Raw genomic sequence first — 144,179 nt, forward strand, 5'->3', positions numbered from 1 at the left:
CTGACAATTACAGACCCATAAAAATTGTTTCTACTTTTGGGAAAGTGATCGAAAAGGTTATCAACCAACAATTTTATTCCTATTTTGAGTCAAGTAATTACTTACGCAACTCATAACATGGATTTAGAAGTGCTCGTTCTACTACGAACGCGGTATTTAATATTGTGAGCGAGGTGATTGAGGGCTTCAACGCGGCAATCGCATAGAAATTTCTCTTTGCGACTTGTAGAAGGCTTTTGTCTACGTTTCACACGACATTTTGATCCACATTAATTAAATTACTATGGAATCAGAGGTATCCCTCTTAAGCTAATAACTTCTTATCTATGTGGCAGACACCAGGCGGTAGTGTCTAAAGGTCATCGCTCCGATTTTCTATCCGTAAAACATAGAGTCACACATGGTTCGGTTTTAGGACCTCTTTTGTTTATTATTTATGTCAAAGTTTTGCATAAATTCTTATCTCCGTACAAATCCCTAAAATTCGCAGATGATACGACATACGTCATATCAGAAAAAAATAATGATGATTTAAAAATGTCTCGTGGGGAAGTTCTACTAATTCTAGCACATGGTTTGCCACAAACAAACTAAAACTTAACTCTGATAAAACACAAAATTTGGTTATATCTGCAAGTCATTTACACAATGATCTAGATAACAAAGAGACTGTTAAACTATTGAGAATACCCATAGGTAATCGACTGAACTTGTCGGCTCATATCTCACAACTTAAAAAGCTATCAAGTTTATTATGTTGTGTTATTCGCCAACTAGCAAGAGTTGTCAACTTTGAAACATTAAAAATGACATATTTTTCTTTATCCCACTCTCACCTAAACTATGGTGTAATCACATTGGGCAATTCAACAAACGCACTTCAAATTTTTAGAATTAGGGATTAATTATCTAGAACAATGCCGATCTTTCTTTATTAAATTCAAAATTATGCCGCTACCTACTCTGTTGATATTTCAAGTTCTAACTGAAATTCACAGAAAACGTGCTCATTTAATAAAGCAGTCTGATGTCCACGTTCACAATATGCGAAACTGTTACTACCTACGAACAAATCGCTGTAGATTACGTGTTTCAAATAAAAATTGCCATAATTATAACTATTACAATATTTTCCAAAAAAATATTAAACAGCTAAGCTGTAATAGTTTCGATAAAGTTATAAAAAAATATCTTCTTAAACATTGTTTTTATTGCTCAGAAGAATATATGACTCATTGCAGAACATCAATGAAACTGCTTACCGTAACTTTGACATACACCTTTTTCTTTTTAATATGTGTTCTCGTTTGTGATATATTTAAGTTACGTTTTATATTCCATTTTGATATACTATGTATTTTTTTTGACTTGCTACAAACAATATTTGTATTTGTTATGTAGTTAAATAAATAAATAGCTCTATAACCAATAAATATTGTGTTGAGTTTGACTTAATCCATTAATGTCTTTTTAATCCTAGCTGGTACAGGTAGTTGGGCATTTTTTTGTTCTTTTATTCAATCGCATTTATGATACAGGAAAAATACCCAAAGGCTAGAATCAATATCCATCCCACTATCGAAAAAGCCAAATCCACAACACTGCAACAAGCTCCGTCTAATAAGCCTTATGACTCATGCAGTAAAAGTCCTATTAAAATTTGTACATAACCAAATCTATAAGAGCTGCGAAATAATCATCAGAGACTATCAGTTTCAATTCAGAGCCGGTATATGAACGAGATAGGCCCTGTTCAATTTAGTAGTTCTGTCCCAAAAATGCTACCACCAACAAAAAGATATATTTATATACTTTATGGACTTCGAAGAAGCATTTGATTGAGTTAGACATGACCTACTATTAGAACGTTTGCAAGAAGTCGATTTAGCTTGGAAGGACATAAAACTCGTAAAAAACTTTTACTGGAACCAAAACGTCATAGCTGGATAAAAGGTTTCACGTCCGCAGAAGTAGAAATGGACTACCTAAGCTCTGACGTCACAATGGGCGGGGTTTTTAAAAAATTTAAAACATTTATAATATGTGTGTATTTGTCCCATAAGAAGTTGGAAATATTGGTTTTTTTTTAATTGTTTGAAGAATAAATAATGACTTTTGAATAAAGTAAAAATATCAAAGGATTAAGATATTTACTATGACTGTTCATATTTGAAGGTTATGTTATGGTTTTATTAAAACTTAAATGATTTTTTACTGAATTTCAAGGTATTTTGTTGTTGTGTTTATCGAGGTTATTACAAAATTAATCAATAAATCATTGAATATGTTTACGAAGTTAAAAAATATTGAAGAGATGAGAAGAATGTGTTTTGTCACCCTTGCTATTTAATATTTATCTCGAGTCTCTATTTAACGAGGCACTGAAGGATTCCTTGGATGAAGTCAGGGTGAACAAAGTAAATATAAAGAGCATCAGATACGGCGATGATACGGTATTGATTCCGACTTGAGTGTACTGCGACTCATCAAGAGGACTAACTTAATCTGCAAGTAATTTAGTATAAAAATAAACTTAAGAAAACCAAAGTGATCAGTCAATGCGAAAAAACCAAAATGTACTTCAACCTTGCACAATAAACGGGCACATTTTAAAACAGGTCAACGTTCAAATACTTGGGAGGTTGGATCAATAGCAGCCTAAATCCTGATCTAGAAATAAGATCAAGAATAAAACAGACCAGAAAATATTTCGAAAAAATACAGAGACTACTTTGTGATTCTCGAATAAAACTCTTCGAAGTCGACTACGTTTATGAAAATGCTACGTCTGGTTGACTCTTCTCTATACTGTTGAAACTTGGACCCTCAAAATATCAACCGTAAATAAATTGGAGGCCTTTGAAATGTAGATCTACCGGAGAATTCCCAATATTTCATGGAGATCGCATACCTCAAACGAAAAAGTACTGCAGAGAATAGGCAAGGAACGAGAACTTTTTAACACAGTGAAAGTTAAAAAAACGTTATATCTAAAACTGCTGCGGTTGTAACTACTGCGACTCCACATTTGACAGAACAAAAAAACAAAGTGCGTGCCTGTCAGTCCAGAGTTAAGATGGTTCGATAACTTGTGACCAATAGCAAGTTGTTCGTCACGTGTAGACTCAAATATCACGCGGTGATTTCTGATTATTCTGTCGGTGCTATCAACTAATGATAATCGAGGAAAAGAGAGGTCTAGGAAGAAAAAGACTATCATGGCCAAGAAACATCCGACAATAGACAGGACTAAATTTTGAATAGCTGAAGATAGAGAAGAGTTTGCAATTGTATAAAGTATATATATAGTAGCCAACATTCATTGAGGACAGAGCACTTTAAGAAGAAGAAGGCATTTTTAAAAAATTGTATTATACATTTATTTTTGATTCATGAGTTTTTTGCCAAGAATAAGAATTTATTTTAATTTCGTTTATGTTTTACATTTTTTTATACAATCTTACAATACAATAAGCAAGTGAATAATATAATTAAATGAAATTATAAATGAAGTAAATAACTTTTTCTGCAGCCGTTACACAAATTGTACCGAAAGCAACTATTTTCAGGACGATTTTTTTCACCTTTGGATCGTTTTTTTTTACTTTTGGAACCATTTTGAGTATCTACGTAGACGGTCTTAACAATAACATAGACTTGTATTTTTAGTATGACATCGCTTGTTCTATAAGATTAGAAAGTATTTTCGCTTTCCCATTTCAAAATATGGAAATCAGTAGTTAAAAGTATCGCCGAATTGATTTCACGTGAGATTACTGAAGCTGCTAAAACAGCTACTTATAAATTATTGTCGCTAAAGTCAAAAGAGAAGCCGAAGCCAGTATGTTTCCATGATCGAAAAAAAAAAGAGCACGTTATCATTCATTTTTCAAACTATCGTTGAAAAAAATACTTTCGTTTAGTGTACAAAATAATTTTTTAAAGAGATTGTTTAATATTAAGTGTTTAGAAGTGAGAAATATTTGATTTAATTTAAATATAAAGTATTATATTTTATAAGTAAGCCGGTAAACAATTTTTTTTCCTGTTTTTTATTATTGATAATTGTAAGGATTAAAATTAGGTATATGAAATATTTGAATACGATGAAAGATATCAATTCATTATAATTAATGCCATAAAAGGTCAATAAATTATTTTTTTCCAATTCTATATTAACAGGGGGTGCTTTATTTATTTTTTTTCCAATTATATATTAACAAAGATGAAATAAGTCAAAAAGGGTTGAAAAATGATAACTAGTAGATTGAACCATCAAAAAACCTTAATGCTAGACCTACAAATATTTTTCAAAGTATTAAAAACTTCATTTTCCACTTGGTTTTAGTTTTTATATTGGTTTTTGAAAAAGGGGTAGTTAACACCCTTAAGACAATAAGCACATATCGGCATGTTGTAGATTTTGATGTAAAGGGTAAGTAGATCTTATTTCGAAAAATGTTTAAAAATCGATGCGTCTTTAAAGAAATCGGAAGTTATAGCTCATTTTTACCTTGGTAGACTGGGCTATTAGAATAAAATAGTAATGATTTGCGCTGGTCACAATTATCGAAATAATAATTAAAAACATATAGTTCAGTATATTTTTCTTATATGTAAGAATTGTACAGCATCTATTATTTATTAGATTTTTTTTATTGTACACCTCTAGAACTTTCTATCGATATGATACTAACCAAATATCGCATTAACGCATAGAACAATTTTAATAATTGATCTATTTAAACTTATCTGTTGACCATTTATCATACAATAAAATTCCAAGAATTGACGATTAAGTCATATTTAAATGATGCAATATAAAGTTTACATGTACATTAAATTAACTAAACAATGGACTAAATAATGGATACTATTCTGTTTGTCCTAATAATCTACGGCGATATTATATAATGTCCTGCAATTAATTTTAACCAGGAAGAATATCACAAATTAACTGCCAATACAGACAAGGATTTAATAGTTTCCCCAGTTGGAATTTCCCAATCAAGATACAGTGGCGTCCCAATTTATTTTATATAATTCAGGTGGCATAAATTGTAATTTAAATATTATGTTTATAATAAGGTTAAGCCACAATTAATTGTAATGAAAATTACTTTTTAAATAACGTTAGAAATTTCGATTTCCACTCCGAAAACAGTTAAAAAAAAATGGTTACCTATTTTAAAAAATTACTGGAAAATCTATAACCAAAAAGTTGTTGTTTGTAGGTTATGTTTTCAAAATTGATAGTTGACCTACTTGGCCTCAATCTTGTAGGCAATAGCCTCCTTTTGGCTAACAAAAAATCTAAAGGTGAGGTTTTTACCTTTTTTAATATCAAATTTTGAATATTTTGGGTGATTTATGTTTGTAAAAAGTGTGTTTAATCTAGATTTTATGTTGCATATGTATTGCATATAATTGTAGATTTTTTCTGTGACTTTCTTTAATCCGCTATTGTAGGTACGTTATTGTTTTTGACTTCTTTTAGTATTAGCAACAAAAGACTGCTGCATTCTGCTGATTGGTTTGCTACACATTGTTGTTCATTGAATAGAATAAGAGCTGCACATTTTATTTGTCTTTTTTTGTGTTTCTTTATTTTATGATTATTGATGCATCTTTACATTTTACTCTGTGCTCGTTATCTCAGGCATGTTTGCAAATCTGAGAATTGACAAAGTCTCTTTTATCTGTGTACCTATATTTCATGCACCTGTGGTCTTGCGTTTTCTCCCACATAGAAACTCTTGCATATACGGGGTATTTTATAGATGCAGTTCTTTAAAAATTTTTATGTGTTGTTGGGTTTGGTGTTGGTCAGGATATATCTCAATGTGGTATTCATGTCTTTTTTGACAACGTCAAACGTTATTTAAAAATGTAATTTTCAGTAGTAATATCCATAGGACATTGATAACCGACGAGATAATTTCATGACAATCGAAAGCTCGTTCCTTGGTAACAGCACGAAGCCGAAGGCTGAGTGCTGTTACCAAGCAACGAGCTTGAGAAATTTGTCATGAAATTATGAGGCATTCATCAATGTCCGAGGGATATTCGGCGGATAATTTTTCGAAAAAAAAATCATAACTCAACATAACGAAACATTTATTTATTAAAAGTACAGTTAATAAAAGTACAATTATTAAAATTTAAGTTAACAGATTCGTTGCTGTTCTCTACTATAGAAGATCTATTACCACGCATAATATTTATAATCTTGTTGTGGTGTTCTTGAAACGTGACATTTTGAAATTTATTTGGATGAAGTTGTCAAACTCGATCGTGTTGTCATAGGGATTGAAAATTGCACTGAATGCAATTATCAGTCTAATGTTGACATGATTGGGTGAAATTGTTCCACATGACACAAAATGACAAAATTTGAATGGTTGTTAGAACAGTCGAAAAATTATCATTACAATTAATTGTGGCGTAACTCCATATTAACATCATATTTAACTTAAACATTCCACAGAAAAACAGACTCAGAACCTTTTTAAATTATACTATATTATAAAAAGTTCCAGAGCTATTTTATTTTATTTCATTCCATAATTTTCACAACGGATGCAGTTGACAACTCAATCAGATGAGAGCTTCACAGAGTCAGAGAGTAAGGAGAAAAGAGTCATGCTCTTATTATCTATGTCCACACTGCGTGCCTTTTTGCGTGGGCTTAGACGCATGTCTCTACGTATGCGTAAGGTATCTAAGTGTATGCGCTAAGGTATCCCTATTTACATAGCCTCCTCTGCGTATGTCAGACGTAGAGGAGGGGTGAAGGAAAAACCTGGGGGTCAGATAGGTACCGAGCCAAAACGGCTAGCTCATTTGGAACGTGACCGGTCTGATCTTCGGATATGGGGGTCCCACTGACTAGCAGTGGCACACTCATGTTCCTAGGGGTTGGGATGAACTCATGTGTGTGTGCCCTATTTACAGTCCTCACTCCTTGACCCGATTTTTCATAGCGCACAGCGCAGCGCACATAGTTCCACCGCAGTTGGATTGCTTTGCGCTTCAACGTGCCTTTCATATTTACTATTTTTCATTTTGGTATGAAAAGTATGTTATAAAAGTCATAAAAGTTATAGTTATTAACTACAAAACTACTTATATATATTTGGTATAATATGTTCGCAAGGAAGTAGACTACCATATTTAATGCAACAAAATATTTTATTTCCAGGTTTTAATTCTCCAGGTTTTTGCTGATGACCTTGTGATATAGAAGCTTTATCTGCACTTTCGTTTCAGTGGCAACTAACTCTTTTTCTAACTGCTTAAGAAATTCGTGTCATTTGTAACCTTTTTTTGTGTGTCAATCATAATTTAAAACACTGTCACAGGCCATCTTTTTCTTTACCTTTGACTGTGTACGTTCGGGCAAGCTTGTCCATGGTGTCTACACCTGACTTTGTTTTGTGGTAATCAAGAATTATTTGCGGCTTTTGTTCTTCTTCAGAAATTTCACCACTATTTATAATTAATATATTATAATTTTCCCTTTTTTCGGGCAGTAGGAGGCTAACATAGCTGTATGTTTGTAACCAACTGTTGTTGGAGATTGCTTTGATACTCTAAAAAGGTACATTAACGATGAATAGCTGTCTCCAGTTGTCAAGAACCGCAAAGTTATCGCCAATCTTACATCAGCATGTATTGCTTTTCCAAAGATGCTGTAACATTTCTCTCTTAATGGCCTAGCCTAACCATATACTGAAGATTGTCACAGTTGTTTTTTGATATCCTTGTAAAATTTTTAAACAGCACATTGTCGTTGCTTTCTAAATCATTTAGAATACAAAAATTACGAGTTTTAAAATAACTCATCATCCAAGTTGTTTGGTTCAATCTTTTACGTTTTTTAACTGTCTTTAACACAAAATATGCAAAACTTAATTCTCCTATCAAAATAGCGTCACTTTTATCAATCTTGAATAGTCTGAAAGGCATTATATGTGGAAAGGAAAAAGGCTTGCGTCTTAGCACACACGCGAAGGCATGCGTTGACGCAAGTTAAATTGAATGTTGAAAGGAACGTTGAAACGCATGTTGAAAGTGGAAGTGCACCAGTGTGGACATACCAATTAAAAACCCGCTTCTTATGAAACTAATGCCATAGTGTTCCTATAGGTAGTCTAATAAATAAGTCCATATTCTAAAGTCGTAATGAATCTGGGCGATCAACAAAAATTTTAGAACCTATATATATTTATTTAAGGATTGAATCTCTACAAGACAGAGCACAACACAGCCGATTGAAAATGATCGCTACGTAAACTTCTGCACAGCATTTTTATTTTGTTTTCCCTGTTGTTGAATTCCAGTCTAACCAAAACCGTTGTTTTATGATCAACCTCCATAATATCGCTTTATAAAATATGTTCTACATAAAGCGTTGCTTCACTGTACTATTGAATGTGGCATATACTGGTTTGACATCAATAGATACTGCGTATTTAGCTATACGGTATTACTTTGGTGTATTCTTATGGTAAAAATCTACTGCGTTATCCCTACCTGTTATTATGACTTCTTTTTGATCACTTTTTTTAATTTACTGCCCTCTTTTGTAACGCCACCTCTAGATTCTCTTTAATATACTCATTCTTAATTTTATGCCGTTTTGTCACTCTATGCATCCGTTTAAAAATTCTCATTTCCGCCACATGTATTCGCTGTTCCTCTTTCTTTTTAACTGCCCAACATTTATTTCCGTACATCATACTTGGTTTTATGGCAGTTTTATAAAATTTTTGGAATATTTTTGTCACACAATATACCACTCGCTTCCTTCTACTTCATCTATCCCACCCTAACTTTACTACATGGATCTTTATCTATTTTCTAAACATTCTGCAATACCGATCCTAAATATCTAAAAATAGGTACTATCTTTTACAATCTTATTAGCATCCAAAGTTGTAACGTAATATTTTGCCTACTACATAGGGCTGAAATGGCTTATGAGGGGTTGAAAATTGGGGACAGAAGTTGCGGGGGGTGGAGATAGGGCAAGCAAAATAAACGACACTGTGCGAACGGCACTCAGGGCTTATTTGGAGAGCTGGGTCGTGGATAAGTGAATGGCAAGGGGTTTGGATTGGAGCAAAGACAAAAAAAAATTAAACAAATGGGTACTTACATAAATCTTCTAGACAAACGACGCCGCTTTAAAGGATCCTAGTCTTGCTGGAAAAAGGAAAAAAGGCTCTTCTTTCCTAAAATAATAAACACAAAAAGGGGTTAGGAGACTTTTCTAAAATAAAAAAAAAATGGTTTAGAGAAATAAATTAAACATTTATTAGTGTCTCAACACAAACAGTTAATACAGATAATATATAAAGACTATATTAATAGTCACAAAAGTAAATATAAACATAACAAAGAAAAACTTACATATGTCCTATTTGTTTACAAAATCCGTTACTACAAAACTTACAAATGTTACTGGGCTATAAACTGTGGCAGAAATAAATTATTAAAATTAATCTTTTTAAATGAAAACATTCATAAAGGTTCACCTTTTCTAAAAAAAAACAAGCTAATGTCAAAAATAATAAAAATAGTCGCTAGCTGTCATATGTCAACATTTAATTTTATGACAGAGAACAATTAAAATGACAGATTTACAATATTAATTATTAAACCTTTTTTTATTATTTAAATTATGAAAGCAATTATTATTTTAATGTTTATTTTTCATTCGAGCAACAAAAAAGTTACTTTGGTTTCACAAAAAAATGCACTAAAGCTTCTGGGGTTAGAACTGGAATTATACTGGAATTTCTGCTATGTACGAACAAAAAGGACTGCTTCAAATGGTCTGGAAATACGACCAGAGACAAATAAAGGTGAGGTTGAAAAAAAAATCAGCAGCATATTGGACACACCCTATAGGCGGCTTTTTTTTACAACACTGAAACCATTTTCAAAACTCTGAACACGACACAAATCTCTTAGATACTTAACAAAATATATAGTGATTACTCTTTTCTAATCTGACATATTAACAGAGAGTAAATTTCCACTATTTTCAAAAAATTCGCCGGTTTTGACCGGCTTCACAGGAACACGTCCGCTCACCACCACCTTAGTCTCAAACCTCAAATTTGATCTTCGTTCGATCTCTCATGTACCGGCACTTCCCCTTCGCGTCTCACCTCAACCCGTTTATACCGCCGAACCAGCTAAAATTCTCGTTAGACACTTCAGCTCGTAAAATAACCTTGAAACATTTCCAGTGTAAAATCTAACACGTACAAATAAATAAATTCTTTCTTGGGGAGTGTGGAATGCGTACACAAAGATTACAAAATTTATTTAGGCCAAGAGTGTACTACAAAAAATTTAAACCTAAATATTAAATAGTTTAAGGAATTTCAATATGCTACAAAGTTATCCATTTATTTATAGTGGTAACTCTAACTCTATTTATTATTAGAATCTAAACATAATAAATAGGTAATGGTTATGATAAGTGAATTTCTTAGGAGGCGCCGCTGCTTGATGAATGAATTACAGATAATTATAATTATGTCTGGACATTCCAGGACATTCCAGTCCAATTGGTTGAGGATTCGATAGATCACAATCACTCTGGGTATTGATATGTTGACAAAGGACACCAACCAAACCTTATCATTGTCTCCGGACGTATATAATTGATCTGATCTATATTCAGGAATTCCGAGATATAAATTTTATATCTTACTCCACGTCGCAGAAGATCCATATTGTATTTGATTTCCATCGTAAGCGTGCCAAATATTTGTAAATTTGTATTGGAACTATTTAGTACAAACTAATATTTCAATCTTTCTAATCTCAATTATAACATTAACCTAAAGTAAAAATAAAGTATTTATAATAATATAAAAGAAGAAATGTGAAAACTGCCCCTAGTAGGTAATAGATCTTATTGTAGTTTTTTTATATTAAATATAGTGAAAAGATCCGTGATTGATACTGATACTCGGAATTCAGAATTTTGACAGGCTTGTGACAACGTGATAGATAATAATCAGAAGTAGTTTAACATCTCAATTCATATTTCATTACTTGATTATACCTAAATATTTTGTTATCACAATCTTCTTCTTTTGGTGCCTATCCTCTGTGGATGTTGGCAATCACGTTGGTTCATATAACTTTGTTGACAGCTGATCTAAATAGATGTATGGTAGTCATTCCTACACACTGTCTGATGTTCTTCAACCACGATGTCCTTCTGCGCCCTTGAGATCTTTTGCCTTCTATCTTGCCTTGTAAAATTAGTTGAATTAGTTGATACTTCTCATTACACATCACATGCCCTAAGTATGTCATCTTTCTGATTTTCACGATACGCATAATTTCCAGATCTTTTTTCATACGTTGGATCACGGTGTTGTTTGTAACATGATGGATATAGGAAATTCTGAGCATGCGGTGGTAGCACCACATTCCGAAGGCTTCTAATCGTTTGGATGTTGCCTCCGTTAAGGTCCAGGCTTCGACTCCATTCAGGTGCATAAATATTACATAAAATCTTCCTGAGGCGATTAAAGATAGCTCTCGCCTTTTCTATACGACATCTTATTTCCTGTGAGTGGTCTCATTCCTTATTTAGGGTGCATCCAAGGTATGTAATTTTGTCGATTATTTTCAAGGGTTGATTATTAGCTGTGAATTGGTGCTGTATTACGTCGTTTTTACTTACTACTTTTAATTTTGGTCTTCTTACAGTTTCATTTAATGCCGTATCTGTCACAGGCTTCCACTACACGGTCTATTTGTGTTTGCAGATCATCCACATTATCAGCAATCAAAACAGTATCGTCCGCATATCTTAAATTGTTTATGATTTCACCATTGATTTTTATACCTTCTCTTAAACCATCAATAGCTTTCCTGAACAGCATTTCCGAGTAAGTATTGAACAACGTCGGTGATAAAATGCAGCCCTGACGTACTCCCTGTTTTATCGTTAATTCTTGTGAAGTTTCATTGTCTACTCGTACAGTTGCCCTTTGCTGTACGTATAAATTTTTAATTAGGCGTAAATCTTTGTCACAATATCACAATATGAATATTTAATGTGAACTCGCGAAATATTTTTATAAAGGTTTTTGATTTTTAGAAGATTACTGGAAAACCATAAAGTTGCATTCGGCTCAAGATATGAAGCACTACTTGCGCTGAATGTATATTATTACTTTAAATGGAAAAGAAGAAATAAAGAACCTTTCAAAAAAATTTTATTTAAAAAATTCCCTTTATAAAAAGAACATTAATAAAAACCCTATCAGACTACATCATAGAACGTTTTCGGAATAACTATTTCATCATCAGTGCCATCCTAAAATAAGTATAACCACTTTAATTAAATCAAACGGAAAAGTTAAAATTTTAGTCAAGGTTATTGCAAAAGTGTGGTTAATACTTACTGGATGTACATGTTTGAAGCCACTTATAATGTGAAAAAAACCCTTTAAATGTAGTTTGATTAACTTTGAGTTACATATTTAAAAACTATGATGTTTAAGTTACAAAAGAAATTTATCACAAGCAACGTAGGACTCCACTGGGGTTGCTAGTCCTTAGACGAAGTGTCTGCGAGGACTAGTTAATAGAACTGATCAAAATGACATATTAAAACGGAAGTCTAAAAAAAGCAGTCAATGTAACCGGAGGTATGTGTCTAAATGTGACACTACCCCGCAATATGTATAATTCAATATGTTAAAATTTGATTGATTATAACAGTAGCAACCATCAATATGTTGGAATTTAGAGTAAGATTTACCCTGAAAGTTTGTTGGAAAAGTTGTAAATTGGGTATTATTGTAGGTGGATTGAAGGTTGATAAAAGTTATGAATGTAGGCAGGCAACCAACTATACAGATATATGAATTCAATGGTGGAGAACTAAAGATTTTTATAAAAGGCCCTATATGTTTTTTCAACATTTGATACCTGGAATATATGTTGATAGCAGATATGTGTAGGAAGTTGAGTTTTTTAAATTTCATTAATACAGAGTAAAATGTAAATTGATGTATTTGAATATGTTATTGATATTGAATGTAAATAGAATATTTGATGTAATGTACTGCTGGTATATTACTTAACTTATAACTTAAGTAGAAAAATACCCTACATGTTAAAAGCAACATTTGGTAAGGTGGATGGAGAGAGATAATTAAATATTATTGTGTGTTAACAAAATATGAAAAACCAACAAAATTGATGGGTAAAGGTTGGCTCTATTTGGCTAAAGTTATAATATGTGATCTGTTATTGTTATTGTGACACAAAAAAAAAAACTGGATAAGAGACAGATCTCCAGAGGTCCGAAACCATAACCTGAGGAGAGCATGTGTACGCAAGGAAAATGAAGTATACTGTAAAGGAAAATGAAAAGGAATGAAGAAGTTGTGTTGAAAATGGTGTGGACATTACTGTAATATTGTAAACTGTACGTCAATTATATATTCTTACAGAGTGAATTGAATAATTGATGTATGTAATTGTGTATTTGATGTAAAAGGTGATCAGAATGACTGGTGTAAAATATGGCTAGTATATTACTTAAGTAAAAAGATCCTACATGTTAAAACACAACATTTGGTCATCATCATCATCATCATAATCAATTAGCCTATATTTGTAGACTGCTGAACCCATGCCTCCCGTAAAATTTTCCACCTATTTCTATCATGAGCTTCTTGCATCCAGTTTGTGCTGATGCGCTTGATATTATCCGTCCATCTAGTCGGTGGTCGTCCTCTGCTTCGATATGCCTCTTGCCTTCGATATGCCTCAAGCCCATTTAGCCATGGCTATTTTTTCAACTGCATCTGTGACTCCTGTTCTTCTTTTATTTCTAGGTTTGGTACTTTATCTCTGATGGTAATACCTAATATTGATCTTTCCATAGCGCGTTGTGTAACTCTTATTTTATCTATTGTTCTTTTTGTCAGAGTCAGTGTTTCTGACTTGAAATAGACTTGAAAATGTTATTCAATCTACCAAAGGCAGCCCATGTGAGACCTATCCTTCATTGTATTTCAGTTGTCTGATTATCTCGGCCTAAGCAAATCTCATACCCTAGATATTTGTAAGCTATTACTTGGTCGATGCTATGGATCTCAATCAGAATTTTACCGCTGACTACAAGGTTGGTCATAAATTTTGTCTTTGAGGTGTTAATTTTAAGACCAATTGTTTTTGACACTTTATAGAGCGTGTGCAGCATTTTTGTAGCTTTATCAACTCTATCAGATATTAAAACGATGTCATCGGCAAATCTTAGGTGGTTCAGATCTTCCCCATTTATATTAATTCCCATGTTATCCTCTCATTCCATTTGCTTGAACATATATTCAAGAACAGCTGTAAACAATTTAGGGGAGATAGTATCACCCTGTCTAATTGCACGTTCTATTCAAAACTTCTTGGTATCTTCATAAAGGCGGACACAAGCTGTACCAGTTTCGTAAATACTTTTAATCAAGGCGATATATCGGTAGTCAATGCGGCAGTCAGCCAATGCTCGAAGCGTTTTATGATGATCTATAGTATCAAACGCCTTTTCATAATCTACGAATATAAGAAAGATAGGCTTGTTATACTCTGTACGCTTTTCTATTAGCGTTTTTATAACTTGTAGATGATCATTTGTTCCGTATCTGGAGCGGAACCCAGCCTGTTCACAAGGTTGGTAATTGTCCAGTTTGTTCACAAGCCGTTTTGTTATTATCTTCATGAATAGTTTGTATGTATGGGAGAGCAAACTAATAGGTCTGTAGTTCTTTAGGTCTGAAATGTCACCTGCTACCAAAATTTGGTACCTGAAAAAATATAAGATGTCTAAGTTTAGGTAGATAGCGAGAGTTAATTAAAAATTAATGTATGTTGACAAAATATGTAAAACTAACAAAATTAATGGGTATCGGGTAAATCTATTTAGCTAAAGTTGTAATTTGTAATGTTTTATTGTTGTAGTGATAGGAAAAATTGACTGAATAAGAGACTGAAATCTCTAGATGTCCGAAACCGTATCCTAAGGAAAGCATATGTTGTTAAGGGAAGAGAAGTATACTTTAAAGGAAAATTAAGGAGGGGTTGGCGATTTTAGTTAGAGCAGCTATGTTAAAAAAGTTTCGACGTTACTGTAGTATTGTAAAGTTTTCAACTTTTAGAATGGAAAGATCTAGCTCCGTAAAAACTATAAAAATAGAAAATCAACTGTAAGCTCATTCATTACGAAGCAATCCGAGCTTACTCTAATATTTTAATTGATAGTGAATATAGGAAATTTAGAGGTTAAAAATACCAGTTTGTCCAGATCTTTGTATAGTAGCAAATATTTAATCTATTTTAAAAAAGTGCTATATATGTGGTATATATTTGTTCTGCAATTTTTCCAAAATATTTAATTTCAAACGATTTCGTGTAAACTAATATGTTTCTTGTACAAATTCCAGTTTCTTAACATGAATTTGTTAAAAATAAATGCTGTACCACCAACTTAGTCGACCTTACCTAATTTATTTTTGAGACCGTTGATACCATTTATCAGGTTGCCGTGATCTACACGGATTTGTAGAAAGCATTAGACCAAACAGATCATTGCATTTATTTACGAGTATATCGATTGTTAGAATTTGGATTATCTCACAACTTAATCAGCCTGTTCCAATCTTACCTTTTTAATAGAAAGCAGTATGTTGAGCACAAAAGTTATAAATCGAAGATATTTACTCTGACCTTAGGAGTCACACAGAGATAAGCTTTGGGCTACTTCCTATTTTGTTGTTCATAAACGATTTACTGATTAACGATTAACTTACATAATATATCATATTATTCTACGTCGATAGTTTAAAAATATAACTTAAGTTTAATAACTTTCTTGACTGACTGACAAGTACTTCAGCATATCCTTTTTCACTGGTGTAAAAAGAATGATTTAAGCTAAATATAAGTAAATATTTTCAAATGAATTTTACAAAAAAATTACCAACTTAAGCTTTGACTATCAATCAAATAAATTCAAACCCTTTACAAAAAACCCAAAAATTTTAGAGATTTCGGAGCAACATTCAATAAAAACTTAAGAAACGCAAAATATTTTCAAAAAATTTTAATAGACCTATATCAAATAGTAAAACGTATTATAAGGAAAAGTTAAATTTAAAATGATATACAGCGTGTTCTAATAGAAAAACTTTGCTTTGTCACTCTGTTTGTTCATGTAAGACCCTACATATTTTTCACTAATTTTAAAACATTTATATTAAAGGTGATTACAACTTTTATTCTTTTTGTCGTGTATTTTATAATAATCTACATATTGGATTTTGTCATAGAAATTATTTGTATATATTTTATAACGCCTTGTGATATATATATATATATATATATATATATATATATATATATATATATATATATATATATATATATATATATATATATATATATATATAGTGAAGTCGTTTTACCCTGTCGTATTTCGGATTAACGCCCGAAAAATAATTTATGACTCTAGTTACAGCCACTCTGTTATGCTTTCCCTTTTCTACCTGCTTTGTGGTACCGAACCTCCTACTGGTCGGCTGTAGTACTTGTGGATAAATCAGCGCTACCAAAACAATTTTTTTATAAATCGTGGAAAAACGCAAATTAAATGCTTTGTGATGATAATTTATTGAAAAAACTTTTATAATTTTATTTCAAAAAAAAATTGTCTCGATGAGTGCATCCATTCCTTGTGGTCGCATAACTGGATAATTTTAGTTGTTATATTTGCAAAAATAGTAAACAGTCTGCGGAGTCGAGGCTCTCCATTGACCGGACTCATCGGCCAATGACCAACGCGCTCAGAGAGCTCCGAAAAATCTCGGTATTAGTATTCAACGATCGCCGGTTTTCAATAGTGACAATGGATAACGTACAAGAAAATGATAGAACACCTAAATATAAGTTTTTATTTCCGAGTGAGCGTCGAATAGTGTTGAAAGTGGAAAATTATTTTACGTGAAAAAATCAACATGGGGCCAATTACATCAGTACTGGCAGTTCAAAAAAGGACAAGTGCAGCTTGTGGAATTTCAGAACGGACCTTGCAAAGAGTTCGCAAAATGAGTAAGGAGGAATTAAGTAAGGAAAATAAAAGGATTCGTTTGCATCTGAAAAGCCTCGACTTGTCACAAGGTATTAAAATCTCAATCAGAAATATCATTTATGACATGTACAAAGCAAAAGAACATGTTACAAAAAAGACAATTCTTCAAAAAATAAAGGACAGAGAACTTTGTGATATGGGTTTGACCAGTTTATCAAAAGTATTAAAAGCTATGGGTTTTAGATACAAAAAATCCAATAATCGTAAAGTGTTGTGCGAGCTGTTCAATGTTGTTGGAAAAAGGTGGAAATTTATAAGAAACTATTTAAAAAACAAGAATTCGGAATTTGCTAGACAATTTGTATTTCTTCACGAAACATGGATTTTTGCGAAAGGAAATATTACCAAATCATCCTGGCAAGATGATTCTACCAAATGCTATTCGAGTACTAGTGCGAGTAATGGCAAAATATATATTATATTGCATGCAGGAAATACGGAAGGTTTTATACCCAGTGCTAGTCTTATATTTTCTTCGACAAAAAAACTGATGATTACTACGGAAATATGGACGCCGATATTTTTGAACATTCGTTTGAGGAAAAATTATTAAAAAATCTGGAAAATCCGTCATTAATAGTTTTAGACAATGCTTTGTATCACACCAGAGAGGAGGAAAAGTTTCCCATAAGCAGCTGGAAGAAAGAAGACTTAAGAAAGTGGCTGTCGGAGAAAAATATAGAACACGAAAATCTAAATTTAAAAGCTGAAATATTAAATAAGTGCAAAGAACACATTACTAAAAAAAAAGTTTGTCGTTGACCAAATGGCACTAAAATATGGTCATGAGGTTCTAAGACTACCACCATATCACTGCCAGTACAATCCAGTTAAATTGGTGTGGGAAATCACTAAAAACTACTATGATAAACATGCATGTAAGACCACCGACGAAGTCAGCGTTTTACAACTCTGGCAAGATGCACTAAATCAAGTTAATGAGGAACAATGGCGGAAATGTATTAAGCATACTGAAAAAAAAAATTTTTAGAGTCATATGAAATAGAACAAGTTATTGATGAAGTAAGACCTTTAATTATTCGTAATGATGAAGATTCAGATGAATCGGATAGCGAGTCAGATAGTAATGATACCTGTCCATAGATAAAGACGTAGATAGAAAAATTAACACAAAATGGTACCAACCACCAAAAAAAAAACAAAAACTGCATGCAGGAGAGAGCTGGAGGCACGCCGCACGACGCTATTGAATGCAAGCACCAAAAAAATTAGATTAGCAAGTAAGGTAGATTAAGGACATGACTGGGTATTAGACGACGGATGAAAGGATTCGATGCTTGCTCGCTCTCGACTGCACTTGGTGCAGAAAAGGGAAAGCAAGTATCGGCACACACAACTATCATTAGATCGCCGAACAATTGTTTTGACCGGTAGTGATAAAGCCAAATGGGCTAACCTACCGCTTAAATGTAAATACACGGAAATCTCCCATTGCCTGACTGGGGATACCGCAAAATAGTCGAGACCTGGCTCCAAAGACCAGGGGGCGGAGGAAATCCGGGGCTGGTTGTACCGCAGGAGGACAACCTAACTCGGTGGGTTTGGTAAGGTGTGTGTGGGAAGTAGGAATAAGTCTTTGTTTTATATAGATATATATTTTTATAGATACTTATATTTATAAAATATATAAAAATAAAAATATAATACAAAATTTTGAACACCCAGTATTAACATTGGCAAATTTTTTTATGCTTATGCTTATGCTAAATAGAGTTTAGTACACGCTGAAAAAGAATTTTTGTTTTTTCAGCATAAATATTAACCACAATATTAATTTTTGAAGTAGCATGTGTAATATGAAAAATTTTTCAAAAACTTTAAATATCTCAAAAATGGCTTTTTTTTCGAGAATGGTATCCTAATAAAAATCGATCCAGAATTTTACGTAGATTCTAAAAAAATAACAAAAAGCACAGTTTCTATTTAAAATAAGAAACTGAATAGCGACTTCCGGTACAACCGGAAGTGCTAGAAGAATGCAAATATTTAAAAAATGAAGAATGCTTTGCATAACCCATTATTCCAAGTTTGCAGAAACCAGTGACGACCAGAACTTTGAAAACTTTTAACCAACATGTTGTGTGAATGACCGTGTATATTTCATACTCAATGTTTATCAATTTACATTATGATATTCAATTATTATAAAACATAATACAAAGTTATTTTATTAAAAAAATCCCTAATGTCGTATTATCAAATTAAGAAAACCGTACATTTTTAATTTGAGAACCGCTGACTACCTGAGGCAAATCTGAAGAGACACTTTTATTACTTATGCGACAGGCTAAAACGATCCTACTTTATATATATATACATATATATATATATATATATATATATATATATATATATATATATATATATATATATATATATATACAGTAGACTCCCTCTATAACGAGAACTGAAATGGCAGACTAATTACCTCGTTATAAGCCGATCTCGTTATATCAGACAACAATAATACTGTGCTTACTTATAAATATGTAGTTTCCTAAAACATTAACTTCCTATAGTGAAGACGTTCGGAGCAATATAAGATGCTAATAAATATTGTTTGAATGGCGTTTTTGAAAAAAAGTTGTTTACTTTTATTTTCAATTAAATACATTAAAACAAAAAAGAGTTGTTTACTTTTATTGTCAATGATATACGTTAAAACAAAAAATCTGTACTTACATTTTTTTCCAACTATATAATGTATAAAGCGTATTTTCAAGGATAACATAAACTATTGCTTCTGCAATTGTAAGAAGTCTGTCATTTTTGACTGCTTTAAATTGTCCAGTATCATTCTATCTATCATCTACTATCTATTTTCTAAAGATGTGAAACAGTTGTATTTATTATAAAGAAGTTTATTGCGGGCGGCAGTTAAGTTTATTATGGGACACTTAAAAAAGGTATTTATTTATAGCCACGGCCAGGCCAAAAACTTAAAAAGAACACCTTTTTCAATCTAACCTCTCGTTATAAACAAATTTGTCTCGCTATTGAGAGTTATAGTTCAATAGAAATTTCACGGGACATCTAATATACCTCGTTATAAGCGAAACCTCGTAATAACCGTGTTCGTTATAGAGGGAGTATACGGTATATATATATATATATATATATATATATATATATATATATATATATATATATATACGTAGACAAAAAATATCAAAAGAAAAGAATATCCATAAAAGAGGACATATTATAAAGAGCATCTGCTAAAAATCGTGATAAACGTTTATTGCCTGCTATAATACATTTTTATTCCGTTGTAAAATCTTAAAGCACTTAACAAAACAAACTAAAGCGTAAAATTCCAAAGGATTGTCTGTTCCTCTATCGAAAATAAATTCAAGAAGGCGATAAAAATCAATCTAAACCCAATAAAAGGCATCAAATCCGAATTCCGTTCGCTTCGGAGCAGATAAAACTTTTCTGATTTCACTTATTTCTTACATAGCGTTAATTTTGAATCGCTATTACGAAATCAATGGATCGGAAAATTCGATTTTGCATGAATGTGGAAAACAGAACGTTTACTTTAAACGAAAGAGTGGCTGAAATATGATGGTCTTTTGTAGGATTTTTGGTCATCCGTATTTATAGAAGCAATTAAGGCCTATTTATATTCAAATAGCAGTGGGATTAACATAATTGTATATACTTTTGGCTTTTTCTATTACACAAAGAAGAAATGCCACATAAGCAAAAATTGTATAATAGACTTTAGTCTAAAGCAAATGGGAAACTATGAATATAAAAATAGAAACTATGCGCTTTATTACCGAAATCTCGGGAAGAAAAACATCTTTTTGCTTGCGATGAACGCACTGAATGAACTCTCCATTGTTTAAAAGCAAACTTCAAACAAATCTTGAATTCGTAATAAAATATCCAAAAGCTAACATAGGTTACATCCTTCATACAATAAAATACACCGCAAAATGCCATAAAAGTGATTAGTAATCAGTGATAGTGGTCATTGACCGGTAAACAAGTACACCTCAAAAAATATTGAATTCTTACTGAAATATCCAAAAAATAAAAAAATATTAGTTAATATATATATTTTTTTAACGGACTATTAGTAAATATAATGATATAATAGAATACATCACAAATAGCGTAAAAATAATGAATTATTCACCAATGGTAGCGTTTATAGAATGATAAAAAAGTAAGCACTAATTGATGATTCCTTGGAATTTACAAAAAAATTATATATCATATATAATTATATATTATTATATACATCTATCATTTTTCGGTGTTGAACTCTGTCAAATGCTTTTTTGGTAGTCCACAAAGCAGGTGTAGATATCGCAAGTCATATCTGCATCTTTGGAACAATACCTGTAGACTAAACAGTGCATTTCTCGTACCTAAGCCTTTAATGCATCCAAACTGTATGTCTTGTATTCTCTCTTCGCATAGCTTGTATATTCTGCGATGTATAATTTTAAGAAAAAGGTTTAGTGTATGGCTCATTAGACTTATTAGCCTATATTATCTACACTGTTTCTTTGGTAACATAATAAATTCTGAAACTAGCCAATCTTTTGGAATAATGCCTGTGTCATAGATATTATTGTAGATTTTACATAGTATTCTTAAAGATTTATTATTAGACTTCGGCAAATATGCAAATAAAAATGTAGAAAATATGCGCATAAATATGCACGTGTTTACCCGAAAATATGCAAATATTTTACAAAATATGCATACAAATAAATAAAAAAATCGTAAAATAGTAACAATTTTATTTAAAAAAAAAAGTGTACATAACTAAATATTTCCTACTATTCATTAAGATTTACATTTATTTTAAGTAACTACATCATTTTTAAGTATGAATAAACTTATTTAGAATTATGGTAACAATAAATGACCAAGTGGTGTTCAAAATTTTCTAACAAAAACTTGTGGCTTCTGTCTGAGTACATATATTTATATATGGAAAAACTTCGTTCAACATCAACTGATGTAACGGGAGCATTTTTCAAACTAACCAAAACATTTGGTTCTAAATTAATTGTTTCCGAAATATTTTCAGCTAGAACACTGACTACTTCAGAAAGAATATGGTAACCTTTATTTTTTTCCATAGTAGCTTCAAATTTTTTTAAAATATCTTTTCCAATATTACCTCTAACGTTCCGACAACATGACGCAAATTCTTTTATTAATGCTGTACTTTCGAACAATGACAGTTTTGGTGATTCTAACTGAGCAATTGTTTTTTGAACAAAACTAAAATTTGATTTTATAAATGAAAGTTCTTGTTGAAGCAAGTTACTCTGAAAAGTTTGTTTAGAATCCAAAAGAGATTGGGAACTTTCATCTGTTAACGTATCAATTATGTTCTTTATTTTAACAAAATGATCTGCATAAAAATTAGCTGCTTCTAACCATGTTCCCCATCGCGTTAAAATAGGTTATGGTGGAAGAGGAATGTTAGGTAGCATTTCTTTATAAAGTTGAATTCTTATAGGAGATTTAAGAAATACTTTTTTGACACTGGATATCATGGTATTTACAAGAGGAAACTTTTTTCGTATTTCCTCTGCAACTCTGTTTAATCCATGCGCTCCACAAGTAACATGTATTAAATCTGGGAAAAATATTTTTAAATTTTGTCCTGCTTTCACCATATAAGGAGCAGCATCCGATAAAATAAGCAGTAATTTATTAGAAGGAATAGTTGTCGGAAGAAAAAAGTTGCTAATGTTTCTTGTATAAAACGCGAAATTGTTAAAGCATTTGTTTTCTCAAGTTGCTGGCATGAAATAAGATGAGATTTTGGAAAGGTATCTTCTTTAAGAACACCAATCAATAAATGAGCAATATACTTTCCTGAGGAATCAGTGGTTTCGTCTACAGATATGTAAAAATAATTATCTGCAATTTCTTCCTTAATATTAATTAACACCGACGAGTATAGCCCGTTCACATTATTTCTTCTTAGAGACCGATCACTTGGAACATTAAGTTTGCAATATTTTTTTAGAAACGAACTAAAATTTACATTTGCTAATTTTGAAAGCGGTATGTTTGCAGACACTAATGCGCGACACAAGTCTTCATTAAAAGTTTCTTGCTCATCTAATTTTTTTGAAGTAGATTGGAAACATTTAGCCATTGAAGTTTGATGTTTTCCTCCTATTTTTCCTTTTTTTTGCAATGTGTGAAGCAGTTCTCACATGTTGGTCTATCTGAAATTTCTTCTCACATGCTATCTATAAATAAAAATAAAAACCTTTATTTTAACCCAACCTTTAAAATATAAAAATATACAAGGTGTTTTTGGTTAATCAAATAACTGGTTTGGAAAAAAAACACTCGCTAAGTGTTTTAAATGCAGTATTAATCCACAAATTAGTTTTTGTTACTAACCATTAGTACATCATATAACTTATTTTAAAATTCAACAAAGTTTTTTTTTTGTTAATTCAATTACAATAAAAATAATTGTGTTTTAGAATATCTGACTTCATAAAAAAAAGTAAAGGTGAAAAATTTTTCTAAATACACACCATTGTATTGTACCATGGACAATTTTTTCTTACTAAAGGAAGCTATTTTTCATTTAAAAACAACCTACGAGTACTAAATTTCAAGTAAATACGTTTATTGGTTTTAAAGTTATTGTTGTTATTAACTAAAAGAATTTAATTTTTTTTTATTTTAACACCCTGTATCTCGAAAAGTAAATAAGTTTGACCCCTCATTAACTATATCGTTTTGTTCAATTTTTCGAGAAGTATCTACAGTCAAACGTTGTAAGTGTCATTTGGAAACACCCTGTATGTATGAAATATTAGATATTTAATAGAAAATATTAAATATTTACAATTTTGCCACAGACTGAACAGTAGATTTTTCCCATATCCATAGACAGCTCTTTATAAGGTTTAATCCAAGTTGAAGCACTGGTTGTTTTAGGCATTATAAAATCACAATCTTCCTTTTTGTTACGCACAACGAGTGTTTACGCTTTGAATATCAAAACAAAAATGATTTACAAATCTGAGCATCAAATTAGAAATGTTTAGGTACCTAATTCAATAAACTGGGAGATTTTGGAAAATCCCTAAATTAGGAGCAAAACTATTAGCCGTTTACCTGCTGTTAAGATACAATTAATTGTAGATAGATTTGGGGATTAGATCATAAAATGCAAATGAGCGAACCCTTAGCGATTATCCAATAACTGAATGCCTCAGTGACCGAGACTTTCTAAGAATGTTGAGGGCTACTTAAATTGATCTTCTTTGAAATTGTAAATGTTTTGTACCTGTAGAGATTACGTACTTAGATCATTTTTTGATTAAAATGACTACAAAATTTTATACAAGAATTGAAATAAATTGATATGTTTAAAAATTTTCAAATACAGTATAAAAATCTGAACTTTTATGCACTTTATGCAAACTTTTATACAAATATGCCAAAATATGAAATATTTGCATAAAATATGCACAATATGCAAAATATGCAATATGCATATTTGCCGAAGTCTATTTATTATCAAGAATGAATGAATCTTCAAGAATTCTATGTAAAATCTTCAATAATATCTATGACACAGATATTAACCTATTGAAGCAAAATATGCTTATTATTGGCTATTGTTAAAAGAAGCGGGACGGTTAAATATTTCGCGAATTAAATATGGGATCGAAAAACTGACAAACATGTCTGTGTTCAATATTTTTTAAAACTCCATTGAATAACATCAAACACGCCCCTATTGGCACACTCCCTGGAGCATGGATGGGGTAACTTTAAAATCTTAAATACTAACTATCATCTTTTATTACAGATTTAAATTTCTCATTAAAAAAATATGTAACTTTAATAAGCAACATTATTTTCGAATTGTTGATAGATAGATAGAATTTAATATCTGTTAAATTTATAAATCTATTGAAAAAATTATGGTTTGAAAAACTTTTTGTATAATGAACATTGGGTTTTCGTTTATTATATTATCTACTCTAATTATCAAGTTAGAATCTTGTATGTCATGTTCTATATTATTTTATCTATAGTTTAATCCTATCTTACTTACACATCTTAAGATAAACAGCTATGATATCTCGTTTTTTATACTTTTCTTAATGTTTTTCGAACTACAATTTTTTCGGCAATGGCAAGATATCAACAAAAATAGCCAAACACATAAAAAAGAAAGGAAAGGAAGGAATACCAGCTTTTAGAACAAACATCTCGGCAAATATATTAAAAACAACAAAAAGAAAAAGCACTTACTCAGTAGTATTGACAAATTTACATGTGGCGACCGCCCAAAAACTTACATCGGTCAAACTGGTAGAACTTTCAACAAACGTATAGCAGAACATAAAATTGCTTTCAATCATAGAAAAACAGATTCTACGACGCGCTTCACCCTCTAGACCATAATCATTTTTTTAATGACCAATTTCTAATTCTTCATGTCCAAAATAAAGGCGTTAAGCTATTTTTATTAGAATCTATGGAAATTAACAAGTAAAAAAATACAGACATAATTCTGAATGACCAACTTTAGACAAACAGTTCTCGCCTCCTCAACTTATTTAGTTAAAGACTATAAAGTGTAAACACAGACCAAAAATAGATTACTTGAGAAAAGTGCTCTACCGAAACAGTTGTAATGATTCTAAATGCAAGTTGATGCTGTTGAACCAATTGCCAAAGTACAATTAATAATTCCGGCGTTTCAGAATAATTTCTAATAATCTGAGGACTACATTATCAGCTGAACCAATATCTATTATATTTTCTGTATAAATTTCAAATTGATACATCAAATCAGAGGTATCATATAAAACAGAAATTTTTTATACCCTTTTTTCAGTTTTTTTTGTTGTACTGCTTGAGACTGCTTCTACCTTTGAAAGGAACAACGTGTTCGTCATAAATAAATTATTACATATTTTTTTTTACGTGCAAAAACTATTCTACCATATTTACATATGTTAGAATAGTTTTTGCAATCGGTTGTTCGTCTTCGGTTGGGCGTTTAATTTTTCTTTAAGTATTCTAAAAATATTGGACTTAATTATTACGTCAATTTGTTGTTCATTATGATATCTTTCTCTGATTTATGGTTACCAGATCATTAAAACCAGAAAAAAAATGTTGCCATCAATCGTGTTCACATACTGGCCTAGGGGCCAATTCAATTACAGCGAAGAATTAGAAAAGGCAAAGAAAAAGATTTGAGGTTAGGATCCTATCGTGAGTTATGTGAAAGTTGCCGTGAGAGAATTGTACGGATAGAGTAGTTTTAATGAGTCCCCGAAGGAGCACCGTCGGGGAATATGTGAAGTTTTATGGGTGCTTTGACAAAAGGTTAGGGAAAGTTTCTTTTAAAACTTCTTCTTGGTATTTAATACTCGGTGCAATGCAACGACTGTTTGGGGAATTAGAAACATTGATCCTGAGAACCTTTGTAGGGGATACAGTCAAAATGAAGGATAATAGACAACGAAGGACGCTAATTATTATTTCAGAATAAACTTCGCGCAAGAATGTTATTTTGTAGTTAGGAGATCGTTTACCGTAAACGTTCAGAGTGCTGCAAGTATTGTAGAATATTTAAACTCTAGGTATATTGTTGGATTTTAAGAATTTCATGTAATTGGATAAATTTAAATGAAAAAATAATAAAACAGATTAGAAAAAGGCGAAGTTTTGCTAACTATAAAAAAACTAAAACTGCTCTAGTAGAAATATGTTTTAAAATGTATTTTTATTGCTTAGTTACCAACTAAATAATAGTATACTTTATGGCCCGCACAGGCATAAAGACAAAAAAAATCGATTACTTCTTAATAACAATTATTATTAAAGATGACAAATATGGAATTAAATTATTATAATTACATAATAATATTTAGGGCAACTCGCATAAAACTGGAAATTCTCGAAAGATCCGGTGATAAATAGATTCCCAGCAGCAAATTTTGATTCGTGTTTGATTGTCTGCGTATCAAGTTTATGTAAGGAAAAGCCAGATCCAGAAGGTATGCCTGCCAGTATATCTGAAACCTCATTTTTTTTAAAATATACTACCCTCTATATATCTCTTAGCTACTGACGTACTCTTACATCCACTATGCCGCTTCAACGTTGTCATACTGGCTCCAGCGTCTACCAGAAGAGTTGCCGATCTTCGATGCAAAAAGTGACCTCTATACTTGTCAGGATCGCTCAGTCCCCGATATTTTACAATGATGAAAGGGATTTTTTCAAATGTATTTTTTCCAACTGGTTGTACAGTAGAGTAGGCTTGTCTATAGATCAAAAAAATATTTTTTATGAACAACCACGTGGCCGTAAAGACATGTAATCTCTTACTAGCTTCAAACTATTAATTTTGTCTTCGTTAATAATGGTAAAAATGCTCCTTTTGTCGGTTTTTGTCTTTGGTACATTTACCACAAAAACTGATTTTCTATCTTTTATGTTTGTAATTAGCATATTCAAGAGTTCTTACCATCGACATCGATCAAATACACCAAATATTAATGCAACTTTGTTCATTAAAAGCTTCTCATTTGGTTCTTTATAGATAAATTTATAACTTTAGACTTTTTTGGCTGGTATCCCGTTAACCGTTATTTTATTTACATTGTGAATATGATAACAAACTAGTATGACATAAAAATTTGTATGCACTGTGGGCATTAATAGATGTGTATACCCTTGGGATACTTACAAACACTCATCTGCTTGTAAGATAGTCGCTCTCAAGCATAAACATCTTTAATGTCCTTGGTACATAAATAATTATTATTTAAAGTTCTAATGGATGGAAAAAATAATTGCAATAAAAAGTACAAAGTATGTAATGCTTCTATTTGTTAAGGAGTACAAATGGTTCAGAAACTCACAAGATCAACAAAAAATTGCTAGAATGGTAACCACAAAAGATAAAAATAGTTCAGAACGAGCAATAAAATGTTGATTTAGAGATTAATAGTAAATAAAGTTCACTACGATGTCGATAATATCTTCAAAAATCATTTATATCTAGCTATTATTGTAGATTATAGTTTTTAAAAAAGTCATCGCCCACATAGCTTTTCCATACAGCAAACTGTAAGATTTTTTGTGTATACTCTACACTTTTTCATAAGATTGTTTAGTTTAATTATTATGTGACACTTAAAACTTATAATATATTCCATGAATAGACGACTGTTTTGGATTATCGCGACAACGAATATTTTACTGTGCAACATAAGAAGTACGAAAGTAAATTGCTCAAATAATTATTCCAATAAAAATCTCTCAGAAATTCCTCTCTCAGTTTGGCAATTTAGTACTGATTCTAATTTTAAAGAGTAAGTTCTAAAAATGCCGAGAAGTCATTATATTAAAGGGGGCCGTTTGCTACCAGTTTTATCTGTTCAAAAGTGCGTGTGTATTCTGTATTGGTGAAAAAAAAAACTTAAGTCAGTTTTGCAAAAAGAAAAAAGTGAACAAATTGAACAAAATGACGCACAATACAAACCTCGCTGACATCCAAAGACTATAGATCTTCCCGAAGGTTGGAGCCATTATCAAGAGTGATACGTTTCGGTTCGAGTTCGGGGTCTCAATCTGCCTACTCCCCTCACTCGAGACGTACCAGTATCGTGTTCTGTATTGCTAGAACTGTCTCTCGGCACTGAGGTCTCAATCTGCCTACTCCTCAGTGTCGAGTGACAACCGGTCTTACCCTGTGTGGGTGCTTTTATACTCGCAGTATGCGCCGGCAACAGTGTGCGCTGACGTGGTCCAAAGGTCTTCAGGCCACGTCAGTTCAGACCATGTCAGCGGTTAAAAAAAAAAAAGAAACAGCTAGACCAAGATGTAACGCCAGTCTCATTAAAAGAATCCACGATGCTTACGTACAGCTGGTTCCTAAAAAAACTGATACGACTCTTAGTAAGATTTGATCATTTTGAGCAGTGCATTTGATTGGTCTGACATTATATTATATTTATTCTGACAGACAAATAATAAAATAAACAAACAAATAACAAACAATTGATTATATATGTTAATTCATAAATTGTGATAATTATTAACAAAAAAAAAGGTCTAAATTTTTATATTATTTTGAATTCCTGCATTTTATAAAGAGTATATAAATGATGGTTTTTAGATAAAATAGGGTTTTTGTTATTATTTTTATTATTATTAAGGAACAAAACAAACGACTTAACTCAACAATATATTATAGCAAGAATTGCAACCAAATTTAAAGATAACTGGGCACTGTACAGCTTTTCTATTAATACAAAATGAAGGAAACAAGAAACTTTCGAAAGAAAGAGAGGATCTGGAAGACGAAAACTATACTAAATTTAGGTATGTAAAAATAAAAGTAATATTTTGTAATATCTCCATCAGCATTACTAACAGCTTGTAGTCTTTGGTCCATCTGCGTGAAAGAAACTATGAAATTGTCTTCTTCAGAGAGCTCTTCCCCATTCTGTTGTATACCGTACCACAGCTCTTCAGTATTTTAAGGTATAAAATTACGCCGATACAACAGTTTTATAATAACCCCCCACGCATTCTCGATTGGGTTTAAATCTGGACTGTAGCTGGGCCATGGTAAGGTTTCGATGTTGTTATTCTAGGGCCACTGGTTTATTATAATTGCAGTGTAAACAGAACAATTATCTTGGAGGATAAAATTATTTTCTGGATACAAGAGTTCTACACTGGGAAACATGATGTTTCCTACAACAGGGAAACAAACCTGTTATCAATACGCCATACCATTCCCATTACTCTAGATGAAATCCATCCCCATAAAGTGGCGCTAAAATGACCAGCTGTTTGACGCGATTCTCTTCTAATCTCACCAAAAGCGTACAATCTTCATGAGCGGAAGATATTTTCGGTCTTCCAGAACCTTGCTTTCTTTCAAGAGTTTCTTGTTCTCTCCATCTTTTATTAATATTAAAAACTGTTGTTCTGCTTACGACTAACTAACTGAATTTCGTTACAATTCTTGCTCTTAGTTCTTTGCTAGCACGTGGAGCCATGTTTTAAGGTTGAACAGAATAAGTTATCTTACACATTTTAAGATTTGGCAGTGACGGTATCAAAATAATAATTGTTTATCCTTCAAAATACACTACTCAATTTTCTACAAAATACGCTTTAAGAGTCGTATCAGTTTTTTAGGAACCAACTGTACATATTCCTTAACCTAAATGCACATTATATGAAAAGTCTGGTAAGGGTCACATATTTTACAATAAGGTTAGGATAAATATATTTTAATATTATGTCCTTAGAAATGTCGTTCTGTCCTTTTTTTAAATATCACATGCAATTATTAAGTTCTTTACTTAAATTAATAGTTATTTATTGTACAAGACGATAAAATTGTACTTTATCTTCGAGAGCGTTTTTTAGCGTCGAGACGTCAGTCGAGATGCTAATTATGCTCGAGAAGATAATGCGATTTTATCGTCGTGTGCAATACAACATTTTTTTCTATAGCAAGACTTCAAGTACAGGCGAAAAATAAAATTTCAAAGAAAATTGTAATTTTTAGCATAAAAATCGGAATTGTGTTGCTCCGTTGCTGGGGATATGAATTACTCTGTCAACAAATGTTATGTTTTGGTTTTTGCGGAGAATATTGTTGCGTTTTGTATACAAAGTGAATAAATACGAAATGGACGGAAAAGAATTGACACAAGAAAAGGAAAATCTGCCATCAGATGTAGAAAATGCAGCGTTGGAAGCAGAAAGTTTATTGTTGCACAAAAATCTAGGATGATGTATGAGAAAGAATACCAGTCATTTAAAAAGTGGAAAAGCATTAAGAATATCAATGGCGTGAGTGAAAAAATACTTCTGGCGTATTTTCCTGAAAAGTCGAAGAAAGCGATGCCATCGTCATTATGGTCGTATTATTCGATGCTGAAGCGTACGTTGTTGGTGAATGAAAATTGTGACATTTCTAAATTCAGCAAGTTAACCACCTTAGTAAAAAACCTGAGTGGAGGATACAAAGCTAAAAAGTCCAAAATCCTGGAGTCAGATGACATTATTAAATTTCTGACAGAAGCTCCTGATGACGTCTATTTGTTGATGAAGCTAATTGCTATCTTTGGTGTGCATGGAGCGACTAGGTCCGATGAATTGTACAAGTTAGAAGTGTTTACGTGGACGACAGAAAATCAGCGATAATCGTTTCATTATCTGATACTAAAACCAAGCAGGAAAGGTCATTTTGTATTACTGACAAGAAAAGTGGACTGAGTTTCTTGGAAATTGTGAGAAAGTATATTGCCTTGCGCCCCAAAAACGTACCTCACAGTAAGTTTTTTGTTAATTGCCGACAGCAAAAGTACACTACTCAACCGGTGGGGATTAACACTATATATAATATCCCCAAGAAGATTGCAGATTTTTTGAAACTTGCAAATTCAGAAATGTACACGGGGCATTGTTTCCGTCGTTCTTCAGCTACTATGTTCGCAAATTCTGGAGCTGATCTAGTAAAATTTAAACATTTAGGCGGATGGAAATCGTCATCTGTTGCAGAATCTTACATTGAAGAGTCAATAAGCAATATGATTGCTGTATCCAAGTTTATACTTGGCGGACCAGAAAATCAATCCAGTACCTCGAATCAAGTGTTTAAGCAAACGAGTACAAGTTGTAATGTTCCAAAAATAGATATTTTTAATAATGTTAATTGTAAAATTTCAGTTGTTTTTAATCCTTAATGTGTTTGAATTTGTAAATTTTATTGAATAAAAAAAAGTTAAAACATTTTATCTACTCTTGCTGTTAAAGTGTCACTTTATCTACCCTTGCGGTTAAAGTGATACTTTATCTACTCAAAACAGTTGTTATAGCAACACTTTAACATTAGCTATGGAAAAAAATATATTCATAAGATATCCAGTACAAATGACACATTTAAAAAATAATGACGTATTTTTAGTGATTTTGATATAATTGTCGTGCAAACCATTCATCACTGACATCGACGCAGGATGTATTTAACTTTTTTTTCTTTACGCTAAAGCGATAACATAGTGTGAAGACCGATTAGTTAATCTGGTATTATAATAATCCATAATCCGCCACAGCGACCGCATAACAATGGAACGCATCAGAGCAACCTGCTGCTATTCACACCTGCTCCTCCGCTACTCCCTCGCATAACCAACGCTAGCTCGATTGGAAGTGCGTGTGCATGCAGGAGCATTGGGGCGCACTTAAGTAATCGCGAGAATAAGGGGAAATCTAGCCCAAAAGGATACAGAGCCGGTTCGACACTATATATTTAATAAGTTTTTAAGAGTTTCACTAAAGAGGTAATAAATAAATACAACGCACTCTAAGTAAACTATATAATTAATTTTAAATAGAGATATTTTAATCGGATTAAAATATACAAGTTTAGACATATTTGTAGACAAAGGACCTGTTTGGTCCTGTATCTTTTACGATATGAATGTCTCTTTTGTGTATGTCTACCATACATATATATATATATATATATATATATATATATATATATATATATATATATATTGAGCATTTAAAGACCACTCCCCCACTTTAACTGTTTTATCAACTAAAAAACATAAATTCATATGTATCTGGTAACTGAAGTAAGGCTTTGTATATTCCACAAGGAATCTACTTTTCTGTAGTTGGCTGTATACCATATATATTAAAAAATTTATTAAAATCCTTTGTAAAAGGTGTATATTTAAAAACCCAAACGGGCTATGTTAGACAAAACGTTTTCGGAATCCATAATTCCATCATCAGTGTCTAGGAGTACATGAATGTAGTCACTAAATATATGGGTAAAAACCCGTTAAAAATAATAATTTACATTTGGTTTACAGTATTTCTTATAAAATGTTATGATGTTAAAGTTACCGTTGGATTAGGTAACATGGCGACATATGACTCCACGTTTAAGTTGCTAGTCCTGAGACGGTGTGTCTACGAGGACTTTATGGAAGCAACTCCAGTCCTAACATCCAGTACTACTGAAAATAGTGACCTTTGACATCAAACTTTATTTGAAGTAAAAAAAAATGGACTTCCAAATTATTGACACAGAAATTGATAACTTTCTTCGTGAATTTATTATTGGTGTAAAGCCCGCGTTAGATGGTATGATGAATTGTGTATAGTCGTATCAGTATGGGTAGGTTTATGAAATACAGAAAACTCATGTTTGTGTTTAAGTCTGATAATTTATAAGTCTAGAAAATTTATAGAATGATTCTGTACGATATTTAATAATTCAATAGTCATATTGAATTTACAACAGAAACACATGTTCAATTTATAAATTTTTTAGATTTAAACGTTATCAGGCTTAAACACAAACGTGATTCCTCCATATTAAACAGACCTACACGTTATATACAATTATACTCAATTTCATCATCCTGTCCTACACAACAAAAATTAGTAGCCTATCATAACATGCAGCATAAATTAATAGAAATTTTTATGTCAAAAAACAACTTTGAGATAGAATTGAATATTTTAAGCAAATGGCAGTAAACAATGAAAACAATAAAGAAACAATAAATAAGATTTTAAATTAAAGACTACAGAATAAAGCCCTGAAATTGGTATTTACACCACCAGAGAAAAAGCTCAGTACCTTTGGCATGATTACATATACAAGCTATCAATAAAAATAGCCAAACACCTAGAAAAAAGCACCAGCTTTAAGAACAAAAAACAACTTACCTTAGATATATTAATAAAAAAAAGAGCCAATAGAAAAAGCACTTTCACAGTGGTGTACACAAACTTAAATGTGGTGACTGCTCAAAAACTTACATAGGCCAAACTATTAGAATTTTAAGCAAATGTATAGCAGAACATAAAAAGGCTTTTAAAATTAGAAATACAAATTATACGTAAACACTTGGCCATCTAGACCATAATCATTCGTTTAACAATATATTTCATATCCTTCACATTTAAAATAAACGCCTTAAACTAGAACAGAAAGACGGTATTTGATGAAATTTCCATGCAAGGTACCCATTTCAACCTCATTAGGTCTCATCAGACCGAGATATGCAGTTGCTGCAGAGCAACTTTACTCGGTTTCGAGTACCAGAAACTAAATTTACTAAGAATTTTTGTCGTGATGAACAGCATGTATAATGCAAATTATAGATACCCTAATTTATCAATCTGTCTGCATTGCAAATTTTAGAAAGCGCACTGGTAAAAATTTGAATTTAGTTTCGCCAAGTAGGAAATCTTAGGATTCCTATTATTGCCTTAAACTAGCTTTATTGAAATCTATGGAAATTATCCATGGACGTATAAACATAGATGGACCCAGCAATAAGATACCTTAAACACACACTGTTTTGAAGCTTCGATATTCCTGGACAAGAGGGTAAAGGGGAGTAAAACGGGTATCGATAGACTGTGATACTTCCTCAATGAGCATAAGCGTGCTTGAATTTTTACTCGCGGGGATAATTATTCAGACGTTAATAATTGGAAGTAGTAATAATGTATAAAAACACGTTTTTATAGAAAAAATAAAATACAATTTTATTTGCTTTAAAATTAATACAATAAAATATAGTTGAGCTCAAGTTAATTTTTTAATAGGTATCAAATAATCCTACCATTAAAAAAACAATTAAAAAATATACATTTGTCAAATTTAACCTATATTTATTGATAATGTGTTAAAACATATTTTTTCAAATTGTGACAAATTTGTTTTAATACAATATGAATAGATTCCTCGTAGTAAGGGTTTCTGCTACAAAATTATTTATTGATCATTCCAAAGCTCTTGCTGGCATTTTATATAAAATTATTTGCAAATATACCTACTTATTATAAAGTAGGCGTGAAAATGTATAAATTATTGGAAAGCTATTTACCGAACAGAAATATTAAAGTAAAAATGGTAAATAGACATAATAGAAGACGTTGGTATAGAAATAAATTTTTATTGATTGCGAAATAAAACAGTCTTAGTAAGAACGCTTCTTATGCGCACGGTGTTAGCATCTAAAGTAGTCCTCGTTTCATGATGAATTCCAATTTTAAAATATTTCTCAAGAACCAATTTTAAAAGTTGCATAGAGTGACCATCGATTGCATCTTCATCATACATATGGTCACCAAAATGCTCATAGATTGATTTTGGGACATTTTGTATTTTTTTATTAATCAAAATTTTAACTAGTCTGTTGTAGATATTTATAGTTTTATTAAAAAATCTGAAATATTTTTCAGCTTCCTTACAAGTTTAAATAACCAAAAAGGATGGCTTTTGAAAGGTTTTTATACTGTTTTCTCTGTTGAAGTTTAGAGTAAGTTTCATCATTAATCAATATTATTTGGAAACCTACATAGAAAAATAAATGAGTTTTATTCATTTCACTAATTTATTGTTAATTCATGAAAAATATTAAATTAAAAAGCTACTAAACAGATCTTTTTAATCAGATGATGTCTACTTACAATTTAAAAATGTCTATACTAATTTCATGAACTAATATCTTGTTCAATACATTAATGAATATGAATAAACCCAATGGTACGCCTATGAAAGACATATTTTAAAATGTAAACACACAGGCTTCCTCAGTTCCTCATCTTAAATAATGTAAACAAACAGTACTTACAAATTAAATGAGACATTGGGATGTAAATATTTTGTTTTTTTTTGCAAATGCAAAACTCTAGCACCATTATTATAATTTGTTTATTTCACTATTTACAAATATCACTTAAAATACAGCCAAAATATCGAAAAACAACTTTTCCTCATCTTGGGTAAAAAGTAAACAAACATGGACATGACATGGAACAGCATTTGAAGTTTGACGTAGAGCCATAAGACAGAGAAATGTAAACACCGTTGCCATTAATAAATAGGTTTCAGTGCTTCTACATATAAAATAATTGGTTGATATCTGTTATACGCTATTATGATATGCACACTATGTGCACACTTGTTTTAATTACAATTAAATATATTAATATAAGTAATAAATTATTATTTTGGTTTGATAGCACCTGTAGAGTATAAAATAAATATAGTAATATTTTCAGCGATCCGTGAATAAGCTATTTTAATAAAAAAATGTGACAACATTTGAAGGTGCTGAGAATGTGACCTAGTCAAATAATTTTGGCTTCACATTTTTATGTAAATAACTGAGTCCATCTGTGTTTATACGTCCATGAATTTATCAAAATAAAAAATCCAGTCACAATTCTGAAAGACAAACAGTTCTGTTCTTCTCAACTTAATCAGTTAAAAACTATAAAGTGTAAACGCATACCAAAAATAGATCAGTTGAGAAAGTCACTCTGTCGATACAGCTGTAGTGATAAAACAGTTTATAATAAATTTTTTGGAAGTTTTGAAAAAAAAAGTCTTTAGTGTTTAATTGTTAGATAAAATGAATTTTTATCATGTGACGGTCAAATCCATCACTCAAATTCATATATATATATATATATATATATATATATATATATGTATATATATTTTTATGTATATATATATTTATATATATATATATATATACACACAACGCAAAAGTCTAAGGATATTTTAATAATTTGACAATACCCAAGACAGAAATTTCATGACCATATAAATTTGATTGTACTATTATTGTTGATACAGACACTCACTTCTTATCAAAAAAAATTGTAAAACTGATATAAGTACGTGTTTTAGAATGTTTTTTATAAGGGACAAAAAATGGACATTTTTATGCTTTGTTTATTTTAAATTTTAGTCACTTTATACCATTCTTCCTTAATAGGTGAGTTAAAGATAATATTGTCTTTTTACCATGCAACGACAAAATTTAACGTTGGATGGGATGAATAGAGCCGTGGGCCTCCTTCAAGCTGGTATGCGACAAACTCAAGTTGCTGGCCAGCTGGGTGTCTCACAAAACGTCGCAAGTCGTTTGTTGCGTCGGTTTAGAGACACTGGGAGTCCAGCCGAGCAACATCCAGGACGTGGTCGCTTTACAACTGTCGCTCAAGACCGATATTTAATTTTAACTGCCAGAAGGCAGCCAACAATCACAGCACCCGAGATGGTTAACGAATTACAGCTTTCACATAATGTTACAATTAGCAGCAGTATTGTGAGTAATCGTCTCCATGAAGTTAATCTTCGTAGTTGGTGACCACTGAGATGTCCACTTCTATCTAGATGCAATCGCGCTGCAAGATTAACCTGGTGTCAAGAGTTTCAGAATTGAACTGACAATGACTGGGCCACAGTTTTAGTGACTAGTCTAGATATGGATTTCATCCAGATTCTCGTCGGAAAAGAGTTTGGAGACGGCCCGGAAATGGAGAACGATTACGAAATATTCAAGAAGTGTATGCATACAGAGGTGGTACATTAATGGTATGGGGCGGAATCATGCTTGACGTAAGAACTTACCTCATTTTCCCACGTGGCTTTCTCACAAGTCAGCAATATTCGGACACTATTCTTGAACCTGTTATCCGCCCGTTTGCTGCTGCTGTTGGAGAAAATTTTTACTTTATGCATAATAACGCTCGACCATATGTTGCACATATTGTAACAAATTGGTTGGATAACGAGCGTATTGATGTAGTGCCGCGGCCAGCACAATCATCGTATTTGAATCAAATGGAGCATGTATGGGACATGCTCCCACGAAGAATTACTCCACATATGGACAATATCTACAATGAGTTTCAATTAAAAGAGCTTCTGAGAGAACAATAGACACAACTACCTCAAGCAGACATTAACAATGTGATTCGCAGCATAAACAGTAGATGTAGAGCTGTGATAAACCAACGTGGTGGCCCTACTTTATTTTAAGTTTATATTTTGTATTTTTGACATTTTATATATTTTTTTTTGCTCCAAGTTTCTGTTTTTTTTTGCATTTTATGGTTTTTAACATATTAAACCACAATTTAAATTACAAATTTTGTATTACTTTTTTTAAGTTGATTACAGATAAACAAAATATGTTTATATAAATACCCCTAGACTTTTGCGTTGTATATATATATATATATATATATATATATATATATATATATATATATATATATATATATATATATATATATATATATATCGGATCTATATAGGTCAAACTAGTCAACTGCTTCAATCCAGAATTCGCTCTCACAAATATGACAAGAACAACGTCACTGCGCGCACAAAATATGAAAGTGAGAAGAAGCATAAATTGGATTTTGAAAACATCAAAATTTTAAAAATAGAACAAAACAAAAAGAAGAGGGAGATATACGAATCAATAGCAATAAAAAGAAATACCAACGCAATAAATGACAAAGAAGATACACAAAACCTAAATAAAACATATTTCAATCTGATTTAAATAATAATAAATATAACACCATAAAAAGCTCTTAAAGTCATAACATATCTCCACTTTACCTTTTTCGAAATCATCAATGAATGATACGCTCATATAAAAATAATTATATACTAATGACAGTAAACCATGAGATATCAGATATCAACTTTTATTATGTACATTTTAGAATCTTGACAAAGGCAAGGGTTTCCTGCCGAAATGTTGATTGCAATGGAAATTAAAATCTAGTTCCACATGTAATATATATTTCATTGAACCTAAACCCAAGAAATACTAAATTTATATTATATATATATATATATATATATATATATATATATATATATACATATCCATTTTAAGTTTTTTATTCATATAGCTTTAAGTTAGTGGTTTGCTGCAATTGTACTTTTTCAATATAATTATAACCATTAATATAACTGATTTTATAAATTGTTAACTAAAATAATATTTTGATTAAAATCATCCAAATTCAAGGGCGATTTACTTCAACATTTTAATATTTGTGAAGAAATCTTGACCTAATTAAAATTTGTGAAATTATAATTTTTAAGGTTTTATTAAATTAACAATGTATCTCAGTCCTTTTGTATTTTGTAGTTCGTATTTTTACGGCTTGCAGTAGCTTTGTGTGATACAGTTTATATTATGTTGACCCGACTCTGGAAAAGCATTCGATAGGAGGACATATGAAGGTACAGGCATTGCACCATTCCACAAGGGAAATCAACCGGTTACCGTGCTGACGAGATTCGGGATAGGAGCCCGAGGGAACAGCGGAGGAGACACGTGAAAAGTCCCTGGATCTTCTGCATTGGACAGTCGAGTCGGCTACGTCAGGAACGAGGATTGGATCTATTTTATTGCTGACGATAAAAGAATTATTGAGTCTGACCAGTACGGGTGAAAATGGGAAACAATAAGTACGAAGTGTCTCTAAGATAGGCGAAATTGCATAATCTTGTTCGGAAAATAAACAAAATCGTAGAAGTTTAATCTCGAAACTGAATACCTAGTCAAAATTAATGCAAAATCTGTCTCAAAATATATTGTCGTGGATATTCTTCACCTAAATCACGGGTCGGCAACCTTTTATTATATAAAGGCCACAAATATTATGAGAATATTGGATATTTTTTAGATAAAATTTGTTTTTACGTTTATAATCAGACATTTATTTTTACTCGAATTTTAATATCATCATATCATCATCAATCAGCCTTCATTTTTAACGTCCATTGCTGGACATAGACGTTCCTTAAACTTCGCTATTCTTTACGATTTTGTGCTCTTCATTACCAGTTTTTGGTGATACGCCTGATGTCAGCCCAACGTGAATGTAGGTGGTCTTCCTCTACTACGTTTTGAGGCTCTTGGCCTCCAATTTGTAATTTTGCTCGTCCATCGTGAATCATGCATTCTCGCTACATCGCCTGCCCAGTTACATTTCAGTTCCGCTATGCGTTCCAAAACATTAGATATACTCGTCCTTCTTCGCAGATGTTTGTTTATTATTCGGTCCCTCAACGTCACTCCCAGCATAGACCGTTCCATTTGTTTCTTTGCCACATTCAATTTCGAAGCCATAGTCTTGGTTAGAGTCATAGTTTCCGCCCCTTTCCGAGGTCATGACCGGTAATACGCATTGGTCAAATACTTTTCTTTTGAGGCTAATTGGTATGTTGGCCCTAAGTGTGTCTCGCAGTTTTCCAAAGGCTGCCCACATTATAGTAACTCGTCTTTGTATTTCGCATGTTTGGTTATCTCTGCTGATTCTTATTCATGACCCAAATACGTATATTTCTCCACCAGTTCTACCACTTTGTCTTGAATAGTTAAATGGTTATTGGGGACTATATTCCTCATAAACTTAGTTTAGGCCCTCCTTCGAACATGCAAACTCCAATAGATTTAACATATATGTGGCTTCTCCTAAATTATTTGTGATAAGGACAATGTAATGTGCGAAACGGAGATAGTTAAGCTTTTCGCCGTCTATTTTTACTCCTCTCTGGTCCCAATTGACCATCTTAAAGGCATTCTCTAATGCCGTTATGAATAATTTCGGTGACAATGTATCTCGTTGCCTTATCCCACGTTTTATTTTTATTGGTCGGATTTTATTGTGTATCTTAACAGTCATAGTGGCATTTTTGTAAATATTGTATATAAGTTTACTATACCTGTGGTCAATCCTGATATTATTCATTGCTTATATAAGGCTGCCTATTTCGATCGTGTCGAACGCTTTATGAAAATCTATGCAAGTGAGGACAAGAGGTTTGTTGTATTCTATAGATTTTTTAATTAGTGTCTTTACTGTATGGAGGTGATCATTAGTACCATAATTTAATGATGTGATCAGAATGCTGCCTGCTCTCTCAGTTAATAAAAATCTAATTTTTGCTCCAATCTTGATGTCATTTTAATCTAATAGGTACAAAGTTAAGTAAGATTTATAAAGCTAATGCGATTTTTGAGGTTGTACTTGACATGGAAGTTTTTTAATGCCTACTTCCATTTTAGACGGAGAACTATTTGGTTTTTTTCTTGCTTTTTCTTCAAGCGTGTATTGAGCTGATTCAGTTTGCTCGTTAAATGAGTCAGAAAATCAAGTTGATAAATCTCTTACTTGTTGAATAGCTCTTAACGTAGCTTTTCTTTAATCTCCATAAAATTCCAAATATCTTTCCTCGGTTCAAAAAACCTCTTTAGAATGCCACTATGATTGAGCCACCTCACTTAAAAGTAACAAACAACGTCACCATAGTCAGCTTGGAGATCTTTCACGAACTTTTGAAGCTGACAGTGTGTGAGCCCATTTTTTCATAGACAAATGACAGTAGATATGCCCGTAATCGTTATTTCTTTCCAAAATAAAAACGTGGCGTACAGCGCTTTTTGACGAGCAATACAATGAGATATCAAGGGTGCAGCTGATACTTTCTATTTGCTAATGATTCTCCTTACAACATCTTTTTGATCGTATACGTCAAAGGTAACACTTATTAACTTTTCACAGCGTAATTGTAAAATCACCAAGGCTTGTTTCAAATAACGTAATAAATATAATTTTGTAGCATTTTACATATTAAACTGTACCGTTTTATAAGCTCTTCATAAACATTAATTATTTAAAGCTTTCGTTAATATTACTTACGAATAAGAGGAACTGTACAGTCTAAACATTTTAGTAATTTCAGAATGTCATGGAGTCTTCTAAGTACGTAAATTTCTTTGTTTTTCTGTAATTTCTAGAAAAAGCCTTCAGTGATAACTCGCTCGCTGGCGCTTCTTTTACAGTGATATTCGACGCTTAAATGTTTTGGCAGAAACCTAAGGATGGTATAAATAACACTGAATATTTGTTCTGGCATATCAGTTATCTCGGCTCTTTGTGTAGCGTCTTTCCCGAGAAAAATAAAATCTTCTGAACATTTTAGCAGTTTCAGAGAGTTATGAGGTCTTCTAAGTACGTGAATTTCTTTTTCTTTTGTAATTTCTTATTTTTCTTCTTAGTAAGAGTGGTATAGATAACACTGAATCTTTCTTGAATGTCAGTTATCTCGAAATTTGTAGTTCCTTATCTTAGACGCCATTTTCTTATTATTTCATCATCGATAATTTTAAATAAAACAAGGTTCAATTTGTCTTCCTTACCAAATTTAAAATTTGCCCCCATAGATACTCATACACAGCTGGCAAATGGTATTCTTGAAAAAACCTTCAGTGATAACCTAATCGCTGGTGCTCGTTCCACAGTGATATTCGACGCCTAAACCTTGTTGGTGTTTACCATTTCCTCTTAGAGGTAGTATCATTTTGGCTTTTACTAGATAGTGGTCACTTCCACATTCGGCTCCTCGAAACACTCTTACGTCATGCACTTTTATTTTAGATTTTTGTTTATGTTAGATAATTATTATTAAACTTCTATTATTATTAAACTAGTGTAATTCTGTTAGATTCATACATACGTATAATTGAAAACGTGGCTTTAAAAGAAGCGAGGTTACAAATATTGAAAATACTGTCAGAATTATAGAATATAGATTACAATGAAAGTACTCACCCAAAGAGAATTCTGCAGACAATAAAATGAAGCTTATAATAATTCCTACCTTCTTTTATAAATCTTAATTACAGACAAAAAATAATCCCACTACGTTTAGAAAAGTAGATTGACAGAAAGTAGGGAGACTAAAATGAAGTTAGCACGTATGGCATAGGACGTATGTCTATGATGGAATTAGCTCTTCTGTCAACATAGAACAGAATATTTAGTCTACCGGACAGAGAGCGAGAAGGCAAATATTTATTCTACCGGAAAGAAAGAGAAAGAGGGCTCCAACTACTTTATTGTAGAAAAAATTGTAAAAACGAAACTGAAGGTAAAGGAATTAATGAATTAATAAAAATATTAAAACTAAATAATTATTTAAATATAAATTAATAAAGATGTGACGTTTATAACGTTACATACTTTAAGCGATAAATCGGGGAAAATTTCAAAATCGTTTTTAAAACGCAAAACATGTAAATATGATAAAAAAATTAAATAAAAAATACCAATTTCTGAAATGTAGTAATCTAAATGTAGCAAATTGCCCAAAAGGCAAGACAATAAAGTAGTCACTTTTTATAGATATACTTCTATAGATATACACTTTTTTTGTGACGTTAATATTAACAAATTTCGTTAATTTTTTTTTCTTGTTTTTATTTTAACTTATTTTATTTCGAATTACTGTATATATAAAATAATAATCATTCATACTGAAACTGGCCCTTCTGACGACTGAAGCATGTGCCCTTCCACCAAACATTAAAATATTAAAAGTGTCCCTAGACAAGCTCATTTCTATTAGATTTTAACTCTAGTTTCGTTATGAATAAAACCGTCTTTTGTATCTGGATCAATATTGATTGCTTCGTAATCTCTGAACTTTATATTGTATGTTAGCTTATGCATCTTTTAAAGATTTTTAGCTTGTTTATTATTCTGATTCTAAGTGTGCTAACTGTTTTGGATTCCAAATATAAATAAATCCGTTTTCAAATTACCTTTTGATGATTGTAGACTATTACATAATTTAAAGCTACATGAGTAGGATCCTAATAGCAGGATCCTAATCTCGCACCTCTGCTAAAAAAGAGTCACAATTAAAAAAAAACGTTGTTTTGAGAAAAATGATGTTAAAGATTTTAGTTCAGTTGAACATGTATTTGTCAGTTCCATGACTAAATACAAGCTGATATTCTATTTTATTGTAAACTGGAATATATTAGCCTAGTGTTGTTGGTGCATTACGTCTCTCAGAAAGTTCAATTTTTGCAGTTAATATTAAAAAAATAAAAACATGCCAATATTGTGACACTTTTTTAGAACAAGATATTATCATCTTAAAAATCACGTTGTAAGAGTATAATAAAACCAACACAAAGAAAAACAGAAATAAACTTTTTTATTTATTGTTACAAAGAGTTATAGAATGCTGAATAACACTTGGAAATGTGATTATTCTTTACTAATTCCAAAAGATCTTTTTTTCTTATTGTCTTTAATTCTAAGTACACTTTTGTAGGCCTGTTGTAAGGTACTTGGAATGGTATTGTTTTTTTTTTCGGCAGAGATCTACTTGCTTGAACTCTTCATCTTTATATGAGGTTTTATAATAGAGGGTGGTAGGATTTCCTTTATTTAACGTAAAAACCTTTACTTCAGTAATCTTCAAAGATTTGATGCCTGTCATGCCTATATAGTCACACAATTTTTTAAGCGAATAAAAATCCAAATAACCGAATTCATTTACACGGTAAGGTTCTTCCTCTTTTTTGCTAAACGAATTATTTGTGTATACTGACTTGGCACATAAATAGGACCAGATTTTGAACTTTTCTTTATAGCTTTCTCAATAGTTGAATGAGTCGCCTTCATTCATACTATGTCCACTTATCTAATATTTATGGGTTATTGAACGTATTTTAGGGTATTTACCCAGAGCATAGCAAAGCATAGCAATTAAAAATCTATTTTTTTGTCGGCCACAACAATTATCTGAAAAGAAAACGAAGTTAAGCCCAGCTTCATTATAAGAAGTTCCCAGTTTTTTTTTCTATGAAATTAAGTACACATGAACCTATTTCATCACTCCTCCTATTTCAATGTCCTTCATGCCAAAAGTAGCATTCCGTTGAACCAGTTTTCAAATCAGACACCGTGAAGTTGTAGCAATTCAACTTCGATGTATAATAAGGAACAGATACAGTTCCTTGCGGCGTATTAAGAACTGCTTGCAAGTCATACGCTGATACAATGTAATTGGGATTAGCCTTCGCCTTTTTTTTTCTCGATAAATCTTTTTCTTCCGAATGTAATACATAGTTGTGTTCCACTATTTCCTTAGCTTCTCCTATGGCATTTTCATAAGCATCATACAACTCACAGTGATCTTTTCTGGGTAGAAAGAAACTAATGTTAAACTCTGTGTTAAAAATTTTTAAAAACATCACTAAATTTGCGTGCGGTAGATTTTTTTTCTGGCAATTTTATTTATAGTCATTAAATATCTCAGTTAAATTTTTGTCACCTTCGATGTATTCCCTATTGGTTTGCTTGCGAAGATAGTGGCTCTCAATACGAGGAATCGTATTGTTAGGTTGTACCACTTTTTTATGGTTTGTGTGTTTACCTCTTAAGTCTATTTCCAGGAACCCTTTGTCAGCTTTGTCAATGACCGTTCTTGTAATTCGATTGTTGATATTTAGCGTAGCCATAAAAAAGTATTTGCATACGCGAACTTGCTCATTACTATTTATATGAAAATAGTATGCATTATTATGTTGTCTAGGCCTCTCTGCACTGCTGTACCTGTACGCTGGTTTGACTGGTTTCATGCATTTGTGTATGAAATTTCTCTGTCTATTTATATTTTTTAGGGCCCAATATTTTTTAAAAATATCTTTCCTGGTATTTTCATCTATTTCATTAGAGCATTTTAGCCGGCATTTATCTCCACAAGCAGGTCTGCTACTCCTGGCAACAATAGGTTTTTGTGATTTAGATCTTGAATTATATGCTTGGCCAGAGTTTTGTAACTTCTTGGTTTTGTTACGTAACCAGTTTTCTGCCACTGCTACTCGCTTTTTCCCTCTTTTTTTAGGGCTGGCAATTTTGGTGTCTGCTGGATGAGTGTTTGCTGGTGGGGTGTCTGCTAGTTGAGAATCTCGTACTTCAGGTCATGATCCTGGTAAGTTTGCTGCTAGAGTGTCTGCAACTTCAACGTCTGGTACTTGAATGCTTGCTGCTGGAGTATTTACTGCTTGAAAGTCCGCAAGTGGAGTGTCAGCTAGCTTGCTTACATTGTGTGAATTCGACAAGAAACCATTACAACCTAGACTAAAACTACTGCTTGAGCTAAAACTATCACTTGATGTAGAAGAGTAGGACGAACTAGAGCTACTAGAATCTGATTCATAGTTTGGATCTTTTATGAAATCATCATCATTATTGCTTACGAAGTCCGAGATTTGGAGTTCGTCTTTCCGTTCTGGTGAAAGGTCAACCCGTAATAATGATGTACCAGGCTTACTATTATAGTTATCCATAGATATACCATAGTTTGCATTATCATAAGTAACAAGTGCTACATTTTCCTCTTCTAAAAGATGTCTTTCTGAGATTTCTGAAAAAGAAGAAACGTTATTATTGCTAAAATAAAAACTTTAGGTACGTTATTTAGGCACGCTATTTTTTTATTATTTAATATCAGATTACCTGAGATTCGCACTTGATCTGGTGCATAATGCGATTTTATTTTCTTTGCAAGGACCATAATTCTGCTTATCCTTGAACTCGATGAACTTTGCATGTTATGAAACCAGCATATTTGCTGCAACAAAAATAATAATAAATAAAAACAAGGAAGGATAACATACAGTCATAAACAAGAAAATAACAGCCAATAATTCTAAAAAAGCGGCATAATTAAAAAAGGGACGTCAGTGGATTTGAAAATCGTATGTGCCGGTTCTGCAAAAGAGTCATATTCCAAAAATAGTTTGAAAAAATATACTTATATATTCAAAAAAACTGGCTAAACTCAAAATATAATACTCATCCGTATCGTGCAAAAGTACTTTCCTCGTTTACAACTTCGAAAAAACTGTCACAACACAAAAAAGAACAGTATTTTACTTATTGCAATAATCAGATATAACTAATAATTCACACAAAAACTGTTACAATTCTAAATGTGACTCTTTTCAGGATTAAGCACTACGTGTAGACTGTTATAAAGTCAAAGGTTACACTGTAGCGGAATGCATGCTGAGCTAACCTGTAAAAACAAAAGTGTCACATCCCCATCTCGAGGTAAATATTTCAAATATAAGAGTGACGCTTTAATGGAAGAAAGTACGACTTATTTTAATACTTGTAGCATGGTCATCTCAATAATGACGATTTTTCAGTTGTGACTCTTTTTTAGCGGAGGTGCGATCTGTATTGAAATTTTCCATGTGTCTTAGAAAAGTTGTTTTATGCCGTAGCTCTGAGCAGTGATGTTTTAATAGGAACTTGTATTTGTTCTTATACAGCTCGGTGATTGTCTTCTGTCATGGTATATTCTGCAATAGATAATATCCTACAAGTACCACAGCATAAATTTTTCTTCTATTTATAAAAATACCCATTTGATTAAACAAAAAAGAACTGCCGCCTTGATTACTGCTAAATATAAGTCATTGCAGGACTTACAATAATTGATGAATTCGACCGTTACTTGATGGAAATTCATTTTATGTAACAATAAACCAATGAAAACTTTGTTTTCAAAACTTCCACAAAATTTATTTTAAACTCTTATCACTACAGCTGTTTCGGCTGATTGTCTTTCCCAAGTGATCTATTTTTGGCATGCGTTTACACTTTATAGTCTCTAATGACATAGGTTGAGGAGGGGAGAACTGTTTGTCTCAAGTTGGTCATTCAGAATTATCTCTGTGTTTTTTAATTTGTTGATTTCCATAGATTCTAACAAAGATAGCTAAAGGCCTTTATTTTGGATGTGAAGAATTTTAAATTCGTCATTAAAAAAATAATTATTATCTAGAAGGTGAAGTACGCATGTAGAATTTATTTTTCTATTATTGAAAGCCCTTTTATGTTCTACTATTCGTTTAATAAAATTTCTACCAGTTTGACCGATGTAAGTTTTTGGGCAGTCGCCACTTACAATACAATACAATACAATAATTATTCTAGACAACCACCAAATTTTGGTCGCAGAAGCACAGGTGCTTTATTAATCATCACACTACCATCAGTGGATGTTTAAAAAAATTATTTAAATTAAAAGACATTCCATCAATTTATGTTAGTATAAAGAAGATTTGCATCTAAACAGGATGTGAATGTCAGCGATATAAAATAAAAATTCACTCTAAAACGTAAACTTTACACGGTAAACTAAAAATAGTAAGACCAATTTTGCCCATAAATTTCCATCTGCTAAAAAGGTCATAGGATATCCTAAACCAATATATAAAAGAGTAAGAATAATAAGAATATTATTATTTTTGAGCGTTAAAATAAATAAAAAATGGTATATTAGCTTTAAAGGTCTTTAGAAGTTTTCGTCGTCCTCAAAATTTGTTTTAACAAGTTTTAACCCATATTTTTAATCTTCCCTTGTAGCAAAAATAAATATTGAAAAATAAATTCCCAGAGAATAATCCCAGAACGTCGCTGAGAGGGTGTACAGAATTAAGACCGTCTCTTAGGGTAGTAAAAATCCACTAAGCTTAATGTAAAAATTACATTCCGAATCCAAAACAAACGAGAATAATTGAAGCGAGTCAATATTTTATTAGAATTTTTTTCATTTTGCCGGCGGAGCTTCCTCCTTTGTTTTTCCGTCTTGCTCCAGCGCTATCCGAAGATAATGGTAATTGATGGAAATGGTAAAACACAGAATTCGAGTCAGTGAACTGTTCTGCGATTTGGTGAATAATATATTTTCTTAATAACTTGTGTTAGTATTAAGAAATTGAGAAAAGACTTAATTACACGGATTGTGCTCCCAATATTTGAAAATGGAGAATTAATTACTAGACTAAAATAAATTAAGTCAAAGCAAACATAGTTGAAAACTTATCGTATAGTGACCTAAGATGCTCTTTCAACGTACTGTTTCACCTTGATGTAGTGATGAGGTTTATGTACGTTACTACCAGAGCACCATGATATTGACAACACGTAATGTAAATGTGTCGGGATTACAGTTATCTGCGTGTCTTAAATAACTCCTGCAAACAGTCTACTAGAGGTACAAGATCGTACTTTATTTGTCATTTAATCTTTTAGTTATATTGGAAGCTCTGTAGGCGTGGACCCTTATTTTTGCTATTCTTGTAGGACTCTAATGGACAAAAAGCAGTAAACATAACGGAAACTACAAAAACAACTCAAAAACCACTTCCAAAAAAGATGTACAGTAGGCTAAGGAAGAGTTATTAATCAACGCAATAATTAAGCCACAATTGATTGTAATTACAATTATATTTTAAACCAAATGAATTTGACGTTTCGATTTCCATTCCGGAAATTTCCGTTCTCAAAAAAAATATTTTTAATAATTCTGGAAATATAATGGTATGACCAACGAGTTGTTGATAGGTTATATCTTTCAAAATTGATATATTTGGCCCCAATCTTGTAGGAATAGTTGAAGACATTTTTGAAGGTGGTGTTTTTACGCTCAAAATATCAAATTTTAACAACTGATTTTCCTGTTTTGTTGAGTTATATGCTTGTATAGTGTGTATTGTAGTCGTAGTTGTGTAACATGAATTATAATATAAATTGTGTTATTATAATACAAGTATCTATTACTTTTTATTAGTCCTATTAGTAATTACCAACAATAGCGGATCAATTGGAAGTGAAGAGATCGCATACAGCTCAATACATATGCAATACACAATACACAATCATACAGTATGATGCAAAAGTATGAAAAAAAAACATTATTTCAGAAATAGACGACTTTCAAATAGAATCTTAAAACTCGCCAATTTTAATTCTTGAATGGCCGTCAATTACGATATATATTTTGAATATTACATCATCAGTTTTGGCGTAATGACGTAATGAACGATTTATTTTTTTAAATACAAACCGAGGACACGAAACACTCCATTTTTTTTTATTAAGTAAACCGCGTCAACCATGAAAGGTTATTGGCGGGGAAGAGTTGTACAGAAAATCAGATGTTTGCTTATAACAACTAATTACTATTGAGAACTTAAGTCTATTTTTATATTAGATTGTACAATTTAGTTAGTTTTAGAAACTTAGTCACTTTATAACATTAACTATAGTTGAGAGCACTGTTCAGATCACTTGGTAAATCACTTTGAAGTCGTTCCAGGTGATAGAGTGGGCAACTAACAATAATGTGTTCGATTGTCACAGGAATATAACAAACATAGCATAGTTTTTGTTTGTACGAAATATTTTCAAAATCAATTAGGACGGAGTTAGGTACAGTAAAATTGTCTGTAGGTGCAAAGTAAACTTGTCTCCGAAAACTAAGTACATAGCTGTATTGCGGGTCTTGTATTCTAACTCTAAGGAACGAAATCGAAGAGATTAATTTAAAACCAAGATTGATTAAGACTGTTCGATTATGTCATCGGGTATAGATGGACATACGTTGGATAAAACTAATCTATTAGCGGGTGTTATTAGTTTACGTGCTTTGATTGTATGTTCTCCAATTTTAATTTCACCATGTTGACTTAGAAAATCATCTACGACTTGTATGCTTGAAAGGTAGATGCATATTCTTTCGTTTGAAATTTTGGATGAGAACAGTACATTTTTTGGATGGACTATAGTTCCTACTGCAATGGTGTACTCTTCTGTTCTTATTTCATTTACTGCCGGTAAAATTATGGCCTCGTTTTTTGTTGGGAATTTTGTTAATGGTTGTTGCTTAGTGGTGGTAGAATAAATAATGTTTTGCTGATCGGGATTAATTGATGGACCCCTGTACTCAGAAGTACCACCTGTCATTTTGTCAAATTTAATCTTCTATCTTTTTTTTTAAATTTAAATTGAACTTTAATTTCAATACTGTACTTACAGCTATTAACGGACCACTGTACACTGCTTCTATATATTTCGGTTTATTATTTAAATTTACACTTTTTCTTCTCAAAAACTGTAAAAGTTGTGGAGCTCAAAGTATTTCGACTTGTTACCTGAAATTTCTCACTCGAAACACCTTTACAAAAAATGTCTTCCCGAGTATGTACACCCGAAAACATTTAAAATGTCTCCTAATAGCTTTTACAACGCTGTATTATTCTAATATTTATTTCTATAGGCTTAACGAAAATAATAAACTTAGTAAAGTAAAATGTAATTAAAAAAAATAAACTAATGTACGTTAGGAAATAATTTACTGCTTAATTTATGATTGCATGATTTCTGAAGGTCATCAATTTCAATATTTCTTATAATTTAATCGTATATTACTAAACATTTATTATAAGTTAAGTGCAATAATAAACCAACAGTTTTGGTTAACCTTGTAGAAATAAGTATACAAATAATTGCATCGTTGCAAAGGCGATGAGGAGACCTTTTAAATAAGTTATCCCGTGACTTCGGTTTGGATTTAAAAAAATTGTGGATTACGTCATTACGCTAACACTGACGGCGTAATGTCCAACAAATATATTGCATGAATGTTAAAGAAAAAACTCGTCTTCTCTAACTTTAATAAAACCTATGACGGATTGTGAGTAGAAGACTTAATTCCCTAACATTCATGAATATCTGCTCACACATCACATATGTAGCAGTTTAAAACTTATAATTGACGTGTTTTAAGATTTTTTTAAAAGTCGTCTGTTTCTGAAATAATTAACTTATTCCATATTTTTGCGTCATATTGCATAATCCATGTTACACAACCTACGTTACATAACAACGACTACGATACATACTCGATACACATATAACACAAAGAAACACGTAAAATAGTCAGTATTTAATATAGTGAGGGTAAACACATCACCCTCAAAAATTTCTTTGTCCATAAGCATGCTATTGACTATAAGATCGGGGACAAGCATGTCAATTTTAAAAGACATGCTAACAACTCGTTAGTTACACCCATTTTCCAGAATTTTTAAAAATATTCTTTTTTAAGAACGATTTCTAGAGTAAAAATCGAAACGTCAAACTATATTTAGTTAAAAATGTAATTTTAATTACAATCAATTGTGGCTTAATTCCATATAAACCTAATACACTTAACTTCCGTTTATCTGTGGAGTTAAGTAGCATGGTGGTCGCGGAATAACGAAAATTGCGGATAAACCGTAACTGAAAGTCATAGTCCGGAATCTTGGGTCCTTTTTCACCCTTTATTACTAACAAGCTAATTCTTTGTGATTAGTTTTATTTTGACAAGATTTGACAAATTTTTGAGAATCGTCAACTCAACATATTTCATCACTGCTACCCCTGTTAGTTACCACAAAAGTTAAGAGTCTCGTCAAAATAAGGCTAGTCACGAAAAATAAGCATAAGCTTGTTAGTAATAAATGGTGAAAATGGGCCTCGGATCCTGGACTATCAAATACAGAAATGCAACAAATAAAAATGTAGTGTCCCCTAAAGTTTTAATTTACAATTTTCATTCTGTACGTACATTTTTATACTTTTTGAAAGTAGTCTGTCACTTATTTCTGCTTCTTTGAGTAGGAAACGTGATTCTTTATTCTATATTGCACTCTACGCAGCATCAGTTTTTCAACGGGTAGCGCGTCGTTCTGGTCCTCTAGGTATTCTAGAAGTTCATTCAAATGAGACAATGCAGCTTCATGAGTAACTCGTCCATTAGGCACAAGCGCCTGTTTACTTTGCTTGTTTACTCCTTGGCATTTTCTTCGTTAAAGGCTCAAATTCCGGATGGGTAGCGTCGCAGTCTAACCACTGTTGCAGGTTAGCTGCGTCCACATTCTCTCCACCAGAAACTAAGTTCATTAAATTTATAAGGACAGGCAAGTCATTTTTATCTTCTCCAACTACTGGTTTGACACAATTTTCGATATTTGGTAACAGTTTTCTCCATGACTTTACAATTGTTAAAGACTTTACAGACTTCCACGTAGATGCAATTTCGTAAATAGAGTCAAAAATATCAAATGACCAAAACTCTTTTAAGTCATATCCTTCTTTAATTTATACGCGAAGTAACTTTTTTCTGTAGTTTCTCTTCATAGACGCAATAAAGCCTTGGTCCATTGGTTAAACTAACGCAGTTGTGTTGAGGGGCAAAAATTTGGCAAATATTTTTCCGTCATCAAACTTAAGTATATGCTTTTCAGGATGTTATCCAATGGCCAATTGTATGCTTTTAAATATCTTTAAACTTCTGGTACAAACTTGACTTAGAACCACTCTTGAAATATTTTTTTATCCATCCACCCTTTGCTTTAGTAGCAGTAATCAACAGGTAGTTTTCTGCTCTGGTGCCCTTAAAAAATCTAGGTTTTTCTGCTTTACCGATCACCGTCAACTTCAGTTTGTGACTTCCTGTAGCGTTGCTGCAAGACATAATCGTGATCCGTTCTTTGCTTTCATTTGCGAAAGCTAACGTCTGAGTTAAAAGGCATTTCCACAAAAGGCTAAGCTTTCCTCTATGAAGTCCTATCTCTTTTGTCCCATGGCGTTGCTTAAAGCTAGTCAACCAACCAGATGATGCATCAAATCCCATTCTAAGCCAACTTGTCAAAAAACTTGTTTGCTTTTACAATAATTGCTATTCATGCTATCCATTCTACCAACGCGGTCTCTAATTCTACGTAAGACGGGGTTCTCATTGTTTTCTTTTCTTCATGGCAGAAGAGTTGTTTGACATTGATGCAAATAAAAGAAGTTTGTCCTTTTGATTTAAAATGTCTCGCACTGTCGACTCACCAATACCGTACTGAAGGCACATACGTTTACAAAAAGCACCGTTTTCAATTTTACTTATGAGTTCTAACTTTTTATTAATCGTGAACACAACTTGTTTTTCTTTTATCGGAGATGGCAAAAACCAATAAAAAATGCACTGTAGCTAAAAATAAAGGCCGATTCTCATTAGACGTGCAAGGCACCGGCAAGGCACATGCTCGGCACGGGCAAGGTTTTCGGAGTCAATTCCCACTGCGAAAGACTTGCCGTGGGATAGTTGATAGCTATTTTGTGTAGTGAACAATGTTCAAAACTTCCACGTTAATATAGAATTGCAGAAACAGAAAAAGACGTTTTTGGGTGCATAAAATGCTAAAGAAACGCAATGAAGAAGGAGAATTCGCAACGTTACACTCAAAACTTTTAGACGATCAGACAATTTTTTTTAAATATTACCGAATGACCATGGATGAATTTAACAACTTATTGACGCATATTGAGGGACCTCTTCAAAAACAAAATACTTCTTTCCGGGAATCCATTTCACCGATGCAAAAACTTGCAGTCTGCTTAAGGTATGTACTGAAACTATTTACGTGTCGTTATTTTGTCTCCACCCTATTACATTTTAATTTTGAATTGAAAGGGTATATTTATAATGATGAATTATTTTATTTGGGTTTATTATAGTTTTTAATCAGTTCTACAGATTTTAAAAAAATACTTTTATTCTTTCATATCAAAATAGACTGTATTCTATAGTAACATATCAAGTAACTATAAGTAACATATCAAAAATTCTCAAGGTACCTACCATTTAAAAAACTAAAAAATATACTATATTCTAACTTACTACGTAGTAACAAAAGAACTATAATCAGTAACATAATATGTCTCATCATTCAGTATCCGTCGGTGAAAAATTTTCATAATATGATGAGGCCGCTGATGATGGAGGCATAGAGCAACTTGAAGACGGACCAGATGGCACCGATATTGCTGAAACAGTCGCATATGGATATGGTGAAGATGATAGCTGATCTTGGTGGTGTGGAAGTTGTTGACTACCTTGGTATCGTGTATTAGGTGGTTTATTGTGGGAAAAATAAGTTATGGGAAATTGTTGAGGAAACTGTTGGCCAATATATTTACCTTCAATATCAGAGACAATGGTAAAGATTTTATTTTTCACAAGATACTTATCAGCAGGTGAAAATTTTTTTATGCTATTTTTAATGCTATCAAAAAATAATCAAGTTCGTCTTTTGTTCACTTTGTTTTTTTTGCTCTTCTAGTAAATATTTCATAAGAGTACCACTAGCAGTTTGTAGAGTAGAATTATCTTTGTCTTTTTGTTTGGGTAATTTTCTTTTTTTAGGTGTATCGTCTGCGTAGCAGATGGAGGACCTTTCAGGAACATTAGGATTTTCAGGGTTTGATTCATCCTCGTAATCCATTACAACGTTTAAAGTTTCACTTGCAATTGAAGTCAATCGTTGCTTATCTTTCATGTGAGGCCTTAGAAGTTCTAATTGGTCCTCATATTTCCATTTTGACGTTCTATCTGCTGCTTGGCCTGTGCTAGTTTTTTTGGAGTTCTTGATCTTCCTATATTGACCCCGAATGGATTCCCAGTGATGTTTGCATTGTTCTGCATCTAAAAAAATTTTTGTCAACAGTGTTATAAATGAATAAAATAAAAATACATTTTTCAGAAAATTCGCTTCTACAAACATTTGTTGTTAATCCTTAAAAAAAACCGACTTAATATCAAGTTAAATGATTATTTTTATTTACAGGTTTTTAGCCACAGGAGATTCTTTTCAGACAATAGCATTCAGTTATCGCTTAGGACATTCTACTGTGCATGCCATAGTTCACGAAGTATGTAGTGCAGTAGTAACTAAGTTACTACCAATTTACATTCTTACACCTCATAGGGAAGACTGGGAAAATATTTCTAGAAGGTTTTGGACTACTTGGAATTTTCCTAATTGTTTAGGTGCTCTAGATGGGAAGCACATTGAAATTGTAGCACCCAGGAATAGTGGTACCAATTATTTTAATTATAAAAAAACCTTTTCCGTTGTTTTACTTGCATTGGTAGATGCAAATTATAAATTTATAACGGTGGACATAGGATCTTTTGGGGAAACAGTGATGGGGGCATTTTTGCGAATTCTAGACTAGAAAGACAACTAGAAAATGGTTCCTTGGATATTCCTACCGATACAAATTTACCAGAATCAGATATTGTAGCACCCTACGTTATTTTGGGAGATTCAGCTTTTCCCCTTAAATCCATCTTTTGAGACCATTTTCTCAGGTTCAAACATTGCATGTTGAAAAAAGAATATTTAATTATCGACATTGTCGTGCAAAACGTGTAGTAGAAAATGCTTTTTTCATTTTAGCACAATATCGTATATATTTACGAAAACTCAATTTACAACCTGGTTACGTGGAAAAAATTATTTTGACCACATGCATTCTACACAATTATCTGCAAAGCAGTAACTTACAAGAATAAAGGCTCCCTGTGAAACACAATGAACACATTGAGAAATCTACCTGCACAAGGGGGTAATGCACAGCAAGAAGCATTTAATACTGGAGATATATTTACCCATTTCTTTAATTCGGAATCCAGATCAGTGCATTGGCAATATGAAAAAATATAAATTACAAGTGTATTTTTTACAAATTCTGTTTGTTTAATGTATGTAGCTATAGATCAACACATTTATTTTTAATAATAAATATACTTACCTTGTTGTAATTTCTTACCAATTTCTTTCCACAGCCTGGTTTTGTACTGACTATCAGAATATCGTTTGTGAGAGAAATCATAAAGAGCCTCTAATTCTCGAACACAGTCAATGAGCATTTCATCTTGCTCCGATGAAAACGCAAGTCTCTGTTGACGCTTCATTCTCTATCGTCACTATGAAACTGATTTCAAACAACCATGATTGCCGATTGCTTGCCGGTAAGGTATTCAGACTTGTCGTGACATGCACGGCACATGCTAGGCAAATATTGTCTCGAAAGAACGTGGCATGCAAAGCCCATCGGCTACCGGTGCCTGGCACGCATAGTGTGAATTAAATCCCGTGAAGTTAATAAGATTTAATGTAAAATGTATCTTGCCAAGCCGATGCCTTGCCCATGCCGAGCAATTGCCTTGCATGATAGTGAGAATCGGGCTTAAATGAGTACCCCACAAAGAAGATCAACTGAACGAACTACGAACTAACACAAGCACGTTAACAGTCCCATTCCAATACTGTCCGGCAGTCATAGTTAAGGTCTTTGTTTTACCACACAGCAAACAAACAACTCTATTGTCTATTATAAGAAAGAAACGATTTGTTATATTTTTATAACAAAGAAATAATGAAATTAGTCAATCGTCTTTGTTGGTTACTTTACATTGTAACAATAAAATATTATATTTCTGATTATAATAGTAAATTACTATGTTTATTGGGAACAAACTACAATTTTCTTTAAAGTCTAGTTTATAAAATAATAGGCTTTCACCATTATTAAAAAAGCTTCTACAGAGTCGCGAATAAACGGGAGTTGGGTGTAGTTAAATTAGACATGCTACAAGAAAGTAGTTTTAGAAGAAACCAACATAATACAACGATTTTTATATTCTTACAAAAAACACCAAGTAATGCTATGTGAAGCTCATAGAAGGAAGCTTAGATACGCGAGGAAGCAAGGTGTTAATATTGTTTAAAATACTTTATTTTAAAAATATCGTTAACTGTGAAACACAGTTGGTGAGTTAAATATTGTTTGGAAAAATTAAGAAAACAATTTTTTACTTTAATAAAAGCTTATTTATTATACGTCAAATATCTTGGCAGGTTAATGAGACCGACTAGTCTTTAAAATCGATAAATTCGGCGTTTAATTAGCGCCCCAATAACGTCAGGAGCCGCCCGTGATGCCGGCAACTCTCCTTCTGTCTCCACTAAAGATAGACAGTTAACAGAGAACTTTAGGTGTATTGTTATTGCCGAAGTTTTCTCGGAAATTTTGGTGGTTGGAGAAATGCTCTTCAACTGCCACGTTTCCCAGGAACGGAGATAATGGAAGAAAAGGATATGATATGCGAATTTCCTGCCCTTTTGTTATTTCTTTTACAACAAATTAAGGGTTTCTTTGGTTAACGGATATCTCTTACGGACTTGATTTTATTCAGAAAGACAACAAAGAAAAAAAGGTCCATCTAATATGTATGTGGACGAAGAAAAGTTTCATCGCGTGTTTTTCAATTTTATATACAAAAATAGTATCAGTAAATTTATTCGCCTGTTACTTGACATTTCATTTTATAAATTTAATAATAAAACTCAAACATAACATTATTTAAGTAAACTACATTTATTTCGCTAGAATATTATTTATTACATTAGCTAGAAAAATTATAATTATTAAATAATTATTTGTAATATGATGAAAAAGACAAAGATTCCATTTCACGTACAAATCGTCTATGTATCTGTTTATACGTATTTCGCTTTAATAAAGCTCATCAGAATAGTTATTCATAGGCGTTCTCAACGTGAAAAATAGATCTTTTCTGTCTTTGGGAAGCAACGATAAAATGGCTTCGAAACGGACGCAATAGCGACATCTGATATTAAATCCGTAAAATAGTTTCGAAACACAATTCAGATTTCTGCTTTAATCTATCTGCTATATTCTGCTATAAATGCAAGGTATAACAGACGTTGATAAAGATGTTAATAGAGACATGGGGAATCTAAAATTTGCATTCCACGACATGTCTCCTCAACTAAGCAGAAATCGTTAGCAAATAAAATTATTTGTAAGTTTTAATAGTCTATATGTCTACTCTTTACCAAAACATAACCAACAAACCATCATTATGTAGAATTTTTGAATAGACATGGCAAAAAATTTATAATTGATGGTGGTTTTACTGTCAAGCACACCCATTGAGGTTGTAGATTAATCACAACCACGGGAAAAGAACTCTTGTAGGCAGTTTAGCTGAGCAATTAAAAAGCGAAATACTTTCAATAGGTATAGTTTGTTTCACGAAAAATGGTTGAGTGCTTAATGGTTACCTGAGTTGATCCTATTGTGTATACAAGAGTCTCTCAATAAACTACCGAAGTACACAGGGTCGCACTTTAGAAAGTTTTTTATTTAATATATTTCATTGGTAGCTGTGTAATACACGATTATAAAAATTTATTAAATTATTTCATATGGTATTTTCAGGTTGTTCAAGTGAATATACTTGATAATTGAACAATTTTTAACATGAAGAACGTAGTTTTTTATTTTACGTGAATAATTGTAGTATATGGATCTAAATTCAGAAGGTACTTTCCTTCACACTTTTTACAGGCTTAGGCCTGTCAGCAAAAAACTGGCGTGTTTAAAAGTTTTTGCTCTTTCTAATCGGATATCGTTAAAAATGTACAGTAATAATAGTTCTATTTACAGTATATACATACAAACGAATACATAATGTACAAAAAATAGATGAATTAAAAAAAATATATATACAAGTTAATATTTACAAAAAAAAAATACCCAAAATAACCAAAATATATTTATGAATTCCTAAATACCTAATTCTGTTTCGCTGTCGCTATCCTCTTCAAGATTAATAACAATTGGTTTAATTATGTGATTCAAAGTAACATATGAATTTTCTACGTTCATTACATGGTGTACTGAATTTTTCCAACTTTCTGGGGAGATATCATCAACACATTTCCTTATTAATTCGACTATACTACCACTTAAAGTCGGAGAAACATTTTGTGACCTAACATTTGACTTTAGTTGGTGCCACATATGCTCTATGGGATTAAATAAATAATAGTAGGGGGAAAGCCGTAACATTGTATGTCCCACGCCCTCGGCCAATGCGTCACAAAAATATACTTTTTGAATAGAAAATGATTTTAACACTTCTAACAGTTCATTCTTTAAATAACTTTCTTCAAAATATATACCGTTTTCTAACAGGTTGTTTTGAATTTCAATTTTTGTGTTATTTGCACTTGGAGACTTACGTAATTGACGACTTGGTAACTTGCATTGTCCATTACTATCACACTATTTTGAGGAAGGTTACGTATAAGACAATTCTTAAACCATTGCTCAAAAAGCTCTGCCATTGTATCTTCATGGTAGTCCACGCAGGAGTCTTTAATGTTCTTTGCAGAAAGCCATAAGGCATTTGGGACCCAACCATTTTCTGATCCTGCATGTAAAATTGTTATTCTTTTCCCTCTGTTTGATGGAGCTTTTGTTTGACACCTGTTGGAAGAATCGGACCATCCTTTGGATAGTGTTTCATGAGTGTCAAACCATGTCTTGTCCAGATAAATTATTGGTCAATCTTCTCTACGGTACTTTCTTATAGAAGTTATATATTCAGTACGCCACTTTTGTAAACGATGGGACTCTATAAGCACTTGCCTTTTGTCAATTGTACGATATCTGAAGCCCGTTTTAGACAAAATCCTCCAAAGACTAATGCGACTACAGTTTATTTGTGTATCATCATTAGTAAGCCGTTGTTTTAAAGCATCTAAATGTATCCGTTGCTGTTCGTACATTGTGTAAATTTTTCGTCTTATTAAGTCCTTATCACTTTCGTCAATACATTTGGTAGAACCGGCATCCTTACGCTTCCTTCTTGACTTAATGGGATTTGATGTAATTCTTTTCACTGTGGTTAGAGGTATTTTCGTTAAAGGAGATATTTCACTGGCAGCAGTATTAGCAGTAACTCCTCTTGTAAGTAAAGAACTATATATTGTTTTTACGATTTCTCTAGCGTCAGCAGATAAATGCTTTTTCTTTGCTGGAACACTGGAAGAAGCACCATCAATGTTTTTCCACGGACGCCACATAATGCTGTTTTATAGGTATAGATAGGTATAACACTGGTAACACTTGTAACACTTTCAACTAAATGAAACAAAATGTATATTTAAAAATTTCTTATCGGTTTTATATACTTTTACAAATTATACAGAATAGAGGGAACCTGTATAATTATTCCAGGAAATACTTAACGATCAACAAATTTATTGTGGTCATTAAAAGATCAACCATTGATAGTGAAACTCACTGTTAAAATGTTTACAACTTTATGAAATAAAATGTATTCTAATCGTTTTTATAATTTTGTACGATTTTTTAATCGTTTTTATATTACCAGGAATTTATTATACAAACAAGATAACGACACTCCACAGTAGCTTCAATTTTATACCTGAATACTTACCTGCTCAACTAATGTTGACTAAGCTGGGGTACTTGCGGTCGGGTTTTATTGCAATCATTAAGCACTCAACCATTTTTCGTGAAATAAACTTTAAACCAACATATTGGCCTACTGATTCCAATAAAATTCCATACCTAATTAATTTTTTTATAAATAGAATCATTTCTGTTAGTTATTTCCATATTGAGGAAGCATGCGACATGAACTCTGACCAGTCTCCTATCCTTTTCACAGTGAGTCATACTGTTATTCAAAATTAGTCACCTCCTAAAGTAACTAATAGACTGATAGACTAATAGACAACAGATTGGCGAAGTTTTCAATTTCACTTAGAATAATTAATCAATTTAAAAGCTTTATTATTACCATGAACATGATGAAGAAACAGAATCTTTCGTCAAACAAATTAAGGAAACTGAGTGGAATAACTCACCTGAACTGATCCATAGAACTAAAGGTAATTACTTGGTAATTATTCGAGCGTTAAAAAAACGTATCTTTACGGTTTTAATTGTTACCCCTATTATGATATTTAAGAGTACATAGAGGGCTTAAGGAGTCTCTATGCCTTATACCTATACCTGTTTCTATTTGGTGTCGGTGAATAAGGACATGTTAGTACTTCTTAAAGGTCAAAACAAAATATTTGATGGTCTTCATCGGATTGTCTTGCTTGTTGATTGCGTAATTTTGGAAATATGTAAGGCTATTGAGGCTTTTTGTCAATTGGTGATGTTTGTAAAGCAATATATAATAGTTTAAAAAACTTTATTAAGGAAAGTTTTAAAAAACGTATTAACTTTTATAAGCGTATTATAAACGTATATACTTTTTATAATTAAGAAAAACAGTCAAGTAAAATTGTGTGACCAAGTAGAATAATTGAAACCCAAAATTGTTTTAAATGTCCATAAAAGCTTGGGTTATGATGTCTTGGCTAGCAGTATATTGCTGGTATGCTGGTGAATTGGGATATAAAGATACTACTGTGAAATAAACAGAACTATTGCTATCTTGTGAAGGCGACGCGTAGGTAATTTGGTGTAGTCTTTCTTGAATCATTACAGATTACAATTTTTCTTGGCATGCAATAATTGCTCTGAGAAGCGACACTTTTTTTAGTTGACAGGCTAAGCTTTTACAGAACAAGTTAAATTCATCATCATCGAGTTCAGTGGTAATATGTTTTGTAATTTATCTAGGGCTTTCTCAATTAAGGTATCAACAGTTCGCTTCCTTTTTGTTAACAGCTGTGAAGTAAATTGGCACACACGTTTCGTATTAGTTGTAGCTTTGACTTTAGAAGTGAATGGTGTCATAGTAATGGGTTCATGGGTTTGATCTTCTGGTAAGTTAGTTGATTCATCGTAGCTAGATGGATCCGCTAGCCCGTTCATCGTTATATTTAGGATGGTCTTTATTTTGTGTGTGTCTGATAACATGAAAATTAAATGAATCCATTATTCTCTAAATATTCTGTTATATTCTTTGTAGGTTTATTCTTTACTTCTAATTTGCAGGTACCTTGTACTAAGAAAGAATGAAATGACATTGAAACTCAATTTAATAAAAAATGAAACTTTCTTACTTGCTTCGGAGCAATCGACGGTTAACATTGTGTAATTCGTAAGTCAGCATACACATGGTCTGATTACTACAACCATAAACATACGTTTAGTAACATTTTATTTGCATTAGCTTTATGTGAAGCTATAGAGCAGAATTTACTTAATATTCCACCTATTACCATTTTTGTGGGAGATCATGCTATCGTATTTTAGTTAAAGGCTTTCACGAGCACGTCGAATTTTGGTATTTTTGGTATTTTAGTAGAAAGATTTCGGATATTCAAAAAACCAATATTAGTAAAAGTCGAAACAACAAAATGGAGTATTAACCCATTCACTGCCATTAGTCAGTTTAACCTCTTAAGCGCGCCGGGTCGCCTACTCAAGTGAAACGCTCGAGTCGTGAATTCGCGTCATTGGCGTGTGGAATGAAAACGTGAATTCGCGTCCTTGGCGTATCATTATAACTTGTGACAAGTTTATTAACATTAAAACTAAATAAATAAAAAAATAGTGTATTCTTAACTTTAATATATTGCCGTATTTGACTGTTAAATTGCATAAACTAAAACAAAATGTTCACTTTCAAAAAAGTACAAGGAAAAGTAGAAGCAAAAAAAAGGTTATTGTAAATTCTTGTGGAATACAGGAAAGCAATCGAGGCACAAAGCTGGTTTGTCTGCACATTCCAGGCAGCAGTACATGGTGTCCTTTCGTTGTTTTTTGGAGGCACACAATTTACACTTTCTTCTCATAGAACGAAAATCTCCATCTTTATTTGGTTTTTTATGTTTTGCGGAAAGTGCTTTGTTTTTTGTTGTTTAGAAGCTGTTCCGCCGGTTGTATTTTCTTTATGTGACAATAAATATTGTCACCTTCAGCCTAAAATCGTAGAAGAACATTTTATCTCCTCTAGGATGATTTTTATTATAAAGGCTAAATGCATTAAACAACATAATTTGGAAAATATATATTCCAAGTTTAATGTACCATCGCATACTTTTTCGATCGCAACTGTAATAAGAAAACATCTGATCCTTCATGTCAACACCACCCATATGGGTATTGTATTCTGCAATACATCTTGGTTTTTCAAATTGCTGCTTTCGTTTGTTCTCACAAAGAATATATATATATATATATATATATATATATATATATATATATATATATATATATATATATATATATATATATATATATATATATTCTTTGTAAAACATGTCAATTTTAAATGGAGAGATAACCATATCTCCAAGTTTCTAGAATTATATATGAAAAAAGAGTGAATATGGAATATTAGGAGTAAACAATATAAAAATTTAATAAAGCGGGAAAAAGCTACGAAGCAATTCATTCTTGAATGGAAATAGAAATCCTTACTATAAACGATATTAAAATTAAAATTAACAGTATCCGTACAACATGTAAAATTGAACTTCATAAAATATTAAGAGCAAATAAAGCTGTTTCACAAAGAATATATATATATATATATATATATATATATATATATATGATATATATATATATATATATATATACTATTTCCGATTGATCGAACCCTAATCAAAACTTAATTGTAATCAAATATTTAATTAAAATCAAATACGTCACATTTTGAGGTTATGTTGACTGATTTACTTTATTTAATTTTATTATTTTGCGTTATAATTTAAAATAAACCATAATTAAACTCCTTCTGATGTTAATTTCATGTTTTTATTTATATATCAATAATAATAATAAGCAATTTTTAATAATTTTGACAACTACTATGACGTATTTGATTGTAATTAAATATTTCATTACAATCAAGTTTTGATTACCGTTCGAACAATCGGCCCTAAAACCTCACAAAATACAAATAAACGCGACTGAATACTAGTTCTTACTATTAAGCACTGTTAGTATCTGATAGAATCATTTTCGTTGATCCACCAAAAGTAGAAAGATTGTTCACTTTTATTGAAATACCATACGATGTTACTATTCTGAGTTCATATGCGGAAACGTATCTATGTAACAAAAAGAAGAGATGAGACCGTTTATCTAAACAATATATTGATATTGATTGTCCATCATCCATTATTTTATACAATAAGAGTATAGGAGGCGTTAATTTGTTAGATTCACTTATTGCCTTATATAGAATAACGATTAGGTCCAAGAAATGGTACCACAAATTCTTTTTTTACTTTGTTAACATTATTGTTGTTCAAGCATAGCTATTGTATAGAAAAGAATGCAGTTTGGTTTTAAATTTCGATAAAAGAACAGTTATCTCTGCTAGAATCCAATGAAGAAATTTCACAAACAATTTCTTTAAAAAATAAGGTAAATTGTTCTAAAATAGGACATTTATCTAGTTGCAATGTGTCCATGGCATACGAGGAAAAGAAAAGAAAATACCACGAAATAGCATCCATTGCTTGTAAAGAAGTTAGAAAGGATCATAGGTGATATTGGTTTATATATTTGAACCCGAAGGAAGATGTAAATATCCTAATTCTAAAGGACCTCATAAAGTTCAATGCTAAAAATTTAAAATTTAATTTTTTTTCACTACAACTTCTAATAATTGTTTCAAGAACTTTCATACAGAATAAAGTTTTCACATTTTGAATTCTTATTGTGTGTAGTTTTATTGACTATTTTTCCCTATGGTACATAATCCATAATTTCCAAAAAGGAAGGTCGGCAACTCACAAATTATTTTAAAGGAATTTAAATATACTCGTATCACTAAAGCTATTTCAAAACAAGAAATGATTTTTAGTTTGCATATTTAAAATTCATGCAATATAGGTTTAGTCAAAAATTGTAATTTTTGTTGCAGTATCCCATTTATAGAAAACCGAGATAGAATTTTCAAATAGTTTTATAAATACTAGACTTTTATTTTCTAATGATTTTTATTTCAATAAATAATTGTTCCCCAAACGAACTAAATGATTCTTTATAAGTTAGGATGTGTGTATAAGAGCAAAGATATTTGCAGATTAGTTTACTAAAATAGTTTTTAATATAAAAGTTTGTTTTCAAGTTTATTTAATTACACTTTTAAAAAAGTAAATCTCGAAATCGGATAGTTACTTCAGGCTAGAGGAAATAATATTTTCGCCGCAGATTAACTTTTAGGATTATTTTCCGTTTAGACAAGATAAATTTAGTATACAAAGATTTTTAAAGCAGTATTAAATCTTTTGTAGATTTAAAACTGTCTCTGTTTTCAAGTTTGTCCTAAAACTCTCTCTGCAAATCCTATCCTTAAAAAACAAATTTTTTGCGTAGTAAACGTAACTCTCTTCGCAGTCGAGTCGGGTGTAAACTTGACTTTACTGGAAAAGCGAAGAGTTTTCCATTTAAGAGGCGAGAAGTAAGATAGCGTTCACCGGCAGAGTGCGATGGAATTCTCTTTGATTCGATTTATTTCACACGCCGATGTTTCCTGGACGATTTTTCTTTGCTCGCTTTCATTTTCACTCGGTTGCATTCTTCGGATGCCAGCGACGGAGAGGAGGAGAACGTCAGCAGACGTGACTAAATGGTATAAAGGTCATAAAATCGCGGGAGGTTGATATTTCTTGGGGTTTGGCATAAAGTCCGATCTTTGGAGATGAGACCTGTATCGATAAAATTATATTTGTGATATATGTACAAAGCTTAGTCAATTACAACAGTTGGTTTATTATAAAAGTGTTGAAGTGTTCAAATTTAAGCATAATGTTTGTATGTCTCATTGTATAAACTTTGGTTTTTTAAATTTCTCTCTTTCAATCTATTTCTCTTTATTTTAGATAACTTGTATAAGACAAAGAGTATATAAATGGATGTCCGAAGATAATATATTATGTATGTGGAAAGGTATGACGTTTAACTATTTCAGCCCCAAAGGTACTTAGAAGTACCAATAACCGGAACCATCCTTATATCCCAGATATTGATATCCTAGAGATAATACTTTTTTAATAAATAGAAGATACTACAAACATTTTTTAATAAATTTTAAACAACTTAATTTTCGCAATTAATGTTGTGTTGTTACTAAAACAATATGGTACTGAAAAGTACCGCTGGGGTAAATTCAGAGTGGAAAAATATTAAGGCATATTATAGTAATTATATATTTTAATTATTTATCTCATGATATTCTATTCATATTCTTATTTTGATTAATACACAAAAAAAAACTTTACATAAAGAGCAAATATTGGTTTCGATTGTATTTTGTCCTTATTACAAACTTCACATCTTCCCCTTTGATCAACAAATTTTAGCTATCGATTTCCTCTATTAGACAATCTTATTTCCAAAGAAACGCTAAAATGATACCGTCGTTTTTTTTCCTCTTGGAGTATTGTCTGTTCTGTGAGGAGGAGCAAAACAGAGGCTACTAGTAAGGTCTCTACGAAAATCCAACAAATTTGCGAATGCGCTAAAACTGTAATTAATTATAGCAAAGTATCAGTAGAATAATTATAAGGAATGGAATTAAGGATATATATGTTCATTAAGAATGAGTGGTTACGATCCATCTTTCAGAGGGATGCTAGTTGAACTGAGTAGGCCGCTCTATTTAACCTTGGAATGGTCGCCACATTATTCTACCATACTAATCCGTCTGATCAGCGTGGTGAAATATGGCACATATCACACATCGAGGCCAAGGTCTGCCCTAATGATTTTGGCGAGTATAGTACTTCTATATAAGGCAACATATAATACCCGTTGCATAAAAAGAGATGAAAAACTGTATGAACTAGAAGAGGAATTGGCACACATGAATAGGGACATAATGGGACTATCAGAAGTTAAAAGAAGAGGAGAAGTATGTAGACTTACATTAACGCAGTAGTGTCTACCATAAAGGAAGGGAAGACTACACATACATTGGAGTGGGATTTTTAATCAATAAAAAGAGGAAATCTCAAATTAAAATATTTTTAATAGAATTTTTGACACGGTTACATACATGATCTAAAAACTAAATTCATAAATCAGAATAAAGATTGTGCAGGTTTATGCTCCAACTAAAAATACAACTGATGATGAAATACATATTTTTAACAAAGACCTCAAAACAGTTATAGACGACAATAGAGAACTTAAGATAATAATAATAATAATGGGAGATTTTAACGCCAAAATTAAAAAAAAAAGATTGACGTTTCTTAAAATAAGATTGTAAATTTTGGATTTAGCACAAGAAACACAAGAAAAGAAAAACTAGAATTCCTGTAATAAGAAAACATGCATTGTATAAATATTTTCTACAAATAAAACAAAATAGAAAGTGGAGATGGATCGCACAAAAGGATATTTGAAGATTTCACAACAATCATCATCATTATAAGTGGCTCGACAATCCATTGTGGATCTTGGCCTGCTCACAAAGAATTCGCCACTCCTGTCGATTCCTGGCAACTTCCCTCCATCTTCTAATCCTTAGAATCTGTAGGTCTTCTTTCACATCATCAATCTATCTCTTTCAAGGTCGTCCTCTGCTTTTTGTGCCCTGTGGTTTTGAAAATGTTAATCTCTTTGTGTATTCGTGATCTGACATCCTAGCAATGTGTCCAGCCCATCTAAGTATCTGCACTTTAACGAATTTCACAATATCTGGATCGGTGTACAACTGATATAGTTCAAAGTTGTATCTCCGACGCCATAGCCCATTTTTATTTACGGAACCAAAAATCTTTCTTTCTCAAAAATACCAAGAAGTCTTTTATCATTTTGATATAAGGTCCACGTTTAAGCCCTATATATATCAAAACCGGTCTTATTAAGGTCCTGAATATGTTAAGCTTTACTGCACGTTTTATATTTTTATTTTTTAAATGTTTCTGGAGACCGTGAACAGTTCTGTTTGCTATTGCTATGCGTATTTTTATTTCGTCTCTTGTCGTGTTTGTTGCGTTTACTAGCGATCCAAGATATGTAAATTCTTTGACTCGCTCAAAGATATGGTCGTTAATTTGAATTTTCTGTTGGATATTTCGAGCGTTTTTAGAAACCAACATATATTTGGTTTTTTCCTCGTTTACCACGAGTACTAATCCACTTGCTGCGTTCGCAAGCCTTGTAAAACACTGCACCATGTCTCTCATATTTCTGCCTACTATAACTATATCGTCAGCGAATGCGAGAATTTGCGTCGATCTATTAAAAATAGTTCCATTTGTTCTAATATTTAATTGTCTGATTGCTTTTTCCAAGGCAATATTAGAGAGCAGACACGCCAACGCGTCCCCCTGTCTCTGACCATTATTAATGTCAAAGAACGTAGAGTTTTCTCCTTCAATTCTAACACATAAGCTTACGTTTTGCATTGTTAGTTGGGTCAACTTAACTAACTTAGATAGGATCCCAAAGTCTATCATTGCATTATATAATGCGGTTCTTTTCATACTGTCATAGGGTGCTTTAAAGTCAATGAAGAGATGGTGTGTTTCTATGTTATATTCTAGTGACTTTTCAAGAATCTGCCTATGTGCTTGAATTTGATGTGTAGTTGACTTTCCAGCAGTAAATCCGCATTGATATTGACCAACAATATTCTTTGTAAAATGTTTAAGTCTTTCAAATCGTACATTGCCGAAGATTTTATACGCAGATGATAACATAGTAATGCCTCTATAGTTCTTACACTCCAGTTGGTCACCCTTTTCATGCAACAGATATATTATTCCCTTCAGCCACTCTTCTGGTACCCATTCATTCTGCCATATAAGTACTATTAGTTTACGGATTGCTGCAAAAATTGATCACCACCTTTTTTATACATTTCTGAACAGATTTTATCGATTCCTGGGGCTTTATTGTCTTTGAGTTCTAGGATCGCATTTGACACTTCTTCTCTTGTTGGGTCTTCACTGTTTAGTTGACGTTGTATATTTTGTTGATTTTCTATGTTGTACTCTTCTTCAATATCGTTTATATTTAGATGTTTGCTGAAATGTTGTGCCCATCTATTAAGAACTGAGTTTTTATCATGAAGAATTTCACCGTTAGTTTTTTTACAAATTTTTAATCGTGGTTTAAATTCTCGACGGCTAGTATTTAATGATTTATAGTATTGCCTCGTTTCATTTTTATCGAATAAACTTTGTATCTCACTGAGAGTGTTCTGTTCGTATTCCCTCTTGTTACGTCGATGGATACGTTTTTCCTCTCTTCTAAGACGTCTATACTCTTCTTTTTTTCTCCGTGTACAACCTGCGTCAATGGTGTTTTGATACGCTGCGTTCCTTCTATTTGTGGCCATTTTGCACTAATGATCAAACCAAAGATTTCTTTTTTCTGACTTTCCTTTTTGGAAAGGCTTTCTTTTTTGCCCAACATTTCAACGGATTTCTGTAACACAATATCTCGTATATTTGCCCATAGTTGGTTATTATCTTCTTCTTCTTCTAAGTTTTTTGTCCTTATTTGATCTTATATTTGCTGTCTGTATACATTTTCAATGTCGGGAATTGACATTTCAATTATTAATGTCGATTTTTTCTCTCCTTCTCCCCATCTACTTTTTTAAATTGGATATTCTCTCTTTAAATCGTGCTTTAACTAGATAATGATCACTATCTATGTTTGCTCCTCTAAAAGACCTAACATCTAATAAGTTAGAGCAGTGTCTTGCATCGATGTTTATATGATCTATTTGGTTAATCGTTTCATTATCAGGAGATTTCCAAGTTCCCTTATGTATATCTTTATAGGGAAATCTTGTTCCAGCTAAATGTTCTTAGACATCGCAAAGTTTTTCTTCCGTTGGAACAAGAATGCTAATAATGCTAATAATAGCGAACTTCCCTTTAAGTCTTATTCGACATATCCTATGATCAATAGTTTTGAAATCGATTACACTATGTTTGACTTTGCTGCTTTCACAACAATAAACATCGTAAAAACTGACAGTGACCATCGTATAATTAGGGCAAACATATATATTAAGACGAAAGAACAGAGAAAAAGAGTTTAAAAAAACCAGTAAACATAGATGCCTTCAAATTAAGGACAAAGAGGGGCAAGAATTCTTGTCAGTCTTAGCTAGTAAGTTCTAATTAGATTCTCCACATAATCAGGACAAAATTACCGAAATTAACAAAAACAAAATAAAAACCTTCTCGAACCATACAGGTCGCAAAAACAAGATCTAAAGGAAATAAAATGTAACATCCAAAAATGGATCAAAAACATTTTAGGGTAAGTAACACAAAACAATAGAGAATTAAAAGGTGAAAGAACAAAACTAAGTGTTGTCGAGAATATCAAAATTAAAGACACCAATACCACCTAGTCGTATTTATTGTCTTCGTAGACTACTAAACAGTATTTAAGTATCGTGCTGTGGGCCATCCAAAAAGCTATTAATAATTATTATAGAATAGATTAGGCATATAGGTAACCAATACATAATATACATGAAAACGCAACTATGATTTAGAGGACATAAACATGCAACATTAAGGGAGGAACAAGGCTATGTAATACGCCAAAGTTATTTGGTCTAGTCCTAGAAGACATCGTAAAAACTACAAATTGATTAACATATGGCATCAACGTTAATGTCAACAAGTTAAAGCAGCTCAAATTCGCTACCGGTTTATTCGTTTTTACCTTTTTTCTTATATTTTTCATAGGCCTTTTCAGTAGCCGTAGTTTTTGTACATTTTCACCTCTATGTTGCATGATGTATTTCAAACCAATTTAAGACCGAGAGAGGTGTTAGATAAGGATGCGTGTTGTCACCTGACTTATTCAACATTTATGGTCTTGTCTTGGTCCATGAGGATGGCTTTAGATGGATGGGCCGGTGGTGTAACAGTGACTGCTAGGAAGATCTTCAATTTAAGATTTGCTGATGAAACTACACTTATAGCAGCAAATGAGTAAGAAATGCTTAATCTCCTGTGATGAGTTGAGTACGAAAGCAATGAAGTTAGTCTGAAAATCAATAAAGCTAAGACAAAAATAACGGTGGTAGACAGATTACATACTATTTAACTGACTAACATGTTAAAAGAATACCAGATAGGGGACAGTTCTGTCTATCTCAGGTCTAGTATAATTAACGATGGTAACTGTAAAGCAGAAGTTCGGAGACGTACTGGTATGGCAAAAATGCGAAAAGTCGCCTAATTTAAGTTGGGAAAGACAGATCTATCTCTCAAAATATCAAAATGAGACTGATGAATGCCCTTGTATTCTCAATATTTCTATACAGGGCAGAGTCTTGGACTCTTCGCGGACGCGAGCGCCAAAAAATTGATGCCTTTGATATGTGGAGCTGGAGCAGAATGCTGCGCATACCTTGGTCAGGTCATAGGACAAGCATTTCCATTCTAAACCAACTCGATATTAAAAAAAGGATGTTCACAATATGTCTCCAATGTATTCTGCAATTTTTCGATCACGTGGTTTGCACAGGTGACGATATTTTGGTGAACTATTGGCAGAAATCACGATCCTCAGTAATCGAAAAACGACAAGAAAGAGAGAGGGAGAAGGTGATGTTGCATGTCGATGAGTATTAATGATATAGAATTATGTTAAATTACTTGTTTTACATTCTCTTATAATGTTCATTCATATAATGATCAACATTTTTGCTTTAACTAGCCGATGATCACTCGCAATAGTGACTTTATTAATTACTGTAATATATTTGACGATATTTCTTTGTTTTTGATTTTAAAATGAATTTAAGTTTTCGTTGTACCATCTGAAGTATTCTATGTTTTCTTGCGTTGTTAAGTCTTTTTGAAAAATGAGTTTATGACAGCAATAAAAAACTTAGTAGCATACCTCTACTATCCTTTCGCTCGCAGTGTTCAAATAAGCCCATAGTGACTTCTGCTTTTTATTATTTATATCCAAGTTTAGCTTCTTCTTCTTTTTCTTCCATAGCTCCATATATGTCTTCATATAAGTTTTCGATTTTTTCGATCACAATGGCCAGTCGTGGATGCATACACTTGGAGCATGCGCGTGGAGTGGATAATGTTAATAGAGTTACTCTTGTTTAGTTTTAACCCTTTCAATCCCAGACGAAATTAAAATTTGTAGACCTTTAAGTCCCACTGGTACACGTAAATACCACTTCATTGATTTTACATTAAAACTACTCTGACCAGCTTTAAGCGATTATTTCCCAGCGGTACATCTAAGTCTAGCCTTGAATAACGCGATTTCATTGGTTGTAGTTACTGACATGTGATGTGCAGTGCGAATTCTTTATTTGTTTGTATCATTGTTATGGCAGTCTATAAGTGCTTTCTTCAAAGTGTATTTTTGTTGTTGAAATAACGTCTACAGTGCTTTGTTTATAAAAAATGGAAGGGTAAATAAGTTTTTCGTTTAACTAATTAATGTTTTTAAATAGTTTTGAATGTTTAGTCACTAAAAATGACATTTGTTTTACTGGTACTTAAGAGTACCGTTGGGCATAATTATAATATATTTGTTTCATTTTAGACATTGTCCACAGTGGCAAAAAAAATGGTTAGACTGTTGCCGAATTGTTAGAACTTATAGAAAATGATCGTTGATTTTGATGATTTTTTGCGTCCATTAGATAATGCAGAAGATACTGATGTTGAATCAGATGTCGCTGATGAACTGGATATGTCTACTGCTGGAATAGATTTACAAATAAATTGAAAAGAAGAGGCAAATAATGAAGACCATAAATTAGTTGGTCCTACATGGAACCTGAATGCCCAGAAAGAAAATGAAGTGAATTGGAAAAAACCACAAAAAGTCCTCAATACACATAATTTGCCTGTATTTGGGAAGAAGTTCATTTTAGAAAATGTGAGACCGCTTTAGATATTTTTGTTAAGCTTTTAGTTAAAAGCATAGAAGACATAACTTATCAGTTTAACGGAGTAATCTATTAAACACTATAATCAAAGTATATCACAACAAAAACAAAAAAAAAATAAGAGAAATGACCAAACTAGATTGGAGAAAAAATAAAATTATTTTTTTTAATAACTTTTACACTACTATAAAACTACTGGAGAAACTGAAAGCTAAAACTATTTAAGCCTATGGTACGATCCGAGCTAATAGAAAGGATCTTCCTAAAAACCTGTTAGAAGATAAAAAAACTTGCTAGAGGTGACTTTGACTACCATATTTCTAATGCAGGGATTTCATTTTTTAAGTGGAAGGATAATTTTATAGTAACCACTGCTTCGAACTTTCATGAGTGTAAATCAACCACATTGAAACGAAAACAACGTGATGGCAAAAATATCAACATCCCAGCACCCCAAATATTAAATGATTATAATGAATCTATGGGTGGTGTAGACTGTAGACCATCATGACCAATTAAGGCAATGTTACGGTTTGGACAGAAAATCTAATAAATGGTTGCATCGACTTTTTTGGGCATACCTAGAAATAAACTTTGTAAACAGTTTTCTTATAGTAAATAGTTTCCTTCTCCAAAAAATTTGTTGAATTTTTGTAGAGACTTTACTAGTAGCCTATGATTTGCTTCCCCTCACAGAACAAACAAGACTCCAAGAGAAAAAAAATGACATCATAATTTTAGCGTTTCTTCGGAAATAAGATTGTCCAATAGAGGAAATCACTGGACAAAATTTGTTGATCGAAGGGGAAGATGTGAAGTTTGTAGTATGAACAAAATACAATTTAAACCGATGTCGATTTCCTCTTTATGTAAAGTTTCTCTTTGTATTAATTAAAATAAGAACTGTTTCATAGAATAATATAAGATAAATAATTGAAATATGTATATAGTTACTATAATATGCCTTAATATTTTTTTCCCCTCTGAATTTATCCCAGCGGTACTTTTCAGTACCATATTGTATTATAGACCAGTCTGGTTAAAAAAAAAGGTGGAAAAATGTTTCGCATTTCGCAATATCTGAAGCTTTTAAGACATAGGTGGGGATACTAGATGATGAATAGATGAAAAGATACTCCTAGTTTTACCTTGCGTTTTTTTAAGCAATAATGTATGGTCACAATTTGATTTTTTGTCTATAAATTTTTCCCTTATATTTTAAATAAACTATTTATGTCATTTTTTTATGTCAAGAATATCTTTATTTACCCGTTTTTTTAATTAAAATTGATAAATAATTTACAGAGATATTTGCAAAAAAGCAGTTTTTTGCACTAATTTATAAATTTTATTAATTTTTTTATTAACAAAATAAAATGGTATTAATACATTTAAACATCAAGGAATTACCATCTTTTAGATTTGTGCGAAATTTCCCCCCGATCAGTCAAATATTTTATAAGTTATTTAATTTGTTTATCCCTGAGGCTAATTATTTAAACTATTGAGCTTGCCCTATGCATGATGCTAGACACATTCAGAAAATTTCATAGGATTCTTTAAGACTTAGACTATCTCAGAAGTTAAATGCATATTGAGTTTTCATCGAAATTATTTACAAAATAAACGTTTGAAAAAGAGGTATGTTTTTTACTTATAAACAATTGTAATAACTTCTATATTTTTCAAGCTACAGACTTGTACGTACAACCATTGAATAGCTGGTAAAAAAGCTCACATTAAAAAATAAAAAATCTTCTATGACCAATAGGAACGAAGTTAGTGACTATTTTTAAAAAAATCATATCTCCATTGTTTATAAACATTAAGAAGTAAAATTTGCACAAATTTTGAATGAAAATCTAAACTTTATATTGAAACTTATAGCTATAAAATTTATCTAATTTTTCGAAACGACGGTACTTTCGAAAGATCGACATAGGAAAGTGGAGAGGATATCTGTTTCAGCTCCGGTTTTTTTTCGGCATCGGAACTTCAAACTGCAACACGTAGAAAAATTTACATTATCTCGGCTTCCTTTGCAGCTGCAAGCCTCTTTTTTTTATTCTGGGGTAATTCGTCGAAATATGAATAACTACATAGTTTTCACTGGCCGGAAAATATGAGAAAACTAGGAAAAATTGAGTCCATTTGAAATTCACCCTAAATACTTACTTTTTTTAATTTGCTCGAATAGTCTGTCGCAGTATTATTAATGATGACATAATTTTCACCCCCCATAAATCTCGGAAAATCCCGGAAAAACCTCCGTTCAGTGCAGCAACAAATTATAACGATACAAACAACGTTAACCAAAAATTAAAGAACATAAATACAGCTACACAACAGCAGGAAAGAAACATCTTACAAAAACAACAACAAAAAATAAGGGGTGAATGACACAAGATATACTAGACTTGATGGAACAAAGAAGAAAGATGAAGAATTACCCAGACAAATACATAGAAATAAAGAAACACATAAAAAAGAGAATAATAGAAGCCAAAGAGGAGTGGATTAAAGAACAATGTGAAGAAATGGAAACCTATGAGAAAAAGTACGATGCGTTCAATATGCATAAAAAAGTAAAAGAGATAACAGGAAGCATAAAGAAATGCCAAATAGGTAAACTTAAAGACAAAGATGGAAATCTTATTGTAGATCTAGAGAATAAAATAAAAAGATGGACAGAATACCTGAATGAATTATTTGAAGACAATAGAAACAACTTAACTCAGATAATCATTGCAACTGTGCCGGACATATTGAAAGAAGAAGTAGAATACGCAATAAAAAACGCTGAAAATGGAAAAGCAAATGGACCTGATGAAATTCCTACAGAACTGTTGAAGCTTTTGAATGATAAATCCGTAACCATAATATTAAATTTTGCAGCGAGGAGCTGAAACAGGTTCCCCTACACTTTCCTATGTCGATCTTTCGAAAGTAACTTCGTTTCGAAAGGTTTTAAGTTTCGAAAAATTAGATGAATTTTATAGCTATAAAATTCAATATAAAGTTTAGATTTTCATTCAAAATTTGTGCAAATTTTACTTCTTAATGTTTATAAACAATGGAGATATAATTAACAAAAAAATTGGCGCCAACTTCGTTCCTATTGTTCATAGAAGGTTTATTTTTTTTTGTTAAATGTGAGTTTTTTTACCAGCTATATAAAGGTTGTACGTACAAGTCTGTAGCTTGAAAAATATAGAAGTTATTACAATTGTTTATAAGTAAAAAACATACCCCTTTTTCAAACGTTTATTTTGTAAATAATTTCGATGAAAACTCAATATTCATTTAACTTCTGAGATAGTATAAGTCTTAAAGAATCCTATGATAAACAAATTGAATAACTTTTAAACTATTTGACCGATCGGGGGGAAATTTCGCACTAATTTAAAGGACGGTAATTCCTCAATGTTGAAATGTATTAATAACATTTTATTTTGTTAATAAAAAAATTAATTAAATTTATAAATTGGTGCAAAAAAACTGCTTTTTTGCAAATATCTCCGTGAATTATTTATAAATTTTAATTAAAAAAACGGAAAAATAAAGATATTTTTGATATAAAAAAATGGTATAAATATTGTTTATTTAAATTATAAGGGAAAAAACTTATAGATAAAAAACCAAATTCTGACCATAAATTATTGTTTAAAAAAAAACGCAAGGTAAAAATAGGAGTATCTTTTTATCTGTTCGTCATCTAGTAACCCCCACCTATGTCTTAATAGCTTCAGATATCTGCGAAACATTTTGCCGTGAAATCGATGATTTTTGTATAACCAGACTGGGCTATTAGTAACAACACAACATCAATTATTAAAACAAAGTTGTATTATCTCTATGATATCAATATCTGTGATATAAGGATGGTTCCAGTTACTGGTATTTCTAAGTACCTCTGGGACTAAAAGGGTTTTAATATGGGGTACGAAACTCTTTAATATAAATTCTCTATTTTTATAATTTTATCTACATATTTCTTTTGCACGTTAAATGCCTTATTAGTTCCAGCAAATGCCCAGATTTAAGAAAAACTTAGTGTTTTCCTTTCCTTCAAATTTCTGAAAGTCCTAAGACATCTTATTTGATGCTATCGTTACCAGGGATCGTTGAATCTACGGAGACTAAGAGTCATTGCCAAGCTTGGGTAATATGATATTTACGGGGGTAGTTAGCCATTTCACTACCACGCTGACCAGTGCAGGTTGGTAGCAGGATATAGCGGGATGTTGTAAGTATTGGAAATTGGAAGAAAAATAGGCCATGTAGCATTTTTTCTTCTACCGGAATTGTAGAGGAGTGCTCCCAGCTACCCGATTTGCGGAGGTGCTTGATGTTGAATAATGATTTTTTATTTATTTTCGTTAGTGAAGAAATTAATTTAATAATAAAATATAGTAAAGAGATTATATAGAAGTAGAGCTCACCTGTTCTTTGTCTTTCTGATAATAGAATGTTCGCCGCGATCTGACTCCCGCTAGTATGTATTGTTACATTTAGGAAGGCAGTACTAAAATAAAGGCGTAAATCTGAAAGCGTCTATTGGATCATTCGAACTGCTTTTAGGGTCCCAATTCATTATTTTGTTATTTTTGTAATAATTTACTTTTATTTTTATCCCTCTCATAACATGCAGCATTAAGTTCTTTGTGGTGGCCTTTATTTTATTATTTTATTTTTGTTCTTCATATCACTGTATAACCAATAAATTTTTTTAAATTATTTACAAACAGTTTTGAATTTACTAAAATTCTTTAAAATCATTTTTCACGTCCAGTAGTTGATTACCATGATTAGCGTTAAACTCGGAAATATTCTCACTAATGGTTGAACAGAGTATTTTTCAGTTTTATAAACTTAACTTTTGGATTATTAAAAATGCCACTAACCCCTCCATTTTGCTCCCGGCGCTTGTGTATATTGGTGTGTAGTGTTTGCAAACGCGAAAAAAGGATATTTCAAACAATGGTCTGCAAGGACGTTTGTGTGACAACTCTTTCAAAGGACTTTTTCCCTTTTACATATATAATATTTGAAGTTTCAAGCGACAATACAAAGCTGATCCGATGATCAACTTAAAAAGCCGGAAGTGAAAAACTGTTTTGTAGGAATTTGCAATAGTGAGTTAGAGAATAATATTTTTATATGTAAAAGATAATATTTATATTTATTTACAAGCTGTTTAGGTTTCGTATGAAGGAAAATACTTTTGGCATATATTATTTCAGACATTAATGATGATAACATTCTACATCCATTCATTCCAACATTCCATATAAATATTTACGCAACGCTAACTCATGTACTTTAGACCAGTATTTTCCAACCTTTCGGTATTCAGGACCTATTCTATGTGATGGAGATGTTGTTCAAAATCAGAAGAAAAGATTAAAATATCATTAATATAATTTATGCAAAAGCCCTGAAATCCGTAACGTCGAATTGTAGTGGCAAGTATTCGTTTAAAAATTGCTGGAGATATTTTTAAACCAAAAGGTAATTCATTTCATTAAGAATGGCCGGACTGTGTAACAAATGCCATCTTATAGCGATCTTTTTCTTTTACTGATATTGTCCAAAAAGCTGAATTAATATCCAAAACTGTAGCTTCTTCTTTACGTGCCATCTCCGTGACGGAGGTTGGCAACCATCATGGCTATTCTGATCTTAGATACTGCCGCTCTCAATAGTTCGATTGATGTGCATCCGTACCATTCGCTCAAGTTACGCAACCATGAGATTCTTCTCCTTCCTACACTTCTCGTGCCCTGGATTTTTCCTTGTATAATTAATTAAAGTATGTTGTATCTTTCATTATACATAACATACCCCAGGTATTGCAGCTTTCGTGTCTTGATGGTTTCCCATATTTACATTCTTTTGTTGACTCTTCTCATGACTTCGTTGTTTGTTACAAGCTCGGTCCATGATATTTCTACGATTCTGCTATACACCCACAGTTAAAATGCTTTCAACTTTTTAGTAGTCGATGCGTTAAGTGTCCATGCTTTTATCCCGTAAAGCAGAGTCTAGAAAATATAAAACCTTGCCAACTTTACTCTCAAGTCTAATTTCCGTTCTCTTGCACAAAGTACCTTTCTTATTATATTGAAGTTTGTTCATGCTTTCTATATTCGAACTTTGATTTCTTTGGAGTAATCGTTTGCGTGATTAATTATTGTGCCAAGATAAATGTAGTTTTCAACTTGTTCTAAAGTTTTACCCTTAATTGTCAGGCTTTCACCATTATTTTGGGTTTTTGATATTCTCATAAATTTAGTTTTCTTGATGTTTATTGATAATCCATACTCAACTATCTTGTTCATTAGCTTTTGAAGGTCTTGGAGGTTGTTTGCTATTATGATAGTATCGTCTGTATATCTAATGTTGTTAATTGGTGTTCCATTGACTTTTATTCCTGTTGTTTCTCCCTCAAGAGCTTTTTAAAATTTCTTTAGAGTATGCATTGAATAGTAGTGATGACAGTACGCACCCTTTTTTTATTTCGAACTCTTCTGATGTGTGTTCATTAATGCATATGTGTGCCTGCTGTTTATAATATAGATTTGTTATAATTCGAAGGTCATTGCATTGTAGTTGTTTTGCTTTGAGGACGTCTATTAGCTCTTTGTGGCGGACTTTATCGAAACCCTTGTTATAATCTATGAAACAGATGTACATAACTTGGTTCACATCCAAGCATCTCTGGATTAGTACGTTGAATGCAAAGAGAGCTTCACGAGTACCTACGCCTCTACGGAATCCAAATTGGGTTTCTTCAATATCCATATCAAGTTTTTGATAAATGCGGTAATGGATGATCTTTACAAACATGTTAAGTGTGTGAGACATCAGGCTTACGATGAGTTGGTCGGTGCATTCTCTAGCATTTTTCTTTTTTGGGAGACAAATAAATGTTGAGGTCAACTATTCATTGGGTATGTCACCCGACTGATAAACTTCATTAAAATAAAAAAAAAATAAAAAAAAGTTAAGATTTGATTTCACGTATAGTGCGTTTGTGTATCTGCTTATACGTATTTCATCCTAAAAGGGATCTTTAGAGTGCCTATGCACAACCGCTCTGAACGTGAAAATAATCTTTCCTGTCATATTAGAAGCAACTATAAAACTAAAAAATTCGAAACCAAATTCAGATTTCTGCTTTAATCTGTGTCTTCTAAGAATTGCAAGGCAAAACAGACGTTGATAAAGATGTTATTAGATACATGGGGAATCTAAAATTGCATTCCACAACATATCTCCTCAACTAAGCAAAAAATCCTTAGCGAATGTTTTTCTCGAACTCCTAAAGAGTAAATCGGGATAAAAAGAAAAAAAAAAAAAAGCTTTTCTTTTTCTTCAATTGACAGCCTTTACTATGATGTCCGCGATCTGCGGGAACGGTTGTAATTCCGGTACCAAAATTTTGTTAAGTTCACGAGAATCAACACAGAGTCTAGATCGTTTTTCTAAGAGTTTAATGTGAGCCTCTTGATTTTTTACTCCCCCAACATCTTACTTGCGTTTAGTAAACATCGATAAGTTTTCATCCAATATTTTAGAAATTTGTCTTATTTTAATGTTGTCTAGATGTTTTACTTTATTTGAATAGACACAGGAGTTTTCTTCAAAATGTCATACCTGAACTTTATTGTTTTCAAAAATCTTAGTTTTACGATTATCCTTATATCTTATATGTTCATTAAATGTCTTTATATCTTTTATCTTATTTTTATCCACTTTTTCGATAATCTTTAAGTTTTCATCTTGAAGCAAACGAAACTGTTTAATAGTATCTAATCCTAGTAATGTATCATACGAAAAATTTTCATTTTTAATCCCATGGGTATCTATTTTTTTCTATTTTATGGATTTTTTATAGGTAATTTTATTTATTATAACTTTTTATTACACCACTAATTGTTCTAAATGTTTGATCACTTTCCAACATATTATGTTTAATATCTTCAATAATCTTTGAGTTTGTAAGTGTTATATTAGATCCACTATCATATATAAATTCCAGTGACCTTTTATTTTTAATTGTAACAGTTAATTTAGGTAGTGGTGCATAATCTAGTTTTTTTGTTGTTCTTTCTCTTGAGCATTAACAGCAACTTCTCTAACTTGCGTTCGATTTGCTCTTCTCGCATCAGTGCTACAGGTCCTATAAAGCTGCAAAGCTAGAGCTGCAAAAGATTCCAGTAGATGAAAACGTCCCGTGTATCCACTAGCCTCACAGTTACTACATGGTTGTTTTTCTATAGATTTCTGATTTTTATTTTCATTTAAACCAGTATCCGTCTTATTTGTAGCACTTGAAACTTTTCCTTCACCCTTTTTTCCTTTATGAAATGTTAATGTATATCTACGTAGCTGATTCATAAGCTCTTTAGTAGTTTATGCTCTCTTTGTCCAAACGATCTTGAATGTTTAATGACAGACGCACGACAATCTGATTTAAGCGTTATTAATCTAACATAGAAAGCCCACTCTCCAACAGCATTCTTTATTTTTTTTGTGCGTAGTCTAGAAATTGTAGACTACGCACTAAAATCATATACGTGTAAGTAAAGTAGACTGTTCGTCAACTTTTACCGCCATAAGTTTCTAAAAAAGAATTTTCCCATTGTGACCGTACTCCATACACAGTTAACTTACATAAGGTTGAGCTATACCATTCTATAGCATTATGTTCCACAAAAAGACGCAATATTATTTGTATTTTAGCCTTATCTGTTATTATCTCATATCTCTGACACTTATTTTTAAGCATTTTCTTTGTCTTGAAATTTATTTAAACAAACTGGCTTTGAATTCGAAAGATATCCAATTTTCTGTTCTCTTTTGTCTCCAGTTTAGCGGTTAACCTATCAATTAGTCTAATTAAGTCTGCTTGAGTTTTCTCCGTTTATTCTAATGAAACCGGAGTTTTTATCGGTGTAATATTCCCTACTTATTCCTCTAAATAACAGCTTTTAAACACAAAATTACAATATTCGTCTAAATATAAGTTAGAAAGCTCAGGAGTTAATGTAATCGCGGTGTTCCTATACTGACCTACTTTTATTAAAGCTTTAATTGCCTTTTTGACAGTACAAGTGTCAAATAACTCTTTATGATGATGTATTATACATTTTGTAGGTTTGTTGGTAATAAATAAGTAATACCATCTGATAATAATCTAATTGTTGTTAGTTTAACTACTTCTAAGCTGTTTTCTTCGCCAAGAACCAGATAAATCCGTAGCTGCTTTGTTGACATCTTCACGTCTTCCAAGTGACCAGAAATTGATTAATACTATTGAAATTTTGTATTGAACTTGGTTAGCAAACAAAATCGTTTTTATCATTAAAAGAGAATCGATTTTTATAAGTCTTTTCTGTTATAAACAAATTTTGATAAACAATAACAATAGCAAGAACAAAAAGTATTAAATAAGAAAGTATTAAACTAGATTTTAATAAAATATATGCAACAATAAAATTGTCAATTTAGTTCACTATGTGACAATTTATTTTTCTTCTAGTTCTTTGTCATCCTCCTAGTCTTTTACATTACTTAAAAATGTTTCCATTTTTACATAATTGCATTTCAATTTCCACTCGTAAATGTTAAAAACACCAATAAACATTCTCAATCCGTTTGCGCCGCTAAGATTGATATTATAACCATTTTTGGTTTGTTTATAAAGCACAGATTGGTATTTCGCATTTGATTTTGATGCCGCCTGGAGATTTGGCATCAAATAAACAGATATATTTCCATTTATGCCTTGTTTATACCAAGTTGGTAGAATGATGTCACTCTACGATGGAACGCCAAAGCGTTTGGTTTTATTGTGAGGCCAGATTTTTCTTCAAATTTGTTTTTTTTGTTATTCGTTTTGTTTATCGGAAATTCAAGTGTAAAGTTGTAGTAGCAGTTAGTAGTTACAGTTAGAAAAAGAGACATAGATTTGGGAAGAGATAGCTGCTTTCGGCGTGTAGTCTTCAAAGCCGGCAATTTTTTTAAGTTGAGAGGTGAATTTGTGCTCAAGATGCTATTTGGCAGTTTTTGTTGAGTTAATCACCGATTGTTTATGCTGTGCCCTATCTGAGGGATTTGTAAGACGGCGTTTCCAACCATTTGAGAGGTCCACATGGTTTTAAGAAGGAATTGAGTGTCCCAGTTTTGATAACTGCAGTTTGTTGTCAGTTAGGATAATCCAAAGCCCGAATTAGTGTCAAACTTTTCAAGAATTGTCCATTTGTGTTCCATGGTTACCCCTGACCAATTTTTATTAAAACCAAAATTATTTAACGTGGAGTCAAACCCGAAAAACCTTTATACAAAACACGTTTTGTTATATAATGATCGCTGCAGTGGCCAAAATAGAAATTGGAACTTTGTCTTGACCTTTTAAAATTTGTGCAAAGTGACAGCAACAACATCAAAGTTGTGAATCACAAGTTGGCTAGTCCTATCTGCAAAATGATGCCGACTTTGGTTTCATCGAAACTGATTTAAAAGAGAAACAAATAATGTATGTTCCAGAAAACGCGTTTTCAGTTTTCGTGCATTGTAAAAATAAAAAAGCTATTCACTTTACCAAAATGGTTAAAAAAAAACCTGACCATGCTTAGTACAGCTATCACAAAAAGAAAGACTAGATTTTAATGAGAAGAAAGACAGTAAATATTAAACATTAGTGAATTCGGTTTACATAGATCTAGACCAATACTAAAGTTCAGTTTATTTCATCACTTTAGGACTATTGGAAGACTTAATTTACTTCAAAAATATTTGGGCATTAAAAACACTGAAAACAAAATCTTATTTTAAAAGACTTTACAGTGAACATCAAAAACTGTACAACACTATGTACAAAATTTAGCATAAGCTACATTTTATGTATTTTAAGGGCCGTACAATTTTTTTATTTAAAGTAATAAGTTCAATAATTTTTCCATTTAAAACATTCCATTTCTACTAAAAAATTAGTTATGTTTTAATTTCCAAAAAGTCTTAAAACCCCTTAAAAACTCTTGAAAACTGTTAAAAACTAGCCTTAAGATATTTTTTTTACCAACACGTTGTTGTAGTTACATAGGTTGAGTTTGTGTCTTGTTTTTTATTTTCAATTGCAATATCAACTAGAACTTTTGATGATTTACGAATTCTTCCAGCGATGGTACATACATTTCCATAGTTTTTTCCATAAATAATTTTATTTTGTAGCTTAATTTTTTATTTATTTGTGTATATTTTATATTTATTTATATAAGCCGAATAGCAACAAACAGAGTAGAAAAGATGGCAAGAGACGGTTCCCCAATAGGAGGATGATCAGTAGGAAGACCACGAAAACGATAGAATGACAACTTACTGGAGGCATACTGAGAAACAGACAGAGTCATGTCTACATAAAAAAAAGAAAAAAAAAGATTTTTTTATTTGATATAAGAATTAGAATATGGGCTTAAACATTATTTATTTATTTATTCATCCTTTTATTCCTCGAAACTCCTTATACCCTTCAGGGATGAAGGAATAGTCATTTATTTCAACAAAATCATGTCTACAAAAAAATTCTTTTTTTTAAAACTCGGTATAAAAATACATATTATAACAGATATATTGTTGCCGTACTTTTCTTCGCGAGTGTACAAAATCTAGTTAAATCAATATCTGTCTCTCTAGCGCCAGCAATCTTAGTCTCCATCAGTTAAAACTTCCACCAACAAAAAGCAACTTTCTTTTTAACAAACGATTCTCCACTTTAGTCTAAAATTTCCCGAATACCAAAAAACAATTGCGGTACCAGTAAACAATTACTTTATTTTCTTCCAATTCATTTTGTCTGGCTTCCAGGGCCAAAACTTTCATCAGGCAAACGAGCGCAAGGCAAAGTAAGTTTTTCAAACTCAACTTCCGCAACTTCCAATCTGTTTCCCTCATTGAAAACTCAATGAATTATGGGGTTTTATTGAAAGTCGTATCAAGAATGCATTTGGAGGGGTGCGACCCCTTTGTTTCTCCCGGCTCGTTAGATGTAATTGAAAAATACTTTGGAAAATGACAGATTCTACATCGGCAAATCTTTTGTTATTAATCATTTCGAAACTTAAGCGAAATGTAACCAAATTTGGAAAAATATTGGAAATAAATAATTTTTTTAAGCAGAACCTAATTCATTACAATAATGGAAACAACAACAGATTCAATTTTATTAACAATGCACAATGAATTTACATAATAATTGTAACATTAACAAAAATAAATAAATTTATTTGATAACATTTATTCATTTATTCTTTTCAATAATAACGACACTGTATGGAAACAAAAACCAAAATAAGAAGATCCAAATCAATGATATATATATATATATATATATATATATATATATATATATATATATATATATATATATATATATATATATATATATATATATATATATATATATATTAGAAATGATTATTTCGACCAAAAAATAATTTATAAATACGTCAAATTATCGGGTAAAGACCACTTTACCCGATAATTTGACGTATTTATATATATATATATATATATATATATATATATATATATATATATATTAAACTTAGAGCTAAGATTAATATTATTATAAAAATTAATATTAAACTCACCAGTCTTCCGGGTTGAACCGCGTCGATATCCATTTTGCCGAGCTTTCGACATCCTCTCTGATGTCTTCTTCAGGGCTTCCGAGGTCTCAGTCTCCCGAGCCCCCAGACTCTACTACACTCACTAGTCACTTCTAGTTCACTCACTAGTTCACTACTACGACTGGGACCAGGGGACGGTTCATTTATACCGTCGATGGTGACGTGGCCTAGGTGGGGGTTAGGGTGGGGATTGGCGCGAGAGTTGGCGCGAACATTTCCGACAGTGGGATTTTGATTCGAAGATGGAGGGGGCGATATTTTGTTTATGAGAGGTCTCCATGTAGAAGGTAGCCGTATGGCGTCATCTCTTTTATTAAGGCAATTTGGTCTTTTTTCTATTTCTATGGCTTCTCGGATGATTCTTGGTTTATAAAAGCGGATGGGGGCTATGGTTCTGGAGTTTTCGAAATCAATTTTGTGACCTGTATGAAGATGGTGTTGACCGAGAGCTGAAATTGAATCGGAATTGCGAACAGAAATGGAATGTTCATAAATCCTATTTTGAATTCTACGATTTGTTTGGCCTATATAGGATCGGGGACAGTCTGCACAAGGAATTTCATAAACTCCGTGCTGTTCATTTGGAATATTGTCTTTGATTGATCGGACAAGAGATGAAAGTTTTTGTTGGGGGGTAAATATTGTTTTTATTCCTCTTGGTTTAAGAATTTTGTCGATTTTGTCAGTGACACCTTTGATGTAAGGAAGAAACGCTTTCGTATGATAAGGGTCTGAGTCTTTGGATTGAGATTGAGTGGGAGATTGATGTCTGTGGATGCTCCTATTGATGTGATTTTCGCGGTAGCCGTTTTGGATGAGGGCTTGTTTTAAACAAGAAAGCTCAGCGGATCTACTTGCATCATCGGAAAGGCGTATTGATCTGGATACAAGGGTATTAATGACTGAATTAATTTGTGAAGGTGGGTGGTGAGAGTTGGCATGCAAGTAACGATTGGTATGTGTGGGTTTTCGATAGACAGAGTAATGAAAACCTTGGGATTGGTGTTTCTTTATGAAAACATCGAGAAACGGTAGGGATGAATCAGTTTCCACCTCCATCGTGAGCTGGATACTAGGATGTATACCATTCAGATGGGTTTGGAAAGACACCAAAGCATCCCTGCCATGGGGCCAAATAACGAATGTATCGTCAACATATCGTAGCCAACATGTGGGTTTGAGCATTGATGTGGATAGTGCTCGGGTTTCGAAGTCTTCCATAAAGATATTGGCAATCACTGGAGATAGAGGGGAGCCCATTGGGGCACCATTTATTTGTCTGTAGAATTGATTTTGGAAGATGAAATAGGTGTTGGACATACAATGTTTAATGAGAGATATCTGACAAAATCGACAAAATTCTTAAACCAAGAGGAATAAAAACAATATTTACCCCCCAACAAAAACTTTCATCTCTTGTCCGATCAATCAAAGACAATATTCCAAATGAACAGCACGGAGTTTATGAAATTCCTTGTGCAGACTGTCCCCGATCCTATATAGGCCAAACAAATCGTAGAATTCAAAATAGGATTTATGAACATTCCATTTCTGTTCGCAATTCCGATTCAATTTCAGCTCTCGGTCAACACCATCTTCATACAGGTCACAAAATTGATTTCGAAAACTCCAGAACCATAGCCCCCATCCGCTTTTATAAACCAAGAATCATCCGAGAAGCCATAGAAATAGAAAAAAGACCAAATTGCCTTAATAAAAGAGATGACGCCATACGGCTACCTTCTACATGGAGACCTCTCATAAACAAAATATCGCCCCCTCCATCTTCGAATCAAAATCCCACTGTCGGAAATGTTCGCGCCAACTCTCGCGCCAATCCCCACCCTAACCCCCACCTAGGCCACGTCACCATCGACGGTATAAATGAACCGTCCCCTGGTCCCAGTCGTAGTAGTGAACTAGTGAGTGAACTAGAAGTGACTAGTGAGTGTAGTAGAGTCTGGGGGCTCGGGAGACTGAGACCTCGGAAGCCCTGAAGAAGACATCAGAGAGGATGTCGAAAGCTCGGCAAAATGGATATCGACGCGGTTCAACCCGGAAGACTGGTGAGTTTAATATTAATTTTTATAATAATATTAATCTTAGCTCTAAGTTTAATTGTACTAACCGCGGAAATCTTTCCGAATATATATATATATATATATATATATATATATATATATATATATATATATATATATATATATATATATATATATATACAAGAATAAGAAAAAAGAAGTAGGTACTTGTGACTCGTTTGGAACAAATATATAACTGTTTTGGATGGGTTGGAGTCAATAAAAGGGCTATTGGTTAACTATTTTTTTAATCTCGAGCTTTCAACTGTGTTTACAATTATTATCAAGAGCTAAAAAAGACAAAATATCTTACAAGGTTGAACTAAAAAGAAAAAACAATTTTTGTTAACTTACCAAATAAAAATTAAAATATCCACAAGGAAAATAATTCCTGTAGCTGGCTGTATACCACGTATAACAAAAGAGGTTAGTCTTTGTATGTGGGTATATTTTATTTTATAAAAACCCTTAAAAGGGCAACATTACAAGCACGAACGTTTTCGGAACAACTGTTCCATCATCAGGTTAAAATGCCTAAAATAAGTATAAACCATTTAGTTACAACAAACGTGGTTTAAAATTTTGACTAAGGTTAAAAACAATGAAATGGTTATACTTACAGGTTAACATGCCTGAGCCACCAAAATATTTGGGTAAAAACCCTTTAAATTGAAAAATGTTACCGAAGAATGTACATGATGTTTATAATATTATATGATGTTTAATATTTTAATTAGATTTTACTTCAGGTAACATACACCCATGCTTAAGTGAGTTCCAGTGTCCGGAGAGTACACCTCTTCAAACGGACTACGGTTGGCAACTGATTGATGAAATACTCATGAGCGGTGTCAGAAACAAAATGTCAATGAACCATGAAACAGTGTTAGTTAAACATTATATTACTACAGCCAAAAGATTAAAAAACTTTGATGATATTAAAATGATAACAGTAATCCAGGTGTTGGAATTTAAAATTTCTCTATAATTATTTAATATTGGATGTAAAAGATGTAAATTACTGGTGTTGTTGAAGGTCATGTTTAAGAAGATGACGTATGTATTAGGCAGCTTATTTTACTCTTTATCGTATGGAGTGTGGTCTAAAAGGTGTAATTTGTGAAGAATTAGCTGAAATATATGGAAATGTCCTTTTTTGTTGCTAACATCTAGGACAAGGAAGAATAATTAGTATATATTTGTAGCTAATGTAAGACTTTTTTAAGTAGATGAAATTGTTTAATACTGCTAGTATCGTAAAAATTTTTTTAATATAAGTGAGTCCAATAGTTTGAGAAAAAATGATTGAAAATCTTCCGGCTGAAGGAATTAAAGTTATAATTTATGTGATTAAATTTAAAAATTTTATGGAAAGACTGAGATCCTCAGAGACCTGGCAGGAATAACAGTAAATGGAATGACTAAAGAATAAAGGGGAATGGGTTAAAGGGAAATGAATGAGTTAATCAACAAAATTAGAGATGATAGAGGTCCTTCATGCTTAAAGCATCTAGCACCCTGAACAAAATATATTTTGGTTGTGTTAAAATCTGATACATAAAAGTTTGAAATTTTATTTGTGAGTATGGTGTAGTAAGTTGTTGACTAAGAGAGGGGGGAGCAATGGTTGATTAAAGGTTTAGGTAAAGTGGGAGAAAGTGAATTCTGATGAATTGCTGGATTGTGTTTAAATGTTTACTGAGTTTGGAACTAATGGGTGGATGGTAGATATATGAAAAGACAGAGAACTAGCAAAAGAAAAAAGAATGGACAGGAATATGGTGCAAAAGTGAAGATTGTAAAATAATGAAATAGTGAGGTATAAAAGATATGATGTTAACAATAGGGGGCTGAAAAATTCTTTTGGAGGGAGTGTTTTGACAGTAGTGTAGAGAGAATGGTTGTTTTTAAAAAACAATAATTGTTGAGAAGGATTAAGGTGTTGACATTTATAGAGGAAAGACAGATGAAGAAGATGGGGTAAATTTGAGAAGTGTGGGTTATGAAAAGAGTTGTCGGTGTAAGGGTTGAAAGTCACGGTTGAAAGATACATGGCGATTAACGCAGTTGGGGCTTCTTTGCTTTTCCTTGACTATTTCCAAGTCTTCATATAAATCTTCATATAAATTTTCTAAAATTAGATTTATATGAAGACTTGGAAATAGTCAAGGAAAAGCAAAGAAGCCCCAACTGCGTTAATCGCCATGTATCTTTCAACCGTGACTTTCAACCCTTACACCGACAACTCTTTTCATAACCCACACTTCTCAAATTTACCCCATCTTCTTCATCTGTCTTTCCTCTATAAATGTCAACACCTTAATCCTTCTCAACAATTATTGTTTTTTAAAAACAACCATTCTCTCTACACTACTGTCAAAATACTCCCTCCAAAAGAATTTTTCAGCCCCCTATTGTTAACATCATATCTTTTATACCTCACTATTTCATTATTTTACAATCTTCACTTTTGCACCATATTCCTGTCCATTCTTTTTTCTTTTGCTAGTTCTCTGTCTTTTCATATATCTACCATCCACCCATTAGTTCCAAACTCAGTAAACATTTAAACACAATCCAGCAATTCATCAGAATTCACTTTCTCCCACTTTACCTAAACCTTTAATCAACCATTGCTCCCCCCTCTCTTAGTCAACAACTTACTACACCATACTCACAAATAAAATTTCAAACTTTTATGTATCAGATTTTAACACAACCAAAATATATTTTGTTCAGGGTGCTAGATGCTTTAAGCATGAAGGACCTCTATCATCTCTAATTTTGTTGATTAACTCATTCATTTCCCTTTAACCCATTCCCCTTTATTCTTTAGTCATTCCATTTACTGTTATTCCTGCCAGGTCTCTGAGGATCTCAGTCTTTCCATAAAATTTTTAAATTTAATCACATAAATTATAACTTTAATTCCTTCAGCCGGAAGATTTTCAATCATTTTTTCTCAAACTATTGGACTCACTTATATTAAAAAAATTTTTACGATACTAGCAGTATTAAACAATTTCATCTACTTAAAAAAGTCTTACATTAGCTACAAATATATACTAATTATTCTTCCTTGTCCTAGATGTTAGCAACATAAAAGGACATTTCCATATATTTCAGCTAATTCTTCACAAATTACACCTTTTAGACCACACTCCATACGATAAAGAGTAAAATAAGCTGCCTAATACATACGTCATCTTCTTAAACATGACCTTCAACAACACCAGTAATTTACATCTTTTACATCCAATATTAAATAATTATAGAGAAATTTTAAATTCCAACACCTGGATTACTGTTATCATTTTAATATCATCAAAGTTTTTTAATCTTTTGGCTGTAGTAATATAATGTTTAACTAACACTGTTTCATGGTTCATTGACATTTTGTTTCTGACACCGCTCATGAGTATTTCATCAATCAGTTGCCAACCGTAGTCCGTTTGAAGAGGTGTACTCTCCGGACACTGGAACTCACTTAAGCATGGGTGTATGTTACCTGAAGTAAAATCTAATTAAAATATTAAACATCATATAATATTATAAACATCATGTACATTCTTCGGTAACATTTTTCAATTTAAAGGGTTTTTACCCAAATATTTTGGTGGCTCAGGCATGTTAACCTGTAAGTATAACCATTTCATTGTTTTTAACCTTAGTCAAAATTTTAAACCACGTTTGTTGTAACTAAATGGTTTATACTTATTTTAGGCATTTTAACCTGATGATGGAACAGTTGTTCCGAAAACGTTCGTGCTTGTAATGTTGCCCTTTTAAGGGTTTTTATAAAATAAAATATACCCACATACAAAGACTAACCTCTTTTTTTAAATAAAAATTAGTTTAGTAAGTAAAAATTACTGCTAATACATCTTCAAAATAATTAATATAAAAATGTTTTAATCCAATAAATGTTTCTCTGAAAATTTTTATAATTTTGAAAACATTTTTTTTTATAATACAAAAATAATTGAATTTATAAATAAAATAGCTATTTTAACTTATTTATAAATTCAATTATTTTTGTATTATAAAAAAAAAGTTTTCAAAATTATAAAAATTTTCAAAGAAACATTTATTGGATTAAAACATTTTTATATTAATTATTTTGAAGATGTATTAGCAGTAATTTTTACTTACTAAACTAATTTTTATTTGGTAAGTTAACAAAAATTGTTTTTTCTTTTTAGTTCAACCTTGTAAGATATTTTGTCTTTTTTAGCTCTTGATAATAATTGTAAACACAGTTGAAAGCTCGAGATTAAAAAAATAGTTAACCAATAGCCCTTTTATTGACTCCAACCCATCCAAAACAGTTATATATATATATATATATATATATATATATATATATATATAGATCAGTTTAAAACGTTCTCCTACGTCTTCCGATACCCAGTTGCCACTCCTCTCGATTCATCCATAAGTCTTCTTCTATGTCTCTGTCTTTCATTTCTCTATTGATGCCTTCTCTCCAACTAAGGCGGGGTCTTCCTCTTTTTTTTCTACCGTGAGGGGTCCACATTAAGACTTGTTCTGGGAGACGTTCTTCAGACATTCTGTGTAAATGACCGTACCATCTGAGTTGTTGAGTACCAATATCGTCTACTATTGTATGTTTTACTTTCATAATTTCTCTTATTCTATTGTTCGTTACTCTTTCTAGTCTAAATTTTCCAGCTGAACATCTCCAGAAATCCATTTCCGTTGCCTCAAGTTTTCTCTGGTATCTTTCCTTTATTTGCCATACTTCACTGCTGTAGGTAATTATACTTTTAATGGTTATGTTATATATCTTGTCCTTGTTATTATTAGAGATTGATTGATCCCTAAGGATACTATTGAGAAGGAAAATTGCTTTTCTTGCTTGGTTGTTTTTCTCCTCAATTGTGTTCTACGTTGCCTTCTTTTGTGATGATCATACCTAAATATTTATATGTGTTGCAATGTTTGATAACTTCTCCATCTTCCAATATGAGGTCCTGTTGTTTTCCGCCGATATACATAGACTCACTTTTTTGGATATTGAGTTCAAGTCCCCATTTTTTATACTCCTCGATTAATTTTCGAGTCATATACTCAATGTCCTCATAATCTTGTGCTATCACTAGTTGATCATCTGCAAATGACAAAGTGTATATGCTATTGTTGTTAATCGGCATTCCCATATTTCTACATTAGCGCTTCCACAGTTTTAGAGTTTCTTCTAGATAAATTTTAAATAATGTCGGGGAGAGACAGCAGCCCTTTATTTATTTGGAATCCACTTGACAGATTATTTCCAACCTTTACCTTTGAGTTAGTATTAGCGTACAGTCCCTTCGTCGCATTTATTAAATTCATGCTTATGTTTGTTTTCTCTAACGCTTTCCATAATTAATAATGTGCTACGCTATCGTAAGCCTTTCGTAGGTCTACATACAATAAATGTACTGTTTGATTAACAGCTATTTTCTTTTTAATAATCTGTGTAATGCAAAACAAATGGTCAACTACTGTTCCTAAACTCCTGTTCTACCTGTCCTAAATCCTGCCTGTTCCTCTACCTCTAAGTCTTTATATTCGCTTTCTATTCTGTTTTTAATTACTTAACCAAAGATAATTATTCACTTGTATGCTATAAAGGATTTGCGCTTAGTGCTTTGTGTGTCCTTGATTTGGCGACGATCATTTTTTAACGGTATTTTTAAATGTTTTGGAATACTGTGGAATATTGTTCCCAAATAGTTTTTATTATTATTACAATTGTGTTCAAATATCAAAAATAACAACAGTAACTAAGTGGTTAGTTGAAAAGTCTGATCTATATGGTACCATTAACTTCACTAGTATTCTATACGGTCTCCTCTAATTTTTCTTTATAATTGTGATACCACCCGTCGTTCCAAGATAGACTAAGACTTATTAGTAAGAACTATTTTTTTTCAATCCTCTGATGACTAAAGCCCGGATTTATAGGCAACAAAAATTGAAGAAAAAGGAGCCTATATAGGCAAAGATTTTTATTAAAAAAGGCAGGAATATTTACATTTAGGCAAAATATAGGCAATAAAGGAATATAACTTATTATTTATTGTACAAAGTGAATTAACGTAATATTGACTTAAGGCAGGTATATTTACACATCATAATCATAACATTAGTATAAATAAACTAGTAACTAAATAACTGTAAATTAATAATTAAACATTGTAACCACTTAAAATTTTATCATTAATAGAAACAACTAAATGTTTTTCAATATTTTCGGTCTTAAAACTATGTCTTCGATCACTTAAAATTAATTTGTACATTGAAAACGAACGTTCGACATCGACAGATGTAATTGGAGCATATTTCAGAGCGGATAATAAATCTGGCATAATTTGAAATTCCTCGGAAAATGTCCCATTCAAAACTTTAGCAACATTAGATAAAAACGAAAAATCTTCATTCTTGTCGAAAACATATTTCATTTTTTTTTAAATTAATTGACCGTTACTTCCAGGTGCCGATTTAATTTTCGTCTTTAAATTATCTATTAATTTTACTGGCTCACATAAATTTATCTCTTGTGTTTCTAATAAGGTAATTGTGGTCTGGTAACTATTAATTTATAATTGTAATTGATATAAGCGAGTTCCTGTTTCAATTTGGGATTTTTTAATATTTTTTTTGCTTCTCGAATGGCTTCGGAAATATCATCATCAAATTCTGACATAACTAATTCGATTTCATTGCAGTGTTCAAAGTAAAAAAGAACTGCTTCGAGCCAGGTTCCCCACCTTGTAATTACTGGTTTAGGTGGCAAAGGGACACCGGGAAGTCTTTCTTTATATATTTGCACCCTCAACGGAGCCTTTACAAAAACTTTTTTCATAAAATTTATAAAATTATTTACCAACGGAAACAGATTTCTTATTTCTTCAGCAATTCTATTTAAGCCGTGGGCTACACAAGTGCAATGAATTAAATTAGGATAAAAAATCTTTAAATTAACAGCAGCTTTTAACATATATGCCGCAGCATCTGAAAGCATTAAAACTATTTTATTCACTGGTATAGCGTTGGGTAAAAAGAGGTTTGTTAAACTATCTTGTATGAATCGACTTATTGTTAAATTGTTTGTTTTTTTCAATTCTTTAACGGCAACTAAATAAGGTTTTCTCGCAAAGTTTTCGTTCAAAATTCCAATCATTAAATTAGCTATATACCTGCCGCATACATCTGTTGTTTCATCCACGATAATATACAAAAAATTGCCCTCTAACTTCCGCTTAATTTTTGAAATACATTCCACATAACATTTTTCCACAGTATGTTTTCTCAATGTACTCTCGTTCGGTAAGGATTTATTGAGATATTTTTCGAAAAAAGCATTTAAAACTAGGGTTATTAACTTTATATAGAGGAATGTTCTATGCAATCATCATCTGGCATAAATCAAATTTAAGTGCGTCTTCCTCCTTTTTTTGAACTGCTTAAACTATCCCGCAGAGATATTTGGGCTAACTTAGAGGAATTTAATTTTTCCAAATTACGTTTATGAAGTGGGGTTCCACAATGCTCGTTAATAAAGTATTTTTTTCTACTTGAAATCCGAGAATTAAAAAAAAAATAATTAGAATTCGAAAACCGCTTTAGAATTTAGTTATGTTGTGGGATGAGAAAAAAAGAGAAAAAATAAAACTTACCGATTTGCCGCATGGTTTACAAAATGCTCCATCTCCTTCTAGAGAGAGTTCCGAATAAGGTGCGATCCATAGCCTTAATTTAGATGTCATCTTTTCACACAAATGTCTAAAACGTTTTAAAACGTGTTCTTTGCTTTTCGGTATACGCAACAAAACTAAACTAGGATATAGCAATTTGTGACCAAACTCTGATACAGTAACCGACTGTACAACTGATAATAAACTAATAAAGCTTAGGGATTTCCAAATAGTTAACCCTCAAGTCTCGATCAGGTACATTTCCCTAGAAATCTGATATATAAACAAACCATTGATATGTTATTATTGACCCAAAATTTTATTATAGAATGTAGTAATAGAATAATATCATGGGTAGTGCCATGAAATTTTAAAAAGGCACAAATAGGCGGAATTTACGAAAAAAGGCAAAAAGTACAAAAAACAATTATAATAGGCAAAATAGGCAAAAAAGGCATTTTGCCTTTAATCCGAGCTTTACTGGTGACAGTAGTAGACACAGTTTAATTTTGTGTATCAGTAGTCGCACACGGACTACTACACCGGTAATAAAAATAGTCCTCTGGATGCATTTTGTCTAAATTTCAATAAAATAATCTATTGTTTGTAGTTATTTTTTAAATTATTTATTATTGACATATTTTCTTTATTTAAAATGTACGTAGCACAAAAAATAAAATTTGATTTATTGTCTTTTTTACTAAATCAATCTTCAAGAACTATCTTAAACAAAAATAAAACATTATTTCACTAAGACTAAAATATAAGAGATTGGATTTACATGTTTCAAACAAAGATACCATATACAAATCGAACAAAAATATTTCGTTTTTCGATTCTTTTTCAATCCACAGTCACCACACCTCCCAATTGATCCCGGAATTCTTTGAACTGGCACGACATCTTCACCCAAATGACAGATCTCCTTTAGTCTAATCCTTATTGTCTTAAGTATATAGACATTTTGGCTTCGATTCTTCTGGTAATTGTATATAAGGCTAAATGCTAAATTTGTCAAAACTTCTCGTCGGGTTTTTGTGGAATTTGGAATCTTACAATTGTAAATAACAAAGGAATTTATTGCTGTAACATTTAAAAGGCTGTACAAAATAACCATAGGGCATCTTCTACTACAATGTGCCACATCATATTGTGCGCATAATTTATCTATGGTATCAACACCGCTTTTTGTGCTGGTATATGCTAATATGAATTCCGGTTTTCCAGTTACAGGATCAACGTCGTAACTATAGTGCATAGTGAAATATACCAGAGCGTTTTTGTTTTTTTTTTTAGATTATATGAGACTAGTGTTCCTCTTGAATCGAACCCAAATGTACTAGAGCCAATAGATCGTCTTTGGATGTTAGAGAAATATGCAGAAATTTCTCTTCTATTAACTTTTATTGTTCCCAAACCATTTTCCTACAAGCTTATACCAAGATCAACGCTGGTGTACCAATTGTCAGCGGTAACATTTCTCTTAGATCCGTAGAGTTGTTGACAGGCCCGTTCCGCCGCTGCCTTGGTACTAGTGTGTAGATAATATATGGACTACCCAGTTCGTTTTTGCTAACGTATACTTCCATGTTACTGGTATAAAATAACTTCGCATCAGACAGTGCAAATATTTTTATACCGTATCTATTGGGTTTGCTTGGTATGTACTAGCGGAACGAGCACCGTCTCCAATTGGCGCTAATTTATCCCAATTAACTCTATTCTGCCTTATAATGATATCATCAGTTCGCATGTACTTCAGTAAATTTTTGAATCTCGTAATGTTCATTTTCAGTCGGAAAACTTCTATACCAGTGCCGTTCGTTTTCCACAAGTCTGTTGTGTTAAGGTGACTTGCCTTTCTTACGCCTGCAAGATATAAGAAACATAAAAGGGCACTAAATTTTATCAATGTGTGTTGGGTATACATCCTGGGTAATATTCTACCGTCAGTATGGACTTTACGTGAGATGGAGTTAGAAACACAAGAGAGAGGTATATTAGGTCCGCCTTTTATATCGTCGAAAATGCAGTAGTGGAAATAATAAATTTAACAGAAGAGGGGAAGTTCAACGTTGCCAAATTTATTGGTTTTATTTTACCTGTTGTCTTTTTAGCATTTGAACAATGTTCTAAGATAATCAAATTTTGAAGAACTGATTTAAATGGCAGCTTACTGTTTTTTATTGGGAATATGCCAAATTTTACTTTACAATAAGTTCAATTTAACATTTTGATTTTCACTTCGGAAATCGTTTTATATAAATAAAATTTATTAATGTTTCGTATTTTAAGTACGATTTCGGAATTGGAAATCTAAACATCAAAATAAGCTTATTTTCAATAAAAATAATAAACTGCATTATGCCACAATAAAAAGCTTCATACAAAATTATTTGGCAACGTCGCGTCGTCAAAGTAACGATACTTTGATTTGAAGACTGTGGTAACGAGCAAAACAGAACTAGTTTGGTATACCATGCGTACTGCATGGGTTCGTGGGTTGGTCTTTCAAAAAGCATAATAAATAAAGACAGTACTAGTAAACCATTAGAAAGGAGTAGGTGTATTATATTAAATTTAAACTGGATGAAAAATTACGTCTTTTAATTAAAAATAAGATATTATTTGATATTTTAAAAAATATTATGTTTGAAACCATATTTTCGTTTAGATTTTGTGGAGGTAGTAGGTGTGAAAATAAAAATTAGTTCTGTTAAAATGAAACAAAAAAAGATCAAATTAGTATAAAAGTATAAAATTTGTTCTATAAAAACGAAATCAAATAAAAAATAATTCCATCACTACTGTTTAAATTAAAAATATTTCCAAACAATTAGAAAGTCTACACCAAATAAAATTCTTAGGTAATTAAATGTTCAAACAGACCGTCAAATTGTAACTAACAGTAACCAAATCTATTATACAACGCATTTCGCATGGCGTTGAGTTCATCTGCCAATATGTTTTGGCTAAGTTGGATTATCTTTTCCTTTAGTTCCTTCAAGTTGGTGGCTTGGTCGAACTTGTACCGTCTGTACTAATGACACGTTCAGCACAAATTGACGCTAAATAAGCTCTAACGGCTTTTGTGTTATGTGTAGGACAGCCTTGGTAAAAAACATTCGTGACTGGACTCAGATATCAAATGCAGGACAATTATTCCATATTGCAGAAGATCGAGAAGCTTTCGCAATGGTGATCGCCAACGTCGGATAATTCTGATATGGCACGCAAAGAAGAAGAAGAAGAAGTAGGACAGCCGTCTTGTTGAAATCAAATTTGGTTGAAGTTAATTTGAAGACGTTGAAGTGCAGGAATAATCTGATTTTGCAGTAATTGGATATATTTGACTGCGTTTAATTTGCCTTCAATAAAAAAGGACCAATAATATGGTTCCCAAAATTCCAGTCAAAACATTCAACTTTTGTGGATACTGCGTATGCACAGACACACTCAAATGCTTATTCTCCTGAGACCAATAACGTACAATGGATGGATTATGTTTCTTGTGAATTATAAAGGAGGACTCATCTGTAACCAAAATATTTTTCAAAAAATTATTATTTGCATGGCATCTCTCCATCATAATTTCACAAAATTTCATCTGTTTAAATTGATCATCAGGAAATATTTCTTTAGTTTCCTGCACTTTATAAAAATGGTAGTTGTTTCTTTTCAAAATATTCTTCACTATTTTTGCATTCAAATCAACTTCATCGGCAATTTGTTTACTTGAACACGGCGTCGCTTCAGCCAATGTACAAACTTGAATTTCTCTAATTTCTCGAGAAAATCTCTTGAGAAATTTTCTTTTTGCCAGGTTGATCTGATGGGCAGCATTTTTTACATCTGCCATTAGTACAGCCAAACTTTTAAATTTGATCGTTCTTCTGTTGTATAAATAGTCAGCACATCCAATTTTTATCTTCACACTTACGCTTACCTCCAAAACGGAATACGTAGCATAGCGTTCGGCCTGCCTCGTATGCAGCTTACCATCGACGAGAACGGACGAATGGCGATGTTGCCAAAATTATCTTGTTTTCTTGGAAACTAGGTTACAATTTAGTCAAATGAAAATGCGAGTCTGTAAATTTTTCATGGATTTAAGAAATTTTGTACCAGTATTTGTGTCAATAAGTGTTCCATTTTTAATATCATTATCCAGTTTTGAATGAAAATATAACCGCGATACTGATCGCCAATTTTTTTAATCAATTCAATGTTTTAATTCAAATATGTAATAAGGCAACCCTGTCGCTCTTTCTTATGTATAAGCTGGATCGGATATAATCGTCTGGCGTTCACTAATGTGGAGGGGAGATCAACGGAAAATATGATTCTGATCTTTGTCTGTTCGCTGAAAATATGATTTTATATCTGTGTTAGATATCCTGGTAAATTCTACTATATCGACCATAAACTTTTACCTTCAACGTATATCTTGATCGCATTTTTTAATTCTTTAATTTTTGTATGGGTCCCATCAACAATTATTTGCAACATATTAGTATCAAATAGATTGTTCCAAATATCTAAAATATCGGTTTTCTGTCTGACAAATTTGAACCCAGAAGCTACAGAACAATATTTTCACTTCGAGTTCTGAGGTTATTATGGGCAATATGCTTAGCCCACTTTGTTTTATTATCTTTGCCCAAAAAATATGGACAAATGGCACAATCTGTCTCATCATCTAATTCCTCATTTTCCTGTTGCGTATCGCTTTCCTCCAAATTTTCTTCTCCCGATTCCTCTTTTTATCATACTTTTGTGCTTCATATCTAAAAAATAAAGCTTTATCATAAAACAATTACTTACAAGTCACATAATTCTATTACTTCTCTAGACGCACACGGTCCACTGCACCGGTGTTACAAATTACAAACTTACAATTCAAGCATCACCACTGCAATGATAGATACACAGTCGATAAATGAACCTATCAAAAGAAGGTACAGAGCCGAAGAAACTCGAAAGCTTCCGATTGGCTTTAGAATTGACCGTCATTGACTCCCACCGATCTCCTAGACAAGATGCTTCTACTGAAATGTTAATAAAATAAGTAGCTGATGACTTCACTTTGAGGCACATGTGTATTTTGTTTTTTTTTGTGCATTTATTTCTGCTAATGATTATTTTCGGTGAAGATATCCATAATGACCGAAAAGTTTCAGTAGGGATTCTTTTGACTTAGCGATGTTGGTAATGGCGTCTGTACATTATATCGGGCCATTTGTGATTTTTTTTTAAAGATTGTGAAACTCTTTTATTTATGTTAAATGCTCACAAATGTCAGTTATTTGTAAAAAACAATTAAATAAAATATTTGATTTCGATAATATTTATTTAAGCAAATAGTGTATTTCATATTTGTTAACAAATATAAAACACCTTACTGGATAGCCAAAAATAAAGTCACATTCGTAATGGGCATAATTAAGCTGTTGTCGGCCGATATTATGAGTATAATATGTACTACAAATGCTGTCTATATCAATGAAAGTACATACCTAAAATAATTTATCATTGTAGGAATCTGCTCATATTTATCCGTCACGGTCTTAGCCAATAACGGTTTTGTCATTGTGAATAAATCTCCCAAATTTACTGAGATTACTCTGGCGTTGTCGGCAACAAAGGACAGCAGACATCTCTGGCTGACAATTCTGGAAATCGTCCCTCCCAACGCAAACACTGAACACCTCGAGCTTTAACTTGGTGTAGATATATCTATGCAACCGTCCAAGTAATGCATAATATTTTACATAATAATACAATATACAACTCGGAACGTTGGCAAGATGAACCACGACTAGATTTAAATTAAATTTATGGGTAATAGGAATGTCTCTAGTAAATTGTAACGCTAGATAGGATTTGTTTTAGGGGATGAAGGAAAGGTAAATTATCCAAATTTTGTAATATTTTTAAAAAAGTAATTTTTATTTTGTAGTGGAAACACGTAGTCGTTTCTGGCATTTTAATATGAAAACATTTTACATATATTTTTTGATTTTTTACCGAATATAATTGTTGTTTTCACTTTATATTTTCCACTAGTCAGACTACAATCACTCTAAATATTCTAAACACTCCAGTTAAAATATCGATAAAAGAGAAACTTATATTCATGGGATTGTCAGTATTTTAAGATATATTTCTGGGAAGACTTTATTGTTATCAAATGATCAATGTTTTCCAACCTAGTATCCTTGGTAAATATAAAAATCCTGGTAAATTTGACGGATATCAACCAGTAGAACAAGCCCGATGTAGAAAAGGGTACAGCACCTGTACCCTGGACCATCTATATACTTTGAAAATCCTAATAAAAAGACTAACGAATACAATTTCCCATTATGTCTGGCTTTTATAAATTATAAAAAAGCTTTTGATAGCGTAGAACTGTGGGCAATAGAAGAAGCATTAGTCAACAACCGTATCAAATCCAGGTACAGAATATTAATACATAATATTTACGAATAAGCTAAAATGATATTGACGTTATGGATGACGGGTAATGGAATCAAAACAAGATCAGTAAAAATCAACCGAGGCGTAAGACAAGGAGACACAATATCTCCAAAATTGTTTACAGCTGCCCTAGAAGATATCTTTAAGTCAATAGACTGGGAAAATAAAAGAATCCCTATTAACGGAAGATACTTGAACCATTTTAGATATGCAGATGATGTAGTACTAATAGCCGACACGTGGAATGCACTGAATACGATGATTGAGGAACTACACACAGAATCCCTAAAAATAGGACTGAAAATGAATTTCAGCAAAACTAAACTAATGTCAAACAAAGATGACAAACCTATGATAAACATCGAAGGGACAGAGATAGAACACGTAAATGAATATACATATCTGGGTCAAAATTTTAAGGTAAACAAAGAAAATCAAAGTACCGAAATAAGCAGACGTGTAAAAATGGGATGGGCAGCATTCGGAAGACTCTCATACATACTTAAAAAAATATATATACCTCAAAGACTGCGAACCAAAGTGTTTAATTCTGGACATTAACTAAAATAAACATGGAGAAGATTAGAAAAACTCAGAGAGCTATGGAACGGCAGATGCTGGGTATCTCACCCAAAGACCATAAAATCAATTCGTAATAGATCCAAAAAGACATTCGTAATAGATCAGAAGTAAAAGATGCTGTCGAACAGGCAGCTAAACTGAAATGGAAATGGGCTGGACATAACGAACGTCTTAAACATGGAGGTGGAATAAAGAAATCGGGAATTGGCGACCATATAAAGCCAAAAGACCACGAGGAAGACCGCAAATACGCTGGAGCAACGATATTAAAAGAACTGCAGGACCAATGTGGAAACCTCTTACAAACAACAGAGATGAATGGCGAGAATTAGGAGAGGCCTATATTCGGCGATCCGAATAAAGAAAAGGGCTTAAAAAAATCCTTGGTCGGCCTAGTAACTACCGGACTGAATTTGTTTGTTAGGAAATAGTCAAGCAGCTGGGCGACTTAAAATTTGGTTAAAATGTAGCAACTTCAAAAAACGGTCAAAACGTAAGGCAGAAAAAGTTATGGTTCAACTAAACAATGAACTTGAAGAAACAGTAACCGAAAATAGAATGAAACTTTTGCCGATTGTAAAAACAATTATTTTGTGCCGTCGACAAAAATTCATTTCAGAGGGCATAGAGATCATGGTGCTACTGATTTGGAAGTGGAATCGCCGGAATCAAACAATAATTCAAACGAAGGGAACTTCAATAAACTACATACATACAGAATTAATCAGATTCTAAAAAACCACCCTAAAAATGATCCCAGGAATAGCACTGTAGTGGCACTGTTATTGAGAGAAAGATTGTTGAAGCAATTAAACGAAAGTAAGTTGTTTCATCTATTTTGGCAGATAAAACAACAATCAGATTCAATGGATAACTAACATTATGTGTGTGAAGTACTGTTTAAAAGAAGATTTTATAAGATTAATAGTGGTGCTTAATTTAAGTGAGAAAGCATTGTCAGTGGTATTATACGAAAACTCAGAGACTTGCTAGATATTTCAAAATTTTATGGGCGAGGTTACGACGGCGAAGCTAATTGTTAAGGAATCCAGTAAGAGGTAAAACCTCGTGAGAGAGAAAATTAAAGACGTATGTTCCAACACAAGAAAACTAAACTTCAGACTAAGTGGATTAAGACACACGATGCATTGCTATAATTCTTGGATATTTATATAGCAATTTTATCATTGCTTAAAGAATCTGAATCGGAGTTCGGAGGAAAATTGGAGTTCACAATTTCGCTTCTGATTTTGGCAGAAATATTTCATATAACCCAAATATAAAGTCAAAATCTCGACATATGTCAATGCTACCCGATAATTGAATAAGTAATAAAAGCTTTAAAGACCAGTCGATGTAACACTTATAATTCTCATTTTGATAAGGCTATCACATTGGTTCATTCTGCAGATATAGAAGTGAAGGTACCCCAAGTTGTACATAGACAAACCCATCGCAATACAATACCAATCCTCCTAAAAAATATGATTGCTTCAATGTGTTTCTTTTGATCACTTTCTCACGACTTATCTGAAAGATTTTCTTCTAATACACACAAACATATAATGAAATTTCAGTCCTTTATTTCTATTTTTCATGCAATTCTAAAAGCAATATTAATATCATCATACAATCTGCTACCATTTACGAATTGGGCATACCGAAAGCTATCCAAGAACTTAGAGAAGAGCTACACCTGTGGTTTAAATTTTGGAAGATCCAGCAGAAGAAACCATAGAGTTTGTCGAAACCTTTTCCAAGAGTTCATCGATAATAACATTCCAAGTTATGTAATATGCCAACAAGTAACTAGATTGACACAGGGGTTTCTTAAGTTAAAAGCCTGCTTCACGAGGCCTTACCCCTAGCCATTTCAATAGTTAAAATTAATCCATATACTCCAATACTTCTATAACAAATACTCGCTAAAATCCAAACTAAGCGCAAACTAATCCGAGAGTATAAAAGAATGTGTGATCCACACATTAAAACAGAATATAAAATAAACTCTCAGCGTCCATAAGACTAGAGGTTAACAAGTTCAAACAAGAACAGTTGAGACGAGTTACCTCTGGTCTGGACCACAGAGACGATTCTAAATTCTGGAACAAATTTAAAACCCGAACGAAACAAAAGTTAGACTTTTTAGTTAGAAAGTTAGAGCCTCACTCTCTTCTCAACGTAAACAACAGCATACCATCCAATCCACAAGATAAAGCAGAAGCCTTCAAAAAATCCACTTCAGGCAACTTTTATCACCTCTGATAATACAAGCTTCAATAATGAAGACTTGATACCGAAATGGGACTGGAAGACATCATACTCTATTATCCTTCACAGCACTTTGAAGACTATAACATCCAACATCCGATTATGGCTCCTGTGCTGTATAACTACGGTAGAAACACTCCTGACTGGTCTAGATGGCATACATAGGATATGCCTTAAAAAACTTCCAGAGAGTATAATCTCGTTGCTTATTAATATTAGCAATGCGAGCCTCTTACTGAACTACTTTTCAACTCCATGGAAAGTAGAAAGTACAATAATGATTTCCAAGCCAGGGAAACTGCTAGCCAACACTGAATCATATAGATCAATATCGCTTTTTAACACTCAAGGTAAAGTCTATGAGAGTATCCTTAAGAAAAGACTCGTAAAACTCCTAGAAGAAAATAACATCACCCCAAAATTCTAATTCGGATTCAAAGCTGAACACTCTTCTCAAAATGCACTAACAGAAGCGGCAACTTTCATTTCACGCACAATCAACGAAAAAGGCAAAGGAGCCACTATCATATTCGTAGACATGCAAAAGGATTTGATCAAGTCTGTCACACAAGTTTGATCGAAAAACTTTGCCGCTCTGGACTGTCAACCACATTCCTAAAACAATACACTTTTATCTTTCCAACTAGAGCATCTGAGTTAAAATCACCGATATATTCTCCACTCCATTCACTCTACGAGCTGAAGTGCTCCAGGAATTAATTTTAGCACCTATCCTGTACACAGTTTACAACAGCGACCTCCTCCAAGCCCAAAAGTTAATTACGAAACCATTTTACTTTATGCCGACGATACTTAGCTACTTTCCTCAGGCACTATTGACGAGACGTTAAGAAATCGAACTGTATTCGACAAATCCTAAGCCCAACTCAACAAAATCGTTAAATCGTGCAATAAATGAAGAGCTACTTTAAATCCAAAAAAAACATAAACCACCCTCTTTAAATATCCACTCTTCCAAGGCACTCCTTGGTATTAAGAGGACGGCAAACAAATAGAGCTCTTTGGAGATAAACTACCATTCCAAAGGTCGGTGACCTATCTGGGCATTTAATTTCAGATCTACTGCTTTATTAGGTAAATTCGATAGCACCCACCACAAAACTCTTCTACACACATACAAAACCTTTATAAGGCCAATTTCTAAGTACAGGGCGGTTCTTTATGCATCCCTTAGCAACCGTTAAATTAACTTTATCATGGCAACTGAACGTAAAGTACTTGGAAAAATCATGTGGAAACGTACAGACTATCCGTCGGCATTAATTCATCAAAAATCCAATATTCCCACAATAAAGAGCAAAATCCGCACTCTCGGCAACAAATACATTCTACGTAAAATAGGTAGCTCCAGCTTTAGAGCACAAGAGGTCCTCCAATAATCATACCACCGCCTAGAGCATATACTCACCAGGCTCGCTCAAAAGAAAGTTCCTTTCTTCCCAGCCAAACTTCTTAACTTGGCTGAAAACAATGCTTAATCAAAGAGTTGCTCCCACAAGTACAGCTGGTAACATGGGAAGATAACCCTCAATGCAGCATGGCTAACACTCTTCCTCAACCAAAAATTCTGACAACGGCTTATTAACAATTCACTCGTCTTCCTAACACTCCAAACTATAATCAAACATTACATTACATTAGCAGACAGATGTCTACTCTTTGCCCAATTCACTCCCTGGTAAGGGAGCAGACAAACCTTGAAGAGCCGCTCCGCCTAAGCGAGGTTTCATAACGATGTCATTCACTGCAAAAGAAACCGAACACTGTAATTGAAGCTTTGGTGCTCACAAATAATAACTTTTATCCAAATATAAATGAGTTATCCACTATATTGCGAGTCCTGCCAGTGACGACTTGCACCGCGGAACGATCATTCCTAACTCTAAGGCGTCTGATTTATTACAGAAACATATACAGCTTATATTGAAAATGTCAACTAATAAATGTTTCTTTTTAGAAGTCACTAAACAGTTACTCAGAACATTTAAATTTCATAGACTAATCTATGATTCCACTAGGATCTAATCGTAGCAGTGGTTTGATACAATTTTGTCTTAATCTTAAAATAAACATCTAGAAAAATTGTTTAATAAAAAGCATCACATCTTTTCCCTATTTGAAGCATCCACTTACATTGTGCAATCTGATATTGCATAGTAGACGAAATTTTCTTAAAACTCCGACAGTTTTATGTAACCAAAGGAAAACTACATCTGATCAAGTAGCAGGAGAGCATAAAAGAAAATTCTGGTTCACAAGAATTTTCTTTTATTTTAAACGAAGTGTCTACTTCTGGCATGCACCGGTATCCAGAACCAATAAAGCACAATCAGAAGGGCCTTTGTGCAGTTATTAAATTTAGATAAGCCAATAAGAATATTTTGAGAAAAAGGTCTAATAGGGGGGAAGCCTGGAGTGGATGATAAAAGATAACAGGACGGGGATGTATGATGAAAAGGACTGGAATCTGAAATATGAAGTTAAATTGCTTTGGAAAATATGTGAGAAGGCCTGTGGGACAGTGGCGGATTTCAATCGAGTGACCCGAAACACACCCTATTTTGTTTTATACAATACATTCCAATTAAAAGTTTAGTGTATGGTAAATTGAAGTAAAATTCCCACGAAATTTCACACATTTTGTAGGCAAATAAGTACTAACTTCAGTAATATCATCAGTTTACAATAATAATAAATAAAATTTACACCACATATAATATTAGTACTGTGTATTTCATAACTAATATTTTAATTTAATTTTAATTTATTTTGTTTCTTAAAACAATTTGTGATTCGTTTAATGCACAGCAGAGTAAGGGTCACCTCAGACACCCCCCTCCACTCCCCCTCTGACGTCACAAGATGGCGGCTAACGTCTAAACGGCTCGACGTACAACAACGTGCAAGGTATCGATGGAAAGGGGAGGGGGTAGCGAATATGTTAAGATAAAAATCAAACGCAAAGACATGGCCAAAAGCACATTAGTATTAAAATATGTATCAAAATTTAAATAATTAAAATTTAATTAAAAATAAGAGAGTTTGCATACCTGGATAGTTAAAACATAATATTTGAAAAAGAGGAATTTCGTAGTTTCTTAATATTGAACACTTTAATTTGCACATAAATAGAAAATAGCTATTTGTATGCAAATGTAACAAGGAAGTAGAGTGCTACTTTTCCTCCCGAGAATGAAGTTTACTGCCCGACATGTAGTGGAGGGAAGTAACCATTCAAGTGAGAAAAAAGCCTGTGATTTTTTCACCTCCTCCAAATAACAAGTCATTTTTACATTTTGAAATAATTTATTTAAATAACTATCTAACAAAATTTATTCGAGAATTAAAATTAACAAGTAGGTAAAGTAAAACTGAAATGGGGAGAACCTACAAAACAAAGAAAAAAGAATAATTAAAAATATTTGGCGACGCTGGGATTCGAACTAAGATTAGTGTGCGTTACATGATATTCTAAACCCTATTCATTTTACAAATCCCCAATTGTCAATAGAACCACGTGTAAGCCAAACAGGGTCGTACTGATGTACGAACTATGTATCATATGATTTTTAAAAATATTTACTTTTGAAACTGTTAGTGTAAGAATTTCTTGAAATTTAATCATTATATCACAATTAAACTAAACTCTAAAAAACTATAAAATAAATATAACACAATATATTAACTTAAAAATCAACACGATACAATTTGAATTTAAAATTATGGTAAGTTGGGATCTGTAACATGAGAATCTGTCTCGCTTAAGGTAATAAATTATATTTAATAGCCTCTTGACGAATAAGACGGCTAATATTAACACGTGCTCATGTTTACTGATGGGAATTTGGTAAACGAATGAACTTTACAATGTAATATTTAACAGTGAGCGGCGCATCAACTCATTGAGCTACCAGGACTTTTATATGTCAACTTTGAGGAATTATAAATATAGCCCATTTCTAATACAATATTTGCCGTTATATTTTTAATATAATTATTTAATTCTTGGAAATATCTTTACTTCATTAATAAATAATTATAATCAGGGGCTTTTAGTAAAATTTTATTTACTTCCTCTTTGGAGAAGGTTTTTGCCTTATTAGCTTTATGTCCCTGGTTTTGTATTTTCAAGAAAGCAATTATTTTTAGGTATTTAATATTCACATTTTCTTTTATTTTAAGCATGGTACGTAACATAGAATATTTTGACCACAAAGAAGAGGCTTTTAATGTATTTGCTAATATTGAAAATTACCTTAAAATAACATTTTCTGAGTAAGTACGAATATGCTTTTCTTCGGCCCATTGTTAAAATGTAAATACTGTTTTTCGTACTTTTCTTTGGATTTTTCTGGTATTAAAGATTGTACTGTTACATGCAGTATCATTCATTTATTGGGATGCCTTTATCAATATCTCTTAAAGCATCTTCAAAAATGTGCTCCGAGTACAGATTGCATATCAGTGGTGAAATTATGCATCCCTGTCTTACTCCCCTTAAGATTTTGACCTGATCTGTATATTCTCCATGTATTCGAAGCACCGCTGATCAATTCCAATACAGGTTAGCTATTATTTTTAGGTCTCTTCCGTCAATCTCTGTCGTCTTCAGCACTTCCATTATTTATTCACGACTGACTCTATCGAAAGCCTTCTTGTGGCCAATCAGACATGCAAAAACATTACAATTACAGCTGAAATCTCTACATTTCTGAAACAATACCTGCACGCTAAATAAAGCCTCCCTCGTACCAACGGCGTTCACAAATCCAAACTAATTGGGCACAATTTGTTGCTCTCATTTCCGGTAAAGTCTTTTATTAATGACTTTTAAAAACGGTTAAGTCTTTTATTAATTACTTTTAAAAACAGCTTCAGCAGATGGCTCATTAGGCTTATGGTCCTATAGTCTTTACAAACTTTTGCTCCTCGTTTTATGGGCAATGGTACGAACTCCGATTTGAGCCATTCTACTGGTATTTTTCCTGCCTTGTATATTTTATTAAATATTTCAGTTATTATAGAACTAATACTAGGTAAAGTTGTTGTTTTCCTTCCTTTAACACATTTTCAAACAATGTGACAACAATATCCTCCCAGGATTTGTGTCTTGCGTCTTTATTTTTATAGAGTGTATCAGATGCATCCCACAAACGCCTTCTCAAGCGTACTTCATCTATCACTAGACTTGTGTATATCAATATTGCGATTGAACCTGTCTGTACATACTGACGGCGTACACTCGGTCGGACACTAAAACGGTCACTAAAGGCAGAGGCGCGTGTACGATGGTCAGCGCTGACCATGGTACAATGAATACAAGGTATGATATTGCGCATGACATTTGACAGCTGGCCCAGAAGTGTGACGTAGTCAAGACCGCTCGAACCCATTACTACAGCTTAACGTACACATTAATTTTGAAATTATGGTCAAAATTGATCGATTTTTTTTTAAATGTTTTGTTTTGGTTATAATTGAATAAACAATATATTTTCAGTAGCGTAAAACCTTTACTTTTCCTGTGGCTTCAGGCGAAATATTTATTTTTGTTTTCATACATATACTAATAAAATGCTAATAATATACGCACTCTTTTTGTATAGGTAAATAGTAGTAGATTTGCGTATTTTGATTCACTGTCACTCATTTCCAAGCAGTTTTACTGAAATAAAAACAAAATAGATTACAATAAAGAAAAATCTGATTTATAATTCAATATGGTATTTTATTTTTAAATTTAGTAAAATAAAAAATATACACATTACTATAGCCCACCGATTATTATATGCAAAATTTACTTACCAAACAATAATATATAATATGAAAATAAGTAACAAATTAGTTCAAACGCAAAACACAATAAATATCGACTTCAGACGACTTTACACAGGCAAGACAGAAGGCTTGTATAAAAACAAAAGTTCGACAATAATATCGGTTATCAATGGTGACGACTGCAAATTGCAAGTTATGAGATAATAAATATGTTTTAGAGTAACTCAATACTGACTGAGTCATCTATTTTATAATAGAAAAATAATTTAGATATATGCTTACATATGTCTCTTTATACAAATATCCACTTCGCAAAGGCTTAAAAAACTTGATGGGTAAAATGTTAAATACTATGTTGAATACTTTGCTTCACCACTGCCTGATGTTCATGGTTTAAAGATCTTCCTCTATATCCTCTATCCACCTTTTATTGGGCCTACCTCTTGTCCTATTTGCTTGGGGTTTTAATCTCTGTATTACTTGTACAGCTCGATTATCTGGCATTCTTTTTAAGTGGCTAATCCAGTTTAGTCTTTGTGACTTTACAAATCTAACGATATCTGCCCTCTGCAGTAATTCATCAAGCTCTGCATTAATTTATTTTTATTTTTAATGAACCATCGCTATTTTTGAATGTTTGTTATGTGTTAAAAATAGGTGCTTTTAAAACATTTGGGTAAACTGAGTGATGTGCATAATTATGCAACTAGAAAAAACTCCATTATAATATCTTTCATTTTGTAGATTAACGAAGACCCAGAATTCATATGAATATATCAGTTTAAAGCTTTTTAACATGTTACTGTAAAATTGTTATTTTTTTAAACAGCAACCTTAAATGGTCTCTTCATATCGATTTGTTAAGTAAGAAACTAGCCTCAGCCTGCTATGCAATTTGCAATAAGATCTGTTTTGGAGGAAATCAATTTAGCATCTTCCAAAATAACATATTTTTCTTTGGTAAATCATGTTCTCTTTATTAAAAAATATAATGCTATCATTATTAAACAATACCAAGATAATTTTATGTGTGACAATCACAAAAGATGTCATTTAAAATATTGTGCAATATTGTGTGGCCTCACTACTACACTCATATTCGATGGCCAGCTGGCTCATCCGATCTAAATATTGTTGACTTTATCATTATTTATTTTGATTTTGTGTTTAGTTCAGTATATACCTACAAATTTTGTGTAATTTCATTACCACTTTTTTGTATCTTTTTAAACATCTGAAATATCAAACTATGGAGTATAACCTGTACATACGTGTAATAAAAGGTAATTAAAACTTGTTTTATAAAGAATATCTATGTTAACAAAATAACTGTACCAAAAATCAGTAAATTTAAATTAACTTCAAAATTTTATTTTTGATTAAATATTATAATAACATAATTTTATCATCTATTTATAATTACTATAAATAAATTAGCCAAATTATATAAAAACAATTAAAATTAAAAGTCTTTCCTATACAACATTCAAATGTTGCGTGAAGAAGCGGTCTTGACTACGTCATGCGCGACGCGAACCGATTTTGGAACATTATGTATCATACCTTGTGTTCATTGTACCATGAGCGCTGACCATGGTACATGGTAACATGGTAGTCTCAGGGTCATTCGATATGCGAAGTAAATAATTTATTTATGGCTGCCTTCGAAAATAGACCCTCATTAAGTGTTACAACAGTTAAAAATACCATTAAACATTTTTAAACTTCGGGATGTGTAAGCAGTTGTAAAAAGTGTCATGAAGGTAATTAACCACGTGTTAGACCTGTCGATGAGGAGCGTCAAAACAGGGATATTGATATTTGTGCTTTTGTGGAAGCTAGTGAACCCTGCAATAGTGTACAAATTGCTAGGGAAGTTAACGTGAACGCACGAACTGTTCAGCGAGTTCTCATAAGGAATGGGTATCACTGTTTTAAGATACAACCAACACAAGAACTGTTTCCGGAAGATAACTTTGGGCAGATGGAGTTTTGTGAATTTATGTTAGATAAACAGAATGAAAATGTACACTTTTTAAAAAATATTCTATTTTGTTTTATTAATTTGATTTGTTGATCCACTTCCCAACGCTCGCCGTTTGTCTGGAAACATGGAATTTTTCGTTTAACTTAAATTCCAAGACGAAATTTTCTCTTGGGTTAATTTTTGCATTACCCAAAATAGTACCATGTTAATAGCCAATAGGCTTCCAAAAAGAAAGCAATAGGCTTCCTTTTTGCTATCCAGGTTATTTTAGATTATAATGTAATATTTTAATTATACTTTAGGCCTAGGCCTACACGACTTGTTGAGCATTTTAAATAATTAAAACTATATTTATGGATTTTTCGTAGGATTTTCTGTTTTATTCTGATGTTTTTTTTTTATCCACATCATTCTCTTGGTGTTTTTGACCAGACTAGCGTTCTTTGTCGTACCAATCTTTCCACCTTTTTTTCGTTGTTTTCTTAATAAATTGCTTGTTATTGCGGTTATTTTACTTTTTAAATCTTACCCTCGTTAATTTATATTGTATATTAAAAAAATGCAAAAACAATTAAATACATTTCCTACTTTCGCAATACCCATTAAGCAGTTGTAAAAAATATAAACAAAAATTAAACGTTCCGCTTTAGCTTTATAAATTTAAAGTAACTTTTAATAACAACTCAGCGCAGTCCTTTTTTATTACTTCCCATCCACTCCCTCTTAAAAAAAGCAAATGTTCTTTTAAAGAGCATTCCGACATTAAAAATCTCTCTGGTTTTTTAAAATTACTTGTAACGGTCGTTACAATTTCGCCCACAACCCCATTCGTACGGTCGAAAAAGGCGTGCTAATGTGGTGCTATTATACCATGTCACCGCTTATTTGAAATTACACATGGCGGCGGGGCAAGTTAAACGTCGTAACTAACACTGATACATGGTCTTGCACTTAGCCAAGCCACAGGACATTACAGGATACAACGGGATAACAGCCCCAGATAGGGACCGCACCGTCGTGGGAAGCGTGTAAGCAAAAGGGAATATTTTTTGGTAAAGTATAATCTGTTAATGGCTTCTTTGTAATGCAAATCGACTAAAGAGACAGTTTTTAAATTTCTGTTCACTATTGATGTTATTAATTACATCTTATGCCAAAACATATTTTATACTAAAAATATAAAATTATTGATGCCAGACAGACTAACAGACAAAAAAAAAACAAGATTAATTTCATACTGATACACTCGGTCCGTTAGTTCTTTACAAAAAGCAACCATTCAGTTTTTACAATTTTTTAACCAAATACATCAAATGCATTTATACTTTGATTTAATCTAATTTTATTTAAAGTAAATCAAAAGTAGAAAATACCGAGGGGGGCGGATAAAATACTAAGTGAAATAATAAAGCTCTTCTAAAGGTCATGTAAAAGATCTCACCTTCAAATTTATATTATATTAACAAAAACCAAAAAACCTGGACATAAAGGACTATCGACATATCTAACTTCATCTTTCCTAACTAGAGGTCTCTAGAAGCATACTCTGGTAATTATTTTTTCTATAATTGCCAGAGTAGTCGGTGCGTTTTGATTTGGTTTGAGTCTTCTTACAACCTCTCTCATGACAGGTAGACCCAGAAACACGTGTTATGGAGTGGTAAGAGACTTAAATTAAATCGAAACGCAACCGTCTTCGTATAATATTTGTAATTTATATTATATATTGTTATGGATCAGTTTATCAATCAGAAATAGAACAAAGAGTTTTTTTATTATTTTAATATACCGCGGGCATATAAGTTAAAATACAACCCTGTACTTATTTGTAATAGTTAAAATAAGAGACGACATTGTTCCGTGACGGTACCCGGACGAGTTTTTCCTTGAAAGACTGAGTGAATAGTGAAAGGACAATGGAACCTCGTATAATTATAGATTTAAGAATAAACTTGTAATTGTATTTTGCGGTGGGCGTTTTTCGAAAGTAAATAAGAATTAGATTTAGATATGAGATAACAAGAATTTGGAATTTTATTTCTGTTGAAAAAGGCAAAATTGTTAATGGTTTCTGAAAAGTAATTTGAGTGAAAGTAGTTTATTTGTTTTAAATATTATGTTGGAAATTTTCTAAATCGAAAATTAGTGGGAAAGATGAATGCTTATGATTGGTTAAAAAGGAATGATGGGGAATGAGAGAGTGGAGAAGGTTGTCTGGGGAGATTGAAAAGATTATGTTACCGGCAGACCAGAAGAGAAGACGTGTTTTTCGTGTAGTCAATCTGAGTACCAGTGTTTTCGTGTGTTAGTGAAAAAGGTGGAAGCTGAAAGCAGATCAAAATCGAGAAGATTAATACCTCTTTTGAGTCTGCATAGTCCACGAGATATAATTGAGAAAGAAAGGAGAATTTGTGAATAAAGAGTACCGGTCAAAAGAGGCTTGGGCTTGTGTTTTCGGAGGAGTAGTTTGCTGGTATGCGGTTTGGATCGATGCTGAGAACGGGAAAGATTTGATGGTAGCCGGACATAATCAATCAAGGAAGGAACTGTGGTTTGATCGAGAGGAGACATCATTGGTGTAAAAAATAAAAGTCAGTCAAATAATTTGAATGAAAGAAAACCTCTAAGATATTCTAAAGATAAAATCAAATATAAACATACGAACAAAGATTCCAAGTTTCAAAGAGTTATTTTTTTGTGAATAAATTATATTTTTATATGGTCATTTTTTTTGTAGATATTATTATAAAACAGATCAATAGATAGTTTGTAATTAAAATTAAATTTAGAGTATAGGAGTTTGTTGGGAAAGATAATTGCCCACAAAAGTTATTTATTAATAGTCATCGTATTGCTTATTGAAAATAAATAATAATTTGTGTGCATATTTATATTGTTTTAATGTTAGTTCCGTTTCCTGTTCAATCCCGATTATGAGCAACTAGGAGATACTGACCCACTAGAAGAGATATATAAAGTAAACTGATTAAAGTAAAATTAAGAAGGCACCCTGAGAATATTAAATAGTAATTGATTTGTATGACTCTGCATAAATTAGTGAATTAATTAATTAAATAATTGGATTAATTAAATTTGTGTTAATTAATAATAAAACATCATAAAGCAGATCACAACAATATGTATACCGTGTTAACTGTCAACTGAAACTCGTGCTAAGGACCATAGATGTTACATGCATATCAATTTAAAAAATAAATAAATAATTAAATTACTTTATTTACTTTTAAATATTTTATTTAAATTCTAAAAATACAGAAAATATAGTATGAAGCTCCGCGCTAATCCTCTGTACTGCCTCCTGTTCCACTTTTTTTTGTCTGTATGAAAGTTTTAAGAGGCAAAAATTAACATTGTTAATGTAAATTGAGGATACATATGATCGTTATTCTTCTTTTAGTGGAATTATAGATGTGTAGATTATATTTAGTATTCCAAATTATGTTATTATAAGAAGCAAAAATTTAAAATAGACATTTCACATATCAGTTGATGTATGAATAATATTGGCAAAACCTTTACAAAATTGTGTGATTTTAATGTAACACAAGATTTTAATCTACTTATCTCCGATCCTACATCCTCTCATTTTGCGGACTTTCTTTATTATCTTATACATAAAAATATTGAAGAGGAATATACTTAGTAAGTCACTCTGAGGAATGTCATTCACAGCTGGTATTGGATTGGTAAATTCTCCGTTTACTTTAACTTAAATTTTATTCTCTTTCAAAATAAAATATTTTAAAATATTTTTTTTTTAAAAGAAAAATTTTCTTTTATACTCTTAATAAGAAAAGAAATACTAAAAATACGTTCCTGTATTCAAGTAAAAATCAAAACATCACGCTATTTCAATTACAATAGACTCACTAGGGGAGAGACTCCCTACAGGGCTACATTTGACGAGAGAGTTTATGGATACACTTGTTGATCCCACTGATCATTTATGAATTCGACAAATTTTTATAAATGGTTATGAGGAATATAAATCGTAGTCAAAAATCAATTTGTTTGCTGAAGATTTGTTTTGATTTTATGAAGATTAATTGTTCAAGTTTATTTTTTGTTGGTTTATGTACTAGAAAAGTAATGTCTAATAAAAAATATATGTATGTATTGTTGTGTTCTATTTTTGACTCTATTTTTACTTGTAAAAATAATTTACTCCAATTAATTAATTTACTCACTATCTAATTAATCAAAGTCAAAACAAAAAATTTATAAATTATATATCTCAGGGCTCATTAATAATTTTAGTACTTACTTTGTTTCGTAGGTTCAAAAAAGATTTCTTAGTGGCTTCCTAATAAAAGGTTAGGTAAAAACATAAATAATACACAGGAATTTCAAAGTTGACATAACAAAATTCGTTTATTTTATCAATTTGTATTAAATGTTCAATCACATAAGTTTTATCAATGACTCCTTTATCTTTTATTGTATGTAACCAATATTAAAACTATAAATCTTGTTTTCTTTTGTGACCCAAATTAGTTTGATATGAAATATTTTGATTTATCAATATTACGGATACAAGAAATCATAATGATGTGTAAATGATAACTTTTTCTTAAGATAAAAAAAAATTTATAATATTGAAATATTTATGTAAATATTCACTGTGGTATTTAATACGCAAAAACCATTCATTTCTGTCATAACAAATTAAGACTGACCTTTTCCCTATAGCTTCGAAAATGTCCTCATAGCAAAAACAATTCTCCGTAGTTGCTGCTGTGGCGATCCAAGGAAACTTGTCCACGTTTTCCAAATATGTCCCTGCTTGCTGTCACCTCGTTTTCCTTTTCTTGGTATGCCTCGTACCTGCAATCGTTCCGGCTTTCTCCTGCTGCAGTGTTCCCGCCTTTTACAGTACTTAACGATTCCTGTATGCTTTTGATTCAATGAGTTGTATTATCTTTCAACTTGACCTAATTCTTCGTTCCAATTTTCTTACACTGGTTACTTTTGGACAAACAAAACCGGCAATTGCCTTTTTTCGTACACTAACCACCAAACAGGACCATCCCTTTCAATCGAACAAAACAGACTGCCTTTTCTCCTCATTCATTCTCACTCCTTCTCCAGTCCTTCCCTTTCCTCTTTACCAATTTTAGCCAATCAAACAACTTTCAGTCATGACGTATTTTTCTACCAAACTATTTTCTCTTTTCAAAAATGCCATTAGGGATTTCAAAAGAAACCAAAATTTCCAACTATCTTAATCCTAATCTAAACATCAAACGTATTTTTTCTATGTTTACAAATAATAATATCCAGGTATAATTTATCTACCGATAATGTCTACTAACTGTATTTCTTAAAAAATCAATAATCGATTCCTTTGTTACATAGATTTTTACCCTCGACCTCGGCTTTGGGTACTTAGTTCAAACAAAAACTTTCTTATCTAAATTACCTATTCTCTAATGTGGACCTTACTGTTTCTGAGGCTAAGACACAATTCCCGAATAAACTTTCTTAAAACTTAATATAATCATTTGTACACAATTTTGTCTTATACAGGGTGTTTCAAAAACTTATATGCTCGTGGTTGAGAAATATAAAAGTTATTATTTAAAAAATATTAATATAGGCTTTTAACTTCTCATGTCAATTTTAAAACTACAGCAGTATATATGTATGTTAGTTATGGATTTGTTTAAAAACCTTAGGCAAAACTAGAAAATGGTACATAATAATTATGTAAATAATTTAGAAATATGTTATAAATAATTATCATTAAATGCGCAAATCGAATATAAAAACAAAAAGTAATGTAACAATTTCATTTATTACCTTGAGCCCCGTGTGCACCAGTGGTCATTTGTGTTTTACTTAGTGAAAACAAATTTTTTGACATTTATTACCACTATTTTAGTTTTTAATAAAATTATATGTTTATCAAATTATATCATATTATTTTTTAAAAACTAAAAAGACATATATTTTTACACATACTTACAACAAATAAAAAAATGGAAAAGGAAAGTATTTTTGAATGGTGTAAACAATTTAATTCGTAGCTGAACGCCGAACTACTAGGAGAGATCATTTGGTAACAACATTGCAGAAAATTTGTCTTAAAGCTAGTTCTATTTATTTTTTATTGAACAAACACAAAAATGACTGCACACTGGACTCCATAAAAGAAATATTAAAAAATTTGGTTATGGTACGGGTGTCAGAATCCCACCATTTATTGGAGTTGAAGTAGTAGATGGAATGAGGAGAATCGAATACCAGCCTTTAAAATGATTAAAGATGACAATTGACATTATGTCATTAGCAAATTAAGATTTTTAAATTATCGAAAAATTGCTGAATTAAAATTCATAATGACAGAAAAAAAATATCAAAAACTCTCTAATATTAAGTTTTTTTTTAATAGAGATAAGATAATTTAATTTTATCTGACTTATTTATATTGACAATTCAGACATACATTATACATTTTAAAGTAGACGAATTTAAAATAATATTACCAATATTGTTGAGTTGCGCTCCTGGGACGACTTTACTTATAAGATAGTTCATTCGATTACATGAAATCAACTTTAACTTGAGAATATTCATCAGAAAAGGTCATAGCATGTAATTCGTCTTTAAAAAGACAAATATATGCCATGATGACAGTAAAATTCTCCTGTTAGTGATTTCATAGTAAATTATGAGGGAAAAACCAGGAAAAAACCTCATAATACTATCCCGACATGGTAAGTATTTGGTCGTGCATTTAGTTTACCTTCAATAAACACCAAGTTCTGATTTTATATGCTTGTTATTTAAAAAACATAAATGATGTATGCTCTCTATGTTACTGACTTACTAATGATGGTATTTTCGTTTTAATAACTTCCTCTTTCAATATGGGTAACCAGATTCTACTACATTTTGCCGAGGAATTTGCGACACAATTGGTCTCATTTAGCATAATTAGAGCCGCTTCTTTGATTTTTCTCTTTTTACCATCCGTTTCTTTTAGGACTATATTTGAATCATTCCATTGAATCCTATGTTCATTATCCCATGCGTGTTTACACATTTGAGATCTATCTAATTCTCTATTTTTAATATAAGATTGATATTCATTTATTCTAACATTTAATGGCCTTGATGTTTCACCTAAATAAAACTGATCGCATTTACAAGGTATTTTATAAATGCAATTCTTTGTCATTTCTCGTTCATTGTTATTTCATTAAAAGAACCTACTTTGGTATTAGGTATATTTGTCGATTCTAGGTATACAAAAAAGGGCCATTGTCTTTTTCAGAGTAAACATTGATAATTTTTTGTTCCTGTGTTTTATCATTCTGAGAAGGATAGTGGACGTTAGATATATTATTATTTATATTTAATGCGGAATCTAAAATTATGTTATCAGGTGGCTTATGGGGGGCGTACTCCCCTGTTCTTTATTCATAATCCGAAAAGCCAGTCAGAGCCAATTTTATCATAAACAATATGTAAAAAAAAAATAAAAAATAATTAAAATAATGCTATAAAAAATGAAAGAAAAATTTATTAAATAAATTAAGCTGACGCTCAACTTACCCAGACAAGACAATTTGGGTATGTTAGTAGAAAAAACCTCGTAGCGTAGTCGTAGTTTGCGGAGCGATGCACACACAAAGAACAACAAAACGCAATTCTGCACGTAATCGTCAACTTTTTCATGGTTCGTGTTATAGGGTTTATATTACTCAGCTTTTCCCGTATATTGAAAGAGTACTAAAAAAGCACTCACATTTTTAGTTGCAGTTCCATGTCGCTAGAGGTAATTCCATAATATACTGTATGTACATAAGTAAGGGATATTGCCAATATAATGGCAATGGTACTTCATTATGTTTCAATTATTTGTAAGTTAACAATTAAAAATTATTGTAGCTTTTAAAAAGCATAAAAATGTGAGACATTAATCAGACTAAAAAAACATTGTAAGCATTGACAAACCATCTGTACACTGTACAGACATTTGAAAATGACCTTTGATCTCTCAAATAAAATAAACAAATATAGTTGTTTAAAAACTACTTGACCGAATGTGCCCATCTTTCGCAAATGTAGTAACTACATAAAAACTCACCTTATGCAATGTGTTTTAAATATTTTCATTGATTATTTGAATAATTATAAACAATTGAAAAACGTGCTTACTTTAGCATCATTGCTGAAATGTCATGACGTATTAAAAAGTTTGATAACCACGAGATATTATGCCCTGTCTGTTGATATCCCAAAGATATTTCAGTTAAAAAACTATAAACAACTTACATATTTAATTTAATTTAATTATTTATTTCTTTGAATAAAAAAATCAAAAAATAGTGTTAATTTTTGACGTAGATACGTGACTTAGTTGATTTATACAGTTGTATATTTGTTTACTTATTATTTAGCTAAACCTCTAACTCATGCCTCGCAGTTTAGTTTAAAAATACGCAAAAAATTGTAATAGGTTCCTGAAAATATGCTGTGAAAATAAAACGAATGACCAAAACAAAATTTTCACATCAACTATCGTGTTTTAATAAAAGTGAATAAAAAGAAAACAAACATTTGGTTTATACTATTTTATTTTTAAATGTAACATGAGGGAATATTCCAAACGGCTAATCTTGTTTTTATTATATTTTTTTTTATTTAGAAAAAACATATAATCCACATCAACCACGCAGGGTTATTAGTGGAGTAACGTACACAAAAGTTCATTTTATTTACATTAAATAGATGTATATAAACGTAAATCTTTTAAATAATTTATTACATGGTCAGTGTCTAAAGTGGTTTTGATGTCATCTGAGATTCCATATTTTCTTCTTGTTTCTTCGTGGTACTGGCAGTCAATCAGAATATGCTTCACCGTCAATGGGAGAGAAGAGTTTCTGCAGGTTGGAGAAGATTCTTTGTCGATTAGGAATTTATGGGTCAGTGCAGTGTGGCCAATTCTTAGTCGGTTAGTTATTACTTGGTCCCTTCTATTGGATGGATTATTCGAGATGGTCTTCTCAAGGGGATAAATCTCATATATAGTTTGGTTCCTGAATATTTCCAGTAGTCTTGCCATATGTTCATACAGTGGTCTTTAATTAGGTTTTTAAGATCGGAGTATGGGTAATTTCTTGATTTGGTTGTGTATTGCGAGTTTATTCGACTTGTGTTTGCTAGATTGTCCATTTCCAGCTATTCCTACATACGACGGTACCCAGATAAATGCTTCTTCTTTTCGAGTTGATTGAATTATATTTATCTCATTTTTTATAGCCTGAAATATTGGATTTGTAGAGTATATTTGTTTATATACATTTATTCTTACTACGCGTTTTGAAGAAAATTAAGGCTTCCAAAATGGCTGTGGTCTCACCTGTGAGGATGCTGCAGTTTGTAGGCATGGATATAGTGTGAGTAGTGTATTTACAGTAGTATGCAGCAGCGTGTCCGTCATGACCTTTAGAGGCATCACTGAAAATTTGGAGATAATTAGGATAATGAGATATCACTTCGGAGTATAAGTGTTTAATGAAAATTATCCCTCAACTAGTGATGATTCGTCAGTTTCGTCAGCTGAAGAAGGGTTAGGGTTTATTTTTTTCTCCAGTCGGGTGATATTATTTCTTAACCTAGAATTTTTTGTGTAACAATAAATAAAATTAAGGATCTGAATTAGTTTCTCTGGTTCATTGGAGTAATCTTAAAAGTTAATTCAGGGTTATGAGAGTTTAAAACATTTTCCATAAAATCACATATTTCATTGAAATTTAGTATAAATGGAGGTGATCTATTTTCGATTTTGTCTTTGATGGATTCTAGGGAGTGAATGACATCTTCGAGGGGGGTTTTGGAATAGGTTTTGAGTTTCTTTTTTGGTTTATATTGTTTAGGGGTATTAAAAACGGAAGAGTCGGTTTTTGGGTTTTCTTCGTTAATTTCAGGAGATGATATATTATGTCTTTTTATCTGTTTAGAATTGACTGCATTATTTAATGTTATTGGTGTTTCTTGTGTCGTAGTATTTTCAGTGTTATTTACAGTTGGTGCTGTTGTTTTGGAAGAAGAGGACGAAATGTTTGGATTATCTTTAGACATGTTTTGGATGAGGTCGATTTCCGTAATATTTTCAGTGTTATTTATAGTGATGTTAATGGTGATGTTGTTTTGGAAGAAGAAGACGAAGTGTTTGGATTATTTTTAGATACGTTTTGGATGAGGTCGGTTTCCGTAGATTGATATATTTTATCATTAGGTTCATTAGGTTTAGATAATAACGATGTTGTTTGAGTTGAATCTCAGAGGGGAGATGAAGGGGTATCATTAGGTTCATGAGGTTTAGATAACGAGGATGTGGTTTGGGTTGAATCTAAAAGGGTAGTTGTATTAGTTTGGTTTAAAATGTAAGCGCATTCTGATTCTTGATGACCAATGGTTTTACATTTAGAGCAACTAAATTCGTCTATGAAGAGAAATACCCGGTAGGAAGTTCAATCATGAGTTATGGTAAAAGAGTCAGGAATGGACATATTTTCCAAGTGTGTGATGAATAATTGCCTTCTAAAGCTCAGAACATGACTGTACTCACTTTCAGACATACCTACTCGAAGTAAAGTCATTTTGGATACAGTGTAAATACCAAGTTTTTGTAATTCTTGTTTAATTATTTCGTTCGGCATTGTAGGACATGCATTAGATATTAGAAGTCTCTGGACTGGAGAAATTATTCTTCTTACTTCGACTTGACATCCATTTATTTCAATATATTTATAATAATGTAGAAGAGCATCAACAGTGTTTTTTGAAGAGAGGTATATGCATATCCTATTGTTAGCAATTCTGGAGGCAAAAAGTACATAAATTGGACCCACTAGTGATCCAACAGCTACGACGTAATCATGGATTTTTGTACCTTGAATGCTGGAAATGACTATTGGTTGTTATTTTGTTGGATGTTTAAAATAATTTACATCTAAGTAACTGTGTTTAGTGGAGTTGTGAGTAGTATTATTGTTGTATAAAGTCATTTTAATAATTTTCTTGATCAGAAGTTCAGCCGGTCCTGTGGCCGGTCCAAAAAACTGGTCAAGACCCAACTGGAATTTTTGTTATCTCTTTACGTAGGTATTATTTAAAGGTTATTTTGTTATTGTTAAAAAAAGAATACGAAAAGAAGTGCTACTCACTTGAGATAATATTGTCAGCACTAACTAATGCACTTAAATTTGTAGTAGAGGTATAAAATATTAAATTATGATTTGTTTTTACCATTTAAAATTACTATATTTCGGGACAGCTGATAACGTGGTAGATTTTATCGCTATCAGGGCCGAACTCTCTTCTATTATATTGTTCATTATATATATATTAGAAATATATTTTGACCTTAGTATTAATACTAAGAATTTAAAGTGGATTTATATTTCATAATATAATTAACTAGTCAGGAAACATGTTTGTGCGTCAATAGTCAGACAGTCTGTTCAGTAAAACAGTTGCGAATTTTGTGAAGAGATAGAAGGCTCCATAGTAGGAGGATTTTATAAAAACTTACCTTTCAAAATAATTTTAAATTAGTTCTGGCAAAGAACATCTACCTACATTAGACGATGAAAGAACCAAATAGTCAAGATTATTGAGAGAAAAATTCTAATTGTTTCATTGCTAAGTAATTAAAATTTTAATATTTTGAATGCTAAAAATAGATTAATAAACTAAAGCCATAAAAACCTTAGTCCTTGATCAAATAAACAAATATTTGATTGTCTAAATTTACTCAGAACATTTACTTTTATAATATTTTGAATTCTTAGACAACATATTTACAACATTGCTCCTGATGTTTTTTGTTTATTGGTTATGTGATTATATAATTAAAAAAATCCTCTATCTTAAACACAGCACATGTTTATTATTTTACAAAAATTTTACATTACTTATAAAGTATCAAATGCTCGAAATATCGCATGAAATGTATGAAAATGCCTTCTTCTTCTTATAGTTCCATCTCCTATCGGGGGTTGGATATCATAACGGCTATGGTCACTTTGTTGGCTGCTGCTCTGAAAAGTTTTAGTAAACTACAGTTAAACCATTCTCTAAGGTTCCTCAGCCAGGAGATGCGTCTTCTTCCTATGCTTCTTCTTCCTTGGATCCTTCCTTGCATATTAATTCTCAGCAGCTCATATTTTTCTCCTCTGGTTATGTGACCCAAATACTCTAGTTTTCTTCTTTTTATGCTGTTCATAATTTCTAACTCCTTATTTAGACGTCGTAGTACCTCAGCATTGGTAATCCTTTGAACCCACTGAATTTTTAATATTCTTCTGTAACACCTACTATTTTTCTTATGTGTTGTTTCTTCAATGTCCAAGCTTCCATTCCGTATAGAAAGATAGAAAATATGTAACATCTTAGAGCCCTCAATCTGAGATGCAACTCAAGGTCTCTGTTGGTAAGCATTGTCTTCATTTTCACAAATGCTTGCCTTGCAGTTTCAATTCGGACTTTGATTTCTCTGCTTTGGTCATTTTTGTCATCAACCCAGGTTCCCAGATATTTGTATGTCTCTACTTTTTCTATTTGGGTTTGCTCTATCATCAATCTTTCATTTCCATGTTAAGTTTTTGAGACAATCATAAATTTAGTTTTTCTCTTATTTATTTTTAGTCCGTATCTAATGCAATAATCGTTAATTCTCTTTACCAATTCTTGTAGCGATTCCAGGGTGTCAGCCATTATAACGGTTATATCAGCGAATCTTATGTTATTTACTATTCTTCCGTTTACAGAGATTCCATCACCCAGATCCGTTATCGCTTCCGCTATCATTACTAAACAGTAATGGTGACAGAACACAGCCCTGTCTTACTCCTCTCTTTATATCTATATTTTCGAACTTTTGTTCTTCTATCTATGAAAATGTCATGAAAAGAAATATGCTCGGAATAGGACTGTAAGGAAAAGAGAGAAAGAAAAACAAATACGTGGATTTGCAATAAGACAAGACTTCAAAATGTAAGAAATCGTGTAGCTACTTTAAAATGGAGATTGGCAGAAAAGTAATCAGAAGAGGGGACAAAAGCAAGCCGACTAATGACATAACCAAAGCTGGTTTAACCTATTGGACGAGTCAAACGATAGAACACGACCCTTGGAAATATTTTGGGGAGATTTATATTTAGAAATAAAGTATTTGAGATGCTGAAAAACGTTAACACATTCGCGACTAACCTATTTTTAGGTCTGTAAAGTCAAACTGATTGTGGTTGTACATGAAAGAAACATAACAATTCCACCATTTTTGGGAAGGAGTAGTATGATTGAACAAGCATTATAAAAAAAATGTTTCGGATAATGTCACACATGTGTGACACCAGTTTATAGTAATAAAAATTTAAACATAACCTAAGTGTCACAAATATGTGACATAGAAATTTTTAGCTACTGCTTATAAAAATCATACATTTCTTTAACAAAAACAAAAATAAAAATTATATATATATCCATATATATATATATATATATATATATATATATATATATATATATATATATATATATATATATATATATATATTCAGGGATTCTACAGTATTCACTGACTTTCCTCGCTCAACCGTTTCCATCTCTCTCTGTTATCCCATTCTCCATCGTTTAGGCCTCTCTTACTCATGGCGTCGTCTACTTCGTTCCTCCAGGATTTTTGGGGTCGTCCTCTTTTCCTCCTTCCTATGGGGTTCCATTCGGTTATTCTCTTTATCCATCTGCTGTCGCTAGTTGTTCTTACATGTCCATAACACTTTAGTCTTTTTTGTTCTATATATGTTAGTAAGTCTGTTTGAATTGATGTTCATTGCTTTATTTCGTCATTACTTCTCCTATCTATCCTTGTTACTCTGCAGAATCTTAGCAGGCATTCCATCTCTGTTGCTACTATCTTACTGCTGTTTTTCTTGTTTATGATCCAATTTTCAGCCCCATATGTCATAATACTTCGCACTAATGTTTTATAAATCTGTGTTTTTGTCTTCATATTTAGGTGTCTATCCCACCATACTGAGTTAAGTTGGCGGATTGCGGTTTTTGTTTGTCCTAATCTTTGTGTAATTTCTTCCTCTGTTGCTTTTTTCGTAATTATAAACCCCAAGTATTTGAATTTATCCTTTACTTTGATTGTTACGTTGTCATCAATCTGTAGATCTTCTATGTCTTCTTTACTTGTAGATAGGTACTCTGTTTTGGCGAGGTTAATATCTACGCCAGCCTTGGTATATTCTTCTTGCAGTTTCTTTATCATGTAGCTGAGGTCGTCTTGTGCAATCACTACTTGATCGTCTGCAAAGCTTAACGTATATAGGTATTCGTTCCGTACCGGTACTCCCATGCCTTCGCATTTTCTTTTCCATGTAGTCAAGGCTTTCTCTAAGTATATTTTGAATAGGCTTGAAGATGTGGAACAACCCTGCAGGAGTCCTTTTGTTGTGATGAAGTTTCCTATGATTCTTGTTCCCATTTTAATGGACACTTTATTTTCTTAATACGGAACTTTTTTAGCTTCTATGAGTTCCATATGTATTTCTAATTTGTACATTGCCTCCCATAGTTCTGACCTTGATACAGTCATACGCCTTTCTCAGGTCCACAAATGCCAAATGTATATCTCTATTTTTTGCTTTTTTCTTTTCCAACAGTTGTTTCAGTGTGTATATGTGGTCTATGCATGATCTTCCTGCCGTGAGCCTGCCTTATAATAAAAATTACTTCGAATAAAAATGAAAGATACGTTTAATTGTCTTTTCTGTGCCACTCAACAAAATAAGGTGTAACATATAACCCAATGGGCTGTCTAACACTCCCTTTACATTCCTGATATGTGTATCAGGTGACAGCCCTTTTTGTGCTTGCACTGCACTGTCGACATCTTTCTTATTATTTTCTTTTTTCAAGTTTTGTTCCGCAACAACATTTTTCTGCTTGGCCGTTCTGTTTATATTTTGAATGAATAGCTTCAAACTTTGATTTGGCCATAGTTTTTCTAAATATTGAATAGTGGATCTGTGCTGCAGTATAAATGTAAGGAGAGAAGTTTTATGTTTCCCATTATTATGCAGAGATCCAAAAATTTTTTTAAGTCGTCAATATTTGTATCTATCCAGCGTCCTAAACAGGAATTTTTTTTTAAATTAGGGTTTTTTTTTCGTGAAGCAGCTCTGTGGTTTGTTCAATCTACGATTTTTATCAAAAGCTCTTCATCAAATAGTAATGAAAAATATTGCAGGTATAGGTGTTGCGTCAACAGGAATTTCTACTTTTATATTTTCTTGTTAAGTAAACTAATGTATCTCAATATCTTCCTCTACATCAAACCAGTCCGCCTTATCATTTTTTTGTACCACATTTTCATTTGCATCGTTCGCTTCGCCGTCATCATTACTCGACTCACCGCCATCATTGTTCGACTCACCCCTATTATTGTTAGTATCATCAGTCTCTCTTTCAGAATGAGAAGGAGAATATTCGCTTCCACTAGAATAAAATATTTCATCAATATGGTCCTCCTTGAATTCATATTCAATATTTTCGGTATCTCTGTACTCACTAACTTCCGTACTAGCCATCTTGGCTTCTAATTAAAGATCTCGTGTACTTAGATGTCGTTTTGACATTGTTAATACGTCTTAAACAAATAATAATGGATTACACCGTGTATAAATAAGTTCTTTTTCTTGTAGTGCCTATTTTTTTCGGATGTTGGCCACCATCATGGTATTCTGTATTTTGCAAACTGCGGCTCTGAAAAGATTTGCAGTTGTTGAGTTAAACCACGTATGTAGATTTTTCAGCCAGGAAATTCCTTGCCTTCCTGGTCCACGTTTTCTTTCTACTTTTTCTTGAAGAATTACTTGCAGCAACCCATATCTTTCGCTTTTCCTCATAATGTGACTGACGTATTTAATCTTGGCTGTTTTTATTGTGGTTAACAACTCTTTTCCGTTTTGCATTCTTAATAAAACTTCCTGGTTAGTAACCAGAAAGTTTTATTAAGAAAGGTAAATAAGTTCTTTCCTCTTTAAGTTCCATCTTCTATCGAAGGTTGGAAATCATCATGGCTATGCGAACTCTGTTGACTGCCGCTCTGAAAAGTTCTGCACTACCGCATTCAAACCAATCCCTAAGCCAGGATATTCTTCGTCTTCCCACATTTCGCTTTCTTCGGATTTTGCCTTGCCTAGTAAGTTGTAATATTGCATATTTTTGCCATCTAATCACATGTCCTAAGTACTCAAGTTTTCGTCTTTTGATAGTTAATAATATTTCCGCCTCATTTCCTATCCTTCTAGTTACTTCCAACGTTTGACATTCTTTGAATCCATTCTTGTACGTTTTCTAGAACCTGTCATTTCTTTGATTTTTTTGTGTAAATTAAAGCTATCATACTTTGTATCCAGATCTTCTATTTCCTTGCATCTGTTGGAGAGCCACCTCTCTTTTGCCTCTCGAATTTTCTTTCTGATGTTTCTCTGAATTTCTTTGTATTTATTCAGGTCTTTTGCTTTATGTTTTCTTCGTTCTTCCATAAGTTCAAGAAGTTCTACTGTCATCCAAGGTTTTGTTTTTTCTCCAAGTGGTTTGAGGGTTTCTTTTCCAACTGACACAAGGGCATGTTGAATTTTTCCCCATTTTTGGTTAATAGTTAGATTTTCCGCATTATCTTCTTTGACTTTCCTTAAGTTCTCGTTTATTTTAAATTTCGTTTCCGCATATGTATTGTCTTGTTTGAGACGTCTTGTATCCATGATTTTCTTGGTGTTAGGGCTGTTGACCTTCTTTAGTTTCACTCTCATCGACAAAACAATCGGGTTGTGATCGGAGGATATGTCCGCTCCTGGATAAGTTTTAGATGATATTATAGAATTTCTATATCTTCTGTTGATAATATAATCTATTTGATTTATGACTATTTTGTTGTTATTGTCAGCTTAAATAAGTTACATAGTTATATTACCTGTCTATATTATACACAATAACGACACTTTTCGTATTTGACGTTTGCATACGTGCTATAAATTTATAGGTTACTTCTTCTTTTTTTAAACGTCGAGATCACAACCCAGCCATAGCGTGTGAAAGAAGGATGGTTCATGTAGACTGTGACCAAATTTAGACCCACTGTGATCATTGTACCATGCACTGTGATAAACGGAGGTAAAATTATTTTACATTTCGTAAGTTCGGTGTCACACATGCGTGAGTCTAAGTCACACAAGTAAGTCTAAAATTATGATATTCTCTATCCTTTTATTCGAAATGCAGTAGATGACATTTTTATATATTTACAATGGTATTTTTACTAAAATATGCAAAAACGCACTTTGTTTAAAAACTTTTTATTTGCAACTTAATACTTAAATAAATCTATAAAATAATACGCGAAGAGTATCCAAACAGGAATATTTATATCTCATGTATTCTCACTAGATCCTTTTGATAGGCGATAAATAATACTAATCCGTTTTCAAATTTTATCGCTTGACGTCAGCTTATTTAAGTAGTTATAGCCTCTATCGTTCGGGGCACATACGCGCGACCTTTTATGTAAATTTTTACTTTTATTGTTTTAAACAATAAAAGATATTATTACAAGTATATTGTAAATTTAACCTATTTTACACAAAAATAGAAAAAATTAGAAATATGATAAAACGGGTTGATTCGATATATAAAAAAAATTTATAGATGACAGTGACGACACAATTTTGTCTTTATGAAGCATTTAAGAGAAAAATAGGTTAGCAAGCAATTTTTTCTTGGAAATGGAATAAAACTCAATTATACCAATACAAAATGTATTATACATTTTTATTTTTAAGCTGCCGAAATTTAATTGATGTTAAAATTATTAAATTTGAAATTTAATTTACTTAGTTGGAGTTCTTGAATCCCTTTTTACAACAGAAATATCTCAATTTTTACTTCTATAATGATTCCTTGCCTTTTAGAATATTTCTATGTAGATTTAAATAAATATTATATATTAATATTGTTTTCAATTATTGCTTAAAATATTATAACTTAGAAGCGTATGTCGGAGATACGAGCGATCGTTCTAGTTACTTTGGTGGGCGCGTCTATCGGAAGGATATATACGTATTTCAAACTTTTGTTTTTATCAGGTATAATGTATCCAGAAATTTAGTGTCTCATTATAAAAGTTGTTTTAATAACAGCTGTAAAACTGAATAATCCCTTGTAAATACTCTATTGTTGTATAATTATCACAGCTACCAAAGCTGCCAGGACCGGCATAATAGCCAAGCATAGCACAACTGTATATAGGTATATATAGTCAGATCAAATATTATCATTCAAGCATAATGTCAAAAAACTCTTTTTATAAACATACAAATTTCCCATAATTATTGTTATTAATCATTATTTTAAGTCTTAACGAAGAAAATGTTTTGTGTGTGTTTTGTGTTTTATTGTCACTGGTTTTCACACTGGCCAGTCTATTTCATAATGATTTTTTTAGACTATAACTTATCACTAACTCAGGGGAGTAATGTGTAGTGTCTGTGTTGAGTAAATGTCTTGTTACTTTAGTAAAGTCGACTTTATTGTCTTTACAAAGAGACGCTAATTGTATCTGAACGTCTGAGGTCCCTTCGGTGAGTACCGATTTACTTGTTTTAAAAGGTTCATATTTATTCATGTTGACTTGTTATGTTTAAGTTTTCCGTTTCATGTCTGAAAAAGTTGGCAAAAAATGGGAAATTTCTTTATTAATAATTTTACGAAAAAAAATTATTCTTCATTAAAGGTTATCCATCACATAGAAATCATTAACCTATAATCTTATAAAATATTAAGTGGTAGATAGGAAAAATCAAAATTATTAATTAATCCTGAAGAGGAAAGTGATTTTAAATTTAGATATGCAAGAAAATGTAATTTTAAAATGTTTGTAGGTATTAAAAATTATGTCCAAGTTTAGATTCATGGCCTTCTAATAATTAAATAATACATTTAAAGTAAAAAGTAAATAAAAAAATACTTTTGCATTTGTTGACTTTGTATATTGAATAAGGTAAATTAGAAATAAAATTAAAAATTAATGCACCTACTGATACATCATTAAAAGGAGATGAATCTAAATTTAAAAATAATTTTTAATTCCTACAACCAAATTAAAATAACATTTTATGCTGCACCTAAATTTAAAATCCCTTCACTTTTAAGCATAAATCAATATTTTTGATTTTCGCTTTATACCACTTAAAATTTTATAAATTTGATTATTGATTATTGATTTCTATGCAATGCAGAAATGTTTATGAAGAATAGTTTTTTTCATGAAATTAATAATAAAGAAATTTCCCATTTGTTGCCAACTTTTTCAGACATAGTTTATACCTTACTAACAATTGAAACACTTCTTCCCTTACATGAAGTATAAAATATAATCATATTTAGCTATATGTATATACCTACATTAATTCATTTTTATTTGAACTTCACCATTTTATTATTTCACTTGCAATTTGTTTAACAAAACAAAAATTGTTTATTACTTTCAAAATTTGGATATATTTAATAAAGAATCGACACAGAAAATATAATAATTAATTAATTCTAATACTCCATCAGTTTATGTATTTTTTTCCCTTAATTATCTAGATATTTATTTAAATTAAATATGTAATGTAAATGACAAATAAAATATAAAATTCGTTAAGCCGGCCCTTTTTACCATTTACCTGAAGAGGCAAATCCCTTTATGGCTTCGACTTTATCAGCGGGATACTTTTAAATTCTGCATAAGTCAGTTCTTATAATTGTGAATAAAGTATACGTCCTACAACAGAAGATCTTCGTTTGTAATATATTTAAGAATAGGAAACGCTTAAAATACTTATCATACAGTGGCAAATAGACAAATAGGCAGTGGCAAAATGTTCCTGTTTGTATATTCTTTACACATTAATGTGATATTGTTTTAAAAATAGATATTAAAAACACAAAATGTAGTATTCAAGTGTTACTAAAATATACTGCTGTCGTCCAAATTGTGCTGTTGTATTACTTTTAGTGATAATATTTTTTCTTTAATCGAACATTGTGTTTAAAAGTGCAGTGAACGAATATGCTCCTTTGAATATCTAAAAACATGTATTTCTCTTAAAATGATTGACTCATTAATATGTTCCAAAATAAGAAACCACCAGTTTATTTATATTAGCAGAAATAAAATTAACACAATAATACCCACATAACAATTTCATGTTCTTAGTACGTTCATAAAACATTAGTTTTCATAAAAAGTATATCTTGAGAATATGCGTATTTATCATTGAGAATGTGTAGAGCAAATGCTAACTAAGTATCGGTAAGATTATATATATATATATATATATATATATATATATATATATATATATATATATATATATATATAATATATATATATATATATATATATATATATATATATATATATATATATATATATATATATATATATATATATATATATTGGCTATACATCCCAGCGTGGGGTTAAACCGCGAATGCTTTCTAGATCCTATTTCTTGGGTGGATCAGTCCCTTTTGTTTATGTTATCTTCTTGACAATATCTCTCCATTTTTTCCTGTCTCTAGTTTTTCCTCTTCATTTTCTGACACCTGCCCTTTGGAGGTCTTCTTCAACTTCTTGCAGCCACTTTGATCTTAGATTAGATTAGATTAGATTAAGAGAGGTGGCCTTTCGACCTATTCCACTGCGACCTTTTCAGATCTATTGTGGTCCTCTAGTCCTAGATAACATTCTCTAGCCTGACCCTTTTTATAAAGTCTAGTAGCTTCGAGACTGTACCTTCCATGTAGCTATTTGCCGGTGGATTTTCTTCTCCTAATGCAAAGAACCGCACATTTGCCAGACTGTCACACTGACATAAAATGTGCTCTGTTGTTTCTTCTTCGAGGTGACAGAATCTGCACAGGTCATTATCTGATAATCCATCAGCTTCAAGTGCCCATTCAGCTTACAGTGCCCTGTTAGAAGACCTACTATGACCTTGACTGTTTTCCTTTCTTTGCTGATTAGGTCTGCCGTAAATTTTGGCGAATGTTCTGTAATGAACTGTTTCGCCTGTCTTTGTCCTGGTGAATTACTCCACCATTCCAGAGATTTGTGAGCTACCCACTTCCTTGTAGCCGTTCTTGTTACTGATTAAGCAACTCTGCAGAAGGGTTCCGGTCCAATGAATGGCAATGATGAGCCTTGTTTGGCCATTTCATCTGCTTTTTCTTTGCCCTTATGACCCTCGTGCCCCGGTACCCAGGCTATTGTAACCTTGCTACGGTCTCCTAGTTTATTTAGGGCACACACGCAATCCCATACTAGCTTAGAATTGACCTCTACAGAATTGAGTGCCTTAAGCGCTGCCTGACGATCTGTGAAGATGGCAAGTGAACAGAACGTTCTTTCCTGCCTTTCTATTTCTTCCGCGCAGTGATGGATTGCAGTTATTTCCGCCTGGAAAACGGTCACATCCCTAGATAGACTTACCGGGAAATCTATCCCTTGATTTGTCCCTACTATGCCGGCTCCCACACCCTCCGATGTTTTTGAGCCATCCGTGTACCAGGTAGCAGCAGCTTGTATGGGTACACCTTTATTCCAGTCTTCCCTGCCTGGTATCTTAATTGTAAACTTATTGTTAAAGCTATATCTCGTACCTGTTGCATCGATAGGTTTCCCCATCACAATATCGGCTTTTAGCTCCTCGATTAGCTTTCTGTTGTCAGTACCATGCATCTGGCTTATATGTCGCTGACTATGGATTAATCTGTGCATCACGGATCTGGCTTCGCTCTGTATAAATATATGAAGTGGTGGTAGATTCAACAGGACTTCCAGCGATGCAGTAGGAGTTGTTTTTAAGGCCCCCGTAATACACAAGCATGCTAGCCTTTGTGTATTGCCTACGGGCCTTATTGCTCCCACTTTAATCTTGGTCTTCCCCTTCTCTTTTTTCCTCCTGGATTCCATTCTATCATTGCGTATGTCACTGCCTCATCTCCTGCTCGCCAAATGTGACCTAACCATTTAACTCTGTATTGTTTATTTTTGTGACGATGTCTTCCTTAAGTTCTTCCTTAATCTCTGCATTTATTCTGCTTCTATATTCATTTTGCTCTATTCTGATTGGTCCTAGTATGGTTCTCATAATCTTTCTCTCTGCTATTCTTAAGTTTTCTTCATCTTTTTAAACCATCGTCATTGTTTCTTCTGCATATAATAATATTGGCCTAATTATGGTGTTATAAATGTTCACCTTAGTTTTCTTAATCAGTGTTCTGCTTTTAAGTAATCTTTTGTTTGCAATATAAGCTTTATTCGCTGCTAATATTTTTTCTTGTATTTCGGACTCCCTTTCTTCGGATTTGCTTATTGTAACTCCTAGGTATTTAAAGTATTCTACTTCTTCAAACTCAGAACTTCCTATTTTGATATTTTCTTTAATTGGCTTTTTCCATAATCTTAATAATTTTGTCTTTTCTTGACTTATGCTTAGTCCCATTACCTCTCCTTTCTCTCTTATTTCTTCTAGCATTTCTTTCATTAGTTTCTTATTCTTTGCAATAATAGCAATATCGTCTGCATATGCAATTATTTGACCACCTCTTGTTATCAGATTTCCTTTATTTATATTTCGTAGTACATATTCTAATGCTAGATTAAATACTGAATTTCTCTGTCTCTTATCTTAGTGTCTTTATGCTTATTTTTGTAGTTCTCATTGTCACTTCTATTAATTTTCTGAGTTTATATGGAATTTTTTAAGTACTATCAATAATCGGTTCTTTTTAATTGAATCAAATGCCTGTTTGAAGTCTATGAATAATATTTCCAATTTTAATTTATATTCGTTTGCTTTTGCCATTATTTGTTTTATTGTGTGTATTGCATCTATAATTTTCACAGATTTGTTGGTCTCTCTTTTGTAGTAATTGGTAACATTACAGTACTTAAACTTTCTACATGGCTTTTAAAAGTATAGCTATGGTGTTCTCTAACCCGTTTTGTTGATCTGTCAGTATATGTGTTTTTTTTTTTTAATTTTAGGTCTATTGTCGTGAATCTGATAGTATATCTCATACCCTATTGTGTTTAATAATAAATTTTAAAAAAATTGCTACGACTATAAAGAACAACATTAACCCTGCGACTGCGTGGTGATATTTCCTGACAGTAGCTGTGTGTTGGGGTTATTATCCCCCCATGTTTTTTATTTATCAAATTGAGAAAATACTTTTATTTTACATGCAACCTTAAGATTTTAGATCAGGCTTATATTGTTATATATCGTTTATCAAATTTATATCATTTAAAAATTTTTTTTAAAAAATTCAATGATTCAAAAAAACTAAAATTTAGTCTATCAACCAAACTTTTTGTTACCAAAATTTTTGTTGAAATTACAGAATAAAAAAAATACAAAATTTATAAAAAGTTACCAAGAACTTTTGTTTAAATAGCATAATTAACAATTAGTTGCACATTTTGAATAAAAGTACCTATACACAATGTTCAAAACAAAAAAATGTCACATCTCTTCTGACACTTTTTGTCCTTTCCACGGGGATACACTCCACATCTGGATGTTGTATGTCGTTTCTTGTTGGGAGTTCCTTGAGTGTCCTTTCTGCTGTCATTTCTTTTTAGTTTCGCCCCTATATCTGATGGTATTCTATGATTGTTACTTAGCTTTTCAATATATGGTTTAATTAGTGCCAAACCAAGTTCTTTAAAAAAATGCGTTTTAGTTTTTCAGTTGGCTTCTTATGTTGGAAAATAACATAACTATTTATTCCTGTACTGCATTATTAAGCAGTAAAAAACAAATTGTTAGAAACCATCGCTTGCTATTACGAGACACATTATATGACGCAGACAGTTCGTTAAAGTCTATAATCTCAGGTTTATTTGATTTGTGGTCAAACTCTGTATCATGATGAAGTGAAGAAGCTACTGACACTAAAAAACCAAACCAAAAAAATATCTTTTTTAAATCCGAAAATTTTGTGGTTTTCAGCTCTGTTGTTGAAATTCAAAAAGATTGTCGGTATTTACGAATGTAAATACAAATAGCTCTTGTTTTTACGAATAGTTCCAACAGATGTTAACCGATGATCACTAAAAAATATACCATTAGCGGTATTCTGGTAAACCAGTTGTCGAATGTAGTGTTGCGGTAAGTACCACGTATTAGATTTACATGCCTGTTTACTACATCAAACGGTCGATCACTGAATTGAAAAGGTCTTTCAGGTTGTGAGCCAACATATGCCTCTAAATTTAAAATGTAGAATGTTTTGGCATCCACCAAGGCAAAATATTGTCATGCCATATTTGGACGGCTTATTGGGGATATATTGCCGAAAGGAATTTTGGATAAATTTTCCTAATAGGTAAGTCAATGATAATTTGAAAGTAGTCACGTAGTCAGTATCATATAGTATATCAGCATGGCTGGTCGCTTCTTGGTTAGATGTTTCAACTCTCGCATATTAGTTAGTGTTAGTTTAGTATTTGATCAAATTCGACACATTTCTGGTATAAGAGTTTTAGACTCTCGCGTATTGAGTGTACCTAGTTATTCTTATATAGCTTATAGTTTAAAGGCTACATGGTTCATAAATGCTTAATACTAATAAAGTATATTAATACTGAAGGAAACATCCTTGGTTCATGTAACAGTTTTATTAGTAAAACATTTAAACTGTAACAGTGCCCTCGTGCCGACAGTGATCGGCGGTTTAGATATAAAAACTGCGCTAAAACTTTGACTAGATCTTAACTTAGTTGTGGTAACTAAGTTAATTATTAAATTACGTATGGTTTATTGCGTGTGTTCTTATTTTCCACTTTAGTTGGCGGTCCTTCGACTTGGAATTAGTTACCTTACTTAGTACGCTCTAAATGATAGTAAAATCGCCATCCTAATTTGTAGAACAAATCTTTCGTTAATTTTCACCAAATTTCGTTGATCGTCAAGTATCGACTAGGAATAATATATTGTTGATAATTGGATACAAATCGATCAAAAACAGCTCGTTAGCTGCCGGTTTATTTACTCTTTTTCGTTCTTTTCTATTTTCGACATTATCGAATCGTAGGCACTTTAAAAGTAATATAAATCTTTGCAGGGACCTTGTTAGGCTGAAAATGTTAATTCCTGTTTCATCTGTAGCCCAAAGATTCTCCAGATTTAATTGCTTTATAATAGATGAACGCCTGATAGATATGATAGATATGATGAACGCCTGATAGATATGATAGATATGATGAACGCCTGATAAATATAATAATCCGTTTTTAGTAAGTTTTTATTCCGAGAATTACGATGATCCCAACCAATATGCCATTTAAATTTAACCGAATTTAATATCAGAACCGTTTTGTATTTACCATAAAAATAAACAAATGACAAGACCAATCAATGTTTGTGGACTAAATATAGAAAATCATTGTTTCTATCATGGTCAATGGTTTTTTATAGAATTTTAAATAACTATGATTAAAATGGGTAAAGTTATTATTAGAGCTGTAATTGCCAGAATATACCAAATTATATTATTAATGATGATTTTGATACAATTAAGTATTTTTTATATGAATTCTTAAAGTATACCACTAATATTACACCTTATTCATTTCTTCTTCTTTATGTGCCGTCTTCTACCGAAGGTTGGCGACCATCAAACGATAGGTTTCTTTGTTTTGTGCCGCATGTATTATGTTTGCAGCTTCTGGTATTTGAAACCATTCTCCCAAGTTTCTCAGCCAGGATTTCTTCTTTCTGCCCAAACCTCTTCTACCTTCAATCTTGCCTTCCACGATAAGCTGTAGCAGACTGTACCTTTCATTACGAAACACATGACTCAGGTATGACGCTTTCCTCCTTTTAACAGTTGTTAACAATTCCACCTCTTTACCCATTCGTCTTAATACCTCTGTGTTGGTCACTCTGTCTGTCCAAGGTATTCTCAGTATGCGTAGATACAGCCACATTTCTAGAGCCGCTAACTTCTTTATAGTTGCTGCTGTTAACGTTCACCCTTCAACTCCGTACAGTAGAGCGTAGAGAGTTTCTCATTTTGATGAATTTGGATCTTGCTATTTCAATTCGGATCTTAGTCTCTACGTCTGGGTCCCACTTATCATTTACTGTATATCCCAGATATTTAAAGTTATTTATTTACACACTTATTCATTTAAAGTTTAAAATTATTTCTAATCAAAGACTTTTTAAGAAGACATATAAATAAAGGTATAGTTATATCTATGCTGCCTGTTAGCGTTTTAAAATAATTGTGCTATCCAATAAAACTGAAACTGAAGCCAGCATATACAATATTGTAAAGGGTGTTTCTTTAGAGGTATAGAAATGTAAGTTGGCAACACTTTTTTAACTGGCAGCCATTTCAACAGCTGTCAAGTGAATTATGTTTAGTTTGGTTTGACGTTTCAGCATAAATAGAGTGACGCCTGAACTTCTTCTTCTTAAGGTGCCGTGCACCTTACCTTTCTGCGTAGGCGTCACCGTACATTGTCTTGTTAAGTGAGATGTTAAATAGTCAGGATTAAATAATTCTGTTTTTAGCAGCATTGCGAAGCATTTCATAGCTGTGGATTCCTGTCCATTGTCGAATATTGCGCAGCCATGACATTTTTTACGTCCCAGACCTCTCATACCCTCTGTTTTCCCTTCGAGTATCAGTTGCTGAAAAGTATATTTTTCTTCTCGTAATATGTGTCCCGTATGCAGTCTTCTTACTTTTTACATAGCTAAAAAGTTCCCTATCCTGTAAGCCCGCTCTTTTGAGTACTTCCTCATTTCTGACCCTGTCCGTCCATGATATTCTAAGCATTCGACGCAGGCACCACATTTCAAACACTTCAAGTTTGTTAATGGAACTGGCCTTTAACGTCCATGCTTCCATTCCGTACAAGAGAACAGGCCACACGTAATACTTAAGCATCTTGTATCGGAGGTTGAAGTCCAATTTGCGATCAGTCAGAAACTTACGAAGCCTCAAAAAAGCATTTCTGGCTTGTTCAACTCTGCTCTTTATTTCATTCTCGGGGCCCCAACCCTCGTTTAGCAAACAACCCAAGTATTTAAATTGTCTGACCTGTTCGATTTCTTCTCCAGAGACATATATCTTTGCGTTGGGGTAATTATTTCTACTTATAATCATTGTTTTTGTCTTCTTGATATTTATTTTTAAACCCCGAGCTTCACTTGTAAGAGTTAGATCGTTTAAAAGGCATTGAAGATCTTCGATGTTATCTGCCACTATAGCTGTATCATCGGCATACCTGATGTTATTAATAAATATGCCGTTAACTTTAATACCCTTATTAGAGTCTGCGACTGCTTCTGCGAAGGCTTTTTCTACGTATAAATTGAACAGCATTGGAGACAGTATACAACCTTGCCTTACTCCTTTTTTAATGGAGAAATGTTCTGTTTCGTTGAAATTTTGAAGACGTACTGTTGCTGTCTGGTTCCAATACAGATTGGCGATAATTTTTATATCCTTGTCGTCCAATCCCAACTCTTGTAGGTATTTTATCATCAATTCGTGTTTTACATTATCGAATGCTTTTTCATAATCGATGAAACGGACAAACACATCCTTTCTTTGATCTAAACAATTCTGTATTAATGTTTGCATACTAAAGATCGCTTTTCTCGTGCCAAGTCAATTTTTAAAACCAAACTGACTCCATCTACTGACCCCTTCACATTTCTTAAACAATCTAGGGTGCAGTATTCTCAGGAAAAGTTTTAAAAAGCAAAAAGCTCATTAGGCTTATTAGTCGGTGGTCCTTGCAGAAGTTCGCACGTGGTGTTTTTGGTAGGGCGATAAATGTAGAGCGAAGCCAATCTTTTGGAATCTGGTCCGTATCGTAAATGACGTTAAAGAGCTTGACCATAATGTCTAGTTTTTCTTCATTAAGTAACTTGATTGTTTCTGCGTACATATCATCTGGTCCTGGGGTTTTGTTACTTTTTAATAGTTTGATAGCGTATACAAATTCAGCTTTCAAAATACTTGGGCCATACAAACGGTCTCTCAGTTGTGGTGGTTATTGTGTTCTGTCATCATTGAACAAATTGGCTGTGTACAATTTCCAAGTATTAAGTATATCGCTAGGGTCCGTTATTAGTTCATTTTGGTCATTATGTATACCAGTGACTTGTTTTTTCTTGAAGACACCAGCAATTTCCTTAATTTTCTTGTGAAGATTAAAGCTGTCGCCGAGTTTATATAGGTTTTCAGCCTCGGTGCAAAGTGTAGTCATCCAGATCTCCTTCGCCGCTATAATTTCTTTACGAATTTGACTGTGTATATTTTGGTACCCTACTTGGTCCTACCTAATCTTACACTGTCTGCGTTGTTCCATCATCTCTAATATTTCTTCTGCCATCCACTCATTCTCGGTAGTTGCTGTGTCTTGTAGCCTGAACAACGCTTCCAAATTGTGCAAATTTATTTTGAAAACCATAATAAATACGTATCGCGCACTACGTCCATTTTGTGGTCAACATAAACTTCCATAAGTGCGATTAATTTAATTACCCATGAAACGTTTTCGCACCACGTTTACTCTAAATAATATTTTGCATTTACAGAGACGTCGTATAGTGCGTACATAAGAAGTTTTTACTGATGTAGAGCGTAGTATAAAGGAAGACCCGAATCAGTCTATCCGCCATCCTGCACAGCAGTTGGATATGTGTCCATCCGCTTTATGGAAGATTCTGCGGAAAGATCTTGGGTTGCATGTTTACAAAATTCAATTTGTGCAGTAATTGAAGCTACACGATTTTACCTTGCAAGGCGTAAATTCTGTAAATGGGCCAAACCTAGATTGACGTTGATCCTGATTTTCATAAGCAAATTTTGTTTAGCGATGAAGTTCACTTTTGATTGAATTGCTATGGCAAGAAACAAAATTGCCGTATTTGAACAACTAAGTTGTGCGGGAGCTATGGTTTCAACAAGATGGCGCAACATCTCACACACCTTGTGCTACAATTGATTTTTTAAAAGGTACGTTTAGTAACCTCATAGTTTTACGTTTCGGACCTGTGAATTGGCCTCCAAGTTCATGGGATTCAACACCACCAGACTATTTTCTGTGGGAATATGTAAAGTCGTTAGTCTACGTCGATAAGTCTGAAAGGATTGACCACTTGGAGAATAACATTTGCCGCGTTATTGCCGATATACGGCCACAAATGTTTGGAAAAAGTCATCGAAAATTGGACTTCTAGATTAGACTACGTCAGAGCCATCATCATCATCATTGGTGCTATAGCCCTATAAAAGAGCCTCGACCTTCCCAAGTCTATTACGCCAGTCAGTTCTATCCATTGCCAACTGTTGCCAGTTTGCTGCGCCTATTTGTCTACCATCCTCATCTACACCATCCCTCCATCTGAGTTTTGGCCTACCCCTTCTTCTACTTCCCACGTCATAGCTATCATTGGTGGTCATATGCCAGAAATCATATTTAAATTATAATGCCAAAAGATTATCTTATGAATAAAGTCAATTTTATGTCAATTTAAAAAATCGTCTTTGTTTTATCCCAATTCAAAGTTCTATAACTCAAAAAACACTCAATATATCTTGTAACGTTTAACCGTCACATGTTTGTTATTTTTGTCAAATAATTATTTTATTCCAATTTTTTTTATTTTATTTATTTGTTTCTACAATTCATCCAACCATCTAAGCCATCAACAAGTTAGTCTGTCAAATATATAAAGCCATAAGTATCAATTTCAAATTGGGGTAAAGCTATAGGCAGGATTTACTTTATTGATATTAAAACTGCCTTTTATTTTTTTAAATACGCAATAAATATGATTAGGTAATATCCTGTTTTATTTTTCCCAGCCAAGCTTATTTTTCAGATTTTCCTGTAAACATACATAATTGTATATACATCTGAGAGACTGAGCTAGACGATTTATTGTTACTCATTGGCTCGCAACTTTCAGAGGCTAGTGAAATTTTTACAATCTAAAAATTTTCCATTTTGATTAGAATCTGATAGTTTTTTATAATTTGAATTATCCAAAATAATGACGTGAAAATTTTATTTACATATGGGGCACATTTTAGCAAAACAATTAAATTTAAATCTTCTTAATATTTTAACACAGCATTTTCCAGTTAAAATCTAATTAAACACCATGAATATTTATAATAAAGACCTTTAAAATAAAATATTTCTTACCATAAGATAAGTTGAAAAGCTCATAGCTCCAAAACCTCCAGCTTTAAGTAAAGTGGGTTTTTGACATCTCATTATTACAATGCAAACATCTTTTTTAAGGCTTTCTTCAAAATCGTACCAAGGTGTAGAATATATAGAAAAGCCGATTGAATCATTCTACAATGCGAAAATACAGGTGTTTTAGAGTACTGTTTGTATAATTCACAGTGTGGAAACTATTTATGGAATAAAATTGTTCTAACAACTATATCATCTAGGGTCTATTATGCATAATATAAGGTGAAATTTGGAAATTACTTCTTGAGACACATTAACTGTTAAATTCAAATGTAAACTTTTTAAATAAAAATTTACAGGGTAATTCACGCAAGTCTTGCATAGTCCATCATCTTTATTTTTAATGAAACACCCTTTATATTCCATTATTCTACATACTCCTTAACAATTTGATCTTAATAAACTATAATATGTGGGATCTGTTTTGATCTATGCTAGACTTGCGTAAATCATCCTGTACATTTAAATTTATGTTTAAAAAGCGCGAAATTTTTGTGACATTCTAATATTAATTACTATTTTTAATTCGAACAATTTCAGTTGTAAATATGTTAATTTTGACGTTTTGCTTTCCACTTCGGAAATCGTCTTCAAAATACCTAACGAAAAAGAAGAACATAGAGAACTTATAATAAAAATAAATAAAACATAAGCAAAGATGATGAGCTAAACGCTATAAGATGTTTGAGAAATAATGTGTGTTTCGTTATCCTATAGACAGTGTAACTGTTGTAATGAATAAAATTCAATATTAGGTTATACAAAATTCAAGACCTAATTACAAGTGGACCTTAAACAACCAAACTAATGAAGGATCCAAAAAGACTTTATATATATATATATATATATATATATATATATATATATATATATATATATATATATATAATTT

Source organism: Diabrotica undecimpunctata, chromosome 4 (genome assembly GCF_040954645.1).
Source record: "Diabrotica undecimpunctata isolate CICGRU chromosome 4, icDiaUnde3, whole genome shotgun sequence".
In the NCBI taxonomy this organism is placed as follows: domain Eukaryota; kingdom Metazoa; phylum Arthropoda; class Insecta; order Coleoptera; family Chrysomelidae; genus Diabrotica; species Diabrotica undecimpunctata.